Below are 144,179 nucleotides of genomic sequence, written 5' to 3'. Positions count from 1 at the left end.
GTGAGATCATCAGTTGTCCTTTTAGGTTTTGTTATGATTCCTGGAGGGAATCAACTGTGTTTATGTAGAGCAGTCTGATGACAGCCTTGATGGCTGGAATGTACTTTACTAGTCGTGGCCAATGGTTAAGGGTATGATGCAGCCTTGGGGGCTGATTTGCTTTTTGACTAGTTGTGGCCGAAAGCAAGAGATGTGATGCAACCTCTGAGCTGATTTGAGCAATGTTGAGGGCTGATTTGCCTTTATTAGTTGTGGCCAAGGGACTAAGGATGTGATGCACCTTTGGGCTGTTGGAGCAGCCTTGAGGGCTGATTTGTCTTTATAGTGGTGGCCAAGGGACTAAGGATGTGATGCAGCCTTTGGGCTGTTGTAGCAGCCTTGAGGGCTGATAGTGACCTGGGGCCCCAGGACAGATGCAGCCTTTGGGCTGATGAGTCTAAGGTAGAGCACAAGGACGTGGTGCTGCTACCGATGTCGCAGAGTTGACACTGGAGATGATGTGCAGGGTTGCACACCTGGAATGCAGATTTCAAACCAGTGCCGCCGGGATGACACTGGCGATGATGTGCTGGATTGCACACCTGGAATGTAGAGTTGCAACCAGTGTCGCCGGGATGACACTGGCGACGGTGTGCTGAATAGCGCACTAGTGACGCCAAATTGCGACCAGTGCCGCCGGGTTGACACAAGCTCCCGGATGGCAACAGAAGCTTCTGAGGTAGGAACCACACCGTGCTGCCCAGATGGCACAAGCAGCACGAGTGGATGAGATGCAGGTGGAGCCATCTGGATGGAACAAACTGCAATATCAAAACACAGCAAGACTGGCTCAGGAACTTGACTGACGAGCAGGAGACTGGAAAAAACAGAAGTATAAGAAGGAATAAGAAGGAGGAAACACCAATCCTGTCCCTGCAGCAATGATGACCACTCAATGGGAGGATCTACAAACTAAGAGCGTGGTGTCTTTGTCTCCTAGCAACTGCCCTGCGGGAATCTTCACCAGCCTGGACGTGACCGCAGCTTGTGGCAGGTTTTTGAACATTGTGCGGGACAGGTCCCACATTACGGAGATGCAGACACTTGTTTGTGCTCCATGACATACACAAACTCGGCAATCCTGCCTTCCAAGCAGAGATTGCCCATCAGACTAGGTCCGTCTTCCAACAATCTTTCTCATGCATGCCTGTTCTGAAATCGCTAATAGGCCATTTGTCACACTCACTTGTTTACTCGGGTCATTGTCACCTTGATAGAGCAGTTTTCTAATCCTGCTTCACGGGCTTTCAACATAACTTGCTTTTATTGTAGAAATTGACACCTTTGCCTCTGGTTATGCTAGGTTTAGCCAAGTGGTCCTTCTCACAGCACGGGAGCGTTCCCTCCATTAAAGGGACAGCTTTGGAAAGTCCCAACAAATTCCATTGTCCCCCATGGATGAAAGAGAAAATTTAATTGGGTTCTTACCTGCTAAATCACTTTCTCTGAGTCCATGGGGGACACTGGATGCCCACCCTTACACATCTGGCTTTGCTCAATCGAGGCCTCTCCTCTCCCTTTTTGTGTTTGGTGAGCCTGGTTTTCCTTCTCTTCCTTTCCTACTCTCTATCCTTTGGACTTTGTAATAACTGAAGGCTGCAGACAGGTGGTGGGGTTTAGGGGAGGAGGAGCTATGGCTGTGCAAAACTTACCCTTTTGTGGCCCATACTCCAGCTCCATTTACACACAACATATTCCAGTGGACCCCATTGACTCAAAGAAAATAATTTATCAGGTACGAACCAAAATCCCATTTGTTCTGTATTTGGGTATGGCACTTTTTTTTAAAATCTTTTTTAGATTTCATGAAATGGTTGAGGCTTGGTTTGTATCTGCTCTGTGCTAAGGCCCCCAACAGGTTTTCACTGTGTCAAGGTCTGAACCAAACAAAGTCTGTATTTTGGGATATAAAAAATGTAATTGACTCTGTCATACCTCCTTACTTGTCCATTGCTTTGCCATTGCTCATGGTTCTCGTTACCAAGTTTCAGTTATATTTGTACAAGGAGGGCTGTGCATTAAGTGGATAAAGGTATTCATTTTAACAATGTAGCAGCCGATGCATTGACTTTAAATACAGCTACTTTATGCAACATTTTTTGTAATGCAACACCGTATATGTACAGTACATCATAAAAAACAAATGAAAAGAGCAACTAAATAAATATTTCTCTTGCTTCCTATGGGGGACACTGGAGACATTGAGGTATACTGTAGCAGGAGTGGAGTGTCTGGGCGCTAAAAGGTAAAAAAAAAAAATATAAATCCTGCACAGGCTCCTCCCTCTTTATACACTACCTCCTGACAGCCAGTTTACTTTCAGTGCCTCAAGAGTTAGTGCTCTTTTTTGGGGGGGGCTGCACTGCAGCTCAGGTTATTTAAAAAAAAATTCTTTACTTTGAACCATTCTCCATGGAGCCGCTCCAGTGTCCCAGCACTGTCTCCTGATGCAGTTGCCAAAAGTGAGCAGACTCCAGTAAGGACAACTGAGTAAAGAGACCCCCTGGCCAGACGTTAGCCGGAGCAGTGCGGCTACAAGTAAGAGGGGTCCTAGTGCACAGCGAGACGCCATCTTACTTTAGGGCAGCTAGCTTCAAGGGAGGGGGGCCTGAATAGGGGTCGGCGACAGCATGGTTTGCCATGCCCTCACTGGACCTTCAGGGATATAGGCTCTTGCACCTATCTGGCCTAACTGGATGCCATTATTAGATGGCAAGGCACCTGGGATGTCAGCCTCGGGATGAGAGCTCTCCTGTTGCTCCTCCCCTTTACCTTGTCACGATTCTCTGCTGGTCAGCCTGCCAAAGAGTTCCTCTCTCTTGTCTTTCATGCTGAGTGGCCATCTTCTCCAGTGGCACCTGTGCTCCTGCAATTGTTTTTTTTTTTTTTTGGGGGGGGGGGGGCAAAGGCAATTCCTCTTACTTTACCTCTATGTGAGTATTGTTCTATGTGTGTTTGCTCCTGCTCACTATTTTTAGTATTTAGTGTCTGGCTCTGTGTCTGTGGAACATCCTTACAAGCCTTTGTGTGAGTTTTTCACAGGGGTTATATTTTTTTGTGACACCATGTCCTCTAAAGGGATATCCAAAGCTGTTACTAAAACAGCTTCTAGCCATAGACTTTCTACATGTATACATTGCCAAAAGAAGCTTTAGGGTGGGGCACCAGACCACGGGGGGCTCTGTGAAACATGTTTTTCAGAGCCACGGGAGGATAGTCCTCCAGGTTCATCCCAATTTGAACCAGATTTGGTGAATACCCTATCAATTGCTATGCGAGAGCTGTCTCAACAGTTATCCCTGTCTAGTCAAGGTCCTACAGCAGCTCCCAGCACTAGTTCCCAACAACCCTCTGTGGAGCCTGCTTGGGTTTCTGGGTTATCAGCATCTGTTCAGAGCTTTAATACAGGTTTTGTCCTCGCCGTTCAAGGGTGAAGTCCTGTTCGGCCCTGAGCTGGAGAAGATAATTACAGCAGCGGCAGCATATAAGACCACTTTTCTGCCTTCCTCTGCCAAAACCATAGCCTTCCTGTTGTCCGCAGGGAAGGACAATATTCGTTTCTACCCCTTAAAGGACATGCAACCTCTTTCCATGCAGATCCCTCCCGAGGATCAAGGTCTAGAGGTCATCAGGCGAGACCAGAGCGTCGTCCTGTTTCCAAGTTAGCCGACAAACATGACTGTCCTTCAAGTCTCCTTCTGTTTCATTGGGGATTCAACAATGGGAGCTGACCTGCTTAAGTTCTACGATCAGTGGCTTCTTTCAACTACAGAAAGGTAGGTTTGCAGCATTGCATCCAGGGGGTATGACCTCACTCTCCGGGGCCTACCTCCCTGTCTGTGTTCTGTTACCGGCCTTCCCTCAGATCCTGCAAAAGCAGCAGGGCTGCAGTGGTCCTTCCTTTCCCTGTTAACATCACATGTCATTGTTCCAATACCTCCTCTTCAACGAGTAGGTGTTCCAAAACCAGATGGCTCCTTCTGCCCCATTTTGAATCTTAAAGCCCTCCGGTCCCTTTGATTGCCTGCACCCTCCCCCAGTGTCTGCCGTGCTGCTGATCGGTCAGCAGAGAAGGACCCCCCAACCCAGCGGCTGCAGAGATAGCAGCCGCTTGGAAAAAGTAAATTAACCCCCCCTCACCCACAAAAGTGTGTCTGGCGTCTGAAGCCACTGTGAAAAAGAAAGTCGCGATGAAACGATGGTGGTAATCCAATGTTAAAAAAAAACAATGTAAAATATTTGTAAATAATAATTTTTTTTCAAATGAAATCATTTTAGATAAGTTGAAATACGTTCTTCACCTGATGCACTCAAAGAAAAAATGCAATTTCTGACTGGTTTTTAGTAAAATAAAACAAAAAAACTGTCAGTTAAGTCGTTAAAAGGACAAAAAAAAAACCTTACATGCATGTTATGCATCTCAAATTCATCTACAGCCTTTAAATTGCTGAAAAACATTTGTTTTCTATCATTTTAACTTTTAGAAGAAAAATGCAAAAAACAGCTAGAACCCCAAATACTATGCTAATAGACACTAATAGCCTTTTATACAGTTATCCAATCCAGTTTCCCCTTTTTTGGAAGTACAGGGCGACTTTCCCTCTCCAATCATAGGTATTACCAGATCGAATTACTGCGCAACCCCTGGGATAAGCACAGGGTTTGCAAAATATGCGCTATAGCGCATATTTACGTGCTACAGGCTGTTGGGGACCCAATTTTTAAAACTAAGTAGGTCCCGCAGGACGCGCTGTGTGCAGCCAATCGTCGCCGCCGGCGGAGGCATCCTCACAACCAATAGCTGCCGGCTGAGTTTCCTCATCTAGCCCCTGCAACTCACCCAATCTCCAGGCAACTCCGACAAGACACCGGGACAGCCAGGCTCCGCTCACTCCCCGGAAGAAGCAGTGCCTCCAGCCAATCACTGGCTTTGTCTCTTCAGCCAATCACAGCCTGCAGTGTCTTCCTCCCCCTCTCAGCCCGCTAGGGCAGCACGTCGAACTGCTGGTCTTTTTCCTCCAGCTCAGGTCGGTCTACTGCAGTGCCTCTGGGCTTTTTTTTCTTCCTAGAGTGTTATTAACCTCAATATCATTAATTTCCAGTCAATTTAGACCGCCTCACAGCTTAAATTATAGTTTTCACCATTATTGGCCAAAGGTTGCAGTGAGCTGACTGGTTACCAAGCATTAGAGCAGCAGCGCAGTGGCACAGACACTACAGTTTAAAGCACATCTATGAAACATTGCCACACAGCAGTGGCAGAAATGAAAGGTATTGCAAGATGGAATTGTCTTTGGGTCCTCCCACCCACCCTTATGTTGGATCTTAAAAAGGACATGCACACTTTAACAAACCAAGCATTTCAGCGACAGGTACTGACACTTTGTGGCTGAAGTGCTTGGTTTGTTTGGGCCCCCACAAAAAATCTACCAATCTACTAAAGGCAACAGGTTTACAGTAGCAAGATGTCACCATCATTGCCATCCTCACCCTCATCAGTGTGTACATCATCCTATTCCTCACACAATGTTAATTCATCCCCGCTGGAATCCACCATTACAGAAGACTCTACTGTGACGTGATTGGCGGGAAAGGTTTTCCTCGTGAAATTTCCAGTTCATTTTAATGAACATCATTTTTTCTACATTTTGTGGAAGTAGCCTCCTACGTCGTTCGCTCACAAGGTTCCCGGCTTTACTGAAAACTCTCTCCGAGTACACACTGGAGGGTGGGCAGCTTAAGTAATGCAAAGCCAGTTTATACAAGGGTCTCCAAATTGCTTTTTTTCTTCCAATATTCGAAGGGACATGTCTACTTGTACGGTGTCCTGAAAATAATCCTCCACCATTCTTTGGATGGTAATCGTATTAGATGTAGTTACGGTAGAGGTGTCACTGGTGTTGGGCAAATCTTTTAGACCTGACCAGATGTCAAAATGTTGACTTGACTTATCTGCATCACCACTGGGTCTTTTGGAAAAGGTGATTTTTTTTTTCTAGCTGCTGCTGGAGAAACTGAAGGAGGAGACGTCATCGTAGCACCATGTGTCACTTCAGCTGCCAACTTGCTCACCAGGAGCACTTTGGTTCTTTTAAGATCTGGGTCAGTTGTAAAGAAAGACACAGCATACGACTTGAACCTAGGATCAAGCATGGTTGCTAAACTATAATGATCAGATTTCAAGACCTTGGCCACCCGTGGATCCTGGCGAAGCGAACAAAGGACTTGATCTATCAGTCCAGCATACTTTGCGGAATCACTTTGTTTAATCTCATCCTTCAATTTCTCCAGCTGCTTTTCCAAAAGCGAAATCAGGGAAATCACCTTACTCAAGCTAGCAGTGTCAGCACTCACTTCACATGTGGCAACTTCAAATGGTTTGAGCACCTTGCACAAGACAGAAAGTACTCTCCACTGTGCTGGGCTCAGGTACATTCCCCCTCCTCTCCCAATGTCATGGCTTGTCGTATAGCTATGGATGGCTTTTTGCTGCTCCTCCATCTGCTGAAGCATATACAGGGTTGAGTTCCACCTCATTACCACTTCTTGCTTCAGTTGATGGCAGGGCAAATTAAACTGCTCTTGCAGATGCTGCAATCTCCTGCACGCTGTTGCTGAAAATGTCCTGAAATTTTTCGGGCCACAGACAGCATCTCCTGCACACCCCTGTCGTTTTTTAAAAAACCCTGCACCACTAAGTTGATTGTGTGAGCAAAACAGGGGATGTGTTGGAATTCACCCAGCTGTAATGCTTTCACTATATTTGTAGCGTTGTCAGAAATCACAAATCCTGAGGAGAGTCCAAGTGGGGTAAGCCATGTTTCTATGACATCTCTTTTTCTAAGAGGTTGTCAGCAGTATGCCTCTTATTGAATCCGGTGATGCCCAGAGTTGCCTGCCTCTGAATGAGCTGGTGTTGTTTGTTAGATACTGCTGCTGCTAAAGGTGATACACCCACCGAGTGGGCCGTCACAGTCATGTAATCTTTAGTTTGCCCACTACCGCTTGTCCACATATATGTAGTCTTCTTGGTCCACTTCTGGGATGAAGATCCACCAGCAGCAGGCCTAGCGCTCAAAGATTCAATTTCTTCTGAGGTGTCCTGGAAAGTGGAGGAGTCACCGTGACTTAGAATTAACAAATTGGATGCTGGACTACCACTGATCATTCCTGAGGATATTGAGGAGGAAGGTGTTGTCGGCGGAGATTGCCGGTGCTTGAATTTAGTAGAGAGAAGGCATCTAGCTAATGCTGGACTGCTTGTTATTTTTTTAGCAGTAGTTTCTGTTATCAAACACATGTCATGAGCTCGCTGCAGATGACGTAATAGCGTGGAGGTTCCTAGATGCTTAACGATCCTACCTCTACTAACTCTGGGCCTGATTCAGACCAGCTCGCGAGTGCTATGCGCTCGCAAGCGGGTGGATGGTGGCCCAGTGTGCATGTGCGCGACGGAGCTGGCTCCATCGTGCGCAGGCGCGAGACCCGTGTAGCGATGGGCAAACCGTCACTCTGGGTCTCGTACCAAAGGGGGCGTGCTGTCGATGTTGAATGACAGCACGCCCACTTTGGTGGGTGGGCCGGGGGAGTGGCTGCCCAAACGGAGGCATTCCCATGTGAAAACCTCCATTTGGGGGTGGCCCCACTGACATCTTGAGTGATGTCAGTGGGAGAGATTTCGGCTCTGTGAGAGCCGAAATCTCTCTGGGGCTTGCAGCAACGAGACCCTACCACAAGGGTCTCGTAAGCCCGATGGTCTTGATAATCGCGACCATCTTCCTGGCTGCTTGCTATAGCTGTGGGTGGTCACCCACAGCTATGCGAGCGACCAGGATGCTGCTCTAAAAAACAAGGAGGCTGGCCCTGATTCAGAGTGAGCGCTCTTTCAGAGCGTCCGGCTCTGAATCAGGGCCTGTGGTCCCACAGAGGCTTCAAATGGCTTGACAATCATTGTCAGGGTTTGGGTAAAAGTAATTCCACACAAAAGATGTGGATTTGTTGGTTCTATTCCCAGGGCATGGCAATGGCCTTCTTATCTTGGCCAAGAGCTGCTTCCACTGGTGCCTGACTTATACAAATAATATCCTCATCCTCAACATCCTCATTAGTGCCAGCGTCAGCTGCACATATATTCCCCTCATCCTCTTGCAAGTCCTCGGTGGCATCCTCAATTTCTATTTCCTCGGCAATAATGCTCATCCCCACAACTACAGATGGAAAAGAAACTGTGGAGGGCGGCTTCTCTGAAAGGTCAGGCTTACACATAGCAATACCACTTGTCACAATCGTGGGATTTTGAGACTGTGTTCCCGGGCTGGGCCTTGGATCAGTATTAGTCTGCACAGGGACTCGCTGGAGGAGACTAGGCTTGATGAAGTTTCTCCACATGAAAGGGTGCAGAAGGCTGTTAGGGAATCTAAGCAATGTGGTAGGAACATAGGACCTCATTCAGAGCCGGTCACACAGAGCGTGCAGTCAGTCTGAATGAGGGGAGGACGACCACCTAAGGTGATGACCATCGGGGCTTACGACGAGACCCTAGGGTAGGGTCTCCCTTGTCGTAAGCCCCGGAGAGCTTCTGGCTCTGTCTGAGCCGGAAGCTCTCCACTGACATCACTAGTGATGTCAGTGGGGCCGCCCCCAAATGGTAGGCGTTCCCATGGGAACGCCCCCGTTTGGGCTGCCACCCCCCCCGGCCCGCCTTCCAAATGGGGCGAGCTATGAATCAACATCGACAGCTCGCCCCCTTTGGATCGAGACCCGCTACGACCGGCGCTGTCGGTCATAGCGGGTCTCATGCATGCGCACGACGGCGCCATCATGCGCATGCTCTGTGGGGGGGCCATCGACCCGGGCCGAGCGCATCGCCGCTAACAACCGATTCTGAATGACCCCCTTAGTGTGGCTAAGGAGCCGTATAGGGATGCAGATAGTGGGAAAGTTACTTGGAGCGGCTGGATAGCCGAGTAGAGGAGTTGGTTGCGTGAAAGCTACGTGGAGCGGCTGGATAGCTGTGGGTAGGATTTGGCATCTGGGAAGCTACTGGGTAGCCGTGTGGAGATGTTGGTAGCTGGGAAGCTACATGGAGCGGCTGAGTAGCCATGTGGAGACGTTGGTAGCTGGGAAGCTATGTGGAGCGGCTGGGTAGCCGTGTGGAGACATTGGTAGCTGGGAAGCTACGTGGAGCGGCTGGGTAGCCATGTGGAGACGTTGGTAGCTGGGAAGCTATGTGGAGCGGCTGGGTAGCCGCGTGGAGACGTTGGTATTTGGGAAGCTACATGGAGCGGCTGGGTAGCTGTGTGGATATGTTGGTAGCTGGGAAGCTACGTGGAGCAGCTGGGTAGCCGTGTGGAGACGGTATCTGGGAAGCTATGTGGAGCGGCTGGGTAGCCGTGTGGAGACGGTAGTTGGGAAGCTACGTGGAGCAGCTGGGTAGCCATGTGGAGATGTTGGTAGCTGGGAAGCTACGCGGAGCAGCTGGGTAGCCGGAAGGTGAATACTAAGCTAGATAGCAGTAAATACCTTTGGAGCACAGTGGGAAGGCTCACTTAGTAAACTAAGAAACTAGTTGCGCTGGCAACTTGTATCAGCATTGGGGATCCTTTTATAGTGGACGCTGGGAGCTAACAGGCTGCGAGAGAAGACTCCTCATTGGCGGTAGTGGAGTCACATGGGCAATGCAAGATGGGCGCGCCTATGGACCGGAGGACAGCACTTCGTGGAAGTAGTCAGCGGGGACCAGCGATCAGCAGGAGCTGGCGTGGAAGCAGCACAGCAGTGGGACCCGCCAGAGGACAACAGCGGAGACCACTCTGAGAGAGGAGGAAGCAGCGCACAGCTCAGGAGCCAGAAGACAGCGCGGGTCAGCGCCCGCAAAGGAAAGTGATGGGGTCTGATTCTGGGGTCTCCAGTGCAGCGTGTGACAGTACTCCCTTCTTCATGAGTGGCCACCGGACACTTCCTTGGTTTTTGAGGAAATTTCATATGGAATGCTTTGACCAGACGGGGCGCATGGACATCGGAGGCATTTATCCAGATTCGTTCTTCCGGACCACAATTTCTCCAGTTGATGAGGTATTGAAGACGGTTGTATTGACAATGGGAATCTAGAATTCTGTCAACTTCGAACTCCTCTCCTTGCTGTGTTTGAACACTAGAAGCTTTAGGAAGGACCTTCTGAAATCTGTTTAAGACCAGTGGTTTTAGAAGATAAATATGGAATGAACTTGGGATGCGAAGAAATGGAGGAAGCTTTAGCTTGTAAGCCACAGGATTGAAGACTTTGACGTTTGGAAATGGACCAATGTATCGCGGGGGAAATTTCATCGAGGGTACTCGGAGTCTTAGGTTTCAGGTAGAGAGCCAGACCATATCTCCAAGTTGAAGACTTGGAACCGCTCGTCTTTGGCGATCAGCAAATTTCTTGTACCGGGCTGAGGTTTTAGTCGGAGAGGAACGAACCTTTTCCCAGATGTTGGAGAACCGTTGAAGAGACATCTTGGCCGCAGGCACATCTAATGTTGGAAGAAGAGGGACATATGGCACACGAGGATGATGACCAAAAACTGTAAGAAAAGGAGTTGAGTTGGTGGACGTGTGATAATGAATATTGTGAGCAAATTTGGCCCAAGGGAGAAGTTCAATCCAGTCATCTTGAGAGGAGGAGATAAAAGTGCGCAGGAACTTTTCCAGGTCTTGATTGACCCTTTTGGTCTGACCATTGGCCTGGGGATGATATGCGGTAGAGAATTTGAGTTTTACTTGAAGAGATGAGCAGAGTGACCTCCAGAACTTCACTACGAACTGTACTCCCCTGTCGGAGATGATCTCTTGAGGAAGGCCGTGGAGCCTGAAGATCTCTTTTATAAATTTCTGGGCGAGAAGAGATGCAGATGGAAACCCAGTAAGAGGTACAAATTTGAGCCATTTTGGAAAAATGATCCACAATAACACAAATTGTGTTGTGGCCCCAAGGTGGAGGAAGATCAGAGATGAAGTCCATATATAGGTGAGTCCATGGCTTTAATGGAATTGCTAAAGGCTGGAGTTGTCTGAGTGGAGCCTGCCGGGGTATTTTGTGTTGGGCACACTTGATGCATGACGACACATAAGCCCTGATGTCCTCTTTCATCGAAGACCACCAATAGGACCACTGGACGAATTCAAGAGTTTTATCCATACCTAGGTGACCAGAGAAGCGAGAAGCATGGGCCCACTGTAGTAACCTCTTGCGGAGTTCTGGAGCGACTAAAGTTTTCCCGACAGGGCATTGAAGATAACTTGGTAGAAGCGAAGAAAGCTGGATCCAGGATTGGATGAGGTTGTTCCAGGGGTAGATCAGGGTTGCTCGTCATGGAGCGAGAGAGTGCCTCGGCTTTGAGGTTTTGTGAGCCGGGACGGTAGGAGAGTTTAAAGTTAAATCTGGAGAAAAACATCGCCCACCGAGCTTGACAAGGGTTTAAGCAATTTGCAGATTTAAGATAAAGCAGATTCTTGTGGTCTGTAAAAATGGTAATGGGGTATTTAGCTCCTTCTAGAAGATATTGCCATTCTTCGAGGGCCAGTTTTATGGCAAGCAACTCTTGATCTCCGATAGTGTAGTTCTTTTCTGCTGGCAAAAACTTCAGAGAAAAGAAACCACAGGGATGAAGTTTTCATCTTCAAATCACTGGGAGAGCACTGCACCGACACCTTCGGAGGATGCATCCACCTCCAGGATAAATGGCCGGGTGGAATCCGGTTGCTTTAAGATGAGAGTGGAGATGAAGGCTTGCTTAAGAAGTTGGAATGCAGAGGTAGCTTCGACGGACCATTAAGTTGGATCTGCTCCCTTGCGGGTGAGGGCTGTAATAGGGGCTGCCAGTGTTGAAAAACCCTTCACAAACTTGCGATAATAATTGGTGAATCCTAGGAACCTTTGTATGGATTTCAAGGAGGTAGGGAGAGACCAATCAAGAATGGCTTGTAGTTTTGAAGAATCCATTTGAAGTCCTGTTCCGGAGATGATGTAGCCCAGGAATGGTACAATTGAGACTTCAAATAGGCAGAAAAGTTGATTGGACCGCAACCTTAGAAGGACTTCTTTCACCTGATCCCGATGAGTTTGGAGGTCTTGAGAAAAAATCAAAATGTCGTCCAAGTAAACGACCACACACTTGTATAAAAGATCCCGGAAGATTTTGTTGACGAAAAACTGGAAGATGGCCGGAGCATTACAGAGGCCGAAGGGCATAACGAGGTATTCATAGTGCCCATCCCTGGCGTTGAAGGCCGTTTTCCATTCATCTCCTGGGCAGAAACAAATTAAATTATAGGCTCCTCTTGGGTCGAGCTTGGTAAAAACTGTGGCTCCCTTGACTCTATCGAATAACTCTGTTATGAGAGGAAGAGGGCAGTGATTCTTAACAGTTATTTCATTAAGACCCCAGTAGTCAATACACGAGCGTAGCCCACCATCTTTATTTTTTACAAAGAAATATCCAGCCCCGGCTGGAGACGTGGAAGGACGAATGAAGCCTTTACTTAAGTTTTCCTTAATGTACTCCGACATGGCTTGAGTCTCAGGGAGAGATAGAGGATAGATTCGGCCTCTGGGAGGATTCTTCCTGGGAATCAGATCTATGGGACAGTCCCCATCACAATGGGGAGGTAATAGATCTGCACTCTGTTTGCTAAAGTTGTCCAGGAACCCAACATAGGCTTCGGGCAGGTCTGTAGAATCCTGTACGACAGAAGATCAAACAGGTACTACCCGCTGAATGCAGCCTTTGAAACAATTAGAACCCCAGGAGGCTATTTGCATGGTAGTCCAATCAATTTGTGGTGAATGTCTCTGTAGCCAGGGTAATCCGAGGACTAAAGAAAGAGAGGCTTTGGGAATCACTAGGAAGGATAGTTGTTCGGAATGGAGCACCCCAATGGTAAGTTTAAGTGGTGTTGTATGATGGGTGATGGTTCCACTAGTAATGCGGCTACCATCGATGGCGGTTAAAGTGATGACTCGAGGCAATGTTTCAATGGGAATTTGATATTTCTGGACAAAGTCTGTGGTGACAAAGTTCTTTGCCGCTCCAGAATCCAGAAGGGCTAATACTGCTTTGGAACCTCGAGGAAGCTTTAAGTGAGCCTGGATGGTGGTTTCAGACTTCCTATGTGGATTGATAGCAACTCCTAATTTAACCTCTGTCATAAGTTAGGAGGAGGCATTTCCTGGACGGATGGGAAAGGATTTAACTAAATGTTGAGAAGATCCACAATACATACATAGATTCTGTCTCTGCCTTTTCTGCCGTTCCTCAGCCGATAAGCGGGAGCGATTGACCTGCATGGGTTCTTCGCCCACGGGAGGAGAAGGTAATCGAGAAGCTGGACGTGGCCTTCCATGATCAAGTCTGCCTCTCTCCAAGGCACGCTCTCTGTGCCGAAGATCCACCTTATTGCAGAGAGAGATTAAATCATCCAGACTGGCTGGGAGGTCACGGGAAGTGAGATCGTCTTTGAGTCTTTCCGAATGACCACTCCAAAAGGCAGCGATAAGGGCATCCTCGTTCCAGTTGAGCTCCGAAGCAAGGGTCCAGAACTGGATGACATATTGCCCGAAAGTTCTGCTGCCCTGACAGAGGCATAGAATATCAGCTGATGCGGAAGTGGTTCTCCCAGGTTCGTCAAAAATCCTGTGACATGTAGAAATGAATTCGGAATAGTTGGAGAGCAGAGGATCCGACTTTTCCCAAAGGGGCGAGGCCCAGTCAAGTGCTTGGCCAGAGAGTAGAGAGATAATATACTCCACTCTTGTTCTGGCTGTCGGAAAGTTGGTGGATTATAGCTCGAACTGGATTTCGCATTGGTTTAAGAACCCTCTGCATAATTTGGGGTTGCCATCGAACTTGCTCGGAGGAGAGAGCTTAAGACAAGCAGGAGGTAGTACCGGAGGAGCAGGTGATACCAGAGGAGAAGAGGCAGCTTGGGAGCCAACAGGAGTGGGATGAGCCAGTAAGGACTGAATGTTGTCCAGACGTGATGACATATCTTGAATGAATTGGATCAAATGGGCCTGAGAGGTCTCCTGTCTTTCCAGACGAGATAACACATCATGAGAGGAATCTACCCCAGATCCTTGACCACTTGCCGAGTCCATCTGGCCATTGCAAACTGTCACAATCGTGGGATTTGGAGACTGTGTTCCCGGGCTGGGCCTTGGATCAGTATTAGTCAGCACAGGGACTCGCTGGAGGAGACTAGACTTCATGAAGTTTCTCCGCATGAGAGGGTGCAGAAGGCTGTTAGGGAATTGAAGTAATGTGGTAGGAACTTGGTGAGGCTAAGGAGCCGTATAGGGATGCAGATAGTGGGAAAGTTACTTGGAGTGGCTGGATAGCCGAGAAGAGGAGTTGGTAGTGTGAAAGCTACGTGGAGTGGCTGGATAGCTGTGGGCAGGAGTTGGCAGCTGGTAAAGCTGCTTGGAGTGGCTGGGTAGCCATGTGGAGACGTTGGTAGCTGGTAAGCTACATGGAGTGGCTGAGTAGCCGTGTGGAGACATTGGTAGCTGGGAAGCTACGTGGAGCGGCTGGGTAGCCGCGTGGAGACGTTGGTAACTGGGAAGCTACGGGGAGCGGCTGGGTAGCCGTGTGGAGATGTTGGTAGCTGGGAAGCTACGTGGAGTGGCTGGGTAGCCGTGTGGAGATGTTGGTAGCTGGGAAGCTACGTGGAGCGGCTGGGTAGCCGTGTGCAGACGTTGGTAGCTGGGAAGCTACGTGGAGAGGCTGGGAAGCCGTGTGGAGATGTTGGTAGCTGGGAAGCTATGTGGAGCGGCTGGGTAGCCGGAAGGAGAATACTAAACTAGATAGCATTAAATACCTTTGGAGCACAGTGGGAAGCTTACTTAGTTGCACTGGCAATTTGTGTCAGCATTGAGGATCCTTTTATAGTGGATGCTGGGAGCTGACAGGCTGTGAGAGAAGAAGACTCCTCATTGGTGGTAGTGGAGTCACATGGGCAATCCAAGATGGCCGCACCCATGGACCAGAGGACAGCACTTTGTGGAAGTAGTCAGCGGGGACCAGTGATCAGCAGGAGCTGGCGTGGAAGTAGCACAGCAGCGGGACCCGCCAGAGGACAACAGCGGAGACCGCCCTGAAAGAGGAGGAAGCAGCGCACAGCGCGGGAGTCAGAAGACAGCGCGGGTCAGCGCACGCAAAGGTAAGTGACGGGGTCTGATTCTGGTCTCTCCAGAGCGGCGTGTGACACCACTCGTGGACCCACATAGACTCTCCTCAGGGATTTCTGACATTTGTGTTTCAAAAAAGTTTGATCTACTGCCTTGTTGGTTTTACATTTTTTTACACTTCTATAGTCAGATTGAAAATGTCTTTTATCATCATGAGAGGCACAAGATGCCTCATTGACATTTGCAGAACCACCACTCAGAAATAAAGGGCAAAGCCTGAGTCTTTCCTTGCCACTATGTGTGGTGAATGGTATGTTGCCAATTTTCTGTTTTTTTGCAATAGTAGTAGTCTTTAGAGGTTTTTTTTGTCTTTACCCCTGTGAAATCTAGATTTTTTGATTTCAGGTTCTCTAAGTTTTTAAAGCCTCTACGCCCTTGAGCATCAGCTTTAGATGAAACTGATGGACTTCCAGCCGCTGCAGTGCTAGCATTTGCTTGTTGTTTCTGCTCTCCTCTTGGTTCATTCTCGTGATCCATATTAATTTATCACTTCGAACTGGAGTCACGGAGCTTGTATACACTCAGTGGGCTTATGCCCTTTCATGGAGCTTGTATACATTCAGTGGGCTATGCCCTGTCATGGAGCTTGTATAATACACTCAGTGGGCTTATACCCTTTCACTGAGCTTGTATAATACACTCAGTGGGCTATGCCCTATCACGGAGCTTGTATAATACACTCAGTGGGCTTATGCCCTTTCACGGAGCTTGTATACATTCAGTGGGCTATGCCCTGTCACAGACCTTGTATAATACACACAGTGGGCTATGCCCTGTCACAGAGCTTGTATAATACACTCAGTGGGCTTATGCCCTTTCACTGAGCTTGTATACACACAGAGGGCTATGCCCTGTCACGGAGCTTGTATAATACACTCAGTGGGCTATGCCCTGTCATGGAGCTTGTATACACTCAGTGGGCTTATGCCCAGTCACGGAGCACACACATTGGGTTATGCCCAGTAAAGTCACAGAGGTTATTTTTTATATGATTGTGTTATATTGATAATATATATAATTATATATTAATGCCAGCGGCAAGAACACTGCCTACTCTCTCTAACTGTAGTCTCACTAGAGTCCACTCTCCTCTATTCTCTAACTAATCTAACACTAGCACAGTGCACTAACTACTACGTGTGACTGTCACGCGAAATGGTGCCGACTGCCTGGCGCCGCGCCTTTTATAGAGGCCGAACGTCACCCGGGTCTCGCGAGAATCCGACGCCAGCCGGGTGACGTTCGGCCTCGAGGTGGAATCCGTGTCAGGCGGGAACACCCAAACTTGCGTTCGGGTGGACTCGGATTCCAAAAGTTCGGAGCGGTTCAGATTCCTCAGAATCCGAACCACTCATCTCTAATATTAACTCACACACCCACCTCTGCAAAGCACCAGGAGGGAACAAACAGGAAACACTCAGCAGTATTGGGTAATTACACACTTTCTTACCTATCCTGCACAATAGTTTACCAAGTTCCTGATACTGTGCTATGGGGCCCATTTATTAATGATCACATTTTGCAATGCGATCATGGCATCTAGTACCGCCCATGATCGCATTGCAAAATGCAATCATACCGGCTGAATGTATGTACCGGCACATGCAGGGAAAGGATGCCCGTCCCTGCGATGTGGCCGGAGTGCATGCGGGACTGCTGACTGCACATAAGCGGCGCCCATTGCCGGCGGAGGGATCTGGGAGATCCCTCCGCCGGCTGAAATGCGGTAAATCCCCATAGACTACAGCGGCTAATGCTATCTTCAGATGGCGTTAGCTGCTGGGGCCAATATCGGGAATGCTTTGCATTCTCAATATTGATACATTTGGCAGCATCGCATACCCCATAGAAACCTATGGGGGAGGCGGCTGCCAGCGGCAATGGAGGGATCGCAGCAGGTATCGGAGATACCTGCTGCAGTCCCTCCTTCATACATCCTTTTCAGTGCCCATCACACCCAACCACATGCCTGTCTCAGGTGCCCAATATATAGTATAAAACACAGTAGGTATGTATATATACAGAATATATATATATATACACACACACACACACACACAGTTTGTTACATTTTAAGGCAAATGTAATTAAGTGGAAGGTCAACTAAATATATATAGGCACACACTGAGCACATAAGTATACATACAGTATATATTGACCTGGGAATACCTTGTATGTTTAGGCAGTGGGCGTCTCAGCTCTGTTGTCCGTCTCTCACTTCTTCTGGTCTGCAGTTCCCCAGATTGCGGCTGTGCAGGGTATAGACAGTATTTCAGGTAAACCCCCAAAAACGTGTGTTTTCGGGGAATTTACCTCAAATTAACTTTGATAAATGGGCCCCTATGTATTATATTTGAGGTGGAGAGGAGAGTAAAAAGATTCACTACAACATCATCAAATATAATAAGAACACCCATCCTATAGCTATAAAGTGATTTAAAGTCTTGGGATTATATGAAGTATTTTTGGACATTATCTGTATACCAATAAGGAGGTTTTCGGACTATAGGTCAGGACTATACATTTGATAGAGTAAGAAGGATCTCACTGAGGCTATTTAACTCCCTCAAACATTTAACACCCTCAATGTGAGGAATTATAAATAGGACATTACCAATCAAGATCAACATTAGTGCCCCAAAGCGCACCACATTTTTTCTTATATTAGTATTGTCTAAAACAGTGCTCGACAAATTTTTCTAAAATCTAGGAGCCAGACCATCACCCCAACTAAAATATATGAAACCTTGTATAGACCACAACACAAGCCCTTCAATGCTCCTTAGAGCTCCCAACATGCCTTTTCAGTGCCCATCACACCTAACCACATGCCTATCTCAGGTGCCCAATATATAGTATAAAACACAGTAGGTATGTATATATATATATATTTATATATATATATATATACACACACACAGTCTGTTACACTGTAAGGCAAATGTAATTAAGTGGGAGGTCAACTAAATATATATAGGCACACACTGAGCACATAAGTATACATACAGTATATATTGACCTGGGAATACCTTGTATGTATAGGCAGTGGGCGTCTCAGCTCTGTTGTCCGCCTCTCACTTCTTCTGGTCTGCAGTTCCCCAGATTGTGGCTGTGCAGGGTATAGACAGGATTATAGGCGTGGCGGCAACCCTGAGGCTCCCACACTTTGTCCCCGACACTTACTATGATAAGTACTTACTATGATGAGTCAAATCTCGCAAGACTGGTACTGTGACAGCTCCTCAGTGGCCGCGGTAACAGGTAATAACAGCCGATCTGCCGAGGAGGAGACCAAGGACTGGTGCTGACACAGGTAAACGCTGTAGTCCGGGTTTTTATAGTGTCGGGGACAAGGTGTGGGCGCCCCGGGGTTGCCAACCCGCCTATAATCCTGTGTATACCCTGCACAGCCGCAATCTGGGGAACTGCTTCCTCGGATCCTCCCTCCCTGAAAACTCAGGTCGCCAGGCAACAAAATATAGTTGCCATGGTGACCTGGCCCCCGGGATTTGTCGAGCCCTGGTCTAAGAGGCCAGGATACCTCTATATGTGGAGCTGCTAGGGACACTATACACAAAACACAGAGCGCAGTACCTCGCCAAATGTCTACCAAGCTGCACTTGGGAGGCACTGTGTGCGATCTCGCAGACACTGATTGGCACATGCGCAGTACAGATCCTGAGCATGTGCCTATCGGCCACCATTGGATTTGCGTAAAACTCTGAATTAGGCCCTACATCCAGCATCACTGTCCTAGGGATTGACATCGGAAACAAATGATCAGCAACCATTGATGTTCTAGGTTCGATGGAAGTACGTTTCCATCAAATTCTGGATTTGCGATGGTTGCCAGCAATGGCATGCTGCTTTCCGATGCCCATCAGATGACTGACTGAATTCAACTGGTAACACCTGGAAGTGGTGTCCGCAGCACAGCTGATGTGTGCATGTGCGAAGGTCTGACTTCTTCTGTGCATAACAATTGCAACACGTTTTGAGGTCGGAAGCCCGGCAACCATTTGCTGCCAGGCTTATGAGGTCCATCCTAACACTGTGCTAAAACATCAACTGATGCACATTGGGGAAATATTGAGCCTGATTCAGAGATGGACGCTAATGCGATCGCAGCTGCAATTTTGTACACAATGCAGCTGCGAAAATATGCTAATAGTTGCAAAGATTAATCAAGCATAAGGACACTCACTGCTACCTTCTCACCTGTATACGTTGCTTACCTGCCATGAAACAGCATTCAAATGGTCACACACGCCTGTGTTTTTTTGGCCCCCCACTCATTACCACCCTTAAACGCTGACTAGCGTGTATGTGTCTGATAGATTTAAAAAACAGGATTTTTACTCACTAATAAAATCAATTCTTTGAAGTCCTTCTGAGGGATGCCATTACCTGTGGGTTATTCCTTAGGTGGGTTGGAGGCGTGCACTAACTAGTTCAAACTGACTCCCATCCCTATATAACCCTTCCCCATAACCCGGATCCTCAGTCTACTGTTTAACCAAAACTCACAAAAGAACTGAGAACCTAACTAATAGAAATTAGTCTGAAGTCAAACAAGGGAGGGATCTCAGCATCCCCACATGAACTTCAAGGAATTGATGTTACTGGTGAGTAAAAATCCTGTTTCCTTTATTGTCCATCTGGGGGATGCCATTACCTGTGGGATCATACCCAAACAAGCCAAATTAAGGGGGGAGGGAGCATGGGAAATGACTGGTCTCAAAATTTTACGTCCCACACTGGCCTCACTAGTGCCGCATGTATGGAAACGGTAAAACATTGTAAACGTATGTACGGAAGACCAGGTGGCTGCTCTACACAACTGTTCTACCAAGGTTCCATGTCGTACTGCCCAGGAAGCTCCGACCTCACAAGTTGAATGGGCCCGAACTGAGGCCGGAACCAAGACATTGGAGGACACATAAGCCTACCAAATGGCAACCGTAGCCCATCTTGCAATGGATCCTTAACAGGTAATCTGTACATCAGAAAGACGCAGGACGTTCCACGTAAATGCGTAAGGCACGGACCATGTCCAACAAACTCAACGGTGAGGCTTAATTTGCTGAAGCCTGCCAAAAAGCTGGAAGGACTATGTCCTGGTTAATGGGAAATGCTGAAACCATCTTTGGAAGAAAAGAAGGTTTAGTGCGTAGCACAACCCTATCCTCATGAAAAATGAGGAGCAGAGATTTACAGGAAAGGGCCGGTAACTCCGAAACTCTTCTTGCTGTAGCAATGGCCAGCAGAAAGAACACTTTCAAGGTAAGGTATCGCAATACCACAGACTCCAAAGGTTTAAAAGGTGCTTTCTGAAGCGCCTCTAACACCAAGTTCAGATTCCAAGGTGGAACTGGCAGAACATATGGAGGCTGTATGCGAGTTACCACCTGAAGGAAAGTATGGCAAATTCAGGAATAATGGCAAATTTCCTTTGAACAGGGCTGATACCTATTCTTTGAGCGAGGATAACCTAAGTCCCCTCGCTATTCCATCCTGTAAAAAAGGCAAAAGCCGGAATTAACGAAAACTCTCAGGCTTAAACTTGTTCTGTTCACACCAATGAATATACCTCTTCCAGATGCGATGATATATTTTTGACGTGACTGGCTTACGAGCCTGGATCATGGTATTTGCCACGGATTTGCAAAAACCTTTAGATCTCAGAATCTTTAATTCAAGAACCAATGCTGTTAAACCCAATTACAGCAAAGCTGGGTGTCGGCAGGGAACCTGAATCAAAAGATCTGGTCGCAGAGAGAACCGAAACGGAACATCTTCCACCATGCTCTGAAGGGTTACATATCAGTTTCAGCATGGCCAATCCGGTGCTATCAGAATGACCGGCCGAGCCACTGATTGAATCCTCCGTAATACCCTTGGGATCATCACCAAAGGAGGAAATATGTACCCCAACTGGAACGACCAAGGTGCTGCCATGGCATCCACTAGAAATGCTTCAGGGTCCCAGTAGCGAGCTCCATATCTTGGCAGTTTCTTGTTGAGACGGGAGGCCAGCAGATCTGTCTGGCTGTCCCCACATGGAAATTATCTCCCTGAAAATCTCCTGTTGTAGTTCCCATTCTCCTGGGTGTACTGTATGGTGACTTAAAAAGTCTACCTCCCAGTAGTCCTCCCCTGGAATGAAAACTGCTGAGATCGCAGGAATCCGTTTCTCTGCCCAGTGAAGAATATAAGATACTTCCTTCATTGTGCGCCAGCTGCACGTGCCACCCTGCTTGTTTATGTAAGCAACTGTTGTGGCATTGTCCGATTGGATGCGCACAGGCTGGCCTTTTAACAGAGACTGGGCCTGAATCAGTGTGTTTGGGACTCCTCTTAGCTCCAGGATATTGATAGGAAGCAAGACTTTCTGGCTGAACCAGAGACCTGAAAGTGTCTCCCTAGTACCATAGCACCCCAGCCTGTTAGGCTGGAATCTGTGGTAACCACAATCAGTTCATTGCCACCAGACTGCAACCTTTTTCAGATTTCTCTCCTCCAGCCACCACGAAGGGACTGACGTACTTGGAGAGATGAGGTCTTTTGAGATGAGGGTCTGACTTTACCCAGTGATATAATAAATGGTTTTGCAAAGGACGTGCATGAAATCTGGCAAAAGCTATGGCTTCGAACGAAGCCACCATTATTCCCAGTAATTGCATGGCCCTGAGAATTGAAATCATTGGCAGTCTGAGGACCGCCCTTGTATTGGACTGGAGCTCCTGAACCTTCGCCTGAGCAAGAAACACCCTTTGACACAGAGTGTCGAAGATGAGCCCCAAATACATCATCCTTTGAGATGGAGCCAAATTTGATTTTGCCAAATTTATGACCCAACCAACAGTTTGCAGCAGTTCTGTAGGACCCGCAAAATGTTGATGCAAAAGGGCTACTGTAGACACCCTTATCAAAAGATCGTCTAGATATGCTAATACATTCACTCCCTCTTAACAGAAGGATCATATGTGCCATGACCTTTGTGAAAACTCTGATAGCGGTAGAAAGGCCGAAAGGCAGAGCCTGAAACTGACGCTCCCCTACTGCAAATCTCAGAAGACATTGATGGCCCCTCCATATGGGAATATTAAGGTAGGCATCTTTTATGTCTACTGATGCTAAGAATTGGTTCTTTTCAATTACTGTCCTTATTGACTCTATCTTGAATTTCTTCAAATGGAGATAAGGATTCAGCCATTTGAGATTGAGAATGGGTCGGAATGACCCATCTGGTTTGTCCACCAGAAACAGGCTAGAGTAAAAACCCCGACCCCTCTCTGATTTTGGTACTGGAACAATTACAGGTTGAGTCTCCCATATCCAAATATTCGGAAATACAGAATTTGTTTTGCATGACTGAGATAGTGAAACCTTTGATTGTTGATTTTTCAATGTACACAAACTTTGTCTAAGGTACAAATTATTAAAAATAATGTATAAAATGACCTACAGGCTGTGTATAGGGTGTATATGAAACAAATGAATTTCATTTATGTACACAAACTTTGTTTGAGCCACAAAATTATTGAAAATATTGTATATAACACTTAAATGCATTCGTTGTGTATATTTGGGTCACATTCCCAAGATATTTCATTATTAAATGCAAATATTCCTAAATATGGAATATTCCATTATCCAAAATATCCCTGGTCCCAAGCATTTTAGATATGGGAGACTCAACCTGTACTCGTGAACCTGACAAAGGCCCTCATTCAGAGCCGTACGCTCTGAGCAGAGCGCACGCTCTGAATGAGGGCCGGCCTCCATGAAAATGGAGCGTCCTCCTGGACGCTCGTATAGCTGTGGGTCACCACCCACAGGCTTTACGAGCGTGCTGTTTGATGGCCGCGATGGTCTTGACCATCGCGACCATCGAAACTGCGAGCCGGAGCCTGCGGTTGAGGTTTTCAACCGCAAGCTCCTGAGTGATTTTTGCTCTATCAGAGCCAAAATCACTCCCACTGACATCACTAGTGATGTCAGTGGGCCGGCTTCTGACGGGAGGCGTTCCCGTGGGAACGCCCCCGTCAGGGAGGCACGCCCCCGGCACGCCTACCAAAGGGGGCGTGCTGTCAATCAACATCGACAGCACGCCCCCTTTGATCAGACACAACGAGCGAAGGACTTTCCTTCGCTCGTCGTGTCTGGCGCATGCGCACGACGGAGCTCCCTCCGTTGTGCGCATGCTCAGTCCAGAACATCGACCCACTTGCGAGCGGACAGCCGCTCAAGAGTGGGTCTGAATCAGGCCCAAAGTCTGAACTGTCTTTTTCCTGTTCACCTCTCTTGGAAGAGGGATTACCAGAATTTTTTCTGAAACATGACTCCCTAAGTCTTGGCCCACCATACCCTTTACTCAATGATCTGGATTGGAATGACTCCAAGTATCCTTGACCCTGAGTAACCAGGTCCCCACTCAAGGACAGTTTCCTGGCTCTAAATAGTCATGCCAATTGCCCTGCTGCTTTGCCACAGTATGAGTAGGGCCCGATCCAACACGCCCCCTGTACAGGTACATCTGCGTATGACTCTAGGCATTGCTCGATAGGCCTGAAAGTTGCTCCTACTGTGGGCATGAAAGGAACCAAACCTGGGTTTAGGCTTAGGTATAGCATAAGGAAAGGAAAGGACTTTTACCCCCCCCCATCACCTGGGAAATTATTTTTAGCAATTCCTTGCCAAATAGGTAACCACCTAGAAATGGCAGAGCCTCTAAAGCTTGTTTAGATGCCATATCTGCCTTCCACGATTTTAGCCATAACGAGCGTCGGACCAAAATGGCTAGAGCAGGAATCTGAGTCTGTAATTGGACAGTGTCTTACTCACAAACGCCAAAGCTTCCGTGACCTGATCGGCTATGGTACTGGCTTCAGACATATTTCCTGACTGAAACCTAGTGACCATTTCCGGCATCCAGGCATTAATGGCTTTGACTACGCAGGTGCTAGCCAGGACAGGCCTCATGAAATTACCTGTCACAGAAAAAATTGATTTTAGTAATGATTCAATCCGTTTATCTCCAGCCTCCATCAGCATTACAGACTGTGCTGTGGGAAGGACCGTATTCCTTATTAACCCTGCAATGGGAGCATCCACCACGGGTGGAATTTCCCAGGCCTTTGTGCCCTCTTCCGGAAATGGATAAAGGACTTTAAACCTCTTATGGAAACTAATTTTGTGATCAGGTTTCAACCAGGCCTCCTTTATGATTTCATCAAAATGAGAAAACCCAGGAAAAACAGACACCTGCTTCTTCTTGCATTTAAAGAATGGGGTACGGGAACTACTGTTTCTTGAAGATGTAATGTCTCTCGGACTGCATTAATAAGCACAGATACCCCTGATAATGAATGGGACTCTTCCTGCCAATTGGAGGTGTCGTCCCATTCATTATAGAGTTCCCCTTCTTCCTGAGAAGAGGCTGCTGAGGCCTTGAGGAAGGGAGAGGTCACTCCTGAAAAGCGTAGGTGAAGTGTAACAGGACTGACTTTGTTTGGATATACCTGAGCAATCTCCTGATAAGGATCACCTCCACCCATAAGATCTACGGGTCCTTATTAGAGGGACTGCTGGTAATTTGTCATTTTTATCAGTGTCTTTTTTTTGAATGTGTATTGAAGTGTGTATAGTGCGTTATACACTAATTTTATGAAAATAAATTTTGGAATGACAATATTACACAATGTTTTGGAACACATTATGTTTTGCTTTTGACGAACTATCAATATTGAAGAAAGCGCTACAGAATACAGAACCCAATTACTCCTATATAAAGGAAAAGTACCTAGTCTGGTATATTTTGATTGTTTTTGACATCAGCGCATCCTAATTTTCAGTAAATTTCTCTATATATTAAGACTGCGGATCCAGGTTATGGGGAGGGGTTATATAGGGGGTGGGAGTCAGTTTGAACTAGTTAGTGCACGCCTCCAACCCACCTAAGGCATAACCCACAGGTAATGGCATCCCCCAGATGGACGATAAAGGAAAATTGATTAGTCGGGCATGACAAAACATCCAGCATGTCCGTGTGATATTTTTAAATTACAAGTTGGCTGCATGGGCACTGCATGCACTGCTGTGGCCAACCAACAGACATTTCCCTCGCACCTTCACAGTGGTGGAACGGGGAAAAGTCTCCTCCCCAGGGGAGGAAGCCAGATTTTGTGGCCAATACACTGTGAAATATCTCAGTGTTTGGCCATGATATGTTTTGGTATCAGGCTGACAATGTTGGTCGGTGTGATAAATTTTATCCTGGCGGGGAAAGGGATCAGGACGACTGCCCTAGTAACACTTCTGCTGGTCGCTATATAGCAGCGCAGCGACACATCAGGCAGTGAGAGTGTAGAGACTTTTGCTGCTCAGCAACAGCAGCCTCCCTCCCCATCCCTGGTCTAAGGTGAATGCATTTGCGCCATTTCAATAATTATATCATACAATGGGGCTGATTCAGGTTTGCATACATCTCCAATGTCTGTGCAGTATTCCCTAAGCAGCAGCATAATTGACATGATGCGGCCATTTTGGGGCGGCAACGAGGACCGTTTCCCAACTGCAGAGGACAGTGTCTGCGTCTTACTCCGATTTAGAGGCCTCGCCTATGGAGATGAGACGGCCATTCTGAGTAGCCTTAAACTTACTTAGATGGATGATGCCATGACAGATGGTCACGATGATGATCCAATGAGGCATCTCCTGACACAGAACTCAGATATGCGATGCCAGCAGTGGGCTTCTTTTGTCCTCCGGCGCCTTCTACAGCATTAGCATATTTTCACAAATAGCGTCAATCTCTGAATCATGCCCAGTATACACTATTGCACTGTTCTTTTACTTTCATGGTTCTGCACTAAAATGTATGGGTTCAGGATTATGGGGCCTGTTTAGTTAACTTAGCTATTACAGCAGATGCTCAACACATACTTTAATTGCAGTGCACAATGCATACTCACGCATGCGCAGAATGTTCCCAAGGAAGAGATGGTGTTAGTTTTTGGAGTGCTTAGCTTCTTTCTATATAAATATTATTTGTGTGCAGCCCCCATTGAATTCTAAAAGAAAAGGCAGAGCAAGCGGTATTTTCTCTGCACTAAATTTTCTGAATGTCGACATTATGACTACAAACCATCTGACACTCCTATTTAAAATTAAATGTACCAGACTACCGCTCATGTAAGAATTATGGTTGTCATACTGTACATGTACTGCGCCAAGGCCCAGAGCCTGAGTAATAGCAACAGCTACTGATCTTGGCAGAGGTATCTGTGGCTCTTTCCACCTCAGATTGTGCCACAATTATGTGAATGAAGAAGTAGTTAAGAAGCTGACGCCGCTATCCCGAATGAGATCAGGATAGCGGCGGCGGAATCCCGAACGTCTGGATGCCGGGTAAGTATCACTGTTCCCGGAGATAAGGGGTTAGGTTTAGGCACACTCGGGGGGGAGATTAGGCATCCCCCAGGGAGGGTTAGGCTACGGGGAGGGGTGGTTAGGGTAAATCACTCCCCCAGGAGGTATAGGTTTAGGAAGGAGGGGGGGGTTAGGCACCACCTGGGGGAGGTAAGGGTTAGGCACCAATAAGAGGGTTGGGGGGAGAGGGTTAGGGTACTTATGCTGCTGTCGGGATTTGAACTGCCGGTATTTCATACCAAACCCATGTGAATGTAGAAGTCATAACCACCATAGTGCATGCCTGCAAACATGATCCACTCTAGGATGGACAAAATGTTCTGTTCATGGCATACTTGCCATCTCTCACGGCATGGCTAGGTGACTCCCAAAATTCGTGAGGTGCTCCTGGTCACCCACAAGAGAGGTCACCCGCTACTTACCTACTGACAGTGGGCGTTCAGAGGGGGGGTCACGATGCAATTTTCCACTGAATCGAGTCATCATAGCCGTGCTCCCTGCTTTACAATGCAGTTAATCTCAACATTGCATAGCAGGGGGTGGGGCCATGTTCACACTGCCACGCCTCCACACCATCCACCATTGCTGCACCAACTTGGCTGTCCCCTCTGGGAGAAAGAAAAGTGTTTCAACATAGGTGATGACAATCGTAAATTAAGAGGGAAGCCCAGGAACAGTGGATTTTGTCCCTGGAATGGGTCATGTTGGGAGGTATGATCAGTACTCGAAGTGGGGAGCTATACGGCGGTACGACATACTGCCACTTCATTTTTGCTGCAGTAGAGAGTTTACCAGCACTGGGATCGAGTATGGGATCCCAGCACTGGAACAGCAGCGGCATTGTGTGGAGATGTGTCCTGCTGGGGATTCATGTTGATTGGGGTGGCCCTGTGAGCCAGCCAATCCCAGATCAGGAACCAGCTGCCAATTTTTTTTCATCTGGTACCGGCCGCGTGCCAATCGCGGACCACCAATGAGATGCTGCCAGGTGGCAGCTTCTCAGTGGCTCGCGGCCGGCGCCAGATTTCAAAAGCCGCCCCTTCTTTTGATTGGCAGCCGGTCCGCGAGTCAGGATTGGCTGACGGCTGGTGCGAACTTTACACTGCAATGCAGCCAGGACCCGAAGCTCCCGACTCCTTCCCAGGGCAGATAGAAAGTAGGAAGGATGTGAGAGAGGGAATCAGAGGGGGCGATTCAATTCAGCGCAATGCTAAATAGAAGTGGGAAGGAATTTTCGGAGCTATTCAATTCACCGTAATGTTAGCCAGACTACAGGAGCAGAAATCCAACTAAAGTGCCGCCCGCGATGCTGTTTTTCAGCTTAGCGCGCTGCTAACAGCCTTGCAGCCAGAACTTTAGTCGGAGAATGCCGGTTAGCGCGACTAAACGCGCAGCCTTTCTCAAATTTAAGTTGTTTAGTCAGGCTTATCAGCGCGGTGTTGAATAGCTCTGGAAACTACTTCCTGGGACTATCCAGCATCGCGCTGAATTGAATCGCCCCAATGAGAGTGGAGGGTGTGAGAGAGGTAATCTGTTAGAGAAAGGGGCAGGGGGTGACAGAGGGAATCATTTAAGTTGGGTACACATTAGCCGATATGTACCCAGCGCACCATCATGGGTAAAGGGACCGGTCATGTGGCAAGTGAATACACACTTGTCAATGCCACCTCCAACGAGGGGTTTACAAGACAATCTGCATACTGCAGCATGACAATGTAAGGGACGTCCCCTGTCGGCCTGCAGTAGGGTCAACAGGCAATGTCACTAATGACCTGCGGGAGCGCGCATATTATGGGTGCACACTCAGGCCCGCTGAGAGCAACGGTGGGGACGGGTAATAGGGGGAGTGGCCTACTCGTGGGAGGCGTGGCCACGCCCCCTTCCCAAACCCCCCCCCCTATTTGCAGCGCTGCGAAGCGTCGCTGCTCGCTGGGGATGGGGGCGCTCTGGGCCCCCTCAGCCCTGCTCAAAGCCAGGGTGGGTGCGATCAGTGTGATCACTCCCCCCACAGGCATAGGAGACTGCTGTGGCTGCTGCTCAGAAGCCACGAGCAGTCTCCACTGCAGCTCAGCGTGCTGGACTGCTGTGAGGGAGGGGGAGCGGCGCCAGACCCGGGCCCCTCAGGAAGCCCGGGCCCCGGTAATATGTACCCGCCCCCCCCCCCCTCTCGACGCCCCTGTGCACACTAGACAATGTACCAGATTTCACTCCAATCCGCAGTATCGGACATATTGTCTAGTGAGTACCTGCCTTCAGAGAGATGGGCAGGGAGTGAGAGAGGTAAACAGGCAATTTAGTGGTGCAGGGGGTGAGAGTGCGAGTGAATCGTTAATACCTCTTTCACATTGTCATCAATTAACCCGGGTTATTACACATTAACGCGCAGCAACCCGGGTTACTGCACAGTGTGACAGGGCCAAATTGAAATATCCTGGGTTGAGCATTTCAACCTGGGTAACGAGCAGAGTTGAACATGAGTTCAATCCGGCTAATGGTGCAGTGTGAATGGGTAACCCGGGTCCCGTTCACTGCATAGGGAGAGCCGGCCCTTGGAGATGAGATCCTCTCCAAGCACCAGCTTATGTAACACCGCTATGCCAGTCTAAAATGGGTTTCAGGCGGGTTGCACCTGGGATAGACTCGTGCACAAAACCCGGGTGCGACCCAAAATTTACGATCTGAAAGGGGTATTCCTGAGAGGGGCAGGGGGTGAGACAGGCAGGGCTGGATTTAGGACTACATGGGCTTGGAGCTGAAAAGATCAAGGGCCTATTATGAAAAGCTGAGAAGTGCGACCATTTTTGTGTGGGTGTGGCCAATGCCATGTGGGCGTGTACACACCTATTCTCTCAGCCCCAATGTCTCCCTTTATAGGTAGAAGAAAAAAAAGCAAATTTTTGTGTGGGAAATAGAAATACAATTGTACCTCTTATGATTTATATCAAATGGCCTGTCAACATCATGCTGTCATGACTATGGGCCTATTTTTTATATGTGGAGGTCTGTAGCTGTAGCTCCAAATGCCCCATTATTAATATGGCCGTGGAGACAGGGGAGAGAGTTGCACGGGGTCAGATGGAAGCAGAAGCTGAAAGGGTACAAGTCGCATATTCCGTTGTTTATAGGAAATATACTAATTCCCCAGTATCTGCTGCACCGGATAAGGAATCGAACATGTAAGTATAGGTGGTGGCCGCGATCTCTAACATATAGCAAAGGTTGCTTCTACATCCATGAAAAATAGTGCACGTACCCAGCGAACCTACACGACAGACACAGGGCCCTGACGAGTTTTCAGCGTTCTATAGGCGGGACAACGGCACGCATTCAGGAGAAATGGATGTGACGTCGCTTCCCTTCCACTGCGCTGATGGAAGAGGTAACGTGTGATTGGTCATCTTGGTTTTGGTGTCGGGGCCGGCTGTTGGTCACAAAAGTGACCAGTAAAGAGATACTCGTTGAGGAAGTAAGGAGAGATAAAAGGTGACAGCATGGATATGGAGGTGTGACCTTCAATCTGAAATATCTTCTATTATCCCTCATATATTTGGCTCTTTGCAATGAAATTAAAACCCTGCTTTGTAACTGCTTACGCTGATAGCAGTGGTTTTGGTAATGATTTGCTTCCATAGCATAATATGGAAGATAGAATGATTATTACATTCATATTGTTTTGTTCATTGATGTTTAACAATTAAATGATAAAAGTTTTAATATTTTTTTATGGGATTTAGTTTAGCTGCAACACAGTTGCAGATTTTATTTTATTAGGCAACAGCAATTTGTTATTTTGTTGACAATGACAAAATGCGACTCCTACTTGGTAGGTAATACATGTGCTTTGTACTTCAGATATATATGTTACGCACATCGGAAGAGGAGTCTGAATCTCCCGGTCACAGAGGATAAAAATGACGAGCATCTACAGGGAGACACTGCTGTACAGGACGAAGTTCTGTGTACAGGTGTAGAGTCATTATAGTAAATTCGAGGATCCTTCATATTAGTTTAGTGACCTGTACTGTTTTGTAGTGATGGACATTGATGGTTTGAGACTTTAAATGTTTTTCTTCTGATGGTAGCTTTTTTACCATTTGTTGGCTTTCCGATGTTTGTCACCATGAGATGGTATGAGAGCATTAAGCTGAATTCGGCTGTTAAACATCAAGCTTGGCTTGTACTACATGTAACATGTTACAAGTCACTGCGCATCTGTGAACCATTGTGATTTTTCCTCCATCAATTTCTTTTGATGTGATGGTCTGTTACCATTGCTTCGTAATATTCATATGCACAAGTCCATTATTACTGTCTTATTAGGCTTGAGATAATAATGAAAAAGAAAATCCTTATAGTGCGTGATGACCTCTATATAGATTATGATTCAAATAATGGTGCCTACAAGCAGCAGTTTAGGAAAGGGGAACTACGTCAATCCCACAATAGTATCAATGAAAAAGGAAAGAGAACTGCTATTAGATACACATAAAGATGATTACTGGACCAGTGTATGAAATAAAACTTCATTAACATGAATTATACTTCCGGGGGCGGAGCATCGTGCATGGCCGCTTTTTACAGCAGCGCCTCCACTTAAGTAGACTTCGACATCCATCAGGTCTCTAAAAGATATACTAAACTGATTATTGGTGACCAAATACATACTTTGGGCTCTGGTGCATCGATATAGCTCATAATAGTGGACGGAGCATCTTTTAATCCCCGGATTTCAGCCTTACATACAAGGCGCTCATGACCGCCATGCTGTTTGGCGCGAATACGGGACCTCACTACCATAACTGAGAGGCCCGAGTAACAACTCCTTATAGAAACATACCATCGACCTGTCCTTGTTTCCCCGGTTAACCACCCCTAAATATTGATTGACGGTGGCTGAGTGTCCGGAGACACCACAGGTACTAACGGCTCGGTGGAGACTCGGAAAAATCGACACAGACTTACCTGTGCAGTGACTCGAGGCTCCTATGCTTGTACCGGACGATTAGACTTCGGGGCTCCTGGCTGCTTCTCCCTCCTGACGCGGTGGTCTGAGGTGGTAAAGTCGCTGCTGCTGACGGGATTCGGCTGGGCTTTAGGTGTCTGGTGGTGCTGTGGCCGAGGACGGGTTTCTCCCCGGTGGTCCGGTGACTTCTGGATGCGCTTCTGATCCCCGGTCACTGAGCCCTAGGCTCCGTCTGACTGCCTGCTGCGCCTATTCACCACTGGTACATCCCCTCTCCAGATCCTGTGGACAGACCTGAAGTGGTTGGTCGTGAACCTTACCCCCTGCTGCTTTGCTCCGTGTCCGCATTGTTGCTGGTGTCCCGGAGATACTGTGTGTCCTCACTCTGAGTGCTGATGAGGAGTGACTGGATTGAGACTGCCAGACCGGTGGTCTCCGAAAGAATTCCCTCTGAGGTGCGGCCGTGGTGGACAGCGGGGAAAACGCTGGAGCCAAACTCGGCTGTGGTGGGTGAAGGTGGAGACACTGCTACTGCTGGTGAGTCCTCACGTTCTTGACAAACATGTACTGTTTCCTGGTGACGATACTGACAAAGGGCCTTTCTTCAAAGAGACGAAGAAACTTGGATCCTGTTCCTCAGGGACATTGCTGGAGCAGGAGTGACACTCAGTTCCCTAAACCTTGCGGTGTTTGTGGAAATCGGAGAAGGAACACTCATCCTCTGAGGCTTTGGGGTAGATTGATATATCAATATATACCTGTGTATATATATAATCCCATTGCTGTGAATGTAATTGGTATATCATTGCTTGAGAGACAACAGTTTCTCTATGAAGTCATACTTCCCTGAACTAGTTTAGGATCTAAGTTCTGTGGTATAGCTGGTTCAGTATTTTTGATAGCTCAGAGGTAGATAGAAGCAAATGTTCAAAGAAACTAAAATTCTGACTTAGTCTACTATTGAAAGGAATAATTAAATCTTTATTCTTATATACAGTATCCTTGCAAAATAATATTTTTACAGTCTAAACCAAGAGGTGGCTTAGATTTCAATATAAGTTTGTCTGATGATATAAGAAAACTATTTAGTTGCTCACTTGGTTAAAGCTTTACTAACTGTGTGCTATAGGGAATATCTGATTATTTCAGTTAGAGTCTACAAGCTTAAGGCCCCCATACATCAGCAATTTGAAAACCACAATAGAACAATTTGAAGATTTATTGCCCGATCTTAGGATTTCCCAATTGAGCAATCTGTGCCCATACACTACAGATCTTTTTCAGTGATTTGCAGATCAATTGCAGCAAACACAGATCTGGCAATCTTGAAAGGCCCATCATTTTGCTAGAAGCGGTCTGCAAATCTGCTGATCATGTCCATACACTAGCAATCTACAGCCCCAATCGATCTGTGAAATCCAACATGTTGGACAATCTGATTAAACAATTCCAATCACTTTTTGGTTGCAATCTACGATCTGTGAAGCCCATACATTGCAGATTTTTATACACAATCGATTGCAAATTGCACGATTGCTGCAATCCATCTCTGATGTATGGGGGCCTTTAGTCTGCCATCCAGTGGCGTAACTATAGAGGGTGCAGGGGGTGCGCTTGCTATGGGGCCCGGCAGCTTCGGGGCCCGCCGGCCCAGCAAGTACCCTCTGCACCCAGGGCCGGATTAACAATTACCCACTCAGGTGACTGTTATCCCACAATACGAATCACCTACTATCAGTGACAGTGAATGCGGACCGCGCATAATAATCTAGCACTAGCTAGGAGGTGGACGTGTATGTTCGTCTCACTCAGTGTCCTCCCCTTCCCTTCCCACAGCTAGGTGCCCCGGATCCTGACAGTCTACCTGCTGACTGGCCGCAATGTCCCGGCGGAGCAGACGTCAGGTGATGACGTCATGACGCTGCCGCCTGACATCTCCAGAGATGGTACCTGAAGGAGCGGCACTCACAGTGCAGAGGAGCACAACACTAAGGTAACATATCGGGGGGGGGTTACAGAACAAGGAATTGAGGAGAAGGGTGGATAGGAGACAATACAACACACAAAGGGCATGAGGGAGGGGACAAAGAAAATAAAAGACACTGGGAGAACAATATAAGACATAAAGGGGGGGAGAGAGGACAATACAAAACATGAGGGGTAATCTAAAATTTACAGATAGGGGTGGGGAGCACAATATAGAAAACATAGACAACTGGGACTACACACTGCAGATTGAAGGGGGGGGGGTGTAGTGCCTAATACAGATCATACAGATTGGTTGGACAGCACATTGCATTCCATACACATTGTGAGGGAGAGGGCCACATAATGCAGGACATACAGATGGGGCGGGGTGGACAGCGCAATGCAGGACATACAGATAGTGGGACAGCACAAGTTGGGGGGGCCCTTAAAAATTTTTGCTATGGGGCACACAAATTTCTAGTTACGCCCCTGCTGCCATCTAGTGTTACTATTGGTTAATTACTTGCAATTTCTCTGATTAACAGACTGACCACAAAGTTTCCCCTAAAAATTTAGTAACACTGTTATATTTCCTAAATCATTACAAGTGATTTCTCAGTGATTCCTGTTATTTGATATCTCCACATTGTATACTATATGCTACATTTAAACTCAATTATTGCCCTTTCATCATACTAATTCACGGATATAAAAGTGCTTTTGTTATTGCTAAACTACAAAACTTTTTCCATTGAAACATCGACTAATAATGTAATAATTCACAAATATTCCTAACGTGGTAACGAGTCTCTAGCTGATTATTGGCTCCAGGGCAGCACAGACGGTGTAATGGTTAGCGTTACTGCCTCACAGCACTGAGGTCGTGGGTTTGATTCTCACCACAGCCCTAACTGTGTGGAGTTTGTATGGAGTTTGTATAATTCACAAATATTCCTAAGGTGGTAACGAGTCTCTAGCTGAGTCCCTGTGCTTGCGTGGGTTTCCTTCGGGTACTCCGGTTTCCTCCCACACTCCAAAAATATACTGGTAGGTTAATTGGCTCCAAAACATAAAATTAACCCTAGTGTGTATGTGTGTGAGCATGTGATAGGGAACATAGATTGTAAGCTCCACTGGGGCAGGGACTGATGTGAATGGCCAACTATTCTCTGTAAAGCGCTGCGGAATATGTGTGCGCTATATAAATAACTGGTAATAATAATAATAATAGTATGGACAAATTTTTTGACAAAATTCCGACTGATACAATGGTCAGGACGAAGGTATCACAAGCTAAAACTCCCTCAGTAAAAGAGGTTAAAAATACCTCCCCTCAAAACCCCAAAACTCCCTCTTTATCACAAGAGCTTTCCTCGTCACCTATTATGTCTTCTCAGTCTATAGAGGAATCTCAACCTTTAATTCCTCATCTGGAAAAAAAACTAGATGCCATACAAACAACCCTAAATACGGTTCTGTCCCATTTGGAAACTCATACTAAACGATTGGTTGAAGTAGAACAGCGTGTTAGTTCAGCTGAAGACATGATCTTATCTCTGCAAAACTCTGATGATTCGCAGAATCAACAAATTACATTTCTAACCTCGAAGATCGATGACCTCGAGAATAGAGAAAGATGCAATAATCTTAGATTTATAGGTGTCCCTGAATCTATTACAGGTGCTGACCTCATTGATCTACTTAGTATAGACATAATTCAAGTTCTTAATGTCCCTACTACTTCAGGTACAGTACTGATTGAAAGGGCTCATCGCATTGGCCCGGATCGAGGTCCCCACTCTACTCAATCCCGTCCTCGACCAGTTATTGCTAGATTCCTCAACTTCCGCGATAAAAAAAATATACTAATAGCCTATAGAAAGAAACTCACTCTTGAAGTACGTAACTTTAAACTGTTAATATTTCAGGATTTCTCTGCTCATGTGTGACTGAAACGGAAAGAATTTACCCCAATTTGTAACCATTTATTTACACAAAGCATCAAATTTGCTCTTCTCTAGCCTGCTAAATTGAGGGTATTCATAGAGGTAAAACCAATGATGTTTGAAACCCCTGACCTAGCTAGAGCTCATTTTGATATTCCACTCAATCATTCTTCCTCGAATCCACCTCCAAATGGATGAAACTGTTATACTCTCTTGTTTGTATTTACTGTATTGTTGGTTTGCTGGTGCCTCAATGCTGCCCTCTTTTGTGGTGGAGCGGGGTTCTGGTAAAGCAAACTATTTGTTCAAATGTTTATGGTAAAGATGTTGCTATTTTTAGACAACACAATATGTTTCTACTTCATTTATCACACTTTCCCCAACTTTTCTCTTGCCCTTTCCCTTTTTTTGTTTTTCCCAACTCATCTGTGGATTCCTATTTTCCCCTCGCTGCGGCTGAGAGTACTATTGTGCTATACTTGTCCTGCTTGCTGGGATGAGCTCATGTTTAATTGGTTGCCTTTCAAGCTTTCCATTTTTAGAATCAGAATAGGATGATGACCAATACTAGGTACACAAGGATAGTCACTCAGGAGGCTTCCTCTTCTATCAAATTCATATCATGGAATGTGGCGTGCTTGAATTCTGCTATCAAAAGACGCAAGGTTCTAATGCACCTTAAACGATACACTCCTGACATAGTTTTATTACAGGAGACACATTGGTTAAGAGGATCACAAACTACACTTAAAAGTACATGGATCCGGGAGTGTGTTTCTGCCTCTTTTGAAAAAAGAAACATGGTGTAGCCATATTATTCAGCAAACATCTTCAATACACAATAGATAAGGTGGTGGCGGATAAGGAAGGCTGTTTTCTTCTGATTTGTCTAACAGTCAATGGTGAGAAGCTAAGTATCCTTAACATATATACACCTCATACCCCAAATTTGGCCTTTTTTAAGAAGATCTCTATTGATGAAAAATGACACTACAAATTTAATTATAGGAGGTGACTTCAATTGTCTCCATAATCCTTTATTAGATAATTCGACTGGTGCCCCTAGTACATCTCAACATCAAATGAATGGAATAGATTTTCTAATCACACGACATGACATGATTGATCTATGGAGGCTACACAATCCGACTGGTAGAGATTTTACTTTCCATTCCCATGTACACAATGTATTCACTAGAATAGATTACTTCTTAATTGCTGATTCTTTATTATCAAGAGTCACAGATGCAACCATAGAATCTATTATTATTTCTGATCACGCCCCTATACTTTTTAATTTGTCCCGAAATGATACATGGCACTCGTCACGTCTTTGGCGATTTCCTTCATTCTTATCTCAGAATGATGATTTTTAAACATTCTTAAAAAATAAATGGAGAGAATATGTAGACGACAATCTAGAACATTGGAATGAGCCGGTCCTTTTTTGGGAGGCCTCAAAAGCAGTGATGAGGGGGCATATAATCTCATATGTGGCCAAAAGTAATCATGCACATAGAGAAAAATTGCAGTCTCTACGTGATAGTTTAAAAGAGTCTTATCGATATTATCTTCAATTCTCGACTGCTGTCAATAAAATTTTATATCTCAAACATAAACAGATTTTAGAAACCTTTTTATTAAAGGAGGCTCAGACTAGGCTGGATTATTCTAAAAACACTTATTACCGTCATGGAGGTAAATCGGGTAAAATATTAGCATATATGATTAAACAACAAGAAAAAAAACAATTCATAACAAAATTATTAGATCCAGAAACGAATATTACTGTAACTAAAACGAATGATGTATCCCGAAGTTTTCAATCATATTTTGCTTCACTTTATACAGATTCCCCTACAGATCCAATGTTTTTAAACTCCTTTCTTAGGGAGGCCAAGCTACCTGAATTGACTGAGGAGCAAAGGGAAGTTCTTAATTCTGAGATAGATGAGGAGGAAATCCTATCTGCTATTAATAGTCTAAGAATTAATAAATCACCAGGACCAGATGGTTTTAATGGGAATTTCTATAAAATACTAAAAGAAGAAATGGTCCCATCTCTTAAACATATTTTTCAACAGATTCATAAAGGGACCATTCAATATCCTACATTCAATGATGCCTATACAATTTTAATATTAAAAAACCCAATAAAAACCCGGAATCAGTGTCCTCATATAGACCTATAACCCTCCTTAATCAAGACTATAAGATCTTAGCAACCATTTTTGCAAGTCGTTTACAATCTATGCTACCTTCCCTTTTATCACCACAACAGACAGGATTTACACATGGTAGACACATAGTTCAAAATGTTCGATTAGCGGTGGCGGCTTGATATTCTTCCTCAATTGATACCCACTCACCAAATGTATTATTGAGTTTAGATGCCGAAAAGGCGTTCGATCAGGTGCTATGGCCATATTTATACACAGTTTTAAAAACTAGACAATTCGGTTCCCTTTTTATACAGATGATTAAATATTTATATACTTCTCCTCATACAAAACTTTTCATTAATGGTCTATTGGGCGACTCTATAGCAATGTATAGGGGAACGCGACAAGGATGTCCATTATCTCCTATGTTTAACTTAATATTGGACCCACTATTAAGAACGTTGCAGTCATGGACCCTTTTTAAAGGTATTTCTCTGGGACAAACAGAAGTTAAAGTCTCAGCTTTTGCTGATGACCTTTTATTATATATTTCCAATCCAAGAGAAAGCCTGGCCCTTCTTTTAGAGAGGCTGGAGGAATTTGGTAAATTTTCAGGTTTTACAATAAACTACTCTAAATCTACAATAATGGCTCTAAATAAATCTGTTACTAAAAACAACTTAGATTTTGGTAAACTGCAATGGGCAGACACTGAAATTTCATATCTGGGAATTAGAATACCCCAACATATTCATGAATTATATTCTCTTAATGTCAAACATATTATAGACAAAGCAATTAAAGAACTAGATGGATGGCAATACTTACAATTGTCCTATCTAGGTAGGGCAAATCTTATAAAAATGATTACCTTCCCAAAATTATTATACCCTATTCAGGTTCTACCAGTAATTTTCACTAAAGCAGATATTAAAAGAATAGACGCGGCTTTTAGGCAGTTTATTTGGAAAAAAAAGATGCCTCAAATTAGTCTCCAGCTACTCCAATGAGATAAATTGGAAGGGGGAATTCATTTTCCAGATATGGAAATATACAATCAAGCAGCGGTATGTAGACATATCAAAGATTGGATATTGCATTCCAATTTTTACTCTAATTGCCTAATAGAAAAATCCTTTCTTAAAAATACTTGAACTATTTAGTTTTTTACACTTAAATAAATCTGACATTTCCATTGAAATATTAGATAATCCTCTACTGATGTCGGTATGGTCAGTTTGGCATACGGTTCGCAAAAAATGGAAATTAAATGCATCTCATTCTTTGTTCCTTCCATTTTTGGGTAATGTAAATTTTCAGAATGGATTAGCTTCCTCTCTTTTCAATTCATGGAATTCTAGTGGATTAAATGAAATTCACCAGCTAACAAACCCAGACACATATCGTGTCCTTACTTTTTCTCAAGCTCATACTAAGTTTCCCTTTATACGGATTCATAATTTAGCCTTCTTACAGGCACATTACACAGTCAAAGTAATTTCTTTACTATCTCCCATGGACTGGTTGAATCGGCTAGACCTAGCTTTTCAGACCCCAGGAAACTCTAAAGGAGCCATATCCTTATTTTATAAAATAATCAAAACACCTTATTATAGTGGTTATTATGAAACAGGAATAGCTAGATGGCAGAAACATTTCCTGGATCTCAGTGAATTCAAAATTCTACAGACACTCCTATACTCAAATAGTTCTTTCAGCAATCACATACCAGGAAATGTTTTTTAAGGTGTTTTATAGAGGTTATTTATCACCCTCTCGTAGCCAGTTAATTGGTATCTCTACATCGGCAAAATGTCCGAAATGTACTAGCTCTGAGGCAACATTATACCACTGTCTCTGGGACTGTATCACTATTAAAAGATTTTGGTATCAAGTAAACAATTAGCAACTTCAGAATTAATAAATTTTTTATCACTAACTCCCGAATGCACCATTTTTGGAATTTTAACGACAGAATCAAAGATCTCCCCAGGATGCAGAAAATTACTACTGATACTCTCAGCCGTAGCGAGGAAATGTATACTCCAGCAATGGATATACTCTTCCCCCCCGTCTATACGAATGTTCAGAGACAAACTTTTTCACACGTTTAAAATGGATTGGATGGGGACGTCATTACACAAAGAACAAGGAATAGAAAGATTTTTTGAAATATGGGAATCTTTTATTGACACTTTGAATACATCACTTAAACAACAGATACATAACTGTTTCCAAATGACTTTATTGTATGAAACCAGAACATTTCAGCTGGACCCTCCTATTCAGCTTAGTTAAAAATTAAACAAAACAAAACATAATTATGATCACAGATGAAAAGGTGAATCTATGTAAATGTTCTATGTAAATGTTTGAAAACCCAAATAAAAACTTTTTGAAAAAAAAAAAAAAATGAACATGAATATATTATGCACAAGTAAAGCAACCTCACTGATCATTTTTCGTCTCGACTGTTATTACCACCATCTCCATACTGGCCTCCCCTGTTCCAGTCTCGCTCCTCTCCTATCTGTACTTAACGCTGCAGCTAGACTGATCTTCCTCTCCCAATGCTCCACATCTGCCAAATCTCTCTGCTAAGCCCTACACTGGTTTACTCTCCCCTACAGAACTCTCTTCAAACTACTCACTCTTGCGTATAAGGCCCTTTCCAACTCCACTGTTACCTACATCTCTAACCTCTTCTCCCTACATACTCCCTCTCGCCCACTCCGTTCGGCCAATGACCATCACCTTTTCTCCCGTCTAGTTACCATCTCTCACTCGCGAATCCAAGATTTCCCCGGTGCTTCCCCCCCCCATTACTGGAATGTTTTCCCTTGTTCTATTAGACTATCCACTAACCTGCATAGCTTTAAATGGGTGCTGAAAACCCACTTGTTCATAAACGCATATCAGCTCACTGCTTAACTATGTTGTCACAAAGTTCACCTCACCCTCTTTCATCCTACATCTCCCCCACTCCACCCTCAGCTCCCCTGTCATCTGTTTGTCTCCCTGACCCCTTACTAAGTAAGCTCCTATGAGCAGGTCCCTCCTGTCTCAGCATCTACTACTCTTGCTCACCAACTACACTCTTTACTCCTTGGACACTGCCTGAGACTTCACTTCATCTTTGTCTTTCCTTCGTATCCTCTTCTAGTGGCTCTTAACCTTTTAGTTGCGCCCTAGCCTTTGCGTACAGGTTTCAGCTTGTAATGAATATTCCCCTTGCCCCACTTGCATCAGTAACTATGTTGAGAGTTGTAGTGTTATATGCTAATTGTATTTCTTATTGCAGAGGTTTTCAAACTCTGTCCTCAGGACCCCACACAGGTCATGCTTTCTAGGTCACACAACAGGTGCACAGGTGTATTCATTACTCACTGACACATTTTAAAAGTTCCACAGGTGGAGTTAATTATTTCACTTGTAATTCTGTGAGGAGACCTGGAAAACATGCTCTGTTGGGGTCCTGAGGACTGAGAACCTGTGGCTTATTGTATTAACCAGTACTTTCTTGTCATTGGCCCCCTGTACAGCGCTGCGGATCACATGTGGTGATAAACAAAGCTGAATAATAACAATAACCTAAAAGGTTGAACATAGATGACACAGATATCTCTTAGCATAATTGCTTATCAAAAACGGTGGCAGCAGTCCTGTGAAATGCGTAACAAGGTTTATGCAGTTTCACATGCTGTACCAGACAATCAAGACATGTTTTGTATTAATGACATAATACGAATCTTCAATAACTATTAACTGACTACTCAATTGGGGAAACTTGAGCCAGAAAGGACCTTGTTTAGCATTTGGATTCTGTTGGAGAATTTTTCCCCTTTTAAGGCAACATAAACCACCAATTGCTTGGACCTAATTCCCTGAATGGTTAGGGCACTGGTCCGTATATTTTCACCCTTTTAATGTCTGTAATGGAAAACCATGGTTAGGCATAGACGCATTTTCGGCAAAATAATCATCTTACGCTAGCTGTGTTGCATGGGACCTGGCAACTCACTCACGCCAGGCATATTGCACTGCATCAACAATTAACTCCCAAGTGCTTCTGAACTTCTTCCCATAAGGTGTGACTTCTGTATACAATTAGCTGCAGCTAAATAGAAACCTCCTGTGAAGGTTTATATATATATAAACAGCATATAGAAAAACATGAGCTGCGCAATTGATTCTATATAAACAGCGTAAAAAACAATAATATAATCCGATAAGAACAAACAGGCAGCACTCCCAGGCTGGTGTAAAAACGAGTGTATTTAGCAATCATTTTTACATCAGCCTGGGAGTGCCGCCTGTTTGTTCTTATCGGATTATGTATGGGCTTTTGTTCCCTTAGAGGAAGGCACTCTAGCCAGTTCCAGTTGGTGCCAGCTGCCAGCAGAGTGCTGGTTCATGTACACGTGGTGTGTGTGTGTGTGTATATCTATATATATATATATATATATATATATATATATATATATATAAAAAATCAATAACTATAACACCGATGTCTTATTGCACATAAGATCCTGTTTGCTTTTTAATAAAATCCAATGTGGCTTTTAATCCATTTGTTGGAGACAAAGTATCAACAAAGGTATTAAAAGTCTAAGGATACTGAATTTAAACCTCTATGCGCTCCTGCCTAAACCTTCTAAAACCTGCCTATACCTTCTAAAATTGACGCTATATGCGTACGCAGTCATACAGTAAAATAAAAGCCTTCAGTCTTTGAAAATGTGTTTCCAAAGCACAAAGTATATTATTCAACATAAAAACAGTAGGTTACACGCTGTGATCTAAAGACAATTTAGCGCAAAGAAATTATACAGACCCAAGGTACAGTTATACATACGCACGCGCACTGGGACCAGTTACCGGCATCCTTAAAAAACTTCCATCATCAGCATCAGCATGAAGACTCCAGATTGGAGTCTGTAAGCACATTTATACCCTTACAGGGATAAGCAATACAATAGAAAAGTTTGGCATTGTTTCATTGGTTCCTAGTGCAGGTGCATCTGTTACAGGATATTTAACAGGTTGATTCAAATGGACACAGGTCAGCCTCCGACAGCCTATTGTCTCCTCTATCCCCCCTGCATGCAAATCTAAGCTGTTAATTTTACAAAGTACATTTTAGTGTTTTATATCTCTACTGTTCATAAGTTGAGAATGCAGGTTGCGATCTTCTCACCGATGATACCGGAAAGCTGATGAGAAAGAGTCGATCAGTACAACACCAAACACTGTTTGCTTATCATGTACTAAATCTTAGATACCAAATAATCTTTTATTTTACAATATTAGCAATAAATGAATAAAACCTGGATATTACACTTTGAAGCTATGGAACCTTTTACTTGAGTGTGCAGTGTGTAAGTATTATGGGTTTGGGAAAAGACGCTAGTTAACTTGTGGCAGATGCGTACGCATGAAGCTAATAAACAGCGTTCACATGCAGGATATCATGCATTCGCTAATGTGTGTTATGTTAACAGCGCAACTGTGCGTAATGTGCGGTGTTTATGCATTTTAGTCTATTTATGATGGATTTAATATATATATATATATATATATATATATATATATATATATAAAATTATCCCTTACTAACATTTTTAAACTGCAATGCAATGTGTTATGGGCAGTGAGCTTCACTCTCAAACAGGGTGGAGACCCCCAGCCGATTGCTGGTGCCATCCTGTCTGACAGTGAGTTTAAAAGTTTTCTTCTGCCTAATTAGGATACCTGTGTCAGTTCTTTTCAAGCAGATTTCAAACCATTGTTCATTCAGTCAAATTGAAGTGTCTGGGCCATATTACAATTGCCACAGCTACACCTGGTCCACAAGCAGGCCCACTGAGAGCCGCGGTGGGCCCGGGTAATAGGGGGCGTGGCTGGGAGGGGGGCGCTCTGTGCCACCTCAGCCCTGCTCAAAGCCAGGGGGGGTGTGATCGCTCCCCCCCACAGGCATAGGAGACTGCTGTGGCTCCTGCTCAGCAGCCACGAGCAGTGTCCACTGCAGCTCAGCACACTCTGTGTGCTGGGCTGCTGTGAGGGAGGGGGAGCGGCGCCGCCCTGGCCCCCGCCAGGCCCCTAAGGAAGCCCGGGCCCCGGTAATCTGTACCCACTCCCCCCCCCTCTCGGCGCCCCTGTCCACATGTGGGGTCTCTCCATTTACATGCAAAAACACCCACAGTTCCTGGTGTATTGTCTTTTCTAATTACTTTTCTCAGAAAGCTGTTTTTCTAGTTGTTTTTGTATTTTTCTATGCAAGGTTGTCCCCAGAATGGGCTTGTCATGGCTTCTAAAAGGATTACCAAAAACATTGCCATCTGTACTTAGATCGTGAGTTATAACTTAAAATGGTGCTGGACGGCCATTCGCAAAATGGCATCGTGCAGATTCTTATTTTTAAGATGGAGTCTGGTTGCCATTCACAAGATGGCGTCGCTCCAAGCTATTTTTACACTGAATCTGTCTCAGCCACTAAACCAGCTTCGACAAGTCTACTGGTGAAGACAGCTTGTTAATATTTGTCAGTATTCGCTTAATCAAGCAGAGTAAAAAAGGTATCAAAGTTTCAGAGACAGCTTGGTAATCATGTATAAATATTTGTATAATCAAGCAGTCCTTGTATATCGTATGGGCTATATAAAATAAGCAAAGAAGATTCTTAAAAAACAGGGATTTCCTGTAATCCTGTGTCCATTTTACTCAGGAACTCTTTACTTATAATTCCAACATCCAGATGGAATCAGATGCTCCAACACATACGTATATTAAAACTGCTGGTAGTGAGGTCAGGTATAGCGGCTTAATTTAAAATGACCACGGCAGCTGCTGGCAACTCACTCTTGCTCCTTGCATGGATATAACTGCTCTATGATAACGCGTCGTCTGTCCGAGCGTCCTCGGCGGCATTTCTCCATGTGGCTGTGTTAATCCTGGCTGGGCTGATATCGGAGCAGGATGATGCTAGGTTCACTTGCGTGCAGGGAAAGGTGTGGGTGGAGACCTTAACACGCTTAGTCACGCTCACGTGACTTTCTCACGTCGTATTGAGGCTAGATGAGCAAGGACACATCTGTACACATTGTTTTCCTCTAGTGTAAATGTTAGTGTTACCAAAGTTAGCCTTTATTAGACAAGTTATTTTGAGAAATGTATTATTAACTTTGCAACATAATTCTACCCTATGATAGTGAATTAAATTAACTGAATCAATTTTCTTTTAAGATTGTTTCTTATTAAGTGAAAAACCTATTAGCTGTCTTTGCTCCATATTATAATGTTGAAGGACTTCTGTGGATATACAGATGTGTCCTCACCCATCTTTGCTGCAGTCGCGCCAGACTGCCGCTCATGGCGCGCCTGGTCCTTTGAGACTCTGCTAGTGCCTTGCATCTTTTTTTCCAAAAATGCGTCATGCCCATATTCAATTTGAGGCGAAATGTCCAGACTTTTCGCCTCCTTCACCTATTTTCCAGGCGGAAAAGTATTGCATGCGTGCCTGCAATTCCCCATATTGAATTCCAAAGTATGCAAAACCTGGATCGGCGAAAAGTCCAGACATGGGGGTTCAGTCTGGGTACCCCCGTTTAGCCCTGCAGAATGTGTTCTGCATTTTTAACTAGCCGCGGCAGGTGTTTTTTCCCGACATTGAAGAAGTGATGCAGAAGAGCACTAAGCTTTTTTCTGTTTGTTTTTAAAAGTGGTCCCATCAAATTTGGGGTGCATGAAAATGGGTACTAACATATTTTTAAGTCCCTAAACTAATTTTTAAAATATTCAGCAAAAAAGTTCCTGCCGCTAGTAGCCTATTCTAGAATACACCTGCCGCATACTTACAGAATACCCCTGAACCTATTTCGCTATTTTTAAACACTATTCCCCTATTTTTTTTCTCCCCAAAATTTTTAATTTTTTTGGGGTGTCCCGAATTTTTTTTTTTTTTTACTTTTTTTTTTTGCACATTTCATTTTAAGGTGGTATTCCCTTTTAAGCCTGCACCCCTGAACCCCAATTATGCATTTTTTTTTCTGCCTGCTAAAGGCTGGCGAAAAATTATTTCCGTGTCTTTTTTACTTTGACTTTTTGCTCCTGCAAAAAGTCGATGTAATTGAATATGGGGAAATTTCAAATAGGCGAAAATTACGTCATCGGCGATAAATTTCGCCTCAAATTGAATTCGAGCAATGCTATGCGACTAGGACAAACCAGGAGACTATGCTGATTAATTTGCTGAGTGACACTTTAATATATCTGTATAAGCTGTATATGAAGTGCTACGATGTAGCAGCCGCATCTTTTTTTATTCCGACTTCCGCTGTGGCTTATATAAAGACTCCGGTGCGCACAAATATACAAGTGTCACATATGAAATTAATCGACATAGTCTGCTGGTGCATCCTTGTTGCGTCGCATTGCAAAAAACATGCCCGGCGATAGTAGAGTAGGACGGGACCTGACAGCTCACTCACCCCAGGCAAGCTGCGCTGCATGGTGTATTGAGGCTAGATGTATGAGGACACATCTGCAGAGCAGGCCCTAGCCCATTTGGTGCCCTAGGCAAAATTTTGACTGGTGCCCCCTAACAACTTCCCATACCAAGCTGAACAGCCCCTCAGGAAACAAACAGGTGGCCCTCCTCAGTAGACTCTGTCGTAGTTTTAAAACCCATCTGTCTTTTCATCAGGACATATCATGATGAAAAAACCAATGGGTCTTGAAACATCAACTGAACCTATGTGATTTGTGACAAAATATCAGTTTGTCACAACTACTGAGGAGTGCCACATGTTTTTTTCCTGAGGGGCTGTTCAGCTCGATAAATGTATCCAGAGTGTCGGGCTAAATGTGTGTATGTGTATGTGTATGTGTGTGTGTGTGTGTGTGTGTGTGTATTAGGGGTGTGCACCGGACACTTTTCGTGTTTTGTGTTTTGGTTTTGGATCTGGATCTTTCTTCGTGTTTTGGATCTGGATTGGTTTTGCCAAAACCACCCTTCCGTGTTTTGGGTTCTGGGTTTTGTGTTTTGGATCTGGATTTTTTCTTAAAAAATAAAAAAAACCCGCTAAAATCACATAAATGGGCCTTTTTTTGTTCCTACGCTATTAATAACCCCAATAACATTAATTTCCACTCATTTCCACTCTATTCTGAACACCTCACACCTCACAATATTGTTTTTAGGCCAAAAGGTTGTACCGAGGAAGCTGGATGACTATGCTAAGCGACACAAGGGGGCGGCACAAACACGTGGCCCATCTAGGAGTGGCACTGCAGTGGCAGACAGGAAGCCAATCAGCGTTATGGTGCCCATTTGCATGTAGCACGAACCCGGGAGATCCGTGCTACATGCATCTGTGTGATTGGCACAGAGCAATGACAGGTCCGTGAGACCCGTCTGTGCTGCTGTGGTAAAAAAAAAAAAAAAAAACCTGTGTAAAAAAAGAAAAAAATGGCGTGCACCCCCCCAAAAAAGAGCAACCAGCCCCGGGCATTAGTAACCCAGTGCTGGGTGTGCTTAAATACAGGGGACAAACGACGTAGGGGTCCCCTGTACTTAAGCACAACCAGCACCGGGCTAGTCAGAACCAGCGCTGGTTGCCAAAATACGGGGGACAAACGACGTAGGGGTCCCCTGTATTCTGCGCAACCAGCTCTGGGCTCTGATCCGGTCCTGGTTCTGGAAATATAGGGGACAAAAAATTAGTAGGGTTCCCCTGTATGTTCCAGAACCAGCACTGGACTTTTTCTAGCGGGGGGCTGATGCCACAGCCAGGGGAGCCCTTTCACCGGGCCCCCCAGCCGCAGCATCAACCCTGACCGCTAGTCAGCCCAGGCCGGGGATCCCTGGAGAGCTGGGGACCCCCCCAATAAAGGGGTCACCCTCTCCAGGGCACCCCAGGCCCAGGCTGATAGCCCGGGGCTATCCCCGCCACCCCTGGTGGCGGTGGGTGGCGGGTTGATTGTGTGGTGTGGTGTAAATAAAGAATATCAAACATTGTCTTTACAAGTAGAACTGCAAGTCCCAGCTAGCCTGCCCCGCATGCTGGTACTTGGAGAACCACAAGTACCAGCATGCAGGGCATTAAGGGCCCACTAGTACCTGTAGTTCACCTGTAAAAAAAATGTTTAAAAAAACACAGGACACACACACCGTGACAGTATAAGTTTATTAAACATACATACACACACACACATGTACACATACTCACCTATGTAACCCTGTAGCATCGGTCCACTTGTCCGGTAAAGTATCCCTAGGGGACCTGTGAAAAAAAACATACTCACCATCTCCTATGCGAGGTTCTGTCCTCTTCGTTCCAAAGTAGGCATCCCCGGACTTGGCAAAAAAAAAAAAACGAAAACGCGATCCACGAACTTAGTACCGTTCTATAGAACGGTACTTCCCGAATGAGAGCTTAGCGGCGGGGTATCACCATGGAAACCCCGCTGCTAAGCGTTCATTGGCTGAGAGAGGTCATCTCCCGTCTCTCAGCCAATGAACGGCTCCCTCCATTGTAGTCAATGGTGGGAACCGCAGGGTAAACTTTAATAACCTTGCGGCTCCCAGCATTGACTACAATGGAGGGAGCCGTTCATTGGCTGAGAGAGACGGGAGATGGCCTCTCTCAGCCAATGAACGCTTAGCAGCGGGGTTTCCATGGTGATACCCCGCCGCTAAGCTCTCATTCGGGAAGTACCGTTCTATAGAACGGTACTAAGTTCGTGGATCGCATTTTCGTTTTTTTTTTTTGCCAAGTCCGGGGATGCCTACTTTGGAATGAAGAGGACAGAACCTCGCATAGGAGATGGTGAGTATGTTTTTTTTCACAGGTCCCCTATGGATACTTTACCGGACAAGTGGACCGATGCTACAGGGTTACATAGGTGAGTATGTGTACATGTGTGTGTGTGTATGTATGTTTAATAAACTTATACTGTCACGGTGTGTGTGTCCTGTGTTTTTTTTAAACATTTTTTTACAGGTGAACTACAGGTACTAGTGGGCCCTTAATGCCCTGCATGCTGGTACTTGTGGTTCTCCAAGTACCAGCATGCGGGGCAGGCTTGCTGGGACTTGCAGTTCTACTTGTAAAGACAATGTTTGATATTCTTTATTTACACCACACCACACAATCAACCCGCCACCCACCGCCACCAGGGGTGGCGGGGATAGCCCCGGGCTATCAGCCTGGGCCTGGGGTGCCCTGGAGAGGGTGACCCCTTTATTGGGGGGGTCCCCAGCTCTCCAGGGATCCCCGGCCTGGGCTGACTAGCGGTCAGGGCTGATGCTGCGGCTGGGGGGCCCGGTGAAAGGGCTCCCCTGGCTGTGGCATCAGCCCCCCGCTAGAAAAAGTCCAGTGCTGGTTCTGGAACATACAGGGGAACCCTACTCATTTTTTTCCCCTGTATTTCCAGAACCAGGACCGGATCAGAGCCCAGAGCTGGTTGCGCAGAATACGGGGGACCCCTACGTCGTTTGTCCCCCGTATTTTGGCAACCAGCTCTGGTTCTGACTAGCCCGGTGCTGGTTGTGTTTAAGTACAGGGGACCCCTATGTCGTTTGTCCCCTGTATTTAAGCACACCCAGCACTGGGTCACTAATGCCCGGGGCTGGTTGCTCTTTTTTTGGGGGGGAGGACGCCATTTTTTTCTCTTTTTACACAGGTTTTTTTTTTTTATTTACCACAGCAGCACAGACGGGTCTCACGGACCCGTTAGTGCTCTGTGTCAATGACACAGATGCAAGTAGCACGGATCTCCTGGTCCGTGCGTGCATCTGTGTCATTGAAATACACAGCAGCACAGACGGGTCTCACTGACCCATCTGTGCTCTGTGTCACTGTCAATCACACAGATGCATGTAGCACGGATCTCACGAGTCCGTGCTACATGCAAATGAGCACCATAATGCTGATTGGCTGAGAGCCGTGACAGACGGCTCTGTCAGCCAATCAGCACTTTGCCCATTAAAGGCAAAGGCATTTTTTTTTAAATGGCCGCTCGAGGCAAAACCTCGAGATCCGACAGCAGATCTCGAGGTTTTGCCTCGGGAGAGGGATCCGGGGCAGACAGGGAGATCCGAGCTTGGGCTCGGATCGCCCCGGATCCCCGAAGTTCGGGTGGGTTCGGTTCTCAGGGAACCGAACCCGCTCATCCCTAGTGTGTATATATATATATATATATATATATATATATATTATAACAGACAGACATAGATATAGTGCCCCTGGTAGTAGTCCCCCCTAACAGTGCCCTTGGTAGTAGTAGTCCCCCCCCCTCCACCCTTCCAGCAGTGCCCGACAGACACACACATGAAAAAAAAAAAATTCCACTTACCTTATTCCCCACTCCGGCATCCGCTCCTCCGTCCAGCATCCTCCCGTGCTGGACCGCTTTGCATGATGGGAGAGATAGTGGAGAGATTTGAGGCATATTCTCCAGAAATACTCTTATGTTCTTAAAACGGATGAAGATTTGGCGACTAGTTTAGGTCCCCAAATTGATATAAGCTGGAGGAGATCAAGATACTTGAAATACCATTTTGACACATAGTCATTTTGGTTCTAAAAAGAAATCAAAAGACCAAAACATTGGTTCCTATAAGTGTGGAAATTGCAAGGCCTGTGAATTTATGCTAAAGAAAAGCCATTTTAAAGACAGATATGATAATAAGTGCATAATAAAAGATTTTATTGTTCCACTTTTGGGGTCATATATTGTTTGACCTGCCCATGTAATAAGATATATGTGGGCATGACTAAGAGACAATTAAAGAAGAGACTAATGGAACATGTCTACAACATCAATAATGCACAGAAAGATGAGAGGAGAATGAAGACCCTCACAAGTGTGGCGAGACACTTTTTGAAGTATCATGGGCGTAAAAGTAAAGGATTGCAGGCATTTGGAATGGAGAAAATTCAGTTTGGCCTAAGAGGGGGAGACATTACTTGTGAACTCCTTAAAAGAGAGGCTAGATTGATATTTTTAATGGATAGTGTGACACCCCAAGGTGTTAATGAAAATATAAACTTTTCCATGTTTCTATAAAAATATGAATTTTTCTCTTATATATAAATTTACCTATATATAAATGTACTTTACCTATATATAAATTATTCTCTTTATGCCACATATTACGGTAACACTATTTATTAATTTAGGTTAAGTTTTATTATAATATAATTTATTGTATTAGTCATGCACTTTATTATAAGGAAGGATTTTATTGTGTATTATAATACTTTACTGTTGGGCATAATCTGTAGTCAATAATTACTTTATTATTACACAAGTATAAATATTTTATGTTTTTAGATATTTTATAATGGTAATATTTATTTAATTGAGATGTATCACTGTTATTTAATACACTAATTCACAAATATTAAATGCTATAGTTATTTATATATTTTGAGACACAGTTTATTTATGGTATTTGATATATTATATAGGGATAATAATGGGTATTTAATTTATTATCTAGTCATTATTTGATTAATGTATAGGTTTATATTAGGCACTACATATATTTATAATTTATATTTATTTTACACAATTAGATTATGGATTAAAACAACAATAATGTTATTTATTTAATAATATGGGCTATTTAGGGTTAATATGGTTATTAAATGAATATTGTAGATATTAATTATTAATAATAATATGATTATTTATTAATATATAAAATTAATTACTCACTGGTAGATCTGATTATTTTTATAGTTATAATTTATTTTTATTATATAATAATTATTTTGTGTGATTTATTATTGTGGTATATATGAGATAGATATATATATATATATATATATATATAATAAATAGGAAGTGTTAGATATTATTATGTAAGATCTATGGCTTTTGCCTAACATTGTCTTCAGAGTTGAATGATTTGAGACCAATTAGATTTGCCTCTTCTCTTTTTTCAAATCAGTGACAGTTACTGACTGGTGGACTGAAGTATAAAAAACCTGGGAAAGGTAACAGTCGGCTTACCTAATGAAAAAGCTACAGCGAAACGTGCGTCTGCGTTAGGCTATAGTATAAATATTTGTGCCCAGTTAAATTGAGAAAGTACTGATATACTATAAAGTGTCTTAAATTGTGAATGTACAAGCCGCTACTAACCTCCGATGTTAAGGGGGTCTGATCGCGGCACTAGCGCTGCACGCTGTGACTGCCAGCATTTAGGCAGAGACTAGCCGGCAATAGTAATGGCTAATAGCTGACCGTGGCTACCTGGTCTAATTGCGGCAAGAGTGTTGCATGCTGCTACATCAGATACTACCATTATTACCCCGCAAGTAGTTCTAACCCCCCCTACACTCACCACAACAACACTCACCTACTATTCATCCCAAACAAACCACCCACCAATGGCAAACTACCCACCCTACACTCCTGATACCCCAGCCACCTCCACCTTCCAAACTCTGCCCCCACCCACCACCTCCTACCAACCTCCTCCTGCCTTCCTGCTCCCCTAACCACCTCCTCTTTCCAAACAACTCAGCCCCCAACCACCTCCTCCTACCAACCTCATCTCTCATCCACCTCCTCCTACCATCCTACTCCCCCAGCAGGATACTCCATCCGCCGCCTCCTACCAAACTACTTCTACACCCTCACCACCCAATTTTTTCACACTATTATGCAAAGCAAGTGAGGACAATCAGGATTTATCATAAATTGTTATGCGTTTCCCAAATAATTTTACAAACTTGTTTGGTACTAATGAAGTTTCATACTCCCTGAGAAGTATGGTGCTGAATGCAGCATGATGTTTGTGACCCAGACTCTCAGGCGGCTAGGAGCACATGCTGGAAGTGCATGTCAGTGGGGCAGGGCACCACTGACTTTGCACTTTCTGCATGTATTTGTGCCCCAAACACCAAAGCTCATGCCACACCATACTTATCAGGGATTGGGTAACTTAGTGATACTTTTAACATTTTAGAATATATATATATATATATATATATATATATATGTATGTATGTATATATATATATATATATATATATATATATATACACACACACACACACATATATACAAATAAAGTTTCACATAAGTATTTATGTTTTACACATTTTATAGCCCATGTTGGCAGCATAAACTGCACAAAAACCCAAAATAAATCTTATTTTTGTATTTAATTTTTCACATAACAAACAAACTATAGAAAGTTAAAACAAAACATTTCTCTGGTTTACTATAAAAAAAAAAGTGTGGTGTGTGTTTTATCTTAGCACCTTCACGATAGCCTTGCACGTCTCCAGGATAATGCATCCCAAAGCTTGAGCAGAGATGCAGGTCCCAAACTTTAGGTCCTCAAAGGGGCGTCCCGTAGCCAGGTACCTCAGCGTAGCCACGAGCCTCTCCTCAACCATGATGGCCAACCAAAATTTGGTGTCCTGCTTCCGGATATAGGGGGTCACTAGATGCAGCAATTCCTGGAAGATGGTGTCATCCATTCGCAGGAAGTTGAGGGAGAACAATCCGGATGACTACCGCATCTCCATCAGCATGGGCATATAGGATTGACTCTCCCTCTCCAGAAGCCAATCCTTGGTCCAGCAGGACCTCATCCTCCTCCTATGCTGGGCCCTCACCCTCTCCTCACTCAGCTTGACCACAGCATAGGGCAGAAGTGCTCTATAACAGCAGGGATTCATCACCACAAAAAAAGCAGACAAGAGACCACAGGAAATAGAGCAAGAAAACACTTTGTAAAACCAGGCAATACAAAGCAATGCACAGTAGCTAGCAATGTGGTGCGTTCAGCAGGGTAAAAATTAAGCCTCAAAGATCAAACAGGAGTGCACAGAGCTGAAGAGGCAGGCATTTTTTTTATACCCCCCCAGTGAAGCACAACCCTTTATTTAAATTTGGGGCCAATCTATCGCATGTTTTTGGGCGAGGCACATGATCAACCCTATCACAATCCGTCATATAGTGACGCGTGATCGTACGACTGATTTCATGTAAATCGTGCGTGAAAAAAAAGCACAAATCATGTGGTCAGGACTGCCGGGGAGCTCCGGGAAATTCAAGGGAAATAGTATGATGAATTTGATCTCGTACTAGTGTATGGTCACCTTTATATACACTGGTCATCTCCAGGTTGGACTACTGTAACCTCCTATATGGCTCACCTGCTTCCCATTCCAATCTGTCCTCAATGCTGCTGCTCAGCACATCTTCCTCTCCAAAAGGTTCTACATCTGCCTCCCTTCTCCTACAACCTGTCCACTGGCTCCCCTTCAGAACCCAATTCAAGGTTCTTACACTCACTTACAAAGCCCTCACCCATTCTTCTCCCATTTACATCTCTGACCTCATCTCCCTTCACTCCCCCGTCCGCCTTCTATGCTCAACAAATGCATGTCGCCTCTTCTGCCAACTGATTACTTCCTCCCACTCCCGCCTCCAAGATTTTGGCCATGCTGCTCCCTACCTCTGGAATGCTCTCCCTCTGCCTATCAGACTCTCCACCTCTCTACAAATCTTCAAACGGGCTCCAAGGCCCACTACTTCATCAAAGCCTTCCAGCTCTCATCCTAACCCTCTGCTAGTTTCTCCTTCTTCCCGGTCTACCCCATCTGTGTCACACCTGTTTGGCTGGCCCGTCCTTTTACAATGTAAGCTCTCACAAGCAGGGCCTCTACCCTCTTGTGCTAATCCTTATACTATCATTTACTCCTCACTCGGGCGCCTAACACCTGGTTACTTATGCCCTGTTGCTTATTTGAGTGTTATGACTAATGCAGCATTGTATATAGACCTTGTCCTGCATTGTATTTTAAGTCACCTGTTGCTTGTTGACTTATTTGTAAGGCAGGGCTTGATTAATTTTTCTAAACTCTAGGAGCCAGGAAGAAATTGTAGGAACCAGACCACCGTCCCCCCCAAAAAAATTACAGGAGTGAGTGAGGAGCACAGCTCTGTGTGTTATGCAACTGTTATACACACTATACTAGTCCACAAAATGGTCACACAGCTTCCCTGCTCCACCCTCCAGTAATAACGGACTACATTTCACATAAAACAATTGTGCCAAAAAGTACAACAAAAACCGCCTCCCCTCGTGGTCACACCACTATCCCTCTGAAGCCCCCCTGCAATCCCGGGCCATGAATAGACCCTACTACCGGAGAGCTCTATGCAGCCGGCGATAAGAGACAGTAGACAGCCGGGACGTACAGGAGGATCAGCGTAAACTGGGACAGACAACAGAGATCAGAGCAGGCCAGGATGGAGAGGAGTCGTCAGTGCAGGCCGGGACGGACAGAGGCACAGCAGTCACCGCAGGTGACACTCAGTACATGCACTCTTGTGCATGATATGAACACGCAATACTATAGGCACAAATCTCCGCCGGAGCGGATGAGGATCTGCTTCCTTCCTCACTGCAAAATCTAGTAGCCAGGCAGCAAAATCTGGTAGCCATGGTGACCTGGCCCCCAACATTTGTCGAGCTCTGTAGTAAGGTGTTGTGGAACACTTGTGGCACCATATAAAGGATTTAAAAAAAAAAAAAAACATTTATTTTTATTGAAGCAATAAATATTACAGCAGCATATGGCAAATAGAACGCACAGCTCAATATGACAGATAGATGATAGGTGTATCACATTGTCAGAAAAAAGGTATAACACAAAAGTAAACAACAAAAAAGGAGAGAAAGTAGTCCATATAATGGAATGCACTAATGTGTCATTGGATACTATAATATTAAAACATAACTTTTATTCAATATAAATTTAAACACAAAAATAATATAAAATCAGCGAAGTAAAATGACAGTAAAGTAGGAAAACATTAAAATAAGGGCTGTAGCATTGCCTTGCTTTAAATATAAGGTCAGACGTCAGTCTTTCAAATTGTATTCTTTGGTCCTGGACCATTCCTTACACCGCTGCACTGACATATGCCGCAAAGCTGTCTTATTCATCCGGTGGTTTCAATAAGGCCTCTCTGGCCTGCCGAAGTAGTGGGTCTTCTTCCTTTTTAATATTTTTGGCTTTCTGCCTTTGTTTTATGGAAATTGGTGGGGTGGGGTTTCGAGTCGCAACACTATCTTCTCCACTGTGTAGGTCCGGATTGCTGGGGATATCTGAAGTCTGTAAATTGAGAACACTTATCGATTACAAGTGACAGGGCTCGGACGTACGATGCATGGCATGCTGAAAAACACGGCACGATCAGCATAGGATTACGATGGATAATATGTGCTGCACATCCGATAATATGATCCAATTAAAAGAGCTGCGGGAGTGCACATCGGATGGTATTAAAGTTAAAAAGTGCAAATTTTCTACAGGATTGATCGTACGGTGTGTCGAAAATCGTGGAATCGTCCAGAAATCGCGTATGTGTATGGCCAGCATAAGGGTTTGAGTAGCATAGTAGCATCCTGGGTGAGAGAGGATCTATTTTTGAGATGGAAATGGCAGAACTGCGAGAGGTGATAAATTTGTGGTTTGAAATAGAGGGAAGAGTCCATGATAACTGCCAAGACAGCGCACTTTGGGGCTAGAGGAGCTAGTTGTGCCGTCAATTGATAATTAAATTGTGGGAAGTGAGGTGATATGGGAGGGTGGGAAGATGATCAGCTCAGTCTTGGACATATTAAGCTTAAGAAAGTGCTGTGACAACCAAGAAGAGATGGCTAAGAGACAGTTGCAGATACGAGTGAGGAGAGGGAGAAAAGGTCAGCGGAGGAAAGGTATATCTGAGTATCCTCAGCATAGAGATGATATTGGAGGTCAAAGGAGCTGATGAGTTCACCTAGAGAGGAACAAGAAGAGAACCTTGGAGAACACCTACTGTAAGCGGAAGTGGGGCGGAAGAGGAGTCACGAGAGGAGACAAATTTTATTTTATTTAATATTCTAGGATTGCATTTTTTTTTCTTCTAGTTAATTGACACATACTGTAGATATTTTATTTCAACATGTTAATAAAATAGTTCCATATAAGACCAAAATAATCTTGCTCAAAATTAGCTTGGGTAGATCAAAAGAATAAACATTAACGGTGGATGAAAAATGAGGCCATGCAAAACCATATACATTTGTCCTGTTAAAACTAATGGAATAGTGTGTGAGGACTGTAAGCAACTATTGTGTGCAGTCAGTGGATGGGTCCTTTTTAAACTGAGGTGTACATGTAGCAGGCTAGTTTTAAGATGGCCCTCTTTTTTAGAAATATTAAAAGGGGTTGTCCGCTTTGGGACATTCGCTCCTTGAATAAACATTCCTCCCACGTATAGCGTGAATGGAAAACCAATGTTTTACTGTCTTTCCACAGTTGTTCAACAGAGCAGAGAGCAAATCTATGAACCCAGTCTTTAGGGAACCCCCCCTTTTTTGGTTTTCTCTGACTAAATGGCTTTATTAAAATTAATCTTTGATTCATTGGCATGTGGTCTGTGCTAATTTCTGTGCTTTTTTACATTATTTAGGCTTCTGATTGAACAGAGGAGTGGTTTCAGAAGGGTTTCAAAGAAGCCAGAAAGAGTTGAATCTGAGGTTCAGAATGGCAGTGGGACAATTAAAAGTAGCTTTACACCATCTGTGGCAGAACCTGTCTACCCCATACGTACCAACATGCTTAAACAACTTTACAAGCCTTTTCTCTTCACTGTTGGGGTATGTAAACTTTATTACTACTGATATAAATTTATATTTCTACCTTTTAAAGGTGTTAATTAAGTTAAATGGCTACTAACCCTTATAATTTTATTTTTCAGATATTGAGCAGGAAATGTAAATATTATTCAGTATTTACATCCCACTGCAATTCTGTTTAATTATCTTCCTACTCCGTTAGACATCTGCAACTTTTCCCATATCTTTAACAAGACACTATGATGGGATCTGATAGTCAGAAAGCCAAGACCAGACACAGATTTCCACAGTCTTTGACTCCTCATATTCTTAAATTTCACCATAGATTGACTTTTATTCCTATAAACCTATACACAGACAGTGACATTAACTTAAGGTGCCTACACACTTACCGATTTTTTTTTTTATACACAATCTGGCCGTTTCCGACGCATCGGAATGGCAGATCGTGTAAAAAAATGCCCAAATCGTGAGATCACAATCACGATGCGATGCTCGTCCCCGCTGGTCGCACATCGCATCTTCAGATCTGCTGTGCTGTAGGGCAGATTTGCCAATCTGGGGCACAATGCACTGGATGCACGATAGAACTTAAGTCAGATTGGACATTTTTTACTCCAAATCATGTGTAGGACTGCCGGGGAGCTGCCAGGGGAGAGTTCAAGGGAAATCGTAAATCGTGAGCACATCGCCAAGTGTGTAGGCACCTTTAGACTAACATTACTCAAGCTAACATTACTTTGGTGTCCGATGTTGATCACTACAGGACTTGAAGGAGAAATATAGAATTTCATGCCAGGTATAATCTGAGTGTGTTCTTCTGGAGAAATGTTCACCCATATTCTACATGTGGATTCAACCAGTGACCTATACCATAGTCACAGGAAGGGGTAGGTAGAGGGGTAAGGGGCAGGGGGTGACCTCATATAATTTTGCTGCAGTCAAGCCAAGCAGCCCCTCTTGTGTGACAGGTCCCGTGTGTCACTGCTAGAAATGCATTTAACTTGCAATGTAATGCGAATAGGACGCACCAGGAGACTGTGCTGATGAATTTGATATGCGACACTTGTATATCTGTGAGCGACCGAGACTGAATCTATATACGAAATGCTAAGATGCTGCAACTTTTTTAAATGCCAAGTTCCATTGTGCTTCGTATACAGACTTGGACGTACAAACATATACAAGTGTCGCATATCAAATTAATCTGCACAGTTCTCTCTCACATTGTGACCAGCGCTAGGAGAGTTGCACGGGGCCTGGCAGCTCACTCTTGTCAGGCATATTACGCTACATGACGTATTTATTTTAATTGGATACTACAGGTATCGCAAGTGTGCATACCCGCGGTAATGAAATGGGCATGATATGCTCTAATTTTCATGCTGCGAAAATTGTGCTCTCAATTGGATATGCCACTAGATGTATGAGTACACATCTGTACGTCCAGGTTTACATAGTCTACATTTGTGTAAATTTGAACTTTGCCTATATGATTATGCCCCATTACGTCCCAGTTCCATTTCTCCGCTTTTAAGCTGGCCGCACACTAGACCAACTTACATCAAACCAGCCAACTAGTTGATTGGTTGGAATGAAAATCTGGTAAGGTATGAAAGCAAATGACAATCAGTAATTTGCTCCCTAACACCAGAAAATGGACAAAAACTGTTGTTTGAACAAATTGTTTAGATCAAACATTTAACAACCTTGTCTGAACGACCATTTTCATCTGTTTTCTGGCATTTAGGAGCAAATTGCTGATCATCATTTACTCCCTTTCCTTACCAGATTTTCATTCCAACCAATCAACCAGTTAGATGAAAGTTGGTCTAGTATGTGGCTAGCTTTAGATGTAAGTAACTCTGAGAAAATAATTAAATTTAAGTACAAATATAACATTTCTCTTTCCTCCATGGGGGACACTGGGATCACGTAGGGTATAGGCTGCTGAGGAGGAGTCTGGGCACCAAATGGTTACATTCTTTTACCCAGCAGCACAGGCTCCATCTCCCCTATACCCTGCCTCCAACACTAGGGGGACCAGTTTTCGTTTGGTGGCCAAGGAGTGGGCATGGTTTTAAGGGGCTGCTATTAAGCAGCCTCAATTTATTTTCTTTCAAGGTGGAAAAAAAACAAATGAACCAATTTTTTTTTTAATCCAGGTTTTTTTTCATTCCTACTCAATATATTAAAACTGTGAAACAGTGCTATGAATTAGAAACCTTGATCAACCATTTAATACTTTCTAACATTAACAATCCACAGTTATTAGGATTTCTGTCTCATCAGAAGAGAGCCAGACTAATACCCCTTTCATACTGCTAGCAATAACCTGGATTATTGCACTTAATTTTGCAGCAACCCAGGTTATTGTCCAGTGTGAAAGGACACCATTGAAATAACCCGGGCCGAGTGGCCCAGCATTTCAACCCAGGTAACGAGCAGGGTTAAACACTGGTTCAACCCGGCATAGCAGGTGATGGCGTCGGCGTCATCGACCCGGCAATAGGTCGGGGCACGCCGCCAGTCTGAAAGGGGTCTCACCCCGGGTGGAGCTATCTACAAAATCCTGGATGCGACCCAGATTGGCAGTGTGAAAGGTGTATAAAGTGGCACATCCACTAGCAGACTGTGAAACGACTGCACGATTACGACATTGTAATCGTGCAGTCGTTTCACAGTCTGTGCTGTGCCTACACTGAACGATCAGTAGTTCAGTGTAGGCTCATTCCCGAACATGGCCAATCTGTTATCGGCAGATTGAGCGGCATGTTCGGGCGATGATAGATGTCAAAAACCACCAGCGGGAGTGTGCATCGCTGGTCGTTTTTGACATTAAGCTGCCCGATAAACAAGCAATTTAACGATATCGATGTCGTTATCGTTCAATCGCTCTGTTTAATCGGGTAGTGGATACCCACCTTTAGTCTTTCTTTCTTCCTCTCATCTCATTAGGACTGAAGGTTTTGAATTGAAATAAACATGAAGGAGAGTAAACCATGAGGTGTTTCTATGTGTATTGCCTCTTTAATGTGTTGAAGTTGTTCACCCTTTAAGATTGAGAATGTTAGTTGTGGTTTTCTCCGTCCTATAGGATTGTTTATGGAGTCTTAGCTGATGCTAGGCAGATCTAATGCCTCACTCAAATGAAGTCCACAAGCAACAATAATGTGGAATAATACCAGGGGTCCTTATGTAGTACACTTTTTTTTTTTTTTTTTTTTTTTAAAGAAGCTACGCCGCCATTCTTGTGGTCATTTGGTTTAAACCAGCCAACCCGGTTTTCTATTTATTCTTTTATTTACTGAGCAGCCAGTGAGTCAGCGTCTCAGGGGCACCCTCGCTTCCGCTCCACTGATCCCCAGTGCTGGTTGTCAGAGCACTGACTGGATCAGTGACCCCGGTCCGACTCCAGCACACTGATAGGGAGCCGCAGCCGGACACACTGGGGACAGGTAAGGAGGCTCCCTGCTTGCAGGGAGCCATGTGTTGAGCAGCTGTTACCGCTGGTGAAGAGGGCCACAGGCTATACTAACAGTGGGGGTCAGGTAGTCTCTGCACCCCAACTAGACCACCAGGGCAATGTGACATTGTTATTAACGGTGACCATATTCCTGGGGTTTTGGTCAGACTGAGGAGGTTAGCCTTCACTATTGGATCCTCCCCCCAACCCTTAGTGCATCCCCTCCTGCAGGACACCTGCCATTTGTAAATTCTCCCACCCTTCAATGCTCTGCGGCCATTTTACATAATTTCCGGTATTCAGTTTCACGGAAAGAGACACCGGAGTTGCCTCCGTTTATACCTCACTCCTGCAGTCAGGTTATATTAAGCTCTTCTCTCCCCTGTTGGAGCTTGGTTGTAGAACAATATTTGCCACTTTTTTTTTTTGCATTGAATATTCGGTGAGCAAGTTTGTTGCTAAGTGCATAGGAGTACTTTGTGTGACTTCCTCCCTTCTCTTCTGTCCCTGTCTTCTATTTGTTTCTATAGAAGGATTTTCTATACCCCTGTAGAGATATATATATACATATATATATATATATATATATATATATATACACAGTGCCTTTCAAAAGTATTCACCCCCTTGGCTTTTTCCCTTTTTGTTACATTACAACCTGTAATTTATTTTTTAAATCTGAATTTTATGTGATGGATATGCACAAAATAGTCTAATTTGATGAAGTAAAATGAGAAAAATATATTTAAAAAAGAATCTTTATAAATAAAATTCTGAAAATTGGCATGTGCATATGTAATCACCCCCTTTGCTATGGAGCCCCTCATAAGTTCTGGTGGAACCAATTACCTTCGCATAATTATTGAAATGAGGTCCACCTGTGTGAAATCTAATTGTCACATTATCTGTCAGTATAAACACACCTTCTTCTGAAAGGCGCCAGAGGCTGCAACACCACTAAGCAAGAGGCATCACACCATGAAGAACAAGGAGCTCTCCAACAAGTCAGGGACAAAGTTGTTGAGTAGTACAATTCTGGGTTGAGTTCTAAAAAAAAATATCAAAATCTTTGATGATCCCCCGAAGCACCATCAAATCCATCATCATCAAATGGAAAGAACATGGTACCACAACAAACCTGCCAAGAGAGGGCCACCCACAAAACTCACAGACTGGGCAAGGAGGGCATTAATCAGAGAGGCAGCATAGAGAGCAAAGGTAACCCTGAAGGAGCTACAGAGTTCCACAGCAGAGACTGGTGTATCTGCATGTGACCACAGTAAGCCATACACTCCATAGAGCTGGGCTTTATGGAAGAGTGACCAGAAAAAAGCAATTACTTAGTGATAAAAATAAGAAGACACGATTTGAGTTTGCCAAAAGGCACGTGGGCGACTCCCCAAATTTTACTTTTTGTCCACCAAGGAAAAGCGCAAACTAGGGGTGAGCGGGTTCGGATTTCTGAAATCAGAACCCCCCGAGCCCCCCTGATCCGAGGAACGACTTTTCCCGCCTGACTCGGATCTGAAATTGAGGCAAAACGTCATCATCCCGCCTTCCGGGTCTCGCGGGTTTTGGATCCTATATAAGGTACCCGTGTCGGCGCCATTTTCTCACTCGGCTGTGGACAGTGAAGAGGGAGGGTGGGAGTTAGGGCTGGCTGGGCTGTGTAGTGTAGTGTAGTGTAGTGCAGTGTAGTGTTGTGCTGTGCTGTGCTGCGCTGTGCTGCTGTTGTCCATAGGGGCTGTGTCCACTCCTCCAAAGTCCATAGGAGCTGGCTGTGTTGTGCTGTGCTGCTGTTGTCCATTGGGGCTGTGTCCACTCCTCCAAAGTCCATAGGGGCTGGCTGTGTTGTGCTGTGCTGCTGTTGTCCATAGGGGCTGTGTCCACTCCTCCAAAGTCCATAGGGGCTGGCTGTGTTGTGCTGTGCTGCTGTTGTCCATAGGGGCTGTGTCCACTCCTCCAAAGGCCATAGGGGCTTGCTGGAGTGTGTTGTGCAGTCAGTTGTCCATAGGGGCTGTGTCCACTCCAAAGTCCTGTGCAGAGTCCCAGTCCTAAAGGGGTGCTGTGCTCTGTCCATCAGGGGTGCTCCCCCAAGTGCAAAAAAAAATAATAATATTTTCTATGTTTGTGAATTGTGTGCGCAGTAGCCGCACGTGCATCAACAAAGTAGTGCCATGCGTGCGCCTGTGTCATAAGTAAAGGGCCGGCTGGCTTGACCATTAAAGGGTGCTGTAACCCCCAAAGTACACTCCAAACAAAATAAAAAAATATTTTCTGTGTTTGTGTATTGTGTGGACAGTAGCCGGACGTGCATCAACAAAGTAGTGGCAAGCGTGCGCCTGTGTCCCATAAATAAAGGGCCGGCTGAATTGACCGCTAAAGGGTGCTGTAACCCCCAAAGGGCACTCCAAACAAAATAAAAAAATATATTTTTTTGTGTTTGTGAATTGTGTGCGCAGTAGCCGCACTTGCATCAACAAAGTAGTGCCAAGCGTGCGCCTGTGTCCCATAAATAAAGGGCCAGCTGGATTGACCGCTAAAGTGTGCTGTAACCCCCAAAGGGCACTCCAAGGAGGAAGTTGGCGAGGAGGATTCTGATGGTGGTGTGGTTTGTTTAAATCAGGCTCCGGGGGAGACAGTTGTTGTCCGTGGGATGAAAAAGCCCATCACGGTCATGCCTGGGCAGAAGACCAAACATTCCACCTCTTTGGTCTGGCAATATTTCTATCCAAATCCGGACAACAACTGTCTTGCCATATGTACCATATGTAAAGGTGAAATAAGTAGGGGTAGGGACGTTAACCACCTAGGAACATCCTCCCTTATACGTCACCTGCAGCGCATTCATAAAAAGTTACTGTCAATTTCAGAAACTTTGGGTAAGACCGTAAGCAGTCCAGGGACACCTAAATCCCTTTTTCCTGTTTTACCCAAGGAATCGGTGGATGAGGAGGATGAGGATGACATCTTGCCTCCGTAGAGCCAGTTTGTGCAGGGACACATTAATTGCCAGCTTGTTTTGTGGGGGCCCAAACGAACCAATAATTTCAGCCACAGTCATGTAGCAGACCCTGGCGCTGAAATGATTGGTTTGTTAAAGTGTGCATGTCCTGTTTATACAACATAAGGGTGGGTGGGAGGGCCCAAGGACAATTCCATCTTGCACCTATTTTTTTTCTTTGCAGTATGTACTGTTTGGGGCCTAGTTTTTCAAACTGCCATCATGTCTGCCACTGCAGTGTCACTCCTAGATGGGCCACGTGTTTGTGCCGCCCACTCGTGTCGCTTAGCATAGTCTTCCAGCTACCTTGGTGCAACCTTTTGGCCATAAAAACAATATTGTGAGGGGTTCAGTGTTCAGAATAGACTGGAAATGAGTGGAAATGAAGGTTATTGAGGTTAATAATTGCATAGGAGCATAAAAACCCATACATTCTGTGATTTTAGCTGTTTTTAAAAAAAAATACAGATCCAAAACACAAAACCCAGAACCCAAAACACGGAAGGGTGGTTTTGGCAAAACCAATCCAGATCCAAAACACGAAGAAAGATCCAGATCCAAAACCAAAACAGAAAACACAAAAAGTGGCCGGTGCACACCCCTAGCGCAAACCCAACACCTCCCATCACCCCAAGAACACCATCCCCACAGTGAAACATGGTGGCAGCTTCATGCTGTTGGGATGTTTTTCAGCAGCCGGGACTGGGAAACTGAGTCGAGTCGAAGGATAGCTGGATGGTGCTAAATGCAGGGTGTCATGCTGGGCGGTGGGTTTTTGAAAGCCGAGGTCTGAGGCTGTGAGAGGAGGCGAAGGCGAGGGGCCTGGACGTATGATCTCCACATCCACAAGTCTTGGTCATTGGCTAGACCTAGTCAATGGTGCGGAGTCTAACTCACAAGGAGGTGTTCGCCAGTGACCCCTCCAAGCGGGATATGGGCTTGTGCGGCTCCCTGTAAGCAGGTCGCGGTCCTTTGACTTGGTGACCAATGCCTGCAGGGAAAAGAGAATCAAAACACCCATGGCCTGAGGGTAATGCCTGGAATAGGCACATGGGGAGTGGGATAGAACTCCTGGCTGGAGAAAGGCACTTGATGTGCTGGCTAGAGAGGTGTGGAGATTTATTGGTAGGCTGAGGTAACAGCTGGATATCCCACGAAGTATATACCGGATTGCCAACCGGAGAATATACACTAGGGTATAATGAGAGGAAGGGTTAACCTGCACACAGGCTGTGATGGTAAAAGCACTGAGGTGAGATGAAGGGTTAACTTGCAAACAGGCTGTGATGGTAAAAGCTCTGCGATGAGATGAAGGGTTAACTTGCACACAGGCTGTGATGGTAAAAGCACTGAGGTGAGATGAAGGGTTAACTTGCAAACAGGCTGTGATGGTAAAAGCTTTGCGATGAGATGAAGGGTTAACTTGCACACAGGCTGTGATGGTAAAAGCACTGAGGTGAGATGAAGGGTTAACTTGCACACAGGCTGTGATGGTAAAAGCACTGCGGTGAGATGAAGGGTTAACTTGCACACAGGCTGTGATGGTAAAAGCTCTGCGATGAGATGAAGGGTTAACTTGCACACAGGCTGTGATGGTAAAAGCACTGTGATGAGATGAAGGGTTAACTTGCACACAGGCTGTGATGGTAAAGCACTGTGGTGAGATGGAGGGTTAACTTGCACACAGGCTGTTGATTAGTAAAGGCACTGTGGAGAGATGAAGGTTAGCTTTCACACAGGCAGTTGATAGTAAAGACTCTGTGGAGAGATAGCTTAGAAGCTCTGGAAGAAACACACTGGAAGCACGGGAACCTGGAACGAGACTCCTCTAGTTACACTAGCAGTGACAATGATTGTTCAGGCAACTACCTGGAGCACAGGAGGCGGATATATACCCCTGGAAGCCTGCTGATAGGCCCACAGCATCAGCTGACCAGCCGGGCCAATCAGGGAAGGAAGTACTGACATAGGGAAAGTGTCATGGCGGCGCCCATGATGGAAACTGCGATCCCCGCTCACCGGGTCGCCTGACACCACAGCTGCAGGGTGAATGCTCAGCTCCTCCCACGTCGCTGTGCCAGCCGTCCGACTACTCGGGAAGTCAGAGGAAGCCGGTGGGATGGTAAGGGATGGCCGATCCCCGGCTGAACTCTGACAGTAACCCCCTTTCAGGGTGGACACCGGACACCTAACAGGCTTGCCAGGAAATTTGATGTGGAAGGCTCGAATTAATTGAGGTGCATGAACATCTGTGGCTCTGATCCACGCCCTCTCCTGAGGACCATAACCCTTCCAATCAATGAGGTATTGGAGAATGTTGGATCTAAACCGAGAATCCAGAATCTTCCCAACTTCGAATTCTGTACCTTGAGAAGTTTGTACTTGAAGTAATTTAGGAGAGGTGGTTTGGAACCGATTTAACACCAAAGGTCGCAATAGAGAAATATGAAAGGTATTAGATATCTTCAATTGAGGTGGGAGTTCCAATTTATACGCAACAGGGTTGATCACTTTGTGAATGCGGTACGGGCCAATGAAGCATGGGGCCAGCTTCATACTGGGAACTTTCAGTCGGATGTTCCTAGTAGATACCCAGACTTTATCTCCAACTCTCAGCAGAGGAACCGCGACCCATCGTCTGTCAGCGAATCTTTTATAATTCTTGGATGATTGTTTCAATGAGGCGTGGATCTTCTTCCAAATGGTTGAAAAAGATTCTACAATGTCAGTAACTGCAGGGACCTCCACCGAAGGTAAATGTTGGAAATCTGGAATCCGGGGATGTTTACCAAAAACAGTATAAAAAGGTGTGGAATTGGAGGAAGTGTGGTACTTGAAGTTATGTGAAAACTCGGCCCAAGGTAGTAAGTCCATCCAATCATCCTGTGAAGAGGACACAAAAATTCTTATAAAGGTCTCCAGTTCCTGATTAACCCTCTCGGTTTGCCTGTTAGTTTGTGGGTGGTAAGCTGATGAAAATTTTTATTTGGTTCCACAAGCGCTGCATAAGGCTCTCCAAAAGTTGGCTATGAATTGGACTCCACGGTCGGAAAAAAATCTCTCTTGGAAGACCATGTAATCTAAAAATCTCTTTAACAAAAATTTTTGCCAAATGGGGTGCAGATGGCAGACTATTAATGGTATAAAATGTGCCATTTTTGAAAAATGATCCACCACTACCCATATGGTGTTATGTCCTTTGGAGTGTGGAAGCTCAGAGATAAAATCCATGGATATATGGGTCCAAGGCATAGTAGGAACCGGTTACGGGCGTAGAAGACCTGCACATTTTTTGCAAGAAACTTTATGCTGTGAGCATTTTACACATGACAAAATAAATTCTTGAACATCTTTTCTCATCGAGGGCCACCAATAAGAACGCTGAAGAAACTTGTATGTTTTGAAAATACCAGAATGCCCAGCAAATAGAGAACTATGGGCCTGATTCAGAGCCGCTCGTAAGCGGCAGTACGCTCGTTCCGAGCGATGTTTGCACTTCTGCGCATGCGTACGGTTCATAATACGCATGCGCGAACCATTCAGTGCGGCCGAAAATCATTTGTTCGCTATATAGCGAATGCCTGCTACTTTGAGTGACAGGATGAGGCGTATGTGGGTGGTAACAGGGGAAGGTGCTTGAAAACGGGGAGTGGAATTAAGAACGCAGGCGTGCTTAAAGGTCAAAATGGGCGTTTTATGGGTGTGCATAATTAAAACAGCAGAGTCATTGACCACGTCACCTGGTTGTTTTATAGTCAAAACTGCTCGCAATATAGTGGTAGGAAAAATCAGCCACAAGAATAGCGAGCAGTTCATACGCTGTTCGATGTACTCGATTAATCTATTGAATAGCGGACATGACGTATGATGAGAGTGGCCAGGGGGCGTTTTTTACAAAATAGCGGGCGCAGGTTTTGTTCGCTCATTCAGACATGGAGGCGTCAACAGACCGCAAAGAGCGAATGGTTCATTTGAATAGCCACCCCTTTTTCCTGAACGAACGTCCGCAAATTGCGAACGGCTCTGAATCAGGCCCTATGAGCCCAGATTAACAACTTTTTCCGTAATTCGGGAGTCACAAAAACTCCCCGGAGGCGGAGTCAATATTTGAGTTGAAGCGAAGACCATAGGATCCAGAATTGGGTGAGATCTCAGATGATCTTCTTCCTGTGTGTCGAGTAGAAAAGACCGGGAGAGAGCATCCGCTTTTTTGTTCAAATTACCGGGACAAAATTGAAGCTTAATGTTAAACCTTGAGAAAAACGACGACCAGCATGCCTGCCTGGCGTTTAAGCGATGAGCCATCTGAAGGTAAATTAAGTTTTTATGGTCAGTAATAATGGTAACTGGAAACTTGGCCCCCTCCAAAAGATGACGATACTCCATTAACACCAGACGCATAGCTAGGAATTCTTGATCTCCAATCGCATAGTTTTTCTCTGCCGAGGAAAATTTACGAGAGAAGTATCCACATGAATGTTTCTTCCCGTCACTGGAAATTTGGGATAATACATCCCCTACACCCACCGAAGAGGCATCCACTTCCACAAAAAATGGTTTATCCAGTTGGGGTTGGCAAAGGATATGGGCAGAAGAGAATGTCTCTTTCAATCTCTGGAAGGCCTGTATGGCTGAGTCCGGCCACTGGGCTGGGTTAGCGCCCTTCCGTGTGAGACTAGTAATGGGAGACACCAGAGTAGAAAAATTCGGTATGAACCGCCTATAATAGTTTGAAAATCCCAAAAAACGTTGGCTAGCTTTTAAAGATTTTGGTAATGGCCATTCAGAGATCGCTTTCAGTTTCTCTGGATCCATCTGAATGGTTTCTCCAGAAATTATATGTCCTAGGAAAGGAACTGTAGTTTGTTCAAAGAGACATTTGGATAGCTTTCCATAAAGGTGGTGTTTTTGAAGGCGAACTAGAACTTCTCGAACATGTTGGTGATGAGTTTGGAGATCCTTAGAAAAGATTAGAATATCATCTAAATAGACGATGACAAAGCTGTAGAGAATGTCCCGAAAGATTTCATTTACATAGCCTTGGAATATAGCCAGCGCATTGCAGAGTCCAAAAGGCATTTCCAGATATTCGAAATGACCATCTCTGGTATTGAAGGCGGTCTTCCACTCATCCCCAGCTTTGATTCGTATCAAATTGTATGCCCCACGAAGATCTAGTTTAGAGAACAATTTAGCTCCATGAACCTTGTCGAAAAGCTCAGGAATTAAAGGTAATGGATACCAATTTTTTACAGTAATTTGGTTGAGGCCACGGTAGTCTATACAGGGCCGGAGGCCTCCATCCTTCTTGCTCACAAAAAAGAACCCTGCCCCTGCAGGGGAGGAGGAAGGCCGTATGAACCCTTTGGCTAGATTTTCCTTAATGTAAGTTGCCATGGCAGCTGTTTCTGGAACTGACAAAGGATAGGTCCGGCCCCGAGGGGGAATCTTCCCCGGGAGAAGTTCTATTCCACAATCCCACGACCGATGAGGAGGGAGTTGATCAGCAGCCTGCTCGCAGAAGACATCGGCAAAATCTTGATATGGTTGTGGTAGACTGAAGACAGAAGGATCTTTTGGCTTGTCGGTCGGGGGGAACTTTGCACCTGTACTGGGGTGCACAGAGTGGGTACATACAGGAAGTACTTGGGTTAGGCACCGATGGGAACAGTTTGGTCCCCATGATACAATTTGCATATTGGACCAATCAAAAGTAGGACTATGCTTCCTTAACCACGGTAAACCCAGAACCAGCTCGTAAGCAGAGTTAGGAAGTATGAGGAATTCAATGGTCTCTCGGTGCAGGCAACCAACCCTGAGGGTCACGGGCTGGGATTTCAAGGATATGGATTCACCTAGCACAGTTTTACCATCTACACCGGAGAGCAGTAATTTGTCTGGTAAAGGTACCACCAAAATACCAAGGGACTGGATTAAAGATTTGGAAATAAAATTTCCCACAGCACCGGAATCTATAAGGGCTTTAACATCCCTTGTCCTGAACTGGTGGGAAAGAGATACAGGCAATAAACTGTCAGTTAATTGGGAGTGCTTAAAAATTACCCCTAATTGAATGCTCCCGACATCAACTAGGGTCTCGCATTTCCCGCCAGCAGGGGAACAATTCTTTAAGATGTGCTCGGGGGCAGCGCAATAAAGACACAATTTATTTTGAAAGCGCCGATTGAGTTCGGCCGTGGTTAGCCTGGTTCTGTTGATCTGCATAGGTTCCTCACCCCTGGAGGTGGGGGAATGGGATTGACTTCCTGAGGCCGGACGATCTCAAGGGCGATCCACATGACCTCTATTACCCCACCGCTCCCTATGGTGTAAATCAATCTTTATGCAGAGGGAAATAGTCTCAGAAAAAGATGCAGGTAAATCCCTGGATGCTAATTCGTCTTTCATCCTTTCGGACAACCCATGGAGGAAGTCTGCTTTGAGTGCTTCTTCGTTCCATCTAAGTTCCGATGCAAGGGTCTGAAAACGGCACCACGTACTGTCCCACCGAGCGAGAACCTTGGCGGACACAGAGTAAGTCGGAGGAAGCAGAATCCGATCTGCCGGGCTCATCAAAAATCCGTTTGAAGTCTTCGTATCTAGAAACTAGCAGATCAGCCCGTTCCCAAAGAGGGGAAACCCAGTCCAATGCAGCCCCAGTCAATAATGAAATTACATAGGCGACCTTAGACCGGGAGGTAGGGAAATTCTGGGGGAGGCACTCAAACTGGATTTCACATTGGTTTATGAAACCACGACAATGTTGGGGAGTACCGTCAAACCTTCCTGGGGTGGCCAAGTGGAGACGAGACTTCTGTGGCATAGCCCCTTGAGGTAACCCTGGAGAACCAGCAGGAACGACAGGTGGCGAGGCCGTGGACATAGATGCCAGTGTATTTTGTATGGTCACTAACTGTCTGGACAATTCTTGCAGGTACTGAGCCACATGTCACTGTGCCGCCTCTTGGTTATCCATATGGCTTGTTAACTCTTGAAGAGTCCCAGTACCTTGGGCCCCTGCGGCTTCCATATGGGCCTGAACAAACTGTCATGCTGGGTGGCGGGTATTTGAAAGCCGAGGTCTGAGGCTGTGGGAGGAGGTGAAGGCGAGGGGCCTGGATGTATGATCTCCACATCCACAAGTCTTGGTCGTTGGCTAGACCTAGTCAATGGTGCGGAGTCAAAATCACAAGGAGGTGTTCGCCAGTGACCCCTCCAAGCGGGATATGGGCTTGTGCAGCTCCCTGTAAGCAGGTCGCTGTCCTTTGACTTGGTGACCAAGGCCTGCAGGGAAAAGAGAATCAAAACACCCGTGGCCTGAGGGTAATGCCTGGAATAGGCACGTGGGGAGTGGGATAGAACTCCATGGCTAGAGAAATGCACTTGAGGTGCTGGCTAGAGAGGTGTGGAGATTTATTGGTAGGCTGAGGTAACAGCTGGATATCCCACGAAGTATATACCGCATTGCCGGCCGGAGATCATGCACTAGGGTGTAATGAGACGAAGGGTTAACCTGCACACAGGCTGTGATGCTAAAAGCACTGCGGTAGGTTGAAGGGTTAACTTGCACGCAGGCTGTGATGGTAAAAGCACTTAGGTGAGATGAAGGGTTAACTTGCACACAGGCTGTGATGGTAAAAGCACTGTGATGAGATGAAGGGTTAACTTGCACACAGGCTGTGATGGTAAAGCACTGTGGTGAGATGGAGGGTTAACTTGCACACAGGCTGTTGATTAGTAAAGGCACTGTGGAGAGATGAAGGTTAGCTTTCACACAGGCAGTTGATAGTAAAGACACTGTGGAGAGATAGCTTAGAAGCTCTGGAAGAAACACACTGGAAGCACGGGAACCTGGAACGAGACTCCTCTAGTTACACTAGCGGCGACAATGATTGTTCAGGCAACTACCTGGAGCACAGGAGCCGGATATATACCCCTGGAAGCCTGCTGATAGGCCCACAGCGTCAGCTGACCAGCCGGGCCAATCAGGGAAGGAAGTACTGACATAGGGAAAGTGTCATGGCGGCGCCCATGACGGAAACTGTGATCCCCGCTCACCGAGTCGCCTGACACCACAGCTGCAGGGTGAATGCTCAGCTCCTCCCATGTCGCCGCGCCAGCCGCCCGACTACCCGGGAAGTCAGAGGAAGCCGGCGGGATGGTAAGGGATGGCCGATCCCCGGCTGAACTCTGACAAAGGGATATTCTTGAGAAAAACATGTTTGTCTGCCTGTGATTTGAGACTGGGACGGAGGTTCACCTTCCAGCAGGACAATGATCCCAGAGCAAACAGCTAAAGCAGCACTCCAGTGATTTAAGGGGAAACATTTAAATGTGTTGGAATGGCCTAGTCAAAGCCCAGATCTCAATCCAATTGAGAATCTGTGGTCAGACTTGAAGATTGCTGTTCACAAGCAGAAACCATCCAACATGAAGGAGCTGGAGCAGTTTTGCCTTGAGGAATGGGCAAAAATCCCAGGGGCAAGATGTGGCAAGCTTATATATATATATATATATATATATATATATATATATGAGTCTTGTTTTCAAGTCCTGTGAGTGCCGCTGTTATTTGCATGTATATATTTTTGGCCTGTTTGGACCATCAGAGGGCACCCAGGCATGTACAGTTTATCTATTTGTGGAGTGCCGGCGTTATTTTGATATATATATATATATATATATGTACACAGGAGGCGGCACTCAGAGTCTGGGTAGCAAGTAAAAGACGTGTAGTTTTAATCAATCATACATACAGTACATCGATGTTTCGGGGCCTCTCACCCCTTCATCAGGATAACAAGAATGCATAACAAGTGTAAAAAACAAACTTAAATACCTTACCCCACCGTATATCATATATATATAAATGCCGTCTTGTGGTTAAGGGTTGGCATTACGTCACATTGGCAAATATTTGTTGCCATACATTAATCAGCACATACTGTAAATGTTTACAGCACGTTTTTTATACACATCACATTGATGTAATATTACATTTTTTCTTTAAACACTTTAAGGTTACGGTTATAGTACATATGGTCGGCATTTTTAGAATTGTATTTTAATAAAATTTATTTGGGTACCAACATAGTTGGAGTCTATGCTGCTTAAGTATATTTATCAAAGCCCCATCAAATTTGGGGTACATGAAAATGGGTGCAAGCATATTTTAAAGTCCCTAAAATGATTTAAAATAATTCTTCAAAAATGCATCTGCCGCTACTCCGGCAATGAAGAAAACAGTTGCCTCATATAAGGGAACCCCTCTGGATTTAATTTGGCTTTTGTATAAGTGTGTTCTGTATTTTTATTTATTTATTTTTTTCACCCCAAATTTATTCTGCACGATTTGGCCATTTCTGACTCATCGGAATGACAGATCATGCATAATAATATGTGCAAATCGTGAGTGTCCACTTATGATAACGATGTCGATGCGTGTACCCGCGGATTGTCGGTCGTATCTTCAGATCTTTCTTACAGCAGGTAAGATCTGTCAATCTCATACACGATCCGCGACATATCGTTCAGTATTTATGTCTGAACGATCTGTCGGCCAGACCCACACAATGCCTGACGTTATTACATGACGAAGGTGCATGGATGGGGAAAAATGTATAAAAGTGTTAAATTAATATAAAAACGGCGTGCGCCCCCCCCACCCCTTGTAAGCACAACCAGCCCCGGGCTTTTCATAGCCGATATTGGTTGTGAAAATACATGGGGACCCGCAGCCGGCCGTCGTAGTTTAGAGGAAGATGCCAGGAAGTCTTCATCAGCCGATGGAGAATATGGTTTCTTCCCTCCCCCGCAATGGAAACGGAGAGCATTGTTGCCCCCTCCCCACCCACAAATGCCAGCAGACTGTCAAACACTCACAGCCTGCTGCCAGTCTGCGAGTGTGTTTGTACGGCCCATTCTTCACACTCACAGAATGGGTCCTGCATCTGCGCAGATTCCCGAATATCCGGAATCTGCGTTCAGCAGTTCACTGCTGAATCAGGCCCTCAGTGTTTCACATGTAGATACATCTGCAGACGCACAATGTTAGTGTTATAGCCGCTGACACTGTAACGTAGCATTTCACATGCAGTTACACCCGCAGACACACACAGAACATAGGCGTGCTGAATATCATTTTAATCAGCAGAAACTGCTTGTGTTATCTATTAACATCACTGCGTAAATAAGACGCATTTGAAGGTAAAAAAGTTGCACGAAAGGCGCTCGGCGGTACTGGGGCACACAGCGCTCCCACGTTGTGTGACTCATTTTGTAGTGCATGGAGGATAGATGTATGCAGACACATCTGTACCACCCAAATGTTGCCCTTCTCATCAGAAGAGTTGCAGACAGATGATAAACTCTCATTTCCCCAAACCATGTAAGATTGGCAGCATGTGCTCATGATGAGAGGTTCTGTCTCCAAGATCCACGATAATATAATAGAATGGGAAATTTTAATGGCTTCCTGTATGTGTTTGTGCTCATGCTGATCACATCACAATTAGGGCCTTATTCTGAGCTGGATGTGCGACTGTCAAGAGACGCCGCTGCATCTCCGACTTTATGCTGATACACGTACAAGCCCTTTCCTTGTGTACATCTGTGCGTATAAATGTACACTGTCTGAGACACCCAGTTCAACTGTCTCAGACACTGCAAACATGCTTGGTGCATCTTTAGAGGCTACCATCAGTTGCACAATTGAGACCTGTACCAGGCCTAGGTTGCAGTAGCAGTCTATGCAAAAACTTCAGTGACACTCCTATAACACACTCTTGAGACAGACTATCTCCATGCGTCTGATTAGCTACCTCCCTGGCACTACACTTCTGCATGCGTCTGACTCACAACTACGTCTCTGTATGAACCCAATCGTGTCGCATGCGAGGTGTGATTTAGACGCATGTGCAATGAAAAAAAACAACATTTTCAATATCAGAAATTTGTACTGTAACATACATAGTTTTGGGACTTACAGTAAACCACCGGCATCTCCTGTTGCTCTCTGGTTTCTTTGTATCTGATTTTCACAAAGTAGCAAATATTCTATTGCTCCTGTTCCTCTTCATTTTGAAATTCCATTGTAATAGAATTTACTTCAGAAAAAACAGAAAAGCTAAAAAGAAGATGGAGAAGTACAAGGAATTTGGGGGATTACGTTAAAGTTACTTTACCCATCTTCAAGCTGCTTCAGCTTCTTAGAACATGATGCCTCTTGTTTTCTGGCACTTGTTATGGGGTCTATTTACTAAGCAGTGTTAGGACAAAGAGTGAAAAGTGATAAGGTGCCAGCCAATCCGCTCCCAACTGTCATTTTTCAAACACAGCCTGTGAGATGGCAATTAGGAGCAGATTGGCTGGCACCTTATCACTTTTCGCTCTGTGTCCTAACACTGCTTAGTAAATAGACACCTTTGACTGTTACAGTACTGAAAGGAATATTGTCATATACACCTGTGTAATTGGTAATTGACCAGAATGAAAATATGTGGTTAAAATGACCTAAATGTACAGTACATCTAATACTTAAAAAAACAATGGGATATTAGTTCAATATTTTAGCTGGTTAACACATACATATTTACCCATATGTAAATTATTAGACAAAATATGTTTTCAGTTGTATTTTAGAGAACTATTACACTGTTTTTATATGGTGTTTGATAATCAGTTTTCAGGTTGCTCTTTTGGAATTGCTGCTATTTGGCAGTACGAGACATTAAAAAATCGGATGAAGAGTTATCTAGATGACGTTCAAGCAGATTGGCTGGAGAAGTTACGGCCTCCGAAACATGGGGATCTCAGAAAGCGTGTACAGTAGTTTTAAATGCACTCTACAAAAAGTACATTTAGTACCTTGTACATTTACTAATAGCTTTGTTCTTTTATTTATTTTAATATTGCTAGTGCATGGATGATAATTTGTTACTAGAATACATTCAAGAAGAAAGAATCAACTCCTTGTATGTGATAGAATGCCATCTAAAATTGACAGTCAGTCTGTGGTGTTTGCATTGCCCATTCATTAAAAATAGCTGGCATTGTGTTGCAGGATTCCAGTTAACATGGACTGTGCATATGTCTCTGTAGGTGAATGAGTGGTGGAACGGGCTTAGTGATGGCCAGAGGACTGTGTCAGGTAATTGTTAATATTGACCATTTGACTAATTGTTAGTTCTCGTGTGTGTGTGTGTGTGTGTGTGTGTGTGTGTGTGTGTGTTATAATTTCTTTATCTTCCACAGGCATAATTACAGCTAACATACTGGTGTTCTGTCTCTGGAGAGTCCCTGCCATGCAACGTACAATGATCCGATATTTCACGTCAAACCCTGCATCTCGTAAGTATAGTTACATTGTAAATGAATGAAGATTTTATATTTATTTGTAATATATCACAGTGGCAATAAAAATAATTTACTCCTTAGGCATTCTTCTGAATGATGTTAATCTTCTTACATCATAGTATCAACATTGATTTATTCTGAAATTCCTTATGCTATTCAACACAAAATACTATAATTTAAATAAAAAGAAACAAACCTAAAAAAAATTTAAAAAAAATGGGGCGTATGCAATGTATATTAACTGGAAAAGTAAAACCAAAAAATGTATCAATTAATAAATAAGTAAATACTGTGTGAGCAACCTATCCAGATATATAAAAAGTAAGTTTAATATGCATAATCCAAATGATATAACACACACGATTAAACGGTTATGTACATAGTATTCAGAAGAAATACTGTAAAATGGGTATTTTAAAACACCAGAGATAATGACCCATCCATCTTTTGCAAAAGTGTTGTAAATAGTCAGTGGGGGCTCCAAACATAATTACCGGGTGCCTGCTCAGTCCTATAGGGTGCAATGATAGAAATCCAGCAGGGTTGGAATAACCTGCAGCTTGTGCAGTCCCTTGGCTGTAGAGTGCTTCCAAATGGCAGGGTTCCAGCAAGGCTTTGCTTGTAATCCTCCAGGTTTTTGATGGAACAAAGGGCCTGATTCAGAGCTGAGCGCTCTGAGCAGAGCGCTTGCTCTGAATCAGGGCCCTCCTCCATTAAAATGGAGCGTCCTCCTGGACGCTCGTATAGCTGTGGGTCACCACCCACAGCATATACGAGCGTCCTAAAAGATGGTCGCGATGATTTTGACCATCGCGACCATCGGACTTGCAAAGGAGACCCTGCGGTAGGGTCTCCCAGCCGCAAGCCCTGGAGTGATTTTGGCTCTATCAGAGCCAAAATCTCTCCCACTGACATCACTAGTGATGTCAGTGGGGCTGGCTTCAGACGGTAGGCGTTCCCATGGGAACGCCTCCGTCTGGCAGGCACGCCCCCGCCACGCCCACCAAAGGGGGCGTGCTGTCAATCAACATCGACAGCACGCCCCCTTTGGAGCAAGACCCCGAGCGATGGAAAGCCTGTCGCTCGTTGGGTCTCGCGCTTGCGTACGACGGAGCTCCCTCCGTCGTGCGAATGCCCAGTGGGGAACATCGACCCGCTTGCGAGCGTACTGACTCTCGCGAGTGGGTCTGAATGACCCCCAAAGTCTCAAGTAGGTAATAAAAGGTCCAATAAAGGGCAAATCTCTGGCATCAGCCTTGGCTTACTTTGCCAGTTAATATACATTGCATTGCATGCACCACATTTTCTTAAAAATTTTTTTAAGTTTGTTTCTTTTGATATCTTTCCTGGTAGACTACCCAGGGTATACGGCAGCACTTTCACTTTATGCGTGTACATTTTATTATGCTGATATATTGCTAATTGGTTACGGCACTTTTGAGTACTGTGTACACAACACACAAGGACTGGCCCTAGGCAGCGCCTAACATTTGTGGCTTTCACTATTTTTTTCTGGTTTCTAATTTAAATTCAAGAAAAAAATATTTACATTATAATTGACCATAAATTCATATCAGTATACAGATGTGTCTGCTCATTTAGCCTCAATACGCCATGCAGTGCAATATGCCTGGTGTGAGTGAGCAGCTAGGTCCCGTGCTACTCTGCTAGCGTTGGGCGTCTTTGTTTTGCCGAAAATGTGTCTAAGTTGCAATGTGACTTGGACACACCAGGAGACTCTGCGGTCGCTGCATCCTAGCACTTTGTGCGACTGAGTCTCTTAATTAGCATATAAGTGTCACATATCAAATTAATCAACACAGACTCATGATTTGTCCTAGACGCATCACATTGCGACTTGGATGCATTTTGCAGCAAAAAAAGATGCAAAAAAGACGCCCAGTGCTAGCAGTGTCTCACGGGACCAGGTGCTGTAAGAGGGGCTGTTTGGCGCAACTGCAGCAAAGATGAGTGAGTACACATCTGTATGTATCGGAGCATCCACCCCTAGACCAGAGGTTCCAAGTGCCTTTTTTGTTTAATGCTTTGGGTCATTTATCCTGCTGGAATCCAAAATGAGTTTAGAGTGTCTTGAAGCAGGTTCTCTTCCATGATTTGTCCAGATCTACAATAAATGTTGCCGTCTATTTTAACAAGTTTTCCAATCTTTAAAGCTTTAGAGTGCTTTTATTTGGGAGTGTTTTGAGTATTTTCTGAGCTCTAAGAATTCTCTTTTGAATTCCAAAGCTTGCTTATCTGTTTGTTTTTGTGTGTGAGTATATTGATGCATAGCTGAAATCTCAGGGGAATTCAAACATCTAGTGGATTCTTAGGGCAGAATTTAATGTTGGTTTTCCCATGGCTCCTCTAGTTGCGCTATTGAATTCTAAAATGCTTCAGTGATTGCGGTGAGCGAAAAAATTAGTGGGTCCCAGGGACCCCTCAATTTAAAAAATTGGGGTTCTATTCCCATATTATGGTACAATGCTGGGGAAAGATTGCAGTTGGAGTAGAGGGGGTTAAGGGTAAGCAGTACTTTGGGTAGAGCCTTAGATAGAGGCAGGGAGAAGTGGGGGGTAAGGACAGGCAGTGTTGGGGGCAGGGAGGAGGTACGTGCAGACAGCAGTTGGGAAAGTGCTGGGGGGGCAAGGATCGAGCTAGGGGCAAACAGTGCTATGGGTAGGGGGGTAAGAGTCGAAATCATCTGGGGCAGCATTTGAGCAAGGAGGAGGCTAGGGGCAGGCAGTGCTGGAGACAGTGCTGTAGGGGTAGGGAGGAGGTAGATAGCAACTAGGACAGTACTGGGGTGCAAGGATTATGTATGGGGCAGGCAGGGCCGGATTAGTAATGGGGCTGATGGAGCTAGCTCCAGGCCTACAATCAGAATAGGCCCACAGCCCGGTGATGCGTGTCTGCTGCTGTAGAAAGGAATTTTTATTTCCTTCTGCAGCAGCCTCAGGGCCGACCACGCAGCGCATAACACACACCCCCCCCCTCCCGGTCACGGCTGTGGCACGTGATGTGACACCGGAATGCTGGTGGACTCACATACTGCAAGGGCAGCGCACTGGAGGGCTGGGCTTCTCCAGCCCTCAGAGCACTAGTAACAGCCGGCGGAGCCTACGCGTCATGCGACGTCACTGCGTGTGACGTCACATAGGTCCCGCCCACCACCGCACCGTGTCCTCACCCTGAGGGCCGACCACACTCCACCTCTGGCCGTGCACCGACCACTGGCAGGCACCTCAGTCACACAGGCTCACAGCTCCTCCGTGGCTGGTGACACCGACAGCAGCAGCACTATCTGCAGCAGGGTGTGTGCATTTTAGTCCCCAAGGTGAGCTGCTGGTTTCCATTCCTTAATACGGTTAACACCAGGCTGCTGCAGTGTAGTGGTATATGTATTGATATGTATGCATATCGATACATATACATATCTTACATAATATTAAATATTCTTAAAAAAGTGTGTTTAGAAATATATAATGTGTGCACAGTATATATACACATAAACTATGTGTGTGTGTGTATATATATATATATATATATATATATATATATATTTACTGTGTGTGTATATATATATATATATATATATATATATTAGGGGTGAGCGGGTTCGGATTTCTGAAATCCGAACCCCCCCGAGCCCCCCCGATCCGAGTCCGATCCGAGTCAGGCTCGACTTTTCCCGCCTGACTCGGATCTGAAATCGAGGCAAAATGTCATCATCCCGCCTTCCGAGTCTCGCAGGTTTTGGATCCTATATAAGGTACCTGCGTCTGCGCCATTTTCTCACTCGGCTGTGGACAGTGAAGAGGGAGGGTGGGAGTTAGGGCTGTGTAGTGTAGTGTAGTGTAGTGCTGCTGTTGTCCACTACTTCAAAGTCCATAGGGGCTGGCTGTGTTGTGCTGTGCTGCTGTTGTTAATAGGGGCTGTGTCCACTACTTCAAAGTCCATAGGGGCTGGCTGGACTGTGTTGTGCAGTCAGTTCTCCATAGGGGCTGTGTCCACTCCAAAGTCCTGTGCAGTGTCCCAGTCCTAAAGGGGTGCTGTAGTGTTGTCCAGGGGGTGCTTTGTCCATCAGGGGTGCTCCCCCAAGTGCTAAAAAAATTATATATTTTCTGTGTTTGTGAATTGTGTGCGCAGTAGCCGCACGTGCATCAACAAAGTAGTGCCAAGCGTGCGCCTGTGTCATAAGTAAAGGGCCGGCTGGCTTGACCGTTAAAGGGTGCTGTAACCCCCAAAGTACACTCCAGTCCAAACCAAAAAAATATATATTTTCTGTGTTTGTGACTTGTGTGCACTGCGGCTGCACGTGCATCAACAAAGGAGCAGCGCGAAGCGTGCGCCTGTGTCCCATAAGTAAAGAGCCGGCTGGCTCATTTCTTAAAGGGTGGTGTAACCCACAAAGAGCACTAATCTCCAGCAAAAATAAAAAAATATTTTCTGTGTTTGTGGGCGCTTTAGCCGCACGTATATATCAATATAACATAAATGGAGGACCAAACTTTCTCCGATAAAAATAAAATAGGGAAAGATCAAGAACCACTTCCTCCTAGTGCTGTTGCTGCTGCTGGGAGTTGTTCATCATCCCAGAGAGGAAGTAGGAACATCACTACTTTTACTAAACAATTGACCCTCCAACAGTCCCTAGCGATGAGGATGAAGTACGACAGCAGTCATCCTGAAGCAAAACGTATAACTGAGGCCTTGACTGCTATGTTGGTGTTAGACGTGCGTCCGGTATCCGCCATTAGTGCAGTGGGATTTAGACAATTGATGGAGGTAGTGTGTCCCCGGTTCCAAATCCCGTCTAGATTCCACCTGCATCCTCAAAGCAGCAGCGACAAGCGTGCGTCTGTCTGTTAAAGGGTGGTGACACCCTCAAAGTGTGCTACACAAACAATAAAAATATTGTTCTTTTTTTTTCTGTCTTTGTGAAATGTGTGGGCTGTAGCCGCACCTGCATCCTTAAAGCAGCAGCGACAAGAGTGCGTCTGTCTGTTAAAGGGTGGTGGCACCCTCAAAGTGTGCTACACAAACAATAAAAATATTGTTCTTTTTTTTTCTGTCTTTGTGAAATGTGTGGGCTGTAGCCGCACCTGCATCCTTAAAGCAGCAGCGACAAGCGTGCGTCTGTCTGTTAAAGGGTGGTGACACCCTCAAAGTGTGCTACACAAACAATAAAAATATTCTTCTTTTTTCTGTCTTTGTGAATTGTGTGGGCTGTAGCCGCACTTGCATCCTCAAAGCAGCAGCGACAAGCGTGCGTCTGTCTGTTAAAGGGTGGTGTAACCCTCAAAGTACTCCAAAAAATAAAAAACTATTTTTTTTATGTGTTTGTGACTTGTGTGCGATGTAGCCGCACGTGCATCAACATAGTAGCAGCGCCAAGCGTGCGCCTGTGTCATAAGTCAAGGGCTGGTTTGGACATCTGGTCCGGACTGAAGGACGTGCCAACAATTTCTGACAAGTCTACTGTCACTGCATATGATACTGTCCTCAAAGCAGCAGCGACAAGCGTGCATCTGTCTGTTAAAGGGTGGTGACACCCTCAAAGTGTGCTACACAAACAATAAAAATATTGTTCTTTTTTTTCTGTCTTTGTGAATTGTGTGGGCTTTAGCCGCACTTGCATCCTCAAAGCAGCAACGACAAGCGTGCGTCTGTCTGTTAAAGGGTGGTGTAACTCTCAAAGTGCTCCAAAAAATAAAAAACTATTTTTTTAATGTGTTTGTGACTTGTGTGCGATGTAGCCGCACGTGCATCAACATAGTAGCAGCGCCAAGCGTGCGCCTGTGTCATAAGTCAAGGGCTGGTTTGGACATCTGGTCCGGACTGAAGGACGTGCCAACAATTTCTGACAAGTCTACTGTCACTGCATTTGATACTGTCCTCAAAGCAGCAGCGACAAGCGTGCGTCTGTCTGTTAAAGGGTGGTGACACCCTCAAAGTGTGCTACACAAACAATAAAAATATTGTTCTTTTTTTTCTGTCTTTGTGAATTGTGTGGGCTGTAGCCGCACTTTCATCCTCAAAGCAGCAGCGACAAGCGTGCGTCTGTCTGTTAAAGGGTGGTGTAACTCTCAAAGTGCTCCAAAAAATAAAAAACAATTTTTTTAATGTGTTTGTGACTTGTGTGCGATGTAGCCGCACGTGCATCAACATAGTAGCAGCGCCAAGCGTGCGCCTGTGTCATAAGTCAAGGGCTGGTTTGGACATCTGGTCCAGACTGAAGGACGTGCCAACAATTTCTGAAAAGTCTACTGTCACTGCATATGATACTGTCCTCAAAGCAGCAGCGACAAGCGTGCGTCTGTCTGTTAAAGGGTGGTGACACCCTCAAAGTGTGCTACACAAACAATTAAAATATTGTTCTTTTTTTTTCTGTCTTTGTGAATTGTGTGGGCTGTAGCCGCACTTGCATCCTCAAAGCAGCAGCGACAAGCGTGCGTCTGTCTGTTAAAGGGTGGTGTAACTCTCAAAGTGCTCCAAAAAATAAAAAACAATTTTTTTAATGTGTTTGTGACTTGTGTGCGATGTAGCCGCACTTGCATCCTCAAAGCAGCAGCGACAAGCGTGCGTCTGTCTGTTAAAGGATTACATCAGTGACAACATCTAAGTAGGCATGTCAGACAGCCCGTACCTGTACTGGCAGGAAAAAGAAGCAATTTGGAGGTCCCTGTACAAACTGGCTCTATTTTACCTGAGTTGCCCCCCCTCCAGTGTGTACTCCGAAAGAGTGTTTAGTGCAGCCGGGAACCTTGTCAGCGAAAGGCGTAGGAGGTTGCTTCCACAAAATGTGGAGAAGATGATGTTCATAAAATGAATTATCAACTCTTCCAGGGAGACCAGCCTCCAGAACGTACAGAGGGACCTGTGGTTCCAGCGGGGATGAATTAATACTCTGTGAGGATGAGGATGTACACACTGAAGAGGGTGAGGAATCGGTGGATGAGGATGACATCTTGCATCCGTAGAGCCAGTTTGTGCAGGGACAGATTAATTGCCAGCTTGTTTTGTGGGGGCCCAAACGAACCAATCATTTCAGCCACAGTCGTGTGGCAGACCCTGGCGCTGAAATGATTGGTTTGTTAAAGTGTGCATGTCCTGTTTATACAACATAAGGGTGGGTGGGAGGGCCCAAGGACAATTCCATCTTGCACCTCTTTTTTTTCTTTGCATAATGTACTGTTTGGGGCCTAGTTTTTCAAACTGCCATCCTGTCTGCCACTGCAGTTTCACGCCTAGATGGGTCACGTGTTTGTGCCGCCCACTCGTGTCGCTTAGCATAGTCATCCAGCTACCTCGGTGCAACCTTTTGGACATAAAAACAGTATTGTGAGGTGTGAGGTGTTCAGAATAGACTGGAAATGAGTGGAAATTAAGGTTATTGAGGTTAATAATAGCATAGGAGCAGAAAAACCTACAAATTCTGTGATTTTAGCTGTTGTTATGCTTTTTTTCAAAAAAATACAGATCCAAAACACAAAACCCAGAACCCAAAACACGGAAGGGTGGTTTTGGCAAAACCATTCCAGATCCAAAACACGAAGAAAGATCCAGATCCAAAACCAAAACACAAAACACGAAAAGTGGCCGGTGCACACCCCTAATATATATATATATATATATATATATACACACAGTATATATATATAATATATAAACATGTACATTATATATGTATATATACTGTGTGTATATATATACACACATATACTGTGTGTGTGTGTGTATATATATTATATATATATATATATTAGGGATGTGCAGGCTCGGATTTACTCGGATCTCAAAATGGCATTTTAGTGGCTATCGTCTATCATGTGTTTTGGATAGCCAATATAATAAATCCGAACTTGCGGTAAAGTGGCGATAAGAACCGAGTATATATATATATATATATATATTTATATATATATATATACTGTGTGTGTGTGTGTATTTATATATATACACACAGCATATGTATGTATATATATATATATACACACACAGTGTATATATACATATATAATGTACATGTTTATATATTATATATATATATATATATATATATACTGTGTGTGTGTGTGTATATATACATACATATGCTGTGTGTATGTATGTATGTATGTATATATATATATATATACATATATATATATACACACACAGTACATATATATATATATATATAGATATATATATATATATATATATATATATACAATATATATAATCATATACACTGTGTTTGTATGTATATATATATATATATATATTATACTGTGTGTATGTATATGTGTATATATATAATATATAAACTATATGTGTGATTTCCATAAACAGATCGCCACACTATGGCTTCATGATTCCAACGTTTCAAATGTTTAATCACATTTTTCGTCAATGTAATTAAACATTTGAAACGTTGAAATCATGAAGCCATAGTGTGGCAATCTGTTTATAGAAATCCGAGGAGTGCCGCCCGCCTTGCTGCTATCTTCTTGGAGGTCACTGCTTCCATCGGGAGGGCACCCAGGTATCTGTGTTTTCACAAATACATACACATTAGCCAGTGCCCTTGCAACAAAAGGAAAGCATGCAATAGAGTAAGGTGTGACACTCAGCGCAATAGCAGGCGGAGACAATCGGATGTAGTCAACTTTTCAGTGTTAGTAAACGCTATTGTCATATATATATATATATATATATATGTGTGGATGTGTAATAATAAAAAAGTGTATATACATATAATAGTACATATGTATTTATATCTATATATATAAATATGATTATCCATGGCCGCTCTCACATCATACAGGTCTTGCAATGTACTGGGGTGTCACCCATGACGTTCAATTGGAAAGTCCATAATATAGAGAAAATGAGGGGCACTCACCAGCTTTCCTCACAAAAAGGTATCCAATTAGAATCCTCACAAATACCAATATCGTCTCAACGTTTCGTTCCTACATTGACCTTCTTCGGGAGATATAGTAGTACAACAAGTGCATCAGTGAGCAACCAATCCTTTAGAGATCCTATATTCATCTAGACACTAGGAATCTTCAGCACCATTACTTTATGGGCAACTTTTGTGTTTGTTTTTTTCAGTTCATTTTATACATACAGTATGTGTATAGATTCTTTCTTCTTTTTTTATGATTATTTTTTTTTTGTGTTTTTCTACAATGGTATTATCAAGTAGGTTGTTTACATTCATTTACGTTGCCATTTTGGTAAAGATGTATGTCTATAGTAACAACATGGACAGATATCGCTTATCCATGGCGATACTGTATAATTATAAAATGTTTCTTGCATTCGATACTGGGATAGCTATGTTAGTCTTAGCAGGCTCCTATATGTATTATATATCTATGTCACGTATTTAGTATGATTTCCTTGTTTGCTAGAGTGAGCTGTGCATATTATTGCTGCAGTTCTCTCCCCAGCTTGCGTGTCAAGGTGACATGCGGAAGTTACGGCCGCGTACTTTCGGTGCAGCTGCACTTACTCATGCTATGGTTTTTATTGCCTAGCAACCCTACTCTGATTGCGTGTCAAGAAGACATGCGGAAGCTATCTACAGTGTGTGTGTATATATATATATATATTTATATATATATATATAATATATATATATATATATATATATATATATGTACACAAAGTATCAAAGGTGCGGCACTCAGGTAATAACTCACACAGCTACAGCAGCTATACTATATGCTCAACGTTTCAGTTATTTATTGTCTTCAGGATATATCTGGTTATATACAGTAAATAACTGAAATGTTGACTACTATAGCCGCTAAAGCTGTATAAGTTATTTCCTGACCTGAGTACCGCACCTTTGATACTTCTATTGAACACTGTTGTGAAGGCAACGGGCACAACTTTTATCTGCATTGAAGTGCCGGACCATTGAACTGCATATATATATATAAATATATAAAAATATATGTGTGTATATATATATATATATTTGTGTGTGAATATACCATTACATCACTAGCCATCCCACCTCCTCCCCCGCTATGCTGGTCACATCTCCATGTGGCGACGCATAATAGGCCCTTCATCAATTTCAGCTCCAGGCCCATGTGTACCTTAATCTGGCACTGCCGGCGGCTATTGGTTGTGAGGATGCCGCCGTCGGCGACGATTGGCTGCACACAGCACGTCCTGCGGTACCCACTTAGTTTTAAAAATTGGGTCCCCAACAGCCTGTAGCACGTTAATACGTGCTATAGCGCATATTTTGCAAACCCTGTGCTTATCCCAGGGGTTGCGCAGTAATTCGATCTGGTAATACCTATGATTGGTGGGGGAAAGTCGTCCTGTACTTCCAAAAAAGGGGAAACTGGATTGGATAACTGTATAAAAGGCTATTAGTGTTTATTAGCATAGTATTTGGGGTTCTAGCTGTTTTTTGCATTTTTCTACTAAAAGTTAAAATGATAGAAAACAAATGTTTTTCAGCAATTTAAAGGCTGTAGATGAATTTAAGATGCATAACATGCATGTAAGGTTTTTTTTTTTTATCCTTTTAACGACTTTACTGACAATTTTTTTATTTTATTTTACTAAAAACCAGTCAGAAATTGCATTTTGTTCTTTGTTCTTTGTTCTATGTATTAGAATGCAGTTGTGGGATGAAGTACGTAGGCAAAACTAAGAGAACATTGAAATTGCGGATTCAATAGCATGTGCGCAACTTTAAAAATAAGGTTGAAGGACATATGGTTGCTAGACACTTCACTTCACATCACAACTCCGATCCAGAGGATCTTACCTTTAAGGCAATTGAACATGTTGAATTAGGAGAGAGAGGGGGAGACTTAGCAAATAAACTTTCAAGACGCGAGATGTACTGGATCTTTGAATTGGACACCATGACTCCCCGAGTCTTCAACGAGGGCTATGAGATAGCTCCTTTCATCTAATTATCGAGTCTAACACTGTATGGGTGGATGTTTCTGTCCTAATTATCTACGGCCATACCCATGTTTTTTAGCGCCCAATCTCGTCTGATCTTGGAAGCTAAGCATTTGGGGCCTGGACAGTACCCAGAAGGGGGACCGCTGGGGAAGACCAGGTGCGGTAGATGCATTTTGGACATACATGTGTATCCCCCATCAGTGTATTGACAGGACATCTATATCACATTCCAAGAATTTGAAGACTCATGCACTAAGGATAAACAGAAGATGGGCGAATATACCTTTTGGAGAAGATACATTTTTAATACATATTGAAAACATCCATATGAATGACGAAGAATACATATTTATGGATTTTATGAACATATTTTTTAATGTCTCCCTCTAGGAGCCTCTCTCTAGGACATTCCCCTCCCTTTATATTGACTCTGTTGGCTTTTTGGATACTCCCCCCCTTTTTTTGTTCCAATTGATAACTATTTAGTGTTTAAGTATTCCTCAATAGGTGTTACACTATTTATAATAACATTATTAAAACTCTGGTTGATATATTGATCATTGAAAACCATACTAAATGGGTTATAGTTATAAACCATTTTAATACTGATATTTATCATCATTTTAATGAAGTGATCCAATTGTGGAAGGATCATATTATCCCTGCCTTTTATATGAGGCCAGATCCTACATTTTACTTTATAAAAAAAAAAAAATACCTATAATTATTTGATTTCTATTATTAGAATAATATGGCCTGAATCCATGGGTGGACCAAGATGGCAACACCGTTCATATGTGAGGAGAAAGATGGCTGAAGATTATTCTGCCAGTAAGGGCGGAAGCTGCGTGATGACTAATAGCCACAACATTCACAACAAGGGCGGAAGCTACAAGTTGAATAAAGATGGAGAAATGCAGATGACAGGACACCACGAGGAGGAATCGGGTGGACAAAGATGGCCGCGATGCACCTAAGCGAGGACCAAGATGGCCGCTACCGGGATGAATACATGAACGGAAGTGACGCACCTCAAAGGCGGATGTCGTAACCAGCCAATGATGACGTTTCATAGATTGACCCGAGGAGAAGGGCGGAAGTGCCGCTCGGGGAGATCGTAAGACTGGCGGAAGTAACATAACGTGCAGGACTCATTTCGCAACTTATAGAAATAAAAGACTCTATGTATGCATTTTTTATTGAACTAATAGCGTGATATCGCTTTTGATTCCATCCACACTACCATTGATCTATTTATTTGGCTTTTACAACTTTGGTCACTGAATCAATTATTAAACAGAAACCGGAAGTGACCTAATCGATTCCAAATTGAGGCTAGTTTGTCCCTATTAAGGGGGTTTATAAACCAGACACCCCACAGGAGCTTTTCATTCCTTGAAGAAGTCTGATTGGCAGATGAAACGCGTTGGATGCTCCACTTACCTCTCATGAACTTTACTACCATCCTTATCAGATAAGCCGCAGAATCCTTTTTTAAACTATATTTATTGTTATGTCTTTTTTATAATATTTATCTATCTGTGCATACCCCCATATACTGGTCAGTGACAACTTTGTGATTGCTGTGTATAGCACATCCATTTCTGCATAAAACTCATATTTTTTATTGTTTCATTTTATACTTATACTATGTTTCTTGTCTTAAAATAAATTTTGTGTGTTTATTTTACGTATATTATAGTCAGAGTACTATTTTATTCTCACTCGCACTTTCCTAGATGGTACCACTGTTTTATTTGTGTTATTAAGGAAATTGTTTCACATTTGCACTCTGCACTTTATTGGTTAAAAGAACACAGATATTTAATATTGATCTTCTCGAAGTTTATTAAAATATTTATTAATTATTATTTATTTTGAAGTTTATTAATAATATTTATGCACGCACAGCACTTTGTTTAGCACGCAGGCGCTTTTAAACAGATTCAATGTTTTCATAAATCTAATAACAGCAGATCACCACTGCTGTACTTCTTCTGTTTGAGCTGACACCCATACTATAGGGGAGTGCTATACACTATACCTTTTATATTTGAAAAGCTATATATAACTTGAATACGACTGGTTTTAAGGAGTAGGACTTCTTCCTATTTTTCTGAAATAGGGTGTTTATTATCTTTTGGCGCCGTGTTCTCCCATTGCTACATATATATATATATATATATATATTTGTGTGTGAATATACCATTACATCACTAGCCATCCCACCTCCTCCCCCGCTATGCTGGTCACATCCCCATGTGGTGACGCATAATAGGCCCTTCATCAATTTCAGCTCCAGGCCCATGTGTACCTTAATCTGGCACTGGGGGCAGGCACTACAGGGGTAGGGAGGGGGCAAGGGTAGATAGCAGCTGGGCAGGACTGGGGGCAAGGATGGGGTTAGGTTAGGAGTTGGGAAAGTGTAAGGGTAGATAGCTGGAGCAGTACTGGGGAGATGGGGTATGGATAGATATTAGCTTGGGCAAGCAGGTGCTTAGGGACAGGCAGTACTTGGGGGTAGGCTCTAAGACTCTGCAAGCACAGGGGACACACACTACTGCATGGGAGATACACATCTACACATCCCTACTATACAGAGTCACAGCCATAAGCCTAACATTCTCTCTGGGCACAGATGCAAGGCAGGGGAGTATAGTCAGGCATGGGGTGTCACGGTGGTTTGCTACCCATACACAGGCACAGAAACAGACAAATCTCAGGTGCACAACTCCAAATTATTATATTAATAATATATATAAATGCAATAACATTTTGCAATCAATTGAGGTTTTTAGCGTAATCATGGCCAAGGTTATGGGCCTACCCACCATATCCAGGTAACCTGTTTCTGGTAGGTCCCTAACATACTAGGGTTCAAATCCAGAGCTCAGGACCCCCAAAAACAGGCCCAGCCAAGCTGCCCCAGGGCACCGCCATAGTAATCTTTCCCATATACTACCCATACATAGACCAGACCAGACATCATGGGGCAGTGACAGAGAGCAGCGCTTACCTTTGCGGAGAAGGAGGGTGGCTGCACAGCACTGGGTGAGTCGGGACAGTCTCTCTGCGGTGGCTACCGGGGTCAGTGCGCCCTGTAGAGGATGCAGAGAAACGCAGTAGACCAACCTGAGCTGGAGGAAAAAGACCAGCAGGTCGACGTGCTGCCCTGGCGGGCTCAGAGAGGGGGAGGAAGACACTGCAGGCTGTGATTGGCTGAAGAGACAAAGCTAGTGATTGGCTGGAGGCGCTGCTGCTTCTTCTGGGGAGTGGGCGGAGCCTGGCTGTCCCGGTGTCTGGTCGGAGTTGCCTGGAGATTGGGTGAGTTGCAGGGACTAGATGAGGAAACTCAGCCGGCGGCCAGGGCCGGATTAGTAATGGGGCTGATGGAGCTACAGCTCCAGGCCTACAATCAGAATAGGCCCACAGCCCGGTGATGCGTGTCTGCTGCTGTAGAAAGGAATTTTTATTTCCTTCTGCAGCAGCCTCAGGGCCGACCACGCAGCGCATAACACACACCCCCCCCCTCCCGGTCACGGCTGTGGCACGTGATGTGACACCGGAATGCTGGTGGACTCACATACTGCAAGGGCAGCGCACTGGAGGGCTGGGCTTCTCCAGCCCTCAGAGCGCTAGTAACAGCCGGCGGAGCCTACACGTCATGCGACATCACTGCGTGTGACGTCACATAGGTCCCGCCCACCACCGCACCGTGTCCTCACCCTGAGGGCCGACCACACTCCACCTCTGGCCGTGCACCGACCACTGGCAGGCACCTCAGTCACACAGGCTCACAGCTCCTCCGTGGCTGGTGACACCGACAGCAGCAGCACTATCTGCAGCAGGGTGTGTGCATTTTAGTCCCCAAGGTGAGCTGCTGGTTTCCATTCCTTAATACGGTTAACACCAGGCTGCTGCAGTGTAGTGGTATATGTATTGATATGTATGCATATCGATACATATACATATCTTACATAACATTAAATATTCTTAAAAAAGTGTGTTTAGAAATATATAATGTGTGCACAGTATATATACACACACTATGTGTGTGTGTGTATATATATATATATATATATATATATATATACTGTGTGTGTATATATATATATATATATATTAGGGGTGAGCGGGTTCGGATTTCTGAAATCCGAACCCCCCCGAGCCCCCCCGATCCGAGTCCGATCCGAGTCAGGCTCGACTTTTCCCGCCTGACTCGGATCTGAAATCGAGGCAAAATGTCATCATCCCGCCTTCCGAGTCTCGCAGGTTTTGGATCCTATATAAGGTACCTGCGTCTGCACCATTTTCTCACTCGGCTGTGGACAGTGAAGAGGGAGGGTGGGAGTTAGGGCTGTGTAGTGTAGTGTAGTGCTGCTGTTGTCCACTACTTCAAAGTCCATAGGGGCTGGCTGTGTTGTGCTGTGCTGCTGTTGTTAATAGGGGCTGTGTCCACTACTTCAAAGTCCATAGGGGCTGGCTGGACTGTGTTGTGCAGTCAGTTCTCCATAGGGGCTGTGTCCACTCCAAAGTCCTGTGCAGTGTCCCAGTCCTAAAGGGGTGCTGTAGTGTTGTCCAGGGGGTGCTTTGTCCATCAGGGGTGCTCCCCCCAAGTGCTAAAAAAATAATATATTTTCTGTGTTTGTGAATTGTGTGCGCAGTAGCCGCACGTGCATCAACAAAGTAGTGCCAAGCGTGCGCCTGTGTCATAAGTAAAGGGCCGGCTGGCTTGACCGTTAAAGGGTGCTGTAACCCCCAAAGTACACTCCAGTCCAAACCAAAAAAAAATTATTTTCTGTGTTTGTGAATTGTGTGCGCAGTAGCCGCACGTGCATCAACAAAGTAGTGCCAAGCGTGCGCCTGTGTCATAAGTAAAGGGCCGGCTGGCTTGACCGTTAAGGGTGCTGTAACCCCCGAAAGTACACTCCAGTCCAAACCAAAAAAAAATTATTTTCTGTGTTTGTGAATTGTGTGCGCAGTAGCCGCACGTGCATCAACAAAGTAGTGCCAAGAGTGCGCCTGTGTCATAAGTAAAGGGCCGGCTGGCTTGACCGTTAAAGGGTGCTGTAACCCCCGAAAGTACACTCCAGTCCAAACCCAAAAAAAATTATTTTCTGTGTTTGTGAATTGTGTGCGCAGTAGCCGCACGTGCATCAACAAAGTAGTGCCAAGCGTGCGCCTGTGTCATAAGTAAAGGGCCGGCTGGCTTGACCGTTAAAGGGTGCTGTAACCCCCTAAGTACACTCCAGTCCAAACCAAAAAAAAATTATTTTCTGTGTTTGTGAATTGTGTGCGCAGTAGCCGCACGTGCATCAACAAAGTAGTGCCAAGCGTGCGCCTGTGTCATAAGTAAAGGGCCGGCTGGCTTGACCGTTAAAGGGTGCTGTAACCCCCGAAAGTACACTCCAGTCCAAACCAAAAAAAAATTATTTTCTGTGTTTGTGAATTGTGTGCGCAGTAGCCGCACGTGCATCAACAAAGTAGTGCCAAGCGTGCGCCTGTGTCATAAGTAAAGGGCCGGCTGGCTTGACCGTTAAAGGGTGCTGTAACCCCCGAAAGTACACTCCAGTCCAAACCAAAAAAAAATTATTTTCTGTGTTTGTGAATTGTGTGCGCAGTAGCCGCACGTGCATCAACAAAGTAGTGCCAAGCGTGCGCCTGTGTCATAAGTAAAGGGCCGGCTGGCTTGACCGTTAAAGGGTGCTGTAACCCCCGAAAGTACACTCCAGTCCAAACCAAAAAAAAATTATTTTCTGTGTTTGTGAATTGTGTGCGCAGTAGCCGCACGTGCATCAACAAAGTAGTGCCAAGCGTGCGCCTGTGTCATAAGTAAAGGGCCGGCTGGCTTGACCGTTAAGGGTGCTGTAACCCCCGAAAGTACACTCCAGTCCAAACCAAAAAAAAATTATTTTCTGTGTTTGTGAATTGTGTGCGCAGTAGCCGCACGTGCATCAACAAAGTAGTGCCAAGAGTGCGCCTGTGTCATAAGTAAAGGGCCGGCTGGCTTGACCGTTAAAGGGTGCTGTAACCCCCGAAAGTACACTCCAGTCCAAACCCAAAAAAAATTATTTTCTGTGTTTGTGAATTGTGTGCGCAGTAGCCGCACGTGCATCAACAAAGTAGTGCCAAGCGTGCGCCTGTGTCATAAGTAAAGGGCCGGCTGGCTTGACCGTTAAAGGGTGCTGTAACCCCCTAAGTACACTCCAGTCCAAACCAAAAAAAAATTATTTTCTGTGTTTGTGAATTGTGTGCGCAGTAGCCGCACGTGCATCAACAAAGTAGTGCCAAGCGTGCGCCTGTGTCATAAGTAAAGGGCCGGCTGGCTTGACCGTTAAAGGGTGCTGTAACCCCCGAAAGTACACTCCAGTCCAAACCAAAAAAAAATTATTTTCTGTGTTTGTGAATTGTGTGCGCAGTAGCCGCACGTGCATCAACAAAGTAGTGCCAAGCGTGCGCCCGTGTCATAAGTAAAGGGCCGGCTGGCTTGACCGTTAAAGGGTGCTGTAACCCCCGAAAGTACACTCCAGTCCAAACCAAAAAAAAATTATTTTCTGTGTTTGTGAATTGTGTGCGCAGTAGCCGCACGTGCATCAACAAAGTAGTGCCAAGCGTGCGCCTGTGTCATAAGTAAAGGGCCGGCTGGCTTGACCGTTAAGGGTGCTGTAACCCCCGAAAGTACACTCCAGTCCAAACCAAAAAAAAATTATTTTCTGTGTTTGTGAATTGTGTGCGCAGTAGCCGCACGTGCATCAACAAAGTAGTGCCAAGAGTGCGCCTGTGTCATAAGTAAAGGGCCGGCTGGCTTGACCGTTAAAGGGTGCTGTAACCCACAAAGTACACTCCAGTCCAAACCAAAAAAAAAATTATTTTCTGTGTTTAGCCGCACGTATATATCAAATCGATATAACATAAATGGAGGACCAAACTTTCTCCGATAAAAATAAAATAGAGAAAGATCAAGAACCACTTCCTCCTAGTGCTGAAGCTGCTGCCACTAGTCATGACATAGACGATAACATGCCATCAACGTCGTCTGCCAAGGCCGATGCCCAATGTCATAGTAGAGGGCACATACAATCCCAAATGGCAAAGTTCAGGAAAATGACCTTGAAAAAGACATTTAAATCAGCTGAAGAGAAACGTAAACTTGCCAATATGCCATTTACGACACGGAGTGGCAAGGAACGGCTAAGGTCGATCCCTAGTATGTTCATGACTAGTGGTTCAGCTTCACATGACGATGGAAGCCCTCCTCCCACTAAAAAAATCAAAAGAGTTAAGCTGGCAAAAGCACAGCGAAGAACTGTGCTTTCTAAGAAGATATCACAAATCCCCAAGGAGAGTCCAAGTGTGGTGGTGGTTGCGATGCCTGACCTTCCCAGCACTGGACGGGAAGAGGTGGCTCTTTCCACCATTTGCACGCCCCCTGCAAGTGCTGAAAGGAGCACCCACAGTCCACTTGCTGATATGCAAATTGAAGATGTCACTGTTGAAGTACAACAGGATGAGGATACTGGTGTAGCTGGCGCTGAGGAGGAAGTTGGCGAGGAGGATTCTGATGGTGATGTGGTTTGTTTAAATCAGGCTCCGGGGGAGACAGTTGTTGTCCGTGGGATGAAAAAGCCCATCACGGTCATGCCTGGGCAGAAGACCAAACATTCCACCTCTTTGGTCTGGCAATATTTCTATCCAAATCCGGACAACAACTGTCTTGCCATATGTACCATATGTAAAGGTGAAATAAGTAGGGGTAGGGACGTCAACCACCTAGGAACATCCTCCCTTATACGGCACCTGCAGCGCGTTCATAAAAAGTTACTGTCAAGTTCAGAAACTTTGGCTAAGACCGTAAGCAGTCCAGGGACACCTAAATCCCGTTGTCCTGTTGTATCCAAGCGCCTGCAAACCACACCATCAACTCCCTCCTCGTCAATTTCCTCCTTAGTCAGGATCGGAAGTAGTCCTGCAGGCCATGTCACTGGCATGACTGACTCTCCTATCCGGGATTCCTCTGGAGGATCCTGCATTGCTACGCCTACTGCTGCCGCTGCTGCTGTTGCTGCTGCTGGGAGTCGTTCATCATCCCAGAGAGGAAGTAGGAACACCACTACTTTTACTAAACAATTGACCCTCCAACAGTCCTTAGCGAGGAGGATGAAGTACGACAGCAGTCATCCTGAAGCAAAACGTATAACTGAGGCCTTGACTGCTATGTTGGTGTTAGACGTGCGTCCGGTATCCGCCATTAGTGCAGTGGGATTTAGACAATTGATGGAGGTAGTGTGTCCCCGGTTCCAAATCCCGTCTAGATTCCACTTCACTAGGCAGGCGATACCGAGACTGTACAGAAACGTCAGAAAAAGTGTCCTCAGTGTCCTGAAAAATGCCGTTGTACACAATGTCCACTTAACCACGGACATGTGGACAAGTGGAACAGGGCAGACTAAGGACTATATGACTGTGACAGCCCACTGGGTAGATGTATCACCTTACGCAGCAACAGCAGCAGCGTCACCAGTAGCAGCATCTCAGAAACGCCAGCTCGTTACAAGGCAGGCTACGCTGTGTATCACCGGTTTCAGTAAGAGGCACACCGCCGACAACCTCTTAGAGAAACTGAGGGAAATCATCGCCCAGTGGCTTACCCCACTTAGACTCTCCTGGGGATTTGTGATATCTGACAACGCCACCAATATTGTGCGGGCATTACATCTGGGCAAATTCCAGCACGTCCCATGTTTTGCTCACACAATAAACTTGGTGGTGCAGAATTTTCTGAAAAGCGACAGGGGCGTGCAGGAGACGCTTTGGGTGGCCCGAAAAATTTCTGGCCACTTTCGCCATTCAGCGACTGCGTGCCGAAGACTGGAGCGCCAGCAAACACTCTTGAACCTGCCCCGCCATCACCTGAAGCAAGAGGTTGTGACGCGGTGGAACTCAACCCTCTATATGCTTCAGAGGATGGAGGAGCAGCAAAAGGCCATACAAGCCTATACATCCACCTATGACATAGGCAAAGGAGGGGGTATGCACCTGACTCAAGCGCAGTGGAGAATGATTTCCGTGTTGTGCAAGGTTCTCCAGCCCTTCGAACTTGCCACACGTGAAGTCAGTTCAGACACAGCCAGCTTGAGTCAGGTCATTCCCCTCATCAGGCTTTTGCAGAAGCAGCTGGAGAAAGTGAAGGAGGAGCTAAGACGGAGCGATTCCGCTCGGCATGTGGGACTTGTGGATGAAGCCCTTCATTCGCTTTGCCAGGATTCCAGGGTGGTCAATCTGTTGAAATCAGACCACTACATTTTGGCCACCGTGCTTGATCCTAGGTTTAAAGCCTATGTGGTGTCTCTCTTTCCGGCCGACACAAGCCTGCAGAGGTGCAAAGACCTGCTGGTGAACACACTGTCAGCTGAAGCGGAACGTGACACGTCAACGGCTCCTTCTTCATTTTCTCCCGCAACTGGGGCTGCCAGGAAAAAACTTAGGTATCCTAAGCAACCCGCTGGCGGTGATGCAGGGCAGGCAGGACCAAGTTTGGACATCTGGTCTGGACTGAAGGACCTGGCAACAATTTCTGACATGTCTACTGTCACTGCATATGATACTGTCACCATTGACAGAATGGTGGAGGATTACATCGGTGACAGCATCCAAGTAGGCATGTCAGACAGTCCATACCTGTACTGGCAGGAAAAAGAGGCAATTTGGAGGCCCCTGTACAAGCTGGCTCTATTTTACCTGAGTTGCCCCCCCTCCAGTGTGTACTCCGAAAGAGTGTTTAGTGCAGCCGGGAACCTTGTCAGCGAAAGGCGTAGGAGGTTGCTTCCACAGAATGTGGAGAAGATGATGTTCATCAAAATGAATTATCAGCTCTTCCAGGGAGACCAGCCTCCAGAAGGTACAGAGGGACCTGTGGTGGTGGATTCAAGTGGGGACGAGTTAATACTTTGTGAGGATGAGGATGTACACACTGAAGAGGGTGAGGAATCGGTGGATGAGGAGGATGAGGATGACATCTTGCCTCCGTAGAGCCAGTTTGTGCAGGGACACATTAATTTCCAGCTTGTTTTGTGGGGGCCCAAACGAACCAATCATTTCAGCCACAGTTGTGTGGCAGACCCTGGCGCTGAAATGATTGATTTGTTAAAGTGTGCATGTCCTGTTTATACAACATAAGGGTGGGTGGGAGGGCCCAAGGACAATTCCATCTTGCACTTCTTTTTTTTCTTTGCATTATGTACAGTTTGGGGCCTAGTTTTTCTAACTGCCATCCTGTCTGCCACTGCAGTGTCACTCCTAGATGGGTCACGTGTTTGTGCCGCCCACTCGTGTCGCTTAGCATAGTCATCCAGCTACCTCGGTGCAACCTTTTGGACATGAAAACACTATTGTGAGGTGTGAGGTGTTCAGAATAGACTGGAAATGAGTGGAAATTAAGGTTATTGAGGTTAATAATAGCATAGGAGCAGAGAAACCAACAAATTCTGTGATTTTAGCTGTTTTTATGCTTTTTAAAAAAAAAATACAGATCCAAAACACAAAACCCAGAACCCAAAACACGGAAGGGTGGTTTTGGCAAAACCAATCCAGATCCAAAACACGAAGAAAGATCCAGATCCAAAACCAAAACACAAAACACGAAAAGTGGCCGGTGCACACCCCTAATATATATATATATATATAGATATATATATATATACAATATATATAATCATATACACTGTGTTTGTATATATATATATATATATATATATATTATACTGTGTGTATGTATATGTGTATATATATAATATATAAACTATATGTGTGATTTCTATAAACAGATCGCCACACTATGGCTTCATGATTCCAACGTTTCAAATGTTTAATCACATTTTTCGTCAATGTAATTAAACATTTGAAACGTTGAAATCATGAAGCCATAGTGTGGCGATCTGTTTATAGAAATCCGAGGAGTGCCGCCCGCCTTGCTGCTATCTTCTTGGAGGTCACTGCTTCCACTGGGAGGGCACCCAGGTATCTGTGTTTTCACAAATACATACACATTAGCCAGTGCCCTTGCAACAAAAGGAAAACATGCAATAGAGTAAGGTGTGACACTCAGCGCAATAGCAGGCAGAGACAATCGGATGTAGTCAACTTTTCAGTGTTAGTAAACGCTATTGTCATATATATATATATATATATATATATATATATATGTGTGGATGTGTAATAATAAAAAAGTGTATATACATATAATAGTACATATGTATTTATATCTATATATATATAAATATGATTATCCATGGCCGCTCTCACATCATACAGGTCTTGCAATGTACTGGGGTGTCACCCAAGACGTTCAATTGGAAAGTCCATAATATAGAGAAAATGAGGGGCACTCACCAGCTTTCCTCACAAAAAGGTATCCAATTAGAATCCTCACAAATACCAATATCGTCTCAACGTTTCGTTCCTACATTGACCTTCTTCGGGAGATATAGTAGTACAACAAGTGCATCAGTGAGCAACCAATCCTTTAGAGATCCTATATTCATCTAGACACTAGGAATCTTCAACACCATTACTTTATGGGCAACTTTTGTGTTTGTTTTTTTCAGTTCATTTTATACATACAGTATGTGTATATTTTCTTTCTTCTTTTTTTATGATTATTTTTTTTTTTTGTGTTTTTCTACAATGGTATTATCAAGTAGGTTGTTTACATTCATTTACGTTGCCATTTTGGTAAAGATGTATGTCTATAGTAACAACATGGACAGATATCGCTTATCCATGGCGATACTGTATAATTATAAAATGTTTCTTGCATTCGATACTGGGATAGCTATGTTAGTCTTAGCAGGCTCCTATATGTATTATATATCTATGTCACGTATTTAGTATGATTTCCTTGTTTGCTAGAGTGAGCTGTGCATATTATTGCTGCAGTTCTCTCCCCAGCTTGCGTGTCAAGGTGACATGCGGAAGTTACGGCCGCGTACTTTCGGTGCAGCTGCACTTACTCATGCTATGGTTTTTATTGCCTAGCAACCCTACTCTGATTGCGTGTCAAGAAGACATGCGGAAGCTATCTACAGTGTGTGTGTATATATATATATATATTTATATATATATATATAATATATATATATATATATATATATATATATGTACACAAAGTATCAAAGGTGCGGCACTCAGGTAATAACTCACACAGCTACAGCAGCTATACTATATGCTCAACGTTTCAGTTATTTATTGTCTTCAGGATATATCTGGTTATATACAGTAAATAACTGAAATGTTGACTACTATAGCCGCTAAAGCTGTATAAGTTATTTCCTGACCTGAGTACCGCACCTTTGATACTTCTATTGAACACTGTTGTGAAGGCAACGGGCACAACTTTTATCTGCATTGAAGTGCCGGACCATTGAACTGCATATATATATATAAATATATAAAAATATATGTGTGTATATATATATATATATTTGTGTGTGAATATACCATTACATCACTAGCCATCCCACCTCCTCCCCCGCTATGCTGGTCACATCTCCATGTGGCGACGCATAATAGGCCCTTCATCAATTTCAGCTCCAGGCCCATGTGTACCTTAATCTGGCACTGCCGGCGGCTATTGGTTGTGAGGATGCCGCCGTCGGCGACGATTGGCTGCACACAGCACGTCCTGCGGTACCCACTTAGTTTTAAAAATTGGGTCCCCAACAGCCTGTAGCACGTTAATACGTGCTATAGCGCATATTTTGCAAACCCTGTGCTTATCCCAGGGGTTGCGCAGTAATTCGATCTGGTAATACCTATGATTGGTGGGGGAAAGTCGTCCTGTACTTCCAAAAAAGGTGAAACTGGATTGGATAACTGTATAAAAGGCTATTAGTGTTTATTAGCATAGTATTTGGGGTTCTAGCTGTTTTTTGCATTTTTCTACTAAAAGTTAAAATGATAGAAAACAAATGTTTTTCAGCAATTTAAAGGCTGTAGATGAATTTAAGATGCATAACATGCATGTAAGGTTTTTTTTTTTTATCCTTTTAACGACTTTACTGACAATTTTTTTATTTTATTTTACTAAAAACCAGTCAGAAATTGCATTTTGTTCTTTGTTCTTTGTTCTATGTATTAGAATGCAGTTGTGGGATGAAGTACGTAGGCAAAACTAAGAGAACATTGAAATTGCGGATTCAATAGCATGTGCGCAACTTTAAAAATAAGGTTGAAGGACATATGGTTGCTAGACACTTCACTTCACATCACAACTCCGATCCAGAGGATCTTACCTTTAAGGCAATTGAACATGTTGAATTAGGAGAGAGAGGGGGAGACTTAGCAAATAAACTTTCAAGACGCGAGATGTACTGGATCTTTGAATTGGACACCATGACTCCCCGAGGCTTCAACGAGGGCTATGAGATAGCTCCTTTCATCTAATTATCGAGTCTAACACTGTATGGGTGGATGTTTCTGTCCTAATTATCTACGGCCATACCCATGTTTTTTAGCGCCCAATCTCGTCTGATCTTGGAAGCTAAGCATTTGGGGCCTGGACAGTACCCAGAAGGGGGACCACTGGGGAAGACCAGGTGCGGTAGATGCATTTTGGACATACATGTGTATCCCCCATCAGTGTATTGACAGGACATCTATATCACATTCCAAGAATTTGAAGACTCATGCACTAAGGATAAACAGAAGATGGGCGAATATACCTTTTGGAGAAGATACATTTTTAATACATATTGAAAACATCCATATGAATGACGAAGAATACATATTTATGGATTTTATGAACATATTTTTTAATGTCTCCCTCTAGGAGCCTCTCTCTAGGACATTCCCCTCCCTTTATATTGACTCTGTTGGCTTTTTGGATACTCCCCCCCTTTTTTTGTTCCAATTGATAACTATTTAGTGTTTAAGTATTCCTCAATAGGTGTTACACTATTTATAATAACATTATTAAAACTCTGGTTGATATATTGATCATTGAAAACCATACTAAATGGGTTATAGTTATAAACCATTTTAATACTGATATTTATCATCATTTTAATGAAGTGATCCAATTGTGGAAGGATCATATTATCCCTGCCTTTTATATGAGGCCAGATCCTACATTTTACTTTATAAAAAAAAAAAAATACCTATAATTATTTGATTTCTATTATTAGAATAATATGGCCTGAATCCATGGGTGGACCAAGATGGCAACACCGTTCATATGTGAGGAGAAAGATGGCTGAAGATTATTCTGCCAGTAAGGGCGGAAGCTGCGTGATGACTAATAGCCACAACATTCACAACAAGGGCGGAAGCTACAAGTTGAATAAAGATGGAGAAACGCAGATGACAGGACACCACGAGGAGGAATCGGGTGGACAAAGATGGCCGCGATGCACCTAAGCGAGGACCAAGATGGCCGCTACCGGGATGAATACATGAACGGAAGTGACGCACCTCAAAGGCGGATGTCGTAACCAGCCAATGATGACGTTTCATAGATTGACCCGAGGAGAAGGGCGGAAGTGCCGCTCGGGGAGATCGTAAGACTGGCGGAAGTAACATAACGTGCAGGACTCATTTCGCAACTTATAGAAATAAAAGACTCTATGTATGCATTTTTTATTGAACTAATAGCGTGATATCGCTTTTGATTCCATCCACTCTACCATTGATCTATTTATTTGGCTTTTACAACTTTGGTCACTGAATCAATTATTAAACAGAAACCGGAAGTGACCTAATCGATTCCAAATTGAGGCTAGTTTGTCCCTATTAAGGGGGTTTATAAACCAGACACCCCACAGGAGCTTTTCATTCCTTGAAGAAGTCTGATTGGCAGATGAAACGCGTTGGATGCTCCACTTACCTCTCATGAACTTTACTACCATCCTTATCAGATAAGCCGCAGAATCCTTTTTTAAACTATATTTATTGTTATGTCTTTTTTATAATATTTATCTATCTGTGCATACCCCCATATACCGGTCAGTGACAACTTTGTGATTGCTGTGTATAGCACATCCATTTCTGCATAAAACTCATATTTTTTATTGTTTTATTTTATACTTATACTATGTTTCTTGTCTTAAAATAAATTTTGTGTGTTTATTTTACGTATATTATAGTCAGAGTACTATTTTATTCTCACTCGCACTTTCCTAGATGGTACCACTGTTTTATTTGTGTTATTAAGGAAATTGTTTCACATTTGCACTCTGCACTTTATTGGTTAAAAGAACACAGATATTTAATATTGATCTTCTCGAAGTTTATTAAAATATTTATTAATTATTATTTATTTTGAAGTTTATTAATAATATTTATGCACGCACAGCACTTTGTTTAGCACGCAGGCGCTTTTAAACAGATTCAATGTTTTCATAAATCTAATAACAGCAGATCACCACTGCTGTACTTCTTCTGTTTGAGCTGACACCCATACTATAGGGGAGTGCTCTACACTATACCTTTTATATTTGAAAAGCTATATATAACTTGAATACGACTGGTTTTAAGGAGTAGGACTTCTTCCTATTTTACTGAAATAGGGTGTTTATTATCTTTTGGCGCCGTGTTCTCCCATTGCTACATATATATATATATATATTTGTGTGTGAATATACCATTACATCACTAGCCATCCCACCTCCTCCCCCGCTATGCTGGTCACATCCCCATGTGGTGACGCATAATAGGCCCTTCATCAATTTCAGCTCCAGGCCCATGTGTACCTTAATCTGGCACTGCCGGCGGCTATTGGTTGTGAGGATGCCTCCGCCGGCGACGATTGGCTGCACACAGCACGTCCTGCGGTACCCACTTAATTTTAAAAATTGGGTCCCCAACAGCCTGTAGCACGTTAATACGTGCTATAGCGCATATTTTGCAAACCCTGTGCTTATCCCAGGGATTGCGCAGTAATTCGATCTGGTAATACCTATGATTGGTGGGGGAAAGTCGTCCTGTACTTCCAAAAAAGGGGGAACTGGATTGGATAACTGTATAAAAGGCTATTAGTGTTTATTAGCATAGTATTAGGGGTTCTAGCTGTTTTTTGCATTTTTCTACTAAAAATTAAAATGATAGAAAACAAATGTTTTTCAGCAATTTAAAGGCTGTAGATGAATTTAAGATGCATAACATGCATGTAAGGTTTTTTTTTTTTATCCTTTTAACGACTTTACTGACAATTTTTTTATTTTATTTTACTAAAAACCAGTCAGAAATTGCATTTTGTTCTTTGAGTGCATCAGGTGAAGAACGTATTTCGACTTATCTAAAATGATTTCATTTGAAAAAAATTATTATTTACAAATATTTTACATTGTTTTTTTTATCATTGGATTACCACCATCATAACATCACGATCATCGCGACTTTCCTTTTCACAGTGGCTTCAGACGCCAGACACACTTTTGTGGGTGAGGGGGGGTTCATTTACTTTTTCCAAGCGGCTGCAAATCTCTGCAGCAGCTGGGTTGGGGGGTCCTTCTCTGCTGACCGATCAGCAGCACGGCAGACACTGGGCAATCGGAGGGACAGGAAGGTCCCCCTGAGAGCAGCAGCTGCTGGAAAATTCTCTGTTTATCTGACTGGTCGAAATATTGCGACCAGATCAGATAACACACTGCCTGGTGTGGTCGGATAAATGCGACCATGCCAGGCAAGTGGTTAAGCTATTTTGTGAAAAAAATACCTGTAACTCCCAGCTGCAAGTATACAAATACCTTTCCCATCAATATTACACCCTAATATACCTTTCCAACCACATTCAAACCATTATTCTACATTTGGTAGAATATTACTCCCAAAATTAAAATCGTTATTGGCCAAATTATTCTAATATAAAAACTTCTAAGTGCCTTATTTATCATTAGGGGGTGTCCCAGGGGTTCTGAACCAAGTACCGTAATTTTAACCATAAAATACGGATTTTCCTCAACTTTTCACCTGCTAAGGGGGTGCAAACAAAAATCAGTGTTAATTCTTATGGAGAGTTAACTTGTGTGGCTAATTGAATAGCAAAATTCGCACCTGGCTGCATTAACCCTAATTTATGTGTTATTGCATCTAATTGAATTCAACATGTAGTGTAAAATGCACCTTCAGCTCCTAAGAAACCCAGGCACTAGATCAGGGGCGGGGAACTTTTTTTCAGCCGAGGGCCATTTTGATATATATAACATTATCTGTGGGCCTGATGTAGACCACACCCCCTCAGTGTGCCGTCACATGGGACGGGGCCCACAATCGCCTAAGCAATCCAGCAATCCTAAGGAGGCTCAAGGCGGCACTGCTGCATAGATTTTGGCTGCAGGGTGCCATTCTAGGCACCCTTCTAGCCAGATGAGGCTAGCAGAAAAAAGCTCAGAGGGTCAGACCAAATGATTAAATGAACCTTATACGGCCCCCGGGACTGAGGTTCCCCATCCCTGCACTAGATGATAGAATGGTATAGAATATATTCCATGTGCCTGCAATCACATCCAAATTATTAAGCAACTTCTGTGGTGCTCTTAAACACAATAGCAGTCAAAATGCATACATACAATGTAGAGGGCACTCACCATATCATATTGCCATATCATGAATAGATTGCTCACACATATAGATCAGTTGCTAGATCATATAAATGTCAATGTCAAACTACATAAGGTTCCCCCATATTTAGCGCAACCAGCATTGGGCTCTGAGCCGGTCCTGGTTTTGGAAATACAGGGGGAAAAAAATAAGAGTTATGGTATAACATACCTTTGTTAACTCTTTTTCTTCGAGGTCCATGGGGTCCACAGCCATTACATTGGGGTATGAATCCTGGTCACCAAACAGTTAACACAAAAGAGCTCTCTGCTCCCAGTATGCATCGGGTTTCCTCCTCATATACTCCATCCCCTGCCTCAGGTAGCCAGTTCGTTACCAAGCTCAAGCAGGCAGAGACAAACAAAGGGTAATAAAGAAAAGACCCATACTTATGAGTCCAGACTCTCAAGAGAAAAAACTACGGAAAAACCTCCCCCAGAACTACAGGTGCGTCTGGGTGGGTGTCCTGTGGACCCCATGGACCTCGAAGAAAAAGAGTTAACAAAGGTATGTTATACCATAACTCTTATTTTCTTCTTCAGGGTCCATGGGGTCCACAGCCATTACGTTGGGGATATCCCAAAGCACTAACCCTATGGGCGGGGATGCTCCTGACTCTCGGAAGAGAGGAGAATCTTACGCACAAAGGAGGCATCCTGAGAGGCAAAAGTGTCAAAGGCATAACATTTGACAAAGGTATGGATGGAAGACCATGTGGCTGCTTTACATAATTGCTCAGCAGAAGCACCCCGGTGGGCCGCCCATGATGGACCTACCGCCCTAGTAGAATGTGCCGTCACTGAATCCGGCACACGCATACCAGCCTGTGTATAAGCCAATGAAATTGCCATGCGAATCCACCTGGCCAGTATCTGTTTATTGGCTGGCCAGCCACGCTTATGACAACCATAAAGCACAAAAAGTGAATCGGACTTCCTCCATTTGCTCGTGCGTTTAACATAAATTCTCAACGCACGGACCACATCCAGGGAAGCCTCACCTTGTGAGAGACTTGTGCCCTGGAATGCTGGAACTACTATTTCTTCATTAATATGAAATTTAGACACCACTTTTGGAAGGTAACCCTCACTAGTACGTAGTACTGCTCTATCTTGATGAAATATCAAGAACGGCTCCCGGAAGGAAAGCGCAGCCAAATCCGACACTCTACGTGCAGATGCCATAGCAAGGCAGAATACCGTCTTTGCTGTTAGCCACTTGATATCTATTGAATTTAAAGGTTCGAACAGAGGAGCCTGTAAAACCTTCAGAACTAGAGTCAGGTCCCACGGAACAACCGGGGAAACGAAGGGAGGTTGAATCCTCAACACCCCCTGAAAAAAGGTCTTTATATCTGGTCTCAGAGCAATTTTATGTTGGAACCAGACTGAAAGAGCTGACACCTGTACCCTTAAAGAGGCCAGGCGGAGACCTTTTTCCAGACCGCTTTGAAGAAAATCAAGCACTCTGGAAATCAGGAATTTATGTGGATCATACCTTTTCAGTTCACACCACTGAAAGAAAGTATGCCAAACCCTATAATATATACGGGCTGAGGATGGTTTCCGTGCCTTCAGCATCGTCCGTATAACAGACTCGGAAAACCCCTTTTTCCTCAAGACGGAGGGCTCAAGAGCCATGCCATCAAAGATAGCCGATGAAGATCCGGGTACCAGCAGGGACCCTGTAGCAACAGATCCGGTCTCAATGAGAGAGGCCATGGAGTGTCTATGGAGAGAGACCGTTCACTGCCATCTCGGCCATGCCGGAGCTATTAATATGACGTTGCTGCCCTCTTGTTTGATCTTTCTGACAACTCTGGGCAGAAGAGCAAACGGGGGAAACAGATATACCAGCTTGTAACGCCACTTTACTGTCAGTGCGTCTACATACTCAGCTCTCGGATCTCTTTTCCAGGATCCGTACCTGGGAACCTTGTTATTCCTTCTTGATGCCATCAGATCTATTTCTGGTAGACCCCACCTGTCCACAAGGTTCCAAAAAACCTGTGGATGTAGGGCCCATTCCCCTGCATTTATCTCTTGCCGACTGAGAAAATCAGCTTCCCAATTCAGGATTCCTGGAATGAACACAGCAGATATCGTGGGCAGATGAGTCTCTGCCCATACCAGGATTCTTGATACCTCTGCCAAGGCAGCCCGACTCATCGTGCCCCCTTGATGATTTAAGTAGGCGACCATGGTGCGATTGTCCGACTGTATCTGCACCGACCTGCCTTTAAAGATTTCCTGAGCCTGCACTAAAGCTTTGAATATAGCTCTTAATTCCAGGATGATTATCAGTAGCCGGCTTTCCGTCACCGACCACTTTCCTTGAAAAGTGTGTGACCCCATCATCGCCCCCAACCTTGAAGACTGGCATCGGTTTTGACTAATGTCCAATCCAACACCCAAAAGGGGTGACCCTGCCTGAGATGCTTTGTCTGCAACCACCAGGTCAGGGACAACCGTACCTCTGGAGAGAGACGCATCAGCTGGGACCTGATCTGCGATGATCCTTGTTCCAGTGAGACAGAATGAATTGCTGCAGTGGTCTGGAGTGGAATAGAGCGTATTCCACCATCCTGAAGGTGGCCACCATCGACCCCAGGACCTGCATGGCTACTAGAACGGATATCTGCCTGTTGCGAATTCGTGATTGTAAGGCAAGGATCTTCTTCTCCGGCAGATATATTTTCTGCACCACGGAGTCCAATCTCGCTCCCAAATGGCACATCTGTTCTACCGGACAGGGTGAGACTTTTGCCAGTTTATGATCCAGCCGTGACTGTACAGACATGATACTGTTGGCCTCAAATGATCCTGTAACTGCTGTGGCGACTGCCCCAGCAACAGGAGGTCATCCAAGTAAGGCAAAATCCTGATGCCTTGGTGTCTGAGGCATGCCGTCATCACTGCCATCACCTTGGTGAATACCTGAGGGGCTGTGGACAGGCCAAACGGCAGGGCCTGGAACTGAAAATGTTCCTCCCCTACTGCAAAACGAAGAAATTTTTGATGAGCCTGTGTGATTGGGATGTGAAGGTAGGCATCCTGTATATCTAAGGACACAATATAGTTCCCCTGCTCCATTGCCAACACAATCGATCGCAATATTTCCATCCTGAACCCGGGGGCTCGAATGAAATTGTTGAGCTCTCTCATATTCAGAATATGCATGTCTATATATTCAATTTTTCTTTTTCTTTTTCTTTATGTGATCTATATTGAGCGACTGCTTAACCATTTATATCAGATTTCTACTATATATTTTTATAAAGTTAGAGCAACAGCCCAAAGATGCTTTTACACAGACGATTGAGTCATCAGACCTATTATTAAGGGAGACTCCCACCTCATAGATGATTGGCTGCCTGATAACATATTAACCAGCCAGCATCAGAACACACCCATCCTTGAAGAAGGCCTGATTGGCCAAAACGCGTCGACGCCCAGTTTTCCACACACATGACTAAGGAAGCAGAGAGCCTTGTGCACAGCCTCACGCTGCTACTCCTTATCCTCCTAACAGGAAACAGCAGGAAACAGCACCCTCCTCTGCCATACTACAGAGCAGCGTGCATTAGAAGCAGAGGGTTGAGCGAGTGGTCCGGCTGGACTGACTGCAGCAATTGAAATCATACCGAACTGCTCCCCTCCTCCACACACCGCATGGACAGTGCAACACGTGACATTCAGTGAAGACGCCGACCGGTAAGCCCCGCTAGCGGGACGCTGCAGTCACACTTTGCACGGCTTACTCTATCACCGGGACATTGCTTCAGACAGTGCAGGGACACGTACGTGGATATCCACATACGGAGAGGTACCTTTCTACATAAGGTTACCCTCACTTCCCTAGCACATTGCAAGTAGCCAAAGGGACATACACATACTTGTCTTTTTAGACATAGGGTACCGTATATATTTACGGGAAGGTAACCCCCTCAAAGGGCACACCTACCACCCGGACATTATTTACCCACTTGGGATCAGTCCTATTGGCTGACTTTTTCTTGGCTACTAGTCGGTATGGACAAATACTGAGCTGATATTATAACATAAGGGTACCGTATATATTTACGGAAAGGTAACCCCCTCAAAGGGCACACCTGCCACCCAGACATACCTTGATCCTTCCATATAGGACTTAATCATCATATATAATTTTTATTAGATTATTTTACCATCATACTCCTACTACCAGAAAGGAGACATATAAGAGTCTAAAATAGCCATCCATATCACTAGACGCATTGGTATATGGTGTCTATATAAATAAAAGATTGTTTATAACATTCATTAGATCTGTTGTCATCTCCACATTTTTTACCTTAGCTACATTTTCTATAATACGATATAAAGACAAGGTGAGCGCATGGTACAAACTCTATTTTTATCATATTCAGAATAGGCCGGTATGACCCATTCGGTTTCTGAACCAAGAACAGATTGGAGTAAAACCCCTCTCGGAACTGGTTCTCTGGCACCGGAATCACTACTTCTGATGCTAGTAAAGCAAGAATAGCCTTCTGAAGGGCCAAAGCTCTTTCTGAACCCACCCGCGGGTTTACACAAAAGAATCTTTGAGGAGTCCTGCAAAACGTCAGGGCATACCCTCGGGAAACAACTCCCAGAACCCAGGCATTCTCCATTGTGAGGTGCCAGGGCTCTGAGAACTGAAGCAGTCTGCCCCCCACCCTGGGATCTCCCAATGGAGGCCTGTCCCATCAGGCCACTGGTTTATCCTGGACCCTAGATCCTGGACGTTTGTTCTGCCAGGGCTTCCTGGGTCCTGCCTTTCTTGGTGGAAATCTCACTGAGGGCTGACCTTGCCCTGTGGCCGAAACCCCCGAAAGGATGCCCTCCTCAATTTAGACGAGGTTGCTGATGGCAAACCTGCCGTCTTTGAGGCTGCCATGGAGGATACAATTTTGTCCAGTTCTGGACCAAAGAGAACACCTCCTGTGAATGGAAGGAATTCTAGGGCCTTTTTGGACCCGGCATCTGCCCCTCCAATCTTTCAACCAGGGGATCCTATGTGCCACCACGGACTCAGCTGAAACTTTAGAGGAAAGGATCCCTGCATCCAAGGCGGCATCACCCAAATAAGAGGCCCCTTCTCTAATAAAGGAGATCATATCCAGTTGCTCCTTAGAGGCATCTGGTAAAGACTCCATTAGAGTTTTTGCCCACTCCTCAATAGCTCTTGCTACCCAGGCAGTGGCCATAGCTGGGCGGGTGGCCGTTCCTGCCAGCGAAAATATAGATTTGAGACAAGTCTCCAGTCTCCTATCTGTGGTTTCCTTCAGCAAAACTGCTGGGATTAGCAAAGTGGTACGTTTAATCAGCTGTGCCACATGTGCATCAACTGATGGTGGATTCTCCCACTTGGCACAGTCCTCTGCTGGAAAAGGATATAGAAGCGCCATTCTTTTAGACGAATGGCTTATCTTATCCGGTCAGACCCAGGCTTCCTCCATAAGTTCTGATAAATGTTCAGACTTTGGGATTCTGCCTTAACCACTTTCTGGCGCTTGAACAGGGGGGCTTTGCTAAGCAGAAGATCCCCTTCCTCGATATTTAACACCGATTTTACAGCCCTTATCAGAAAAGGGACATCGGCTACTGGGAAATGATCATCACCCCCCTCGGAGCTAGACTCCTGCGAAGAGTCCTGTGCTTGTTCCTCGGAATAGGAGGCACTGGAGTACTCACCCATATAAGGCGGTACATGGCGCCTAGATTTAGGCTGCTTTGGCTTGAAGCCTGAGGCTGAAAAACCCCCGAGGATGATGCCATAACCTTACCAGCACCAGGGTCCATGTGCATAGGATGCATCTGCAGAGGCAAACCCCAAACCGGTGGTACCGGGGCAGCCAGCCATTCTGCCACCTGAGCCATAACCTGACAAAATGATGCCCAAGGAGGCTCAGGGCCTGAAACAGGCAAACTTAATTGGTGTGGTGGCTGTCTGAAACAGTTCCCACAAAGTACATTTTGTAGAAAGTCCTGTGGGGACAAACCTGCCTTGCAGGCTACACAGGATATCAGCAACGGCTGGTCAGGAACATCAAATCCCGGCGGTCTAGGCTAGGAGAACAAGCCGTATGCCTCCTGACTGCAGCGCGTCTCCGGCCAGTCTCATCGCCGGAGGCCGGACTGCCACGTGGTCCCGGCTTCAGCGGCCGCCGCAACCACCTGCTTACCTGCCATCCCCTTAATCCGGTTGCGGTCCAGGGCATGAGAGCCCCTGCCGAATCCACAGCCATGGACCTGCCAAGGCTAGCGGTGCGGCGCCGGAGGAGGTAGTTGCAGCACGTGGCCGGTGCACCTCCAATCAGGCGCGAGGCTTTTTCCAGGACAGCTAAGACCACCCGCTGAGATAGAGAGTAAAACTCTCTCTTTTTTTTTTTTTCTTGTTACTCGTCTGCAGGACTGCTCCCGCAGTCCCACTGTCTATGTGGTGAACACACCAAACAGGAAGAACTGGCTACCTGATGCAGGGGGTGGGGTATATGAGGAGGAAACCCGGTGCATCCTGGGAGCAGAGAGCTCGTTTGTGTTAACTGTTTGGTGACCGGGATTCATACCCCAATGTAATGGCTCTGGACCCCATGGACCCCGAAGAAGAAAATGCATAGGGCCCCCCTGTATTTCCCAGAACCAGCACTGGACCATTTCTAGCAGGAAGGAGGTGATGCCACAGCCAGTGGAGCCCTTTCACCGGGCCCCCCAGCCACAGCATCACCCCTGACCACTAGTCAGCCCAGGTCGGGGATTCCTGGGGAGTTGGGGACCCCCCCAATAAAGGGGTCCCCCTCTCCAGGGCACCCGAGGTCAAGGCTGATAGCTTGGGGCTATCCCCGGCACCCCTGGGCGGTGGGTGCCGGGTTGATTATGTAAAGTGTGGTGCAATTAAATTTAAAATATTGTCTTTTGCTGTGGAACTACAGTTCCCAGCAAGCCTTCCCCCACATGCTGGTACTTGGAGAACCACAGGTATCAGCATACGGGGCATTACGGGCGTGCTGGTAGCTGTAGTTCCACAACAAAAGCAATATTAAAAAAACACAACACACACCGTAGAAAAGTATAATTTTATTAAAACATACTCACACATGCATACACTATCTCACATACTCGCCTAGTATCCCTGAAGCCAATCTGTCCTCTTCCCCAGTAGCCAATCCTATGCGTGGATCTGTCCTCTTCGTTCCAAAGTAGGCAAATCCTGGGTCTTGGTAAAACAAATAAAAAATTACCCGAGCCCACGAACATTAGTAGTGTTCTCTAAGAACACTACTACCCGAATGACAGCTCCACTGCGGGATTTCAGTCCAGAAATCCCGGTGCGGAGCGCTCATTGGCTGAGAGAGGCGAGCCTTCCGCCTCTCAGCCAATGAACGGTTCTCACCATTGAATTGAATGCCCTTTTCAAAAATGGCGCCTAAGCGCCATTTTTGAAATTCAAAGATGGCTGACGTGAGCCAATCACGACTTGCAACATCATTGCCCCGCCACCTTGGCTGGCTTAAATACTGTAAGCACAAGTTGCCATGCACTCAGTCGGTGGCAGGGAGGCAGCAGAGAAGAGCTGCAGAAGACTCGGCAGAAGCCCTGGATGGGCGCTGGCCAGGAAAAAGAGTTTAAAGGCCGTCGCCCTCCAGGTGAAGTCCTGGGGGAGCGGCAGCCATGTAAAAGAGCTTAAGGTGAAGGTCCCGCTAAATAAAATATTTTAAAAAATGGTCTGTCTGTTTTATTTTAATATTTCTTTTGCAGCAGTACTATAGGTACCATCAGGCCCTTAGTGCCCCGCCTGCTGGCGCTTGTGGTTCTCCATGTGCCAGTATGCGGGGGATGCCTGATGGGACCTGTAGTACTACTGCAAAAGACAATATTTATATATTCATATGCTACACACAACATAAATCAACACAGCACCCACCGCCCAGGGGTGCTGGGGATATCCCCGTGCTATCAGCCTGGGCCTGGGGGGGTGCCCTGGAGAGGGGGACCCCTTTAGTTGGGCAGTCCCCAACTCCCCAGGCATCCCCGGCCTGAGATGACTAGCAGTCAGGGGTGATGCTTTGGCTTGGGGGCCCAGTGAAAGGGCTCCCCTGGCTGTGGCATCACCCCCCTGCTGATTCTGGTAAATACAGGGGGGCCCTACACATTTTTTCCTCCTGTATTTCCAGAACCAGGACTGTCTCAGAGCCCAGTGCTGGTTGCTCTAAGTATGGGGGATGCCTACATCATTTGTCCCCCATATTTTGGCATCAAGGACAGGTTCTGAAATGCCTGGTGCTGGTTGTGCTTAATACGGGGGACCCCTATGTCGTTTGTCAACTCGTATTTAGCACAACCAGTACTAGGGCTCCAAAGCACGGCGCTGGTTGTTTTCTGGGGGGGGGAAGGTGGGGCTACGATTTATTTTTTGCACATTCAATTTTTAACATGATGCGTAGATGGATCTCACTGCTGCATTCGTCCATCTGTGGGTTATTGATTTGATTTTCTCAAGTGCATATGCACTACCAGTGAGCCCTCTGTCACCCACAGATGCCCCCTTTGCACGCATCGCTGCCACTGCTCTGCACCACTGCTGCTGCCGCTACCCCACATTCCTACAGCTGTCTCACACTCTGCAGCTCCCAAACCAACCTCCTGTGCTGTCCCCTCTTCCACCTGCGTTATTGTACCATTTTGTTACCCTTCTCCCCTGCAGGTGGCCCGGCTTGCTCATCCAAACCCTGATAGTTAATACATAGTTAATACATTTTAAAAAAGCTATGAAATTCCATAGACAAAAAAACCTTACGGTTTCACATGTCCCATTAAGGCTGCTTGGACATGATCTGAAAATTCACAAAATTAATTGATTTTCTGCCACTCAAACTTCAAGAAGCAATGAAATTACGATCATTAAGGATGATGCCTTAATGGACGTGTTCCTTGCGCAATACAGATATGGTATGCCATCACACCCTGTGGTTAACTGCAGATTCAGCACTCTTATGAGATTGCTGTCACTCACAAAATGGTGGAGCTGCTAATTCACAGAATTGTGTGCTCATTGGAATACACACATGCAGTCTATGCAACTGAGGTCAAAGCAGAAAATAGAGCTGTGCAGTTGGGATAAAAGTGGTGTGGATGGGGGGAGGAGACACAGCAGCGTGGATAGGTGAGACACAAAGGCATGTAGAGGAGGGAAGGTTAAGCAGTATGGGGGGTAGCCAAAGTAATGCAGATGGGTGGAAAACAGTGGTGCGGATGGTAGGAAACAGAGTGGCACGGTTTGGGGGGACAGCAACGTGGATGGGGTAGAGAGTGGCATGGACATGGGAAGACAAAGCAGTGCAGATGGGTAAAGACAGATTGGTGTGGATAAGGGAATACAGAGTAGCACAAATAGGAGAACACACAACAGTAGGGATTGGGGAAGACAGATTAGTGTGGATGGGTAGGAAGACAGAGTAGTGCGGGTGGGAGGAGGTGACAGAGTTGCACAGTTGGGGAGGACAGAGTGGTGCAGATGGAGGAATAAAGAGTGCCACAGAGGAAAGGAAGACAGCGGCATGGCTTAGGGGATGGCAGTGGTGCAGATGGAGAAACATAGATTGGTGCGGATGAGAGAACACAGACTACCATAGTTCGGAGACCACACAGCAGTAGGGATTGGGGAAGACAGATGGGTGTGGATGGGGAGGAAGACAGAGTGGTGCAGGTGGTGGGGGGAGACAGAGTTGCACGGTTGGGGGACCAGAGTAGTGCAGATGGAGGAAGAAAGACAGCAACGTGGCTGTGGAGAAGGCAAGTATGCAGGGCGGTGTGGCTGGGGAAAAAATTGGTGCAGATGAGGGAACACAGACTATATCACAGTTGGGAGACCACACAGCAGTAGAGATTGGGGAATATATAGCAGCATGGAGGCATATAGGGAAAAAATTATATTTTTAAAAATAAGGGAGCTGAATGTGTATTCTAAATGAGATAAATGTATGCAGTGAGAAGGATGTTAGAAGCCAGGAGATTGTTATGGTGATCAAATGGGAAGATTGTGGGCACTGAGTGGTATGTGGGAGCCACATAACTGCTCAAACCTCAGTTGCATAGACTGCATGTGTGTATTCCAATGAGCACACAATTCTGTGAATTAGCAGCTCCACCATTTTGTGAGTGACAGCAATTTCATTCTGTGAGAGTGCTGAATCTGCAGTTAACCACAGGGTGTGATGGCATACCATATCTGTATTGCACAAGGAACACGTCCATTAAGGCGTCACTTTTAATGATCATAATTTCATTGCTTTTTGGAGTTTGAGTGGCAGAAAGTCAATAGGTTCTGTGAATTTTCAGATCATGTCCAAGCAGCCTTAATGGGACATGTGAAACCGTAAGTTTTTTTGTCTATGATTTACATTAACTCAGACTTTATAATTTTCTTCAAAATCTTTTTTAATGTTATGACCTTTAATAATGTATATTATATGTATATTATATTCACAGTCCAAGATCAACCTTCGTCCATAATTTCTAATTAGTTTGCATTAATGTGATCTCTCACTGCAGGCTGTGTTCTCTTTCTCTTATTGAACCTGTCAGAATGTTCAAGAGAGATACATTGTTACACTGTTACCAAACACTATTCGTTTTGGACTGTGTTACTCAGGTGCTCATTTATATCCGTGTCTCTGTAATGACCAATCCCACCAAGCTATTTCATATTTTCTCTGTTAAATTTTCAGTTTTCTGCGTGTTTCGCTGATAAGCTCTCACCTTTTTTGCCTTGAGAAAGCTTATCAGCGAAACGTGTGTCTGCATGCCTGTCTTAATATGACCTGTGATGATGTAATCTAACAAATAATGTGAAAATTTAAAACTGCTATGTGGGAACTGTCCTAGTTACAGGGACATGACATGGAACTGAGTCTCTGAGTCATATAAACCTGAACCGAATAGAATGTAACAGTATTGTTATAGTGTTTCTTGCTTGTTTGCTTTAATAATAGCTACTAGAGGAAGCATATACATGCTACAATGGCAAACCTTTTGAATACTTAACAGAAAAAATATGAACTAGCTTGGTGGGATTTGTCCTAATTACAGGGACACTGATATGTAAATGAGCCCTTCAGTAGCACAAAATGAATAGTGTTTGGTAACAGTGTAACAATGTATCTCTCTTGAACATTCTGACAGTATCTACAAGAGAAAGTGAACACAGCCTGCAGTGAGAGGTAACATTAATGCACACTAATTAAAAATTATGGATGAAGGTTGATCTTGGACTGTGAATATAATAGACCTATACATTATTAAAGGTCATAATATGAAAAAACATATTGAAGAAAATTATAAAGTCTGAGTTAATGTATATAATAATAACATATGGTCAGGGGAGAGAGACCAATGAATCCACTCAATTTCTGCAAATGCTAATATACGGTAAATAGCAAAAATAAAATTAATAAGTGGAACATCTATCCAGACGTAATATAATAAGTAGAGATGTGCGGTTCGGTTCTCCATAAATCCGAATCCACCCGAATTTCGTGAATCTGGGTAAATGTTAGTTGCAGTTCTGATCTTCTGAGAAGATCCACGTAAATCCAGGTCGCAGGTCTGATCTTTTTGTGGTTCGGAATTCGGATTTTAAACCCGAATTTTGGGTGTTGGATTGCATAAATTACATGATTTTAGCTGTTTTTAAAGCATTTATCTTTTTTTTTTTTTTTAACATCCAGATCCAAAACCAAAACACTTGAGGGTGGTTTTGCAAGACCAAACCCAGATCCAAAACCAAAACACGGGGGTCGGCGCACATCCCTAATAATAAGTATCATGCTATACTGAAATAAGTGAATAATATGTGATCAACATACTGACTGGAGGAGTCAAGATATTCATACAGAATCTCATGTATTAAGATTTATGTCGCTAGCTATGACTGAATGTCATGCAATCACTGTGCTCCATATGATCAACTATAATTGAGTGTAATGTAATTCTCACGTTCTCATTGCTCTTATGACTCAGAGTTTAACTTGAATATTTAAATATATACCACAAAGCCATAATAACACAGACACACAGCAGGGATATTTTTATTTTAATACACATTCTTTAATATATTTCATGTCACCACTTTATAATTTTTAACCTCTATTTCGCTGGCTTACGTCCTAAAGAAAAGGAAATTTTTAAAGTATACCTAATAAACGTTGTTTTTTTATAAAAATAAAGATACATTTTGTGCGCCACCTAAAAGACAAAAACCTTTCTTGTATTTTTAATTGGAGTTGCAATTCATGTTCCCAATCTCCTGTGAATTTGGCGAATAGATAGCACAAGCAGCTTCTGCTGATTTAAATGATATGCAGCATGTCTATGTTCTCTGTGCATCTGCGGGTGTATTTGCATGCTAAACACTACGTTACAGTGTTACAACTAGGGATGTGCTGGCTCGGATATCCGAGCCTGCACATCCCTAGTTACAACAACTGATACTGTGACATAGTGTTTCCCATGAGGTATTCCCGGTACACACGTAACGCCATAGATCGAGGAATGTTGAATGTACGCACAACTTCAGAAATGGAATGTCCCATCCGTTGGGCACCTACTATCATTCCCCATGTAATTTCGATAATTCACGTCACCTTGCCATGAGCAGCCTTACTGGTGTTCAAACTGACTCATGAGATGTCAGATTACAACTGATGCAGGTCTGGGCATTTCCAAGATGTCAAAGTACGGTGATGCCACCTATGATTACCTTTACATACTGCTATCCCATAACTTTTGGCACTTCAGTATAATAGAAAACGATCTCTCAACCTATTCAAAGTAGGGGTGTGCACCGGCCACTTTTCGTGTTTTGTGTTTTGGTTTTGGATCTGGATCTTTCTTCATGTTTTGGATCTGGAATGGTTTTGCCAAAACCACCCTTCCATGTTTTGGGTTCTGGGTTTTGTGTTTTGGATCTGTATTTTTTTTTAAAAAAGCATAAAAACAGCTAAAATCACAGAATTTGTGGGTTTTTATGCTCCTATTCAATTATTAACCTCAATAACCTTCATTTCCACTCATTTCCAGTCAATTCTGAACACCTCACACCTCACAATAGTGTTTTTATGGCCAAAAGGTTGCACCAAGGTAGCTGGATGACTATGCTAAGCGACACGAGTGGGCGGCACAAACACGTGGCCCATCTAGGAGTGACACTGCAGTGGCAGACAGGATGGCAGTTTGAAAAACTAGGCCCCAAACAGTACATAATGCAAAGAAAAAAAAGAGGTGCAAGATGGAATTGTCCTTGGGCCCTCCCACCCACCCTTATGGTTGTATAAATAGGACATGCACACTTTAACAAACCAATCATTTCAGCGCCAGGGTCTGCCACATGACTGTGGCTGAAATGATTGGTTCATTTGGGCCCCCACAAAACAAGCTGGCAATTAATGTGTCCCTGCACAAACTGGCTCTACGGAGGCAAGAAGTCGTCCTCATCCTCCTCATCCACCGATTCCTTGGATAAAACAGGAAAAAGGGATTTAGGTGTCCCTGGACTGCTTACGGTCTTAGCCAAAGTTTATGAACTTGACAGTAACTTTTTATGAACCTGCTGCAGGTGCCGTATAAGGGAGGATGTTCCTAGGTGGTTAACGTCCCTACCCCTACTTTTTTCACCTTTACATATGGTACATATGGCAAGACAGTTGTTGTCCAGATTTGGATAGAAATATTGCCAGACCAAAGAGGTGGAATGTTTGGTCTTCTGCCCAGGCATGACCGTGATGGGCTTTTTCATCCCACGGACAACAACTGTCTCCCCCGGAGCCTGATTTAAACAAACCACATCACCATCAGAATCCTCTTCGCCAACTTCCTCCTCAGCGCCAGCTACACCAGTATCCTCATCCTGTTGTACTTCAACAGTGACATCTTCAATTTGCATATCAGCAAGTGGACTGTGGGTGCTCCTTTCAGCACTTGCAGGGGGCATGCAAATGGTGGAAAGAGCCACCTCTTCCCGTCCAGTGCTGGGAAGGTCAGGTATCACAACCGCCACCACACTTGGACTCTCCTTGGGGATTTGTGATATCTTCTTAGAACGCACAGTTCTTCGCTGTGCTTTTGCCAGCTTAACTCATTTGATTTTTTTTAGCGGGAGGAGGGCTTCCATCGTCATGTGAAGCTGAACCACTAGTCATGAACATAGGGAAAGACCTTAGCCGTTCCTTGCCACTCCGTGTCATAAATGGCATATTGGCAAGTTTACGTTTCTCTTCAGATGATTTAAATGTTTTTATTAAGGTCATTTTCCTGAACTTTATCATTTGGGATTGTATGTGCCCTCTACTATGACATTGGGATCGGCCTTGGCAGACGACGTTGATGGCATGTTATCGTCTATGTCATGACTAGAGTCAGCAGCTTCAGCACTAGGAGGAAGTGGTTCTTGATCTTTCCCTATTTTATTTTTATCGGAGAAAGTTTGGTCCTCCATTTATGTTATATTGATTTGATATATACGTGCGGCTAAGGCGCACACAAACACAGAAAATATTTTTTTATTTTTATTGGAAAGTAGTGCACTTTGTGGGTTACAACACCCTTTAAGAAATGAGCCAGCCGGCCCTTTACTTATGGGACACAGGCGCACACTTGGCGCTGCTCCTCTGTTGATGGACGTGCAGCTACAGCCCACACAATTCACAAACACAGAAAATATTTTTTTATTTTGTTTGGAGTGCCCTTTGGGGGTTACAGCACCCTTTAGCGGTCAATCCAGCCGGCCCTTTATTTATGGGACACAGGCGCACGCTTGACACTACTTTGTTGATGCACGTGCGGCTACTGCGCACACAATTCACAAACACAAAAAAATATATTTTGTTTGGAGTGCCCTTTGGGGGTTACAGCACCCTTTAATGGACAAGCCAGCCGGCCTTTTACTTATGGGACACAGGCACACGCTTGGGAAAGTATCTTTTCATATTTAACATTTCAGTAGAGTAGTGTGTTATGTTCTAGTACTTGGCACTGATGACGATTTCTATTCGATGTCATCTGAGATCAATCTTGGATGACATCGTCCGGATTCATGCATTTCGTTTTTCAAACAGATTACTGAATTTACTAAGCTGCCGAGTTCCTGTCATTCGGGTTGTTTGATGGTGTAATTATTCGTATTATTCATTTCTATTTAGTGTTCGGTTTTCACTAACTCGAACGAACAGATGGTGATCCGCGATGGTCTGTAAATAAATAAACACAGAAGCAAGGATGGGATCGGTGAGATCCGTCTGTGCTTCTGTGTTAAAAAAATGAAAAACAGTGTCAAATTTGAAAAAAAACTGCGTGATGCCCCTCCCCAAAAGGACAACCAGCACCGGGCTTTGGAGACCTAGTACTGGTTGAGCTAAATACATAGTACAAATGACGTAGGGGTCCCCTGTATTAACCACAACCAGCACCAGGCTATTTAGAACCAGCCCTGGTTGCCAAAATACAGGGGACAAAAGTCGTAGGGGTCCCCTGTATTTAGCGAAACCAGTACTGGGCTCTGAGCCAGTTCTGGTTCTGGAAATACAGGGTAAAAAAATGTGTAGGGTTACCCTGTAAACTCCAGAACCATCACCGGACTGTTTCTAGCGGGGGAGGTAATGTCACAGCCATGGAAACCCTTTCACCAGGTTCCTCAGCTAAAGCATTTCACTTGACCACTAGGGTAATGCTAGTGGTCAAGGCATAATCCCAGGTGGGGGATCCCTGGGGAGCTGGACCCCCCCAATATAGGGGTCCTCCTCTCCAGGGCACCCGTGGCTGATAGCCCGAAGCTTTTCCCAGCAACCCTGGCCGGTGGGTGCCGGGTTGATAGTGTAGTGTGATGTAAAAAAATAGACAAAATAAGTATTTTGCTGTGGAGCTACATGTCACAGCATGCGGGGCATTACGGGCCCGCTGGTACCTGTAGTTCCACAACAAAATAAATATTTAATAAACCACAGAACATACACGTGACAGTACATGCACACTCACAATCCCTATCTCACATATTCACCTATGTATCCCTGAAGCCATCACGTCCACTTCTCCAAGTAGATAATCCATAGGGTACCTGTAATAAAAAATCCATACTCTCCACCTCCTATGTGTGGATAATGTACTCTTCTGCCCATCCACGGGCTTGGCAAAACAAAAAACGAAAAATCGTGGACCCACAAACTTAGTACTGTCCTCTAAGGACAGTACTACCCCACTGAAGTCCCACCATTGACTTCTATGGTGAGAACCGCAAAGTAACTTTAATAAACCCTTGCGGTTCTCACCATTGAAGTCAATGGTGGGACCCGTTCATTGGCTGAGAGGCGGAAGGCTCGCGTCTCTCAGCCAATGAAAGCTCAGCACCGCGATTTCTATACTGAAATCCCGTGGCAGTGCGCTCATTCGGGTAGTACTGTCCTTAGAGGACAGTACTAAGTTTGTGTTTCCGTAATTTTTAGTTTTTTGTTTTGCCAAACCCGTGGATGCCTACATGGACAGAAGAGGACATGATCCACACATAGGAGGAGGTGAGTATGGTTTGTTTAATTACCCTATGGATTATATACTTGGAGAAGTGGATGTGATGGCTTCATGGATGCATAGATGAGATAGGGAGTTTGACTGTACATGTGTGTGTGCATGTATGTGGAATTAAAATTGTACTGGTCACGTGTGGTCTGTGTTTTTTTTTTTTTTTATATATATATTTGTTTTGCTGTGGAAATACAGGTAGCAGCGGGCCTGTAATGCTGGTACTTGTGGTTCTCCAAGTACCAGCATGCAAGGGAGGCTTGCTGGTACCTGTAGTTCAGCAAAAGACAATGGCCCTCATTCAGACCCACTCGCAAGCGGGCGCACGTACGTTAGGCGTACGTACAAAATTATTTAAATTCAATGGCTCGCTCGTATTTTCTTTCGCATCTAAATTCCTCCCTAAACTCAGGCGACTCCTCCTCTAACTAACGAGCGTGCGAAATAGCGAGCGTACATCCCCGAAATGGCTTGAAGGGAACGCACGCACAAGTGAAACCGGAAGTGGCCTTGTCAGATGTCGATTACCTGCTCCTTTATTCTGCCTACCTCCCTCAATCGTATCATGCCAATCAATGTATCAATTAGCTTAATTGTTTTTTTTTTTCAACACAATGCAAGAAACTTTACTCTTGTCCGTGTTTGTGTTTACCCGCAGAATACATACGGATGGAACATTCGCTTTTATTGTTCAAAAAACATGTGAACCACAATTAAACAATTGTTCTATTGCTGTGGATCCTCGCATATTTTTCGGGGTTCATTTCTTTATTTAAATTTGCAAACGCATGTCACTGCATCAAGCCGATCATAACTCTCCAGAGATTTCTGGCCCTGTTGAACACATGACTCATACACTAACCAATAAAATTGCTCCTGTTAATTTCCAAAATACATTAGCCAATCAGAAATTTATTGCACACTTTATCAAAAATGTTTTGTATGAAAAACTCCATTGCCATCATGAGAGCCTCCGCATTCACCAGGCGCGAGCTGCTGGTGCTTACGGAGGTGATGGATCGCCGTATCACCAGCCAGCCTCCACCCATCACCAACCGGCAGAAGCGCTCCGCGTATGCGGAGGCACGGCCCCGCCTGCGGTCCTTAGGTTCACGCCGCAACATCGGGCAGCTGGAGCGCAGGTGGTCAGACCTGCAACGGCGAACGCCCCGCTTGCTGCCATGCTTTCGCATGCAGATCCTGGAAAGTAAGTGTTATGTATTGTGGTTTTCATGTTTGTGTTTGTGGGGCAAACTGCGTGTGCATGTTTTCCTGTCTGTCCTATTTATTATTTGTCCTCATATCTGCGTGTGCATGTTTTCCTGTCTGTCCTATTTATTATTTGTCCTCATATCTGCGTGTGCATGTTTTCCTGTCTGTCCTATTTATTATTTGTCCTCATATCTGCATGTGCATGTTTTCCTGTCTGTCCTATTTATTATTTGTCCTCATATCTGCGTGTGCATGTTTTCCTGTCTGTCCTATTTATTATTTGTCCTCATATCTGCGTGTGCATGTTTTCCTGTCTGTCCTATTTATTATTTGTCCTCATATCTGCGTGTGCATGTTTTCCTGTCTGTCCTATTTATTATTTGTCCTCATATCTGCGTGTGCATGTTTTCCCTCTATTTCTGTTTTTTTCATTCTACTCCTATTTGCATGTTTTTTGTTGGTGTTTTTTTTTTTTTTATTTGGGCCCCAGATTTGCCCAGAAACTAACCTCAATTTGTTTGACATATTTTAGGACAGCCAAGACTACGCCGTCACCGTCCGGCCAGACGGCGTTCCCGGCCACTATCCCCAACCCCCAGCCAACACTCCACCCAAAATATTTCCCCTATATCCCACTCCTCCCCAGCCTTCCAAGACCCTCTCCCGGAACTGTCGGGCCTCCTTCCCCTCAGTCCCACTTCCCCCTCTCCTCCACCCACCCCTCTTCCAATTACCCCCTCCCCGGAGTCCGTCATTACCCCTCCCCGTTCTTTGGGGAATGAAGGCTCCTCTGAGGAAGAACATGGAGGGACTTCCGGAGCTCCCGTTTTGGCTCCCGGTATGTTTTTCTTTCACATTTTTTTTAACCACAAACTGTTTGTATGTAATCATGTGTCGTGCCTTTATTCGTGCTTGTTTGATTTACTTTTGGTGATTTAGCAGTTTGCCTTTACCTCTTCCTGCTGATTTCAACATACACATATCACACCTGTGAGAATTTGTACATAGGCCTTGTATTTTTGGCAGCACCCCCTTTTTTTTTTTTTTTTTTTTTTTTAGGTTTAGGAGTGATTTCGTTGTGTTTTTGTTTTTTTAATGTGGATTCCCTATTGTTTTATTAATCCACACACTTTTCTCACCCACAGAGGAACAGAGGCGTCGACAAGAGGTGGACGAATGTGTTGGCCAGATGCGCCAACATGTCATTGGCATTCTTGTGGGCCTTGACCGGCTGTCTGGCATCCTTCGCCAGTAGTTTTTTTTGTTTATTTTCGTTTTCTAAATACATTTTTTTGTTCTAATATACGTTCTGGCTCATTCTTTTTTTCCAAAACAAAAATAGTTTTCCCTGACATAAGTAGACTGTTCCTGCAAGGATTTCCCTTTTTTAAAAGTTAGATTGTGTTTTGTATTTGTATGTTAAACAGCCACAAGAAACACATAACAGTAACAATGTCATTTCCCTTTTTGGGTGTAGTGTCAATTAGATATTTCGACATTTTACAGGTTCCTAGTTGGTGTGCAAGCTGCTTAGGCCAATCTTCAAAATCCAAAGGTTTGGACAGGCTTCCTTTTGGTGTGGGTTGGGAACCTGAAAACATATTTCAGTTTACATCAACTGGTGTCAGTACTGGATTACCCCTTAGTCAAATGTAAGGTGTGTTAACCTGGTTACACTTGCTGTTAACGTCCAAAAAAAGGAAGACCATTTCACTCTCCAAACATTTATTCACAACATAAATGAGAAATCAAAGTGGTCACTCCCAAAAAAAAAAAACAGTGATAATCTCAAATACAACACATACAAATAAAATATTTAAATAAAAAAAACAATCAAGAACTGGTTGACGAAGGACCATGCCAACATGATTCCACAAACATGGCGTTGCGATATGGGTTCCAGAATATATGCCCAAAATCACCAGATCCAGGTTTGGTAAGGGTAGCAGGAAGTAGTGAGCGTTGGAGTGGCAAAGATTATGTGAACAAACAGAAGATGGTGAAAAAAATAAAAATAAATTAGATGTTCGCAAACAAACACAAACACATTAGGTATAAACACTGTAGTTTTGGTCAAACTTACCTAAAAAATCTGGCCACCACATCATCGCGTATGGCCCCCCCACATACTGACCTCCGACCAACCTCGGGGGGGCCATCTTCAGGTAAGGCATCCTCTGGCTGCATTGGGACACCACTCCTTATGGCGATGTTGTGAAATATCCCACACAGGACCACAATTTTCGACACCATATCCGGCAAATACATGAGCTCGCCACCAGAGCGGTGGAGGCATCTGAATCGACCTTTTAAAAGGCCGATACAGCACTCCACCACTTGCCTGGTGGCTGTAAGTGCGGAATTATACTCACTTTGTGGGCCTGGTGTGGGAGCCAAATAAGGAGTGAGCAGCCAGGACATGCAAGGGTATCCACTGTCTCCTGTGAAAAATAAGAGACAACATCAGGAACACTGTGTATCAAGCTTAACATTGTTATGTACTAAAGGTCTCCACTTACCCAGAAGCCACGCATCACCAGCTTGTAGGTTGGTTAATTTCTGCCATATCCCTGATTGCCGGATGACGAAGGAGTCATGTGCACTTCCTGGTAATTTAGCATTCAGGGACAGGATCTGGAGGGAGGCATCACATACCACCATTACATTCAGGGAGTGATAGTGTTTCCTGTTTCTAAATATTGGCTCCAGCCGTGCTGGAGGCTGAAGTGGTATGTGAGTACCATCCACAACCCCTATGATGTGTGGGAAGCCAGCTATTTGGTAAAAATTGGCCTTGGCCACACTAAGGGCACCCATATCCAAAGGCATTTGAATAAAATGATGGAGGTGCTTGAAAAGTGCCTCCATCACTGCCCTCAGGATCCGGGAAAAGGAGGATTGGGAGATGCCCGCCACTATTCCCACCGTTGTTTGAAACGATCCTGAGGCACAGAAATGTAACACCGCCATAAATTGCGTCAGTGGTGGTATTGCTGTTGGACTGTCAATTTGCCGCTCAAGATCACTTTCTATTAATGAGAGAGTGTCTATGATGATTTTGGGAGGTAGACGGTAGCATCTTAAAACCTCATCATCGGGCATTCCAAAAAGGGTGACACGTGTTTGAAATATCTGGGGCCTTGCATGCCTACGATGCCTACGCCTGGGATGAGATTGAGGTTGGTCGGCTTCCGGGAGCATGGCCAGACCAATCTGCCCCTGATCAACCTGAAATTCAAAGATTTCAAAGTAAGGCTTTTGACCCACCCCAAAACTATATTAAAACAACTTAGCTTGATGATACCATCCATTGCTGCTTACATGCCGGGGTATTGTCATGATACGTCCAAACTGAAAATAAACACCAAAATTACTTGACACATTTCACTCTGTGCAGTTTTGTTTAAAAATTTTGTGCTAGACCAAAGTTAAAATATGCCAAACACCCATTTAGCAAAACCGCAAAGCGACATTTAACACAGTACATCAAAACGGGTTGAAATGTTGGCTCAAAAAGCGAAAGATAAACCACCAAAAAGTTAGAATGATTATTAAGCTGTTTAAAATGCGCTAATTAGTTCGCTAATACAAGTCACAAGAGTAACTACTAAAAATGCGCTAATTAGTTCGCTAATACAAGTCACAAGAGTAACTACTAAAAATGCGCTAATTAGTTCGCTAATACAAGATAAAAAATGGACTTACCAAGAGCAAATATCTAAGATGCAAAATCAAAAGGTCTTTGGGGTCGAAAATAAACAAAATCTAAAATAGAAAAAATTAGGGATCCAAAAATTACAAAATATACGAAACACAATAAAACAACAACTGAACAAAAGTTAGACTTCACAAAACTTACCAAATCAAGAAACGAGGTCCCAAAAATATAAACCAACAAAGATAACGGAAAAAAAAATGCAAATCTAACCAACAAACGAATCTCCAACCGCCAACTCCTTTCTACGCAATCAATAAACTCCAGCCAAGATAACCTCCAACAATCCAAAAACGCCACCTCGACTTGAGACACACCAAGCCATAAATAGTGTTTCGTTTCCCGCACAAATTAAGGAGGGATCATAGGGCCGCACAATCAATGATGCGGCCGCAAAATAAGGACGCATGTATAAATACGTCACGAAAACACATTCAAATTCTGGTGTATTTCTTGTTTGGACCTCAGACATGGCGACTGACCAGGGAAAAAATGGCCAAGAGTCAGGCGGTAAGTCTTTCATGCATTTTCTATCAACGATTAATTTGAAACATAAGATTAGGCAAGTTGTGATTTTGTGAATTCTGTAAATTTACACAAATAGGTGAGGAGGATGACATGGAAGAGGCTGCTGGGCCCAGTATTCCGGCCAAAGCGGGCAAAAAAAAAAGGCAGCCACATTTCACAAGAAAGGTGATGGAGGTTTTGATCCAGAAGTGTGTGGACATCCTGCCACAGGCAGACAGGAATATGAGTCTAAGCCAGAAGTGGAGAATGTGGGAAGAGGTAGCCGTTGCTGTCAATAGAGTGGGTGATTATGTCCGTCTAGCCCGGGATGTCAAACGGCGGTAAGTAAACCCTTGCCCCCCCTAAAAACAAACCCCATTTTAAACCAAAGGATAATGGCTTCCATTTTTCCCCACAGATGGGGCGACTTCAAATATCGCCTAAAGCAAAAACTCGCGGACAGGGCTAGGCATGCAAGGGGGACAGGTGGGGGTCCCACCCCTGTGTCATTGGAGTTGACGGATTTAGAAGAGCTGGCACAGGGGTGTGTGCAGCCTGTGGAGGTGTTTGGCGTGTCCAACATGGATACGGACATGCCAGACTTTGCGGCTCCTCATGTTGGCCCAGGTAAGTATTGTGATGTCACCAACTCTGAAATGCTATTGTGCCAATATGTAGATTCTAATGTAACTCTTTTCTCATTTTTCCAACAGAGACACAGGCGGATGAGTCTGCTCCAGATCGAAGCCTTGGCCGCAGAATTTCTGCTGGCTCTGCAGGGGAGGAACCAGTACATCCGGCTGAGGACCCTGCAGAAGCCAGTCCAGGGCGTGCCCCCTCGCAGGCAGTGGGCCTCCTCACAGAACTCAATTTAAAATCGGATTTCCATACGGAGATTCTGCAGAGGATGGACGCCAGTCTGATACGGGTGGCTGAGGCCCTGGAGCAAAATGCTGCGGCCAACGTGACCATTGGTCAGGCCCTGGCGGAAAATACCAGGGCCAACATCCGCATCGCCGATGCCCTGGAGCAGCTCGTTCGCCAGCACATAGTGGAGCCGACCTCCCTTCCTGCCGGAACATCAGGATCCTCCACCTCTGGCACAACATCAGCCAATCCTCCAAATGTGCCTAGCCCTGTGCCTAGTCCAGAGGCCACAACATCTGCCTCTGGACAGGCCAGCCCGATGGCATCCCGGACCCGGTCTGGCGCCCACCCTCCCCCATCCAAACGGGCGAAAAAACGGTGACAGCAATGGCGACTTTTCCCACACTCCTTCTGTGCTTGGCTCATATTCCTTTCTGGTCAAAACTTCCCTCTCCTTTCTTGTGAAATGTTTTTAATTTATTTTTGTACGTTTATGTTAGCAGTTATTGATTATTTATTTTTGATAAAAAGTATCTTTGCCAGAAAAAAACAAAACAAAATATTATGCCAGTTGGTTGTGTTTAAACAATAAATTTATGTTAAAAATCTGACATTGTATTGTGACATTATTGTACAAATGGGTTACATTTAATCCTGGCCCTAAAGGCAAAAAAGGACACCAAAAACCATTTCATTTTTAAAAAAAAAAGGCCTCTTGAAGGAACGTTTAAAAAATCACATAACGATGCAAATTCCACATTAATAAAAAAAAGGGGAGCTAATTAAAACATGATGACATTATTGTCACAATAGGCCATAAACAACAAATTGAGGCCAAAAAAAACCCCAAAAAATGTACGCCAATTGATTGTGTAATCCTGACATTAGCAGGTATGATTTCCACCTGCGTACGGTTTTGTGCTATCCCAATAAACTGCTTTCCAAACACATACCAAGCCGGTTTTCAATACAACACTAATTGCTTTTGTGACCACCCGCGATTAATCGCTGCAACATCATGGAGTCCCGGGACGGAGGAGAAGGCCATCGCCAATGTGGTCGAGTAATCCAGACCCTAAACTGTGCGAGCATTTTGAAGGGAAAGAGGATGTTCCAGTGACGTATGTGATGGTCCGAACACATTTGACGTTCGCATCTGCTAATGTATGTACGCCCCAAAAACGCCTCGCCACGCCTGCGTTTTTCCATCTCCACCCCCGTCAACACCCAAAAACGCCATGTTCTGTCAATCACATTTGACATGTCACTTCCTGTACGCTATTTTAGGAACGAGAGAAAAAAAGCTCGCAATCTGCCGTACGCACATGCGCAGTGTAACACAGACGCATGCGCGGTTAGTCAACATCGGAACGCAACGAGCGTACTGTTGGTAACGTGCGGCTCTGAATGAGGGCCAATATTATTTAATCTATTTTCTTACACCACACTACACTATCAACCAGGCACCCACTGGCCAGGTTTGCCGGGGATAGCCCCGGGCTATCAGCCTAGGCCTGAGGTGCCCTGCCTGGGCTGACTAGCGGTCAGAGGTAATGCTTTGGCTGGGGGACAGACTAGAAACAGTCCGGTGCTGGTTCTGGAATTTACAGGAGGACCTTACACATTTGTTTTTCCCCCATATTTCCGGAACCAGGACTGGCACAGAGCCCAGTGATGGTTGCGCTAAATACAGGGGACCCCTACGTCTTTTGTCCCCTGTATTTTGGCAACCAGGGCTTGTTCTGAATAGCATGGTGCTGGTTATGCTTAATACAGGGGACCCCTATGTCTTTTGTATGCTATATTTAGCACAACCAGTACTGGGTCTCCAAAGCCCGGTGCTGGTTGTCCTTTTGGGGAGGGGGCCATGCCTTTTTTTTTTTTTTTTTTTCAAATTTTACACTGGTTTCCATTTTTTTTTTAACACAGAAGCCTAGATGGATCTCACTGATCCCGTCCATGCTTCTGTGTTTATTTACACATAGATGCTTGTATCACGGATTTCCTTGATCCGTGCATGCATCTTTGTAGGTTCAGATGTGAAACTGGAATAGGAAAAGGTGTTCTATTTGAGTTTTCTATTTGGTTTCTTTTTTGTGTCTTTTGCTGCCGATTTGAACTATATTTATTTAAAACAAATATGAATCCTTAGTAAATTTCCAGGTCTTATTGCTTTCTATGGCAAAGTGCTGCCAAGGTGTTCCGATGGTCTGTATCCGAAAACATGTTACTGGCAGAGTTACAGGTATTGTCTGCAGAGTTTTAGACATCGAATGGAGCAACGTCGGCAGCGTTTAGCTTTTGGAGTTTAGCCTTTAGTAATTTCCAAATATGCATTTGCCCCATTCAATGTCATTCGACCTTAGTAAACTTAAACCTAATTGTCTGTCTGTGTGTGTAGTTATGGTTTTTGTTCTTTCACATTATCTGTTTTCAGTTTCTGTATTTGTATACTTATAATAATAATATTGTTATTATTATTATTATTGTTTGTTTTCATTTACAGAGTACCTCTGCCTACCCATGATTCTGTCCACATTTAGCCACTTCACTCTTTTCCACATGGCTGCAAATATGTATGTTCTGTGGACATTTTCCTCCAGTATAGTTTCTTTTCTGGGCCAGGAGCAGTTTTTGGCAGTCTACATGTCAGCAGGTGAGTATGCATTGGTATCTTCACAGCAATTTATTCATTCTTTAAATTTTTTTTTTTTATATATATATGCAGTTTAACTCTATTTTCATGACACATTTGCTCAATAATTGTCACTAATGACCAAAGTGAAGTGTCAACAAGCTCTGAGGAAAAATTCAATGTCCTTATGTGGCATTTAGGTAGGGGCAAAGAAAAGTTAGATTTATGAAAGGATGCTAATAATTATCAGATTTGGGTACATTAAACATTTTTAAACACAAATGACTAACCCACTAGTAATATAAATGTGCATGAAAAGGGAGGGGTTAATCTTGACAAGAAAAAGGGAAAATGCTCTCCCAGCACCCTGCAAATGCCCAACAATGTGATTTGAATATTACATGATAATAGAAATACAGAGATCTCGGTTCACATATATTTGCAGAGATATGATTTTGAGCAACCACCATTTTATATTACTGTTTTGAGAGGCATGGATGGGACCAGCATTTGGAGGATGTGCTGGTTCCTGTACTGCCATTTGGAGGATTTTGGGGTTTCACCAGGTGAGTTTTCTCCCAATTTAGATATATTAATGTATGTGCTATTATCATGTAGCACTACAGTACGCAATTATATTACCCAAACTGGGTGCTAATATCACATATCGTTAGGGACCACCAGAACAGGGAAGCTGACGCGGCCTGGTGGCTTAACTATATCTTTGCAAATATATGCGAACTGAGATCCCTGTATTTCTATTATCATGTAGTATTCAAATCTCATTGCTGGTCCTTTGCAGAGTGCTCGGGGAACGTTTTCCTTTTTCTAATCCACTAGTATCCATGCCATCATACTTGCACTACCCATTGAACACCAGCAGTTCCCTGATTACCAACAGTATTTTGTTACTCGTTCTCTTCTGTAGTACATATTTGGCCATCGTAATAGCATGCCATGGCTTCTGAAGGCCAAAAATTGTTCCAGAGTAATGCATTGGGTGAGGGAATGCACTTCCTGTGGCAGCAGTGGTTAAACTGTGAGTTGGTTTTGCAGTACAATGCAGCTGTCATTTCATACTCCTCTCATCATTCCATTCAGGTTAGACTAGTGGAGTATGCCCAGGGATATGACTTGGATGAAATAGTGATATATCTTTAATATATTTTCATGACCCGGGTGCTATGCACAGCTAAGGTCCAGCAACCTCCTTTCTGGTGGCGGCGTTCTACCAAAATGATTGAATTTGCCTGGGTGGGTGTCCAGCAGAGCTCTTTCATCTGCTGCTTTTTCCCAGATGCTTAGTAGGATCCTTCCTTCCTTGTTTGAAGCCCCGGGACTTAGACTTCCCTGCCTGTACCACAACATGAGCCTTTCGGGCCATGCTTTTTCATTATCAGACAAGCCAACTTTTCCATTTGGTCTGTGCATTACCTTGTCAGTGTTTCATCATGGCTAGAAAGAACCAAACCTGCAAAAGCGCCTGACACCTGCAGCACTTCAATCTGGGGAGATCTGTTTTTTGGGGGCGTTTGAGTCCTAAGGGATTTAGGCCCTCATTCAGAGGCGGTCGGAGGATGCAAGCAGTCGCTCAGAAACAGGGCGGCTGCTTGCATCCTGACCAGCCGCCTCCATGATGGTCGTTAGGCTGTGCGTTAACACCCACATCTCTAACGACCGCTCGGGTGATGGTCGCGATGGTCAGAGACCATCGCGACCATCGGGGCTTACGACGAGACCCTAGGGTAGGGTCTCACTTGTCGTAAGCCCTGGATAGCTTCTGGCTCTGCCAGAGCCGGAAGCTCTCCACTGACATCACTAGTGATGTCAGTGGGGCCTCCCCCAAATGGCAGGCGTTCCCATGGGAACGCCTCCGTTTGGCCTGCCACCCCCCCGGCCCACCTTCCAAAATGGGGCGAGCTGTCAATCAACATCGACAGCTCGCCCCCTTTGGAAAGAGACCCGCTACGACCGGCGCTGTCGGTCGTAGCGGGTCTCACGCATGCGCACGAGGGAGCCGGCTCCCTCGTGCGCATGTGCACTGGCCAAACATCGAGGTGGCCGTGCGGTCGTAGACCATTCGGCCGCCTATGAATTAAGCCCTTAGTCCAAGGCTTATCCTAAATCTTCAGGAAGACAATGAGTTGGTCTAAGAGGATGATGAGAATGATTGCTTCCTTCTCATCTTTCTCATCTTGTGTGAACTATTTGCAAGCTTGGATCAGTCCTGATAAAATGTTTGAGGTCTCGCATAAGCTACAGACCCTTTATTCTACACCCTGTGTGTAATAGAAATGGCCACCTTCAATGGATCTTCCCATGGCGTTACAGTAACCGGTTAAGTCTGAAATAAATATTTTTGTACAGTTGTTCAGAATTCAACCCTTTATAGAACAAATTAGAATGAAGTCTGCCTGTTGATCCCACCCTCTCTCCTGGGTGAGAGGAACAGGTTTCCTGTATTGCTGTTGTAAATGGATACTTGTCATAATGATTTAGAGAAGATTTGGCTTTTTTTTTTTTTTTATTCAATTTCTTCAAGGTGCAGAAACAGTTTTCTTTGTTCCATTCTATTCCAAACAGACTGTGGATGGCTATCCTCTAGATTAGTGGTTCTCAAACTCGGTCCTTAGGACCCCACACAGTTCACATTTTGTAGGTCACCAAGCAGGAGCACAGGTGTAGTCATTACTCACTGACACATTTTAAAAGATCCACAGGTGGAGATATTTATTTCACTTGTGATCAGTGAGGAGACCTGGAAAACACGCACTGTTTGGGGTCCTGAGGGCCGAGTTTGAGAACCTGTGCTCTAGATGGAGCCCTGGAAATTGGTCATCATCTGTATGAAACAGGCAATTCTTTAACCCAGGGAGATGACAAGCATATGTTACCTGGAAGATTGGCAGATCGAGACAGGATCCCTGATCTTATTACAAGCTCCATATTTGGAGAAAGGGGAGACCTTCAAGACTCCTTTTTCTATACTCTCAGTAATACTATCCATTCCCAGTGGATGGTGATCCTTATTTTTTTTTTTATTTTGAGACCAGAAATGGTTTTTTTACTATCGGGCAAAACTGTTCTCTATACAGGACCCTTAGTTGTCCTGGTGAGCCCACAGACAAGTGTCAAATTTGCTTGTTGAGCCTAGGAAATATGATTGTCCACTTTCTGAGGTGATTATACTTGCTTGGTCCCATTCAAAAGTGTTCCAAATCAAGCTAATTTTGAAATGAAACCATGGTACAGGATGATTGCAACCATAGTTGCCAGCCTTTGAGACTAGAGGGTCATTTCACTTCCATCCCATTTTACAGGGTTTTTAGGCTCCACAGGATTCTAAATTGATAATGTGCTGAAATTCAGAGTGTTTTCAACACTAGTCTTAGGGCGATGGTTTTTGAGACCTTGAGATCCAGTTGGACAATCCCATGACTGTGACATTAATAAATCACATAGGGGGCATCAAGCGTTCCCTGGGCTTGAGCGACCAGCAAGATCATACATTGGGTGGTACAAACATTTTAGACACTGCAATGGTTTTCATCCCAAGTGTTTAAAATTAGTAAGCAAATTTCCAGATGAATGGTCCACTGGCCCCTTTCATCACCATAGGTTTTCTCAGCTGGCTTTAATGGCATGGCTGTTGTAGCCATGATCCATATTATACATACTGTTTTTCTAACCCTGTGGTTTAGAACTATTGTAACTGAACAACCTATATTTGCCAAGAATTATCACTTAGTTTGGAAGATTTAATTTTACTCCTTTATTTTTTTTCAAGCTTGGACTGGGTGCTATTTTTGTGGGACAGTCTGAAAAGCTTATGCCCTTCTGCTCCACGGGAGGTTTCTGTCCTCCCTGAGCTCGCCTTAGGACCCTGCATTATGGTTTGACAGGTATACCGCCAATATAAATATATTTTGTTTTTTTTAACTCTGAAACCTCAAATGTTTACACCTAAACTCTCAAGTTTTAAGTAGTGATGAGCGGTTCGGATTCTGAGGAATCCGAACCGCTCCGAACAGGTGGAATCTGAGTCCACCCGAACGCAAGCTCGGGTGTTCCCGCCTTACTCGGATTCCACCTCGAGGCCGAACATCACCCGTCCGGCGTCGGATTCTCGCAAGACCTCGCGAGAGCCGGGTGACGTTCGGCCTCTATAAAAGGCGTGGTGCCCGGCAGTCGGAGCCATTTCGCGTGTCACGCGGTTAGTGAGTGTAGAGTAGACTTAGTGCGTGCACTGTGCTAGACTGCTAGTGTTAGATTGGACTGCAGACTAGAGTTAGATAGCGTAGGCAGTGTTCTTGCCGTTGGAATTATTAATTATATATATTATAAAAAAAATAACTTCTGTCCCCAGTGTGTGTGCTCCGTGATTGGGCATAATAAGCCCACTGTGTGTACTTTATTATACAAGCTACATGACACGGTATAGCCCACTGAGTGTATTATACAAGCTCTGTGACAGGGCATAAGCCCACTGAGTATTATACAAGCTCCGTGACAGGGCATAGCCCACTGAGTGTATTATACAAGCTCCGTGAAAGGGCATAGCCCACTGAGTGTATTATACAAGCTCCGTGACAGGGCATAAGCCCACTGAGCTTTATACAAGCTCCGTGACAGGGTATAGCCCACTGAGTGTATTATACAAGCTCCGTGACAGGGCATAGCCCACTGTGTCTATTATACAAGCTCCGTGACAGGGCATAAGCCCACTGAGTGTATTACACAAGCTCCGTGACAGGGCATAAGCCCACTGAGTATTATACAAGCTCCATGACAGGGCATAAGCCCCACTGATTCTATTATACAAACTCCGTGACAGGGCATAGCCCACTGAGTGTATTATACAAGCTCTGTGACTGGGCATAAGCCCATTGAGTGTATACAAGTTCCGTGACAGGGCATAGCCCACTGAGTGTATTATACAAGCTCCATGAAAGGGCATAGCCCACTGTGTATTATACAAGCTCCTTGACAGGGCATAAGCCCACTGAGTATTATCCAATCTCCGTGACAGGGCATAGCCCACTGAGTGTATTATACAAGCTCCGTGACAGGGCATAGCCCACTGAGTCTATTGTACAAGCTACGTGACAGGGCATAAGCCCACTGAGTGTATTATACAAGCTCCGTGACAGGGCATAAGCCCACTGAGTATTATACAAGCTCCGTGACAGGGCATAAGCCCACTGAGTGTATTATACAAGCTCCGTGAAAGGGCATAAGCCAACTGAGTGTATTATACAAGCTCCATGACAGGGCATAAGCCCACTGAGTATTATACAAGCTCCGTGACAGGGCATAAGCCCACTGTGTCTATTATACAAGCAACGTGACAGGGCATAGCCCACTGAGTCTATTGTACAAGCTCCGTGACAGGGCTTAGCCCACTGAGTGTATTATACAAGCTCCATGACAGGGCATAAACCCACTGAGTATTATACAAGCTCCGTGACAGGGCATAAGCCCACTGTGTCTATTATACAAGCAACGTGACAGGGCATAAGCCCACTGTGTATATTATACAAGCTCCTTGACAGGGCATAAACCCAGTGAGTGCATACAAGCACCATGACAGGGCATAGTCCGCTGAGTTTATTATACAAGCTCCATGACTGGGCTTAGCCCACTGAGTGTATACAAGCTCCGTGACAGGGCATAGCCCACTGAGTGTATTATACAAGCTCCATGACAGGGCATAGCCCACTGTGTCTATTATACAAGCTCCGTGACAGGGCATAAGCCCACTGAGTGTATTATACAAGCTCCGTGACTGGGCATAAGCCCACTGAGTATTATACAAACTCCGTGACAGGGCATAAGCGCACTGAGTGTATTATACAAGCTCCGTGTAAGGGCATAAGCCCACTGAGTGTATTATACAAGCTCCATGACAGGGCTTCGCCCACTGTGTCTATTATACAAGCTCCGTGACAGGGCATAAGCCCACTGAGTGTATTATACAAGCTCCGTGACTGGGCATAAGCCCACTGAGTATTATACAAACTCCGTGACAGGGCATAAGCGCACTGAGTGTATTATACAAGCTCCGTGTAAGGGCATAAGCCCACTGAGTGTATTATACAAGCTCCATGACAGGGCTTCGCCCACTGAGTGTATTATACAAGCTCTGTGACAGGGCATAGCCCACTGAGTGTATTATACAAGCTCCGTGACAGGGCATAAACCCAGTGAGTATTATACAAGCTCCGTGAAAGGGCATAGCCCACCATGTGTATACAAGCTCCGTGACTCCAGTTCATAGTGATAAAGTAATATGGATCACGAGAATGAACCAAGAGGAGAGCAAAAACAACATGTAAATGCTAGCATTGCAGTGGCTGGAAGTCCATCACTTTCATCTAAAGCTGATGCTCAAGGGTGTAGAGGCTTTAAAAACTTAGGGAACCTGAAATCAAAAAATGTAGATTTCACAGGGGTAAAGACAAAATAAAAACCTCTAAAGACTACTACTATTGCAGAGAAACAGAAAATTGGCAACATACCATTCACCACACGTAGCGGCAAGGAAAGACTCAGGCTTTGCCCTTTATTTCTGAGTGGTGGTTCTGCAACTGTCAGTGAGGCATCTTGTGCCTCTCATGATGATAAAAGACCTTTTCAATCAGACTATAGAAGTGTGAAAAAATTTAAAACCAATAAGGCAGTAGAAAAAACTGTTTTTTGAAACACAAATGTCAGAAATCCCTGAGGAGAGTCTAAGTGGGTCCATGAGTGGCATTGCTATGTGTAAGCCTGACCTTTCAGAGAAGCCGCCCTCCACAGTTTCTTTTCCATCTGTAGTTGTGGGGATGAGCAGTATTGCCTAGGACATATAAATTGAGGATGCCACCGTGGAATTGCAAGAGGATGAGAGGAATATATGTGCAGCTGACGCTGGCACTAATGAGGATGTTGAGGATGAGGATATTATTTGTGTAAGTCAGGCACCAGTGGAAGCAGCTCTTTGCCAAGATAAGAAGGCCATTGCCATGACTGGGCATAGAACCAACAAATCCACATCTTTTGTGTGGAATTACTTTTACCCAAACCCTGACAACGTTTGTCAAGCCATTTATAGCCTCTTCTAGACCACAGTTAGTAGAGGTTGGGACGTTAAGCATCTAGAAACCTCTATGCTATTACGTCATCTGCAGCGAGCTCATGACAGGTGTTTGATAACAGAAACTACTGCAAAAAAAATAACAAGCAGTCCAGCATTAGCTAGATGCCTTCTCTCTACTAAATCCCAGCACCTGCAATCTCCGCCGACAACACCTTCCTCCTCAATATCCTGAGGAAGGATCAGTGGTAGTACAACATCTAATTTGTTAATGCTAAGTCACGGTGACTCCTCCAATTTCCAGGACACCTCAGAAGAAACTGAATCTTTGAGCACTAGGCCTGCTGCTGCTGCTGGTGGATCTTCATCCCAGAAGTGGACCAAGAAGACTACTAGTAGTATACCAAAAAAACAATTGACAGTTAAAGAATCTGTTGCAAGGGGAAGCAAGTATGACAGCTCTCACCCTGTCTCACAGCGGATCACTGACGCCATGACAGCTATGCTAATATTAGATCTGCATCCAATATCCGCAGTTAATGCAGTGGGATTTACACAGCTAATTGAGGTCATGTGTCCCCGGTACCAAATTCCATCTCGGTTTCATTTTACCCGAAAAGCCATTCCTTGGCTGTACCAGGACGTTAAACAGAACCTAATTATTGGCCTGCAAAATGCTATTGTACCCACTGTCCACTTAACCACAGATATGTGGACAAGCGCTAGTGGACAAACTAAAGATTACATGACTGTGACGGCCCATGAATCACCTTCAGCAGCAGCAGTATCTAACAAACAACACCAGCTCATTCAGAGGCAGGCAACTGTGTGCATCACCGGATTCAATAAGAGGCATACCGCTGACAACATCTTAGAAATACTAAGAGATGTCATAGAAACATGGCTTACCCTACTTGGACTCAGGATTTGTGATTTCTGACAATGCTACAAATATAGTGAAAGCATTACAGCTGGGTGAATTCCAACACATCCCCTGTTTTGCTCACACAATCAACTTAGTGGTGCAGGGTTTTTTAAAAAACGACAGGGGCGTGCAGGAGATGCTCTCTGTGGCCCGAAAAATTTCGGGACATTTTCGGCATTCAGCAACAGCGTGCAGGAGATTGCAGCACCTGCAAGAGCAGTTTAATTTGCCCTGCCATTAACTGAAGCAAGAAGTGGTAACGAGGTGGAACTCAACCCTGTATATGCTTCAACGGATGGAGGAGCAGCAAAAAGCCATCCATAGCTATACGACAAGCCATGACATTGGGAGAGGAGGGGGAATGTACCTGAGCCCAGCACAGTGGAGAGTACTTTCTGTCTTGTGCAAGGTGCTCAAACCATTTGAAGTTGCCACATGTGAAGTGAGTGCTGACACTGCTAGCTTGAGTAAGGTGATTCCCCTGATTTCGCTTTTGGAAAAGCAGCTGGAGAAATTGAAGGATGAGGTTAAACAAAGTGATTCCGCAAAGTATGCTGGACTGATAGATCAAGTCCTTTGTTCGCTTCGCCAGGATCCACGGGTGGCCAAGATCTTGAAATCTGATCATTATATTTTAGCAACCATTCTTGATCCTAGGTTCAAGTCATATGCTGTGTCTTTATTTACAACTGACCCAGATCTTAAAAGAACCAAAGCGCTCCTGGTGAGCAAGTTGGCAGCTGAAGTGACACATGGCACTACGATGACATCTCCTCCTTCGGTTTCTCCAGCAGCAGCCAGAAAAAAATGCACCTTTTCCAAAAGACCCAGTGGTGATGCAGATAAGTCAAGTCAACATTTTGACATCTGGTCGGGTCTAAAAGATTTGCCCAACACCAGTGACACCTCTACCGTAACTCCATCTATTACGATTACCATCCAAAGAATGGTGGAGGATTATTTTCAGTACACCGTACACGTAGACATGTCACAGAGTCCCTTAGAATATTGGAAGAAAAAAAAGGCAATTTGGAGACCCTTGTATAAACTGGCTTTGCATTACTTAAGCTGCCCACCCTCCAGTGTGTACTCGGAGAGAGTTTTCAGTACAGCCGGGAACCTCGAGAGCGAACGACGAAGGAGGCTACTTCCACAAAATGTAGAAAAAATGATGTTCATTAAAATGAACTGGAAATTTCATGAGGAAAACCTTTCCCGCCAATCACGTCACAGTAGAGAGTCTTCTGTAATGGTGGATTCCAGTGGGGATGAACTGATATTGTGTGAGGAATCGGATGATGTACACACTGATGAGGGTGAGGATGGCAATGATGGTGACATCATGCCACTGTAGACCTGTTGCCTTTAGTAGATTGGAAGATTTTTTGGTGGGGACCCAAACAAACCAAGCACTTCAGCCACAAAGTGGAAGTAAATGCAGCTGAAATGCTTCATTTGTTAAAGTGTGCATGTCCTTTTTAAAATCCAACATAAAGGGTGGGTGGGAGGGCCCAAGGACTATTCCATCTAGCACAACCTTTCATTTCTGCCACTGCTGTGTGGCATAGTTTCATAGATGTGCTTTAAACTGTGGTGTCTGTGCCACTGTGCCGTTGCTCTGACGCTTGGTAACCAGTCAGCTCACTGCAACCCTTAGCCAATAATGGTGAAAACAATAATTTAAGCTGTGAGGTGGTCTAAATTGACTGTAAATTACTAATTTATATTAACTAAATTAATGTTAATGAGGTAAATAACACTCTAGGAAGAAAAAAAAGCCCAATTTATGTCATTTTAGATTTTTTTGCCAATTTTGGCAAAAAATCCAAATCCAAATCCAAAGCCAGTCACCGCAGTTTGGCAAATCCAAATCCAAAGCCGGATGACGAATTAGAGCCAAATCCAAATCTGGCAAAAATGGTCCGGCGCACATCCCTAGTTTTAAGTCTCTGACTTTTGATTTTACTCCAGATAAACCTGGATTTCTTTTACCTGAAATGCAGACCTCTTTACAGGAAATTATGCATGTGCAGCCTCCATAACACCCCCAATATTTCCACATGGTTCTGACAGCTTTGCAGAAATTTTCTTTAGAACTTATGAGTTCAATGGAGTTTAAGTTCCTTATTTGACTACCTGTTATATATCTCCACAGCTATGAGAGTTCCGGAACTGGGGGCGTGGTCTTGTAAGTCACCTTTTCTACGTTTCCATGTTCATATGGCTATTCTTTGAACAAAAATTCCCTTTCACTTACTGTGGTCTCTAAATTCAGTCTGAATTGGGACATTTTAATCCAGACAATGAAGGCTCTTTGTTTTGTGATTTTTTTTTTTTTAAGGCACTTGAAAGTTTGCGTTTAAACTAGGACAGCTGTTCTATTGATTTGATTATTTGATGACCAGAAGAACTGCTGGCCATCTCCAAGACAGACCTTTCATATAATGTGAGTGTGCATTAGGAGCTTCCTGGGCGGAGTGGCATGTGGCTTCTACTGAGCAATTGTGCTGGCAGCCATCGGGTGTTCAGTACACTGCTTCAGACTTTCAAATTTAATGAGTTCCCAGGCAACCAATGTGATATAAAGTGGGAGGAGATGTAGCTTTTTGCTGTAAATTTAAAGTGCCCAAGAATCTGTCACTGCACTCTGTTCCACATGGTGATTCCATGGTGATCACAAAAGATATTTATATATCGCAAGTAAAAAAAAAAAAATTCACGCTGTAGTTATGGACAATTTTCATGACAAGCAGGATACTATAAAGATGATTGTTTAATTTAATGTTGGTTATAAAAATTGTTTTTCAATTTCCTATTTCCAAAAAGTGTTCTGTAAAATTAAGTTTCACAATACGGTATGATGCTGTACTGATGCTGTACATTATTCCCACAAAAATGTTTAAAGGCGTGCTTAGTTTTCACAGTATCTAATAGTACATTATCCAATTAATGTGTTTTTCATTGGCTCACTTTGTTTTTATAGGAGTCGTGTCTACATTTGTAAGCTATGTCTGTAAAATAGCCACAGGACGCTTTGGCCCATCCCTTGGAGCTGTATGTATCTTTTTTTTTTTTTTAGTAATTCCTATGCTTTGCTTAAATTTCATGCTAATGTGTTGCTAGGAATTTGGCCTATAATAGAAGATTTATTCTGTTGCATAGAAGCAGGTAAGAGGTACAGTATTTCTGATCTGTATCGTGTATAGTTTATGATCACTGACCATTTGTAAAACTTTTTAACTCTAGTAATAGGAACAGCAGACTGCCAGTGTAGGCTTGCTCTAACCCAGTGGTTCTCAAACTTTTTTGAATCACAGCACCCTAGAGTATCAGCTTTGTTTTCACGGCACCCCTAAGCCAAAAGTTTGATATTGAGAAATTCAGAACAAAATGTACTAAAGTGAAGTAAATTGTGCTTACCTGTCATCCTTAGGTTCAGTTATGTGGTAGTGGACAGGTCTGCGCTTCTGTTTGCCCACATATTTGCATTACATTGACCATAAATAATTATATTTGGTACTGGCCCACTAACCTGAGGCACCCTGCAAGTGTCCTGAGGCACCCCAGGGTGCCACGGCGCACAGTTTGGGAACCACTGCTCTAACCTCTTACATAGCAGACAAATATTACCCAACTGCTGGGTAATTCTACACAAGTTATGGATAGCAGAGAGAATACTTAAACCCTTTCTGTAATAAACATGCAAGCAATTTATATAAAGCCTTAACAAGCAAGTCAAGAAGCAACCTAGTTTTGGGTATGTAGTACTATTTATTATTATTATTATTATTATTATTATTATATATTCTAAATACAAATGTGTCCTCAGAAACTATTGCTGCAGTTGTGCCCTCCTAAGCACGCCAGATCCAGTCTGACTCAGCATGGCGGAGTGTCTTTTTGGCCCAATAATGCGTCTTATTCGCAAACTGATATGACAAACCTCTTAATGAGACTGCATTGATTAATTTGATATACGACAGACATTTAATTGTGATGCAGCTTTTTTCCACTTCAAGGTCCATTGTGCTTTGTATACAGATTCAGTCACAGATATACAAGTGTCACAAATGAAATTAATCAGTTTCGTGAAGTGGTTTGTCACACCAGTTTGTGACTAAAATGCATTTTCAGGAAAAAAAAGACACAATTCTGCATGGCGTATTGAGGAAAGGTTTGTGAGGACACATCTATACATCTACACTTATATTTGCAAAATCCAATCTGTTCTAAGTATTTTCCAAAGGGGGGGGGAGTATAAATCTCTACTTATTCTTACCAAACCTCTTTCTGTGCTGTCAGTCTGGAGCAATCATGACGATCCTGGCGATGGTGTGTACCAAGATGCCTGAAGCCAAATTGGCCATTATTTTCCTCCCCATGATCACATTTACTGCAGGGAATGTAAGTATCACTCTCTCTTTTTACAGTGTTGTGTTACCTAGTAGTTGAAGAGTGGTCACTGAGCTTAAATGATTGGGTAGGAATTTCTGTACAAGATACATTTTAAAACTCAAAAAACTACTGCTTTATGCTGTGGTTAAATACTGTGATGGATATAAATGTGCACCAGCTGGACAAGTGTACATTAGCAACTGCAAAATTTGGCAGTGCATTTTGTTGCTTCTAATGTTAGTGTAAATATTGTTAACAATTATTAATTTTATTAATGAAATCGTTAGATTTGATAAGTTATTATTTTAAGTTGATCTCTTATACATGTATTTAATTGGTGCGCAGCAAATCATGAGTGTTGTGGCTTTGGAGCTTTGTTTCTAGACTTTCTCTCTCGGTCATGGAGAGGTACCATGGGGTATAGCAGTGCTGGGGGAGGCTGGGCACAAAAAGTTTAGTTTTTCACAGGGCATCCCATGCTCGGATGTGATATTTATTACCGCTGGCCGCAACTGACAGGCGTCTAGATTTAGACGCCTGTCATTCGTCCCTAGTCGGGATAAAGCAGTCTGGAAGCCGACGGTCGGCATTTAGACCGTCGGGTTCCAGACTACATCCCCCCATGCTCCTCCTCTCCTATACCCTGCTTCCCTGCACAGGCCAGGCTTTTTCTTTTTTTAGTGCCCTGAATGCTGGCCACGTTTTTTGGCTGCTCTGCTTCTATTCTTTAATTTTCAAAAAAAATTTATTTTTATTTTTGTGGTTCTTATTCCACCGCAGCACTGCAACCCAGATCCCAGGTAGTGAGTCCCTCTCCTGAACCAGCGTAAGTGACTAACCTATCCTGTCATGGCAACCACATCGGCATCCCCCTGCAGGGCTTTCCTCCGCAGCATATGGTGGAACCTCCGTGGGCGCAGTCTCTCTCTGTCTTCAGGGCTTGGTCCAAGTGTCCACCTCTCTCCAACAGAAATTGGATCCTGATGTGTATCCATGCCATTTAAATAGCAAAGTATTTAGGTGCGCTGTCACTATTGCAGCCAGACAGAGGTAGTCAGCCTCTAAACCGATATATAGAAAAAATGAAATGACTGGCGCTATAATACTGTTGTATAATAAATTAGAAAAAATGGAGTAAGCAGTGGAAGTCTATTAAAACATAGTAAACCACATTTAATGACAATAAAACATGTACATATCATACACAATATATATGAAATAGAAATTACATCTAAAAATGATGGTATATCAATAAAAAATCATTGATAATGAAGCATTGATGGTGAGTCAAACGGTATACTCTATCTATGGATATCCTGGATATAGATGTGAAATAAAGGTCCAGATGATGGAGTCAGGAGACAATGTTATTTAGGGTTCAATAACCACAAATAGTTACCAGTTTATGGTCCTTCGGGGTGGCAGTCCAATTAGCAGATAACTGCAAGATTGATATTGATGGTGATAGGTGAAACTGGTATGTACTCTTCAGTCCACAAGGAAGGTCCCTCAGG

At 44.4% G+C, this 144,179-nt stretch overlaps 1 protein-coding gene across 2 annotated transcripts; it reads left to right on the top strand.

Annotated features, from left to right (window-relative positions):
• Positions 1–33,581: 33,581 nt before the first annotated feature.
• Positions 33,582–143,595, top strand: LOC148453941 (presenilin-associated rhomboid-like protein, mitochondrial). 2 transcript variants are annotated; one of them, XM_088461467.1, is made up of 9 exons: positions 33,582–33,654; positions 57,232–57,418; positions 75,548–75,688; positions 75,967–76,015; positions 76,120–76,215; positions 130,142–130,291; positions 141,254–141,324; positions 142,573–142,674; positions 143,446–143,595. In XM_088461467.1, exons 1-9 carry the CDS (start codon positions 33,605–33,607, stop codon positions 143,467–143,469), a joined length of 870 nt encoding a protein of 289 aa, XP_088317593.1. In that variant the 5' UTR covers positions 33,582–33,604; the 3' UTR covers positions 143,470–143,595. The 2 variants fall into 2 exon arrangements, with proteins under 2 accessions (XP_088317593.1, XP_088317594.1); XM_088461468.1 differs by lacking the exon at positions 33,582–33,654 and adding an exon at positions 51,699–51,783.
• The last annotated feature ends 584 nt before the right edge of the window (positions 143,596–144,179 follow it).

Source organism: Taudactylus pleione, unplaced genomic scaffold (genome assembly GCF_031769625.1).
Source record: "Taudactylus pleione unplaced genomic scaffold, aTauple2 ptg001058l, whole genome shotgun sequence".
Classification (NCBI taxonomy): Eukaryota; Metazoa; Chordata; class Amphibia; order Anura; family Myobatrachidae; genus Taudactylus; species Taudactylus pleione.
Note: the sequence above shows the minus strand (reverse complement) of the source record. Positions and strands in the feature narration are given on the sequence as shown.

What these genes read in the sequence shown, in the direction of transcription:
- LOC148453941 (XM_088461467.1), top strand. Translation starts at nt 33,605, where the DNA reads ATGGTACCTGAAGGAGCGGCACTCACAGTGCAGAGGAGCACAACACTA. An exon ending in CTTTTCTCTTCACTGTTGGG is followed by an intron (nt 57,419 to 75,547) that starts GTATGTAAACTT and finishes TTTGATAATCAG; the next exon opens with TTTTCAGGTTGCTCTTTTGG. An exon ending in ATGGGGATCTCAGAAAGCGT is followed by an intron (nt 75,689 to 75,966) that starts GTACAGTAGTTT and finishes ATGTCTCTGTAG; the next exon opens with GTGAATGAGTGGTGGAACGG.